General features: G+C 38.8%; 9 protein-coding genes and 2 pseudogenes across 10 annotated transcripts; 4 read left to right on the top strand and 7 right to left on the bottom strand.

Annotated features, from left to right (window-relative positions):
- Positions 1 to 2,748: 2,748 nt before the first annotated feature.
- LOC143553592 (akuammiline synthase 1-like) lies at positions 2,749 to 4,059 on the bottom strand. The gene has a single exon (XM_077043559.1). It carries the CDS (start codon positions 4,057 to 4,059, stop codon positions 2,749 to 2,751), a length of 1,311 nt encoding a protein of 436 aa, XP_076899674.1.
- Positions 4,060 to 16,664: 12,605 nt separating this feature from the next.
- LOC143553591 (akuammiline synthase 1-like) lies at positions 16,665 to 17,792 on the bottom strand. Its single transcript, XM_077043558.1, has one exon. It carries the CDS (start codon positions 17,790 to 17,792, stop codon positions 16,665 to 16,667), a length of 1,128 nt encoding a protein of 375 aa, XP_076899673.1.
- Positions 17,793 to 38,020: 20,228 nt separating this feature from the next.
- LOC143553590 (akuammiline synthase 1-like) lies at positions 38,021 to 38,626 on the bottom strand. The gene has a single exon (XM_077043556.1). The coding sequence runs from the start codon at positions 38,624 to 38,626 to the stop codon at positions 38,021 to 38,023; it is 606 nt and encodes a 201-aa protein (XP_076899671.1).
- Positions 38,627 to 43,281: 4,655 nt separating this feature from the next.
- Positions 43,282 to 44,487, bottom strand: LOC143553589 (akuammiline synthase 1-like). Its single transcript, XM_077043555.1, has one exon. The coding sequence runs from the start codon at positions 44,407 to 44,409 to the stop codon at positions 43,282 to 43,284; it is 1,128 nt and encodes a 375-aa protein (XP_076899670.1). The 5' UTR covers positions 44,410 to 44,487.
- A 7,555-nt stretch (positions 44,488 to 52,042) lies between these two features.
- Positions 52,043 to 74,542, top strand: LOC143553588 (uncharacterized). The gene is made up of 4 exons (XM_077043554.1): positions 52,043 to 52,768; positions 72,344 to 72,512; positions 73,089 to 73,525; positions 74,360 to 74,542. Exons 1-4 carry the CDS (start codon positions 52,043 to 52,045, stop codon positions 74,540 to 74,542), a joined length of 1,515 nt encoding a protein of 504 aa, XP_076899669.1.
- Positions 74,543 to 80,967: 6,425 nt separating this feature from the next.
- On the bottom strand, positions 80,968 to 87,084 carry LOC143553586 (uncharacterized). The gene is made up of 6 exons (XM_077043553.1): positions 87,030 to 87,084; positions 86,263 to 86,321; positions 83,398 to 83,531; positions 81,633 to 83,319; positions 81,158 to 81,437; positions 80,968 to 81,086 (listed from the first exon to the last, which is right to left on the bottom strand). The coding sequence occupies exons 1-6, from the start codon at positions 87,082 to 87,084 to the stop codon at positions 80,968 to 80,970; spliced, it is 2,334 nt and encodes a 777-aa protein (XP_076899668.1).
- A 119-nt stretch (positions 87,085 to 87,203) lies between these two features.
- Positions 87,204 to 88,586, bottom strand: LOC143553568 (akuammiline synthase 1-like). Its single transcript, XM_077043544.1, has one exon. The coding sequence runs from the start codon at positions 88,584 to 88,586 to the stop codon at positions 87,243 to 87,245; it is 1,344 nt and encodes a 447-aa protein (XP_076899659.1). The 3' UTR covers positions 87,204 to 87,242.
- Positions 88,587 to 91,597: 3,011 nt separating this feature from the next.
- Positions 91,598 to 92,368, bottom strand: LOC143553585 (akuammiline synthase 1-like). The gene has a single exon (XM_077043552.1). The coding sequence runs from the start codon at positions 92,366 to 92,368 to the stop codon at positions 91,598 to 91,600; it is 771 nt and encodes a 256-aa protein (XP_076899667.1).
- A 34,906-nt stretch (positions 92,369 to 127,274) lies between these two features.
- On the top strand, positions 127,275 to 133,348 carry LOC143553604 (very-long-chain aldehyde decarbonylase CER1-like; annotated as a pseudogene). The gene is made up of 10 exons (XR_013138855.1): positions 127,275 to 127,492; positions 128,162 to 128,382; positions 129,133 to 129,365; positions 129,574 to 129,793; positions 130,271 to 130,649; positions 130,730 to 130,837; positions 132,113 to 132,313; positions 132,420 to 132,521; positions 132,882 to 133,055; positions 133,138 to 133,348. The product of XR_013138855.1 is annotated as a very-long-chain aldehyde decarbonylase CER1-like (transcript).
- Positions 133,349 to 133,864: 516 nt separating this feature from the next.
- LOC143553584 (uncharacterized) lies at positions 133,865 to 134,333 on the top strand. The gene is made up of 2 exons (XM_077043551.1): positions 133,865 to 134,000; positions 134,053 to 134,333. The coding sequence occupies exons 1-2, from the start codon at positions 133,865 to 133,867 to the stop codon at positions 134,331 to 134,333; spliced, it is 417 nt and encodes a 138-aa protein (XP_076899666.1).
- Positions 134,334 to 143,424: 9,091 nt separating this feature from the next.
- Positions 143,425 to 144,179, top strand: part of LOC143553583 (akuammiline synthase 1-like) — a 1,329-nt pseudogene continuing 574 nt past the window's right edge.

Genomic DNA, 144,179 nt, shown 5'->3' with positions numbered 1-144,179 from the left:
AAGATGCATCAATTACTTCACTTGAAATTACTGGTAGTCAAACTGTCAAAGTCAATGGCAAGATTTGTGCTAAAAGGTCAACCTTAGCGCATGTAGTCGGTTTTAGCTCTTTGTGAAGACATGTTTATGTATCCTTCAAGATAGTGGTTTAATACTTTTCTCTAAAGTTAGAGGTGCCAATTTTGATTTATTTAATTAAAGATTGTTTTTTGTATTAATGGTTATTATTGGTATATTTTATATTAGTTTTGAGTTTGGTTTATGGTCAGCTTTGGGACTGTACTGCAGTGGATCATAAAAAGAAATAATCGAAGCCAGGTCATAGCACATCGCCCTGACCTTTTCAGCTTCCGCCGCTCTTTAGTCTCCAATTTGATCCAACTGATCTCTGTTCTCTCCATATCCCTTCTTCTAAACTCACAAACTGGTGATCTTCTTCTTAAACAAGCTCACGCTCATTTCTTAAAACCCATAGAAAACAAAGCACTCTTGTGCCAATACACATTACCACACACCCCCCACCCACACTCATGTCTCTCTAGTTTCTTTGATCTCTTCTGATCCTCCACAACACACTCATTATTGCAAAAGATCAATCTGCATTTAATTAATTTCTCCATGATAAACCATCAAGAACGACAACAAGAACAAGAACCTACGGTTTCAACGATATTGAAACAACCCACCATCATCATGTCTTGGATGGCCAAAGAATTCTCCAAATGGGCCACTGTCTAAATTCATCACATTAGGATACATTCTTCTTTCGATTCAGGGGAAACCTCATCAGCCCGTTCAGTTCAAGGATCCAACTAGTGAAAGCCACCCACTCACTTAGTCCCATCATCACCCGGTGCCGCATGATAGGGCAGGAATCGAACCCGGGCCACATGAAACATCAAGTCTCTCCCTTACCACCCTACCACAAACTTATTGACATCATCATGTCCTACTGTGTAGGGAAAATGGGTTCTTTATATATAAAATAATTTACAAAAATATATAAAAAACAACAACCACAACAACAACAGCAATAACGATTCAATATGTTAAAGTAGGCCCTAGCTAATATGTCGAAAAAACAAACGAGGGTGATTGTCTTACCTTCGTATGGTATGATTGTATTACCTTCTTGTATCTCCCGTCTCATTCTCTCCAAACTCTCGGTTATTAATTTGCGCAATTCTTCGCATCTATATTCAAACATGTGAAAATAGCAAATTCATTGATAACACATTATAAACATGATAAAAGCAAGAGAGAAATTATTTCATTATGGATAACATTTGCTTAAACACTAACAAAAGAAACTCATGCAACATATATAAATACAAACCCAAATGGGGTTGGGCTAAAATGGCCGACTTTATAAGAAAATTATTATTATTAATATTGTTTCAATTACATAACTTTCCTTGTCATCCAAATCATACATATCAAGAAGTTAACACTCTCACACCAAACACGTAGTCACTATTATATATGGCTTCTTAGATAGAACTTGTAAACTTCCTTCAAGCGTTTAACATCACACCATTTGCAATCTTCTCGTCTAATAGGAAGCAAATATTAAAAAGAAAGTATGAAGAGCGTGAATTTCTAACGCAACAAAAATTTAAAACAACACATGCCCGACATAAAATTCTCAAGTTTAAGTTTAGTAAAAATGCGTTCGGCCAAATGGTCATTTCTAATTCATCCATTCTTCAACCACATATTTCAATTTTAAATGAACATCACTATCACTTTTTTCCATCTTATCACACTCATCCCATAACCAAAACAATGCATCCTTTCACATGTTTATGCTTTGATTCAATATTTTCAGACCTGAACCAGCCATCGGCCCAAACGTCTTACCGGGTCATAGGTCGGACCGACTATTGACCTGGATGACGTCATAAATAATATAAATATAAATATAAATATAAATAGTAATATATATATTTTATATTTCAGTTTAATTTTATTTTTTTTGTTTAATTTGTATATGAAATATGCTATTAATTAAATCATTAATTGCTCGCATTAACTGCTGTCATTATTAAGTTGAATGATTAATTGAATCATTATTGGCTGTTTTACACTAATAGGACTGCAAACTTTTTTTTTAACGACCAACAAAGAAAATATATTAAAACTGCAAAGTAATTTATATATTTAGGACTTATTTTCTTCTAAAGCTTGGTTGGTTGGCTTTGTTGTTTTCTTGTACAATCATTTTTATTTTAATATAAAACAAACAATTCACCGGCTCCAGTTGGACGGCCAAAGCGGCCAGGTTCGTTAGAAAACGGGCTAACCGGACCGGAAGGCCTACTGGTTCTCGGTTGGACCGGCCCGTTCGGGTTTCAAAACGTTGCTTTGATCGAATTTACTACGTAAACAAACAAGTACTAACCAAAGTACCAAACACACAATACTTTGAATTGAAAATAGAAAATAGGCGTATTAGTTGTAGAATATTTCTATCAGCCCTATTTGTATATGCAGCAAACGAAGTGTCACATCGGTATAAGGACACCGATTCGCTTAACTGCTAGACGAACGTTTGGGATAACTTTCCAACCACTAATTAATGTTAATCAGGGTTTAAACACATCGGTTTCTAAAGTCTTATGGCCTCCGGACCAAACACAAACATAAATAAACACAATGCAATTTGTTTTAAACTAAACCGAACAAGATATAACAAAAATAATAAAAGAAAATAAAAGGCACATTTGGTTGTGGTAAAATCAAAATAAGTTAATTTTGACGAAATGAAAGCAGTTCCTTGTCGTTCTGAAGTCTTTCCATGTCTTGTTTATCCAAAGTCACCCATGCTTCAATACCATCTCCATTAGGAGTATCCATCAAAGAGCAACCAACACGTTTCTCCGGTCTAAGCGTTAAACTTGCAACTACTGGATTTCCCCATCCGAAATCCACTTTGTTAAAAGGAAATCCGCATAAACTCGTACACATATAAGTTTTGTAACTCTCATAGTCTTCTTCTTTACTTAATCTTGACACGTCCGAAACAGCTTTGTCACGAGCCAGTTGCTGACTCTTGACACATTCAAGTTCCATCTTCCCTTTCTGTATATTGGAAACCAACACCTTTAATGATATTGCTTCACTTACATGTTTGGACATGACCAAAAAAAACGAACCAAAATTTCCCACAGCAGTTTGCGGTTGCTTTGGCACAAATTTATTTCGCACATTAACGACAAGAAGTAAGATAGATTTTTTAAATCCTGCTGCCCATGTTTTGTATATTAAAGAAGTCAATACTTCGACCCGTGTAGGCTTGTTTATAGATAGTGCCGACATTGCAAGGACCTTATTCTTGAGGTCCTTTAATTTTGAGTTCGGGAACACAAACTTTCTAGTGACAGGATTGATGCAGCTTGTCGCCAGAACCGCTCCTTCGGGAGGAGGTGCATGGAAACTAGTTGTAGCATGGTATTGAAAAAATTGAGGGTTAAATGGAATCACATCTTTGTGATCAAGAGAACCATAACGCGCTACGGAAGCCCAATGACTCACGAGTGAGCCAAAAGTACTGGCATCACCAATTATGTGAGACATGGCCACTGCCACCGCGATTCCACCACACGCAAAGTGATTGACTTGAACTCCAAGGAGATTGGTTCTTTTACTAGGACAATGTTGCCACCAGGACAAGTCATCAACAAAAAGTTGGCCAACAACGTCATCGTCGTCATCGATATGTTGGGACATGTTCATTTGGCTATTGTGTCTGGCTTCGACAAACACAACTCCCTCATCGTTACAAAGCGTGTAAGTTGATGTGGGAGAGTGTACCCTGCCGGCAAACGGATGGTATTGTGATAGGCTTTGTGACAATGATGCCTTCATCTTCCGCACTTTGTCATCAGGGGTTAAACTACAACTTTTATCGTTTGGGTAGTAGAAAATAAGCGGAACATAGTTATGTGAGATGTGTTGATCAAACTCGGAAAGATTATAAAGCCGTAGATGAGATGGGGTTGGAGATGAGGGTTTGATTAGTTCTTGAGAAATGATGGTGTGATTTTGCCTTCCTACCATCATCAACTTTTAAGGGAGAGATTCTTTTGTATTTTAATCTTGTAGTAGCAGATTAAAGGTAGATATATATAGTGCCACCATGTTGTGTATATATAATTATCATCCATGGCAACACCAAACCTCATTTTTATTTATCACAACGCTCAAATTCCAGCCCATACTTCCTGTTTCTAACCATTACAAACCCATCCTCATTCAACTTTTCTACTTTGCACTATGAATGATGAGAAACTTGAAACATTGCTAGAAATTCGGGCATTTGCGACCGAAATTTGCTACAAAAGGACGGTTGCAGAGTTAGCGACTGATTTGCGACAGATTTCAAAATGGTCTCAACTTTAGCGACTGTCAAGATCCAGTTGCAAAAAGGTTGTTGATTTTCCGACAGCCAGCAGGCTTTTAAAATTGGTGAAGTAAAATTACGAGATTGTTTCAATCGCGACCGTCTAGTTTCAGTCGCAAGTAATTTTGTTATAGTTAACAAAATTTGTAAATATTTAGCAACTTAATTTGAATTCAAACTTGTGGCGAGTGAGGCTGCAGCTATTACATGCCTGTTTATAATTAGCTTGTTTATAGTTTTATTCCATCACAACCCATCAACTGTATAACGTACCCACTTTTACTCTGCAAAAGCTAAAACATGAATTTCAGACCAGCCTTCATTTGTTTTGTAGATTAAAAGTTGACTTGGTTATCAAGAAACTCGTTAAAGAAAAAGAAGAAAAAGAAAGATTAAATGGAATAACTGCAGAGGTGGGGGCTGAAAAGAAAAAAGATAAGGTGGAGAATGATGCATGTTAGGATTAAACGCACACACGAAACCGAACACGGCACGAAAGCAATAAACGAACACGAGGATTTAACGTGGTTCGGTCTAAACTGACCTACGTCCACGGGTGGCAACTAGGTATTTCTTTATTGAGTGACAAGGGATTACAAGTACATAACATCATATATATAGAGAATAGTCTAGGGTTTGCATCTTATTAAACAAGAAATCTAAACCGGGCCGGGCTTCGGTCTGGCCACCCTACACCCATCTGCCATTTGGACTTCAAATAATAAACCGGGCCTAAACAAAAAAGGCCTACGAACCCAACAATCTCCCACTCGGAGGCCTTGAATACTCTCGTCTGTACTCCTGATTGTACTTCTGTAATCTGAACATTAAACTTCTTCTAGTTGCCACCGCCTTCTCATCAATTAACCAGAAGGCCCGTTGAAGCTCCCCGGAGCTCCAACACGTCAGTCACGGCTGAAACTGCCCCTGACCCATTCTCTGTCCCTACCGGCTCCCACTGTAACGAACTACCGGATCCTGAGATAACCTGAGAACAAACACTCTCCATATTCAGCAAGTAATTCATTGGAGAGACTTTTACAGCTGGAATACCGGTTTTCTTAATCCACTGTCGACCTGGAACTGTAACTGAAACACGACCTGTGCTCCCACTGTCACGATGTCCCCCAACTGATTTAACCTTCCTAGCTCGTTCATCCTGAATCTTCACTTTGGCTCTGGGTTTGTTACTTGCAAAACGAACCTTCTTCTGCCCACGAGATTCTGTGAACCGGATTTTGTCTTTCACCAAAACTGGATCCACTCCTTTCGATGACATATCGACCATATACAACGAACCCATTTTCTTGCCACGAGCAACCACGAGATTCCCTTTGACTACTTTCCACTGCCCATTCCCGAACTTAACATCGTGCCCTTGGTCATCCAACTGCCCAACTGAAATCAAACGTTTCTTCAAACTTGGAATAACCCTCACGTCTTTCAAAGTCCAAGAAGTACCGACTGAAGTTATCAAATCAACGTCTCCCATACCCGTAACCTCTAAAATATCATCATTCGCTAGTCGAACCTTTCCAAAATCCCCAAATTTAAGATTCTTCATCGTTTCACTACAGTGAGTGGCATGAAACGATGCACCAGAATCCATCACCCAAGCATCAACGCTACTCTCAACACTACAAACCAAAGCCTCATCACTACTGACCCCGTCATCTGTGTCGTCTTCTGTAACGTTCACCTCTTTCTTACCATTCGGACACTGATTCCTGAAGTGTCCTTTCTCTTTACAACCCCAACATTCAATATCCTTACGAGTCTTAGACTGACTCCTCTTCCTGCTCCCACTGCCTCGCTGTTTTCCCCTACCTTTACCTTCTGTGACTAGCATATTGCCTGATGATTCACCTGAACTTCTGCGTCTTGAATCTTCTCCCAGAATCAGATCTCGAATCCCATCGAAAGTAATATTTGTAGACGAACTACAAACTGCAGTCACTGTTTGCGACCAACTGTCGGGCAAAGAGGATAATAACAAGAGGCCTTGAACTTCATCATCAAACTTAATGTCAACTGACACTAAGCGGGACAAGATCGAATTAAGATTATTGATATGAGTTGTAACTGACCCACCCTCTTTCATTCTTGTTGTCACTAGCTCTCGGATAAGATAGACTTTATTCGCTGCCGAAGGCTTCTCATACATGTTGGATAGCGCCTCCATCATACCACGTGCTGTGGTTTCTTTCATGATGTTAAACGCCACATCTTCCGACAACGACAAAGTAATACAAGCCCTAGCTTTCTTGTCTAACTTCTTCCAATCTGCTTCTGACAACTTTTCTGGTTTTTCATCCTCAAGCACTACATCCAAGTCTTTCTGACAAAGTAGTGCCTCAATCTGCATCTTCCACCAACCGAACTTCTGTCCGTCAAACTTCTGTATCGAAACCTTTCCGTCTTCTGCCATAACAATGACTAAAAACGAAAAACTGGATAAAAAACAGAGACAGACACAACAATGGCACGAGCCTGAACTTAACGGCTGTTCTACTGAACTCTGTTAAACAATCAACCTATTTAACGCAGCGGAATATTGAACTGAAAATCAGAAACTGAAACTTTAAACTGAAACAATAAACCTGACAAACGCGGTTGGCACTGGTTCTGGCTTCTATAACGCTTCTTCTGATTTGACGACTGTTCTTAAACAAGAATAGGATCTTGATTCGACTGTTCTTGGCTCATTCTTCGCTCAAAGATGATCTTAACGAAAATAATTATCACTAAGCTACACTGCCCAAACCATATCCGAACCACTAAAAAAAAAACCAACTGGTTACTCAATCATAAAAATCTGGTCTGCTTCCCAAAACACAAATTAATGTGTTTTAATTAATATTTGTATGTGTCAACGATATTTAATCTCACAAATAAAACACATCAATTGCAATATCTAGTGGTTGGTAGTAGGTTACTTCAACACCAAAAAAAAACAATATAATATATTTTGGCGGCTGTGATGAAACCTCACGAACAAAGCACAAATTCACAATTTCAATGTGACCAACACTGTGCGATCCAAGACATAAACCTCAAATATTAATTGCAATGTAATAACACAATTAGACGGGGTCGGATAACCTTGAAAGAAAAACTTAACTTCAATCGATGTCTGGGTACAACGGCTATGGCTGCCAGCGACCGACCCTAATCGACCAACTCGTCTGCGATCGTGTTCTTCGTGTGACCCCGAACCTAAGCTCTAGATACCACTTGTTAGGATTAAACGCACACACGAAACCGAACACGGCACGAAAGCAATAAACGAACACGAGGATTTAACGTGGTTCGGTCTAAACTGACCTACGTCCACGGGTGGCAACTAGGTATTTCTTTATTGAGTGACAAGGGATTACAAGTACATAACATCATATATATAGAGAATAGTCTAGGGCTTGCATCTTATTAAACAAGAAATCTAAACCGGGCTGGGCTTCGGTCTGGCCACCCTACACCCATCTGCCATTTGGACTTCAAATAATAAACCGGGCCTAAACAAAAAAGGCCTACGAACCCAACAATGCAATGCTTAATAGCACAAACATTAAATCTATGTTTAAAATCTATAGTTTAACCGGCAATTTTGATATTTTGAAGCTTTGTTAAACATTTTATTTTGAAAGTTTGGATGCACAATTATGTTTAGATATTTTGAAGATATAAACACTTTATTTTGGAATGTTTGATAGTTTGGGTTATTTTTGGAATATTTCTGGATTTTTCTCTAACTTTATTGATTAAATGGCTGCTGCCAACATAGTGGTCGGAAAATGGTAACAATCAATAACCTCAAGTGGTTGCAAAATGAAAAAATGCGGTAGCAACAATGCGGTTGCAATTTTAGTAGCAACAGTTTGGTTGCAATATTTGGTCGCAACACTCAGGTCACCAGTTGGAATACTTATTAACCCTTTTATTTGGTCACAACAGTTTGGTCGGAAAAGCTTCTGTCGTCGCAAATCGGTGTCAATAGGGCAACCGCAACCAACGTTTCTCCTATCGCGTTTTTGGTCGTGAAACAGTCGCAATAGGGAAATTGCAAACGTTTTACAACCGAAATTGTAGTTGCAAATCCCATTTTTTTAGTATATATATGCTACGGCATTGCTAATTTTTGGAGATGACACATAAGTAGATATAAAGGAATTGATACTGTGAAAACTCATTTAAGTTGTAAAAATGCGAAATAACTTTAATAACAATTTATAATTTTTTTTTCTTATGTATTATATGTTGGTCAAATGTATGATCAAAATTTTAAACTTTTTTTACATCACTTGACTTTTAACACAAGTGTAACAAACATTACATTATAAACACTATAAAGTAAATGTTTGTTATACCTATTTTAAAATGGCAAATTGGATTTTAATAATTCAAATTTTTTGTAGTTGATCAATAATTATTTCATCTGAGAAAATATCTGCAACTGGTCTCACCTTTCAAATTAATGTTTTAGGGCTTTTGATCGGAAGGATGATACGAATCGATGCGTGTAAAACTTACCTCGAAACAATGCTCTAAAACGTCTTGACTTTTGTTAATTGGAAGTTTAAACACCCGAATTGAAGCACCGTTTCATTGTTTGGAGCATTGTTTTGAGGTAATTTTTACATCAATTGGTCTTTATCTTCATTCCGATCAAAAACCCTAAAACATCAATTTGAAATATGAAAAAACTTAAAGGAGTTAAGTTTTTTTTAAACGAAGATCCAATGAAAACAATTAGTGTGAAAGGTGGAACCGGTGTTAGTTATTTTATAAGCTTGAATTATTATCAGTCAATTGTAAAATGTTGTTTTTTTTAATGTAAATTACTTATAAAACATATTTAGAAAATAAATGGGTTCACGTCAAAACTAAAGCATATTTAGAAAATTAAGAAATAGAGACTTGTATATTGGGATTTTTTAATATATGTCAAAAGGGCTGCAGCAAGCATTTATCATACGGCTCAAGTTATTCTATAAATAGGGGAAAAATAAGGATTTATAGCTACACAAAAAAATCACTAAAAAAATTAAATAAAAAAACAAATAAAAAAAATCATAACTCAAAATTTAATAAAAAAACGAAAAAAGTGAAAACACAAAAATGTTTCCACCGTCTTCCTCGGTCTAAAAAAAGACATAATGTTAAGGGAAAAAGATCATTGTGTCTTTTTGTTTATCAATGTGTTTCGTGTTTATTTTCGTCATTGATTGTGTCTTTTTTTCCTTGATATTGTGGTATATTAGTTAACATTGTGTTATATTTTGTTCGGTATTATGTTACATTTTTCAATCTATTGTGTCTTTTTTTATTTATAATTGTGTTTTTTGTTTATTTTCATCATTGTGTCTTTTTGGCATTTTTTTGGAACGGAAATGACGAGGGAAACATTTTTGTTTTTTTATTTTTTTTCGTTTTTTATTTATATTTTGAGTTATGATTTTTATTATTAATTTTTTTAAATTTTTTGAGGGGTTTTTTATGTAGCCACAAATGCTTCTTACACTTCTCATTTTTGTTTCCTTTTGTATTTTGGCATTTCCCTTATTATATTGAATATTCCTATTTAATATTTCATTTCACAGTAATCACATTAATCTTTTAATATTTAACATATTTACCCTTCTATAATTCCTTCTAAAACTTCTTTATTTATAATAACTATTAATTAAATTTTTCATAATTCCTTCTTAAATTACTCTTTCATCATTTCTAATTAGGTTTCTATAATTTCCTCTAAAAAATCACGTCTTTTTTTATCTCTTTTCTTGTTCACGAACCCCTCTTTCGAACAAAGAACCCATTCTTTCTCTCATAATTTTGATATAAAACAAGTGACTATTATTTCTTCACTTAGATAACATTGACCAAGAAGTGGTTCATTACAAATTATGTTTATTGCTTTCACTTTGTTCTTAAATAACATCTTCGTCAACAGAAAACTCATTCAGATCCAAAAGAATACGTCCATCCATTTGCAAAATAATAGTAATGCTTTATATCATTTAATCTTAAAAAAATAGATAGAAATGCAATGAAAGTTTTTGTTTAATAGTGGAATAATTTTAGAAAAATTGCGGGAAATTAGAAGCGATGAAAAAGTAATTTTAGAGATTATTAAAAAAAATTAGTTACTTGTCATGAATTGAGAGAATATTTAGAAGGAAATAATAAAACGTTAAATATGGTAAATTTAAAAATTAATGTAATTAATAATGTGAAATGATAGTTTCAATAAAAATACTCAATATAATAAATGTTTGTTACATGTGCCTTTAAATTATATATTAGAAAAGACCATTATTCATTCAAAAAATAAAAATAAAAATAAAAAATAAATAAGAAAATAAAAAATATATCCTTCCATAAAATGCATTAAAATCCCTAGAGTACATATAATTACAATGTAACATTATTTGTTTATTAATCTTTTTTCCATTTATGAAACTTATATATACGTGTATAGGCTAAGTATAAAATGAAAACCCACTTGAGTTGTGAAAACTCTAGAAACTCATTCTCAACCACATGTTTTTAGTTAATGTTTAAATCTTGTGGTCTACAATTAAAGTGAATAAAAAAAATGTAAATATAAATATAATGTTGGGACTTATATTTTAGACCGACGCATCGAATTATTATAATTATGGGTGAAAAATAATTAATATTGTTGGTCTCAACCAAGGGTGGATGGCTTGAAGACCAAGACATACTAGACTAGTATAAATAGATGTATTTGTTAATTTGTCTAGCATGAGTGAATGAGTGTATTGTGTATTGTGGGAGATCTAGGGTTTATCTCTTTGAGAGAGCCGCCGCCTCCAGGATGAGCTCTCCTGGAGGTGGCTGATCTTTACTGTATGTATGTGTGTATGTATGAGTGATTTGTATGACAACTTTTTGATGAATGAAATCACACTTCCACTTATTTATATTTGTGAATCGATTGCATATATTTGTTCATCCGGTTTATTGTTCATTGTAACGATTCAGGCTCTCTCCCAAAACACCACTCATCCGTCCAAAAACCCCTTTTCAAGAGCGAATACGATTCGATCCTTGCTCAGATCCGAGCTCCACCGTTAATAACGACCATTATTCACGCTTCCGCACCGGGGCTCGGGTTCTTACAATTGGTATCAGAGCAGGTCGCCGAATCGTTCAGACTTACCGCTGAATCTGATTCACCTCACTCTTGAATCCACCATGGACGTTAAACCGATGAGGTTTGTTGAAAAATTTTTAGAGTTATGAAATTATTTGATGATTTGGGTAAAATTTATGTGGATTGATGTTTGGGTTGATGACTCGTTCGGAGATTCAACATCAATTTCATGTTTATTTGGTCATATCGGTCCAGATATGATGTAACAGTGTTTTTAGCTCGTTTTGGGGCAAAACTGTTATTGAAGATGATTTTCAGATCTGTAACGGCTGTTGATAGATTGAAGATAGATGGTTGATATCGAGATGACTGGGATATTGCTACAAGGATTACTTTCAGATGAAGAAGCTTGGTTCTTGATTTGAAAATTAGGGTTTTATGTGCTTGTAATTGTTTCTGATATGAGTGTGCTGCTTGCACAGTAAAGGGAATATTGAAGAACATTGCTGCTGGTACAATCTGATATGCAGAAGTCAAGAATGAACAGGTACCAGGAGCAATCTAATCATTGTTTGTAGCAGCAGATGGAAGATGCAAAGGGAATATTCAAGCAGGTTCTGTATTGGAAAATCTTTGATTGATGATGCAGAAAAAAAGTCTGGATGTCTCGAGCATGATAAGAATGGTCTTGAGTATGTAAAATGACTAAGTGTTGCTTCGAGCACAGCTTATCTCGAGCATATCTTATATCAAGCACATCAAGTTTGGTTTCGAGCACATGAACCCCGAGCACATCCTGGTTTATCTCAAAATCCATCTTTTGGTCTTGAGCACACTTTGTTTTACTTGAGCAAACCTTCTTCGAGCACACTTTGGCTCTTGAGCATGCCCATGAAAAGAGAAGAAAAATACAAGTGTTTTCGAGCACACTTTTGCTTTTGAGCATGCTCAGGAAAAGAGAGGAGCATGGTCTTCGAGCACACTTTTGTTCTCCAGCATGCTCGACACAGAAAAAACAAGTATTTTCTCGAGCAAGGGCCTCGAGCAAGCTTTCCAGCATGCTCGATGAAAGAAAAAGACAAGTGTTTTCTCGAGCAAGGCCCTCGAGCAAGCTCCCCAGCATTCTTGAGTAAACATTGAGTATGCTCGTGAAGGGACTTTAACTTGTGTGCTCGTGAACCGATAATCCATGCTCGTGAACCGATAATCCATGCTCGTGAATGACTTACACTTGAGATTTTTGGTGCCGTTGACGGTTTGACCAAGCTGAGCTATATGGAAGATATATACCAAGGGTATTTTGGTAAATTTTATCCGTTCATCAACAAGCAAATGGAAATCAAAGCCTTATCAATTTTTCACAAACTTCATCAAAGAGCTTTACAAGAACAAGTGTTGACCAAGCTTAGGGATTTTATCCCTTATGAGTGTCAACCAACATAATGTTTTGTTTATCTTTGTTTATTATAGAATCAACAATCTTGATATAGATGGTCAAGGTTGTTTCACCCATACTTGATTTGAAGACACAATTTTCAAAGACAATTGCAACGAAATTTGGGGAGTAAAAATTCTTGAATTTCAGTGCAAATTGCTTGCTTCAAATCAAGTGAAAAGACTCAAGTTAAGGAAAAGTTGATCAAGATCAATAATCCAAGATTCTTTAGAGATGTTTCATTGCTTGTGAGTCTTCAGATTTCCTAGTACGGTTGAGAAGATAGAGCCATCACTAGTAACATGGTGAACGGATGATCAGTAAAGTTTAACCTCCTATGAAAACAGTCACTTGACAATCAAGAACGGGTTATGGTTGACTTGAATGCTATCTTGATTCAGGGAATGGTTTGAAGATGATTTATAAGGGAAGAAACAGATTTGAAGAATGGAAGATTATTTGATGATCACATTGAGTTTATTTCTTTTTGTTATGACCTTGCTACTTGAAGTTGATCTTTGAAGTTCAAAGACTCGTTCATATGCCCATACAACTGTATCCAAAAGTGATATAATAGATATGATTCGAAATGAACAATGGGAGAAGCTTAACGTGAGGGGGAGAAGTTCAACGAAAAACAACGGGTTTTTGAGGTGGTCATGGAAGAAAATTCGATGGCATCGGTCTAAGGGGGAGATTGTTGGGACTTATATTTTAGACCGACGCATCGAATTATTATAATTATGGGTGAAAAATAATTAATATTGTTGGTCTCAACCAAGGGTGGATGGCTTGAAGACCAAGACATGCTAGACTAGTATAAATAGATGTATTTGTTAATTTGTCTAGCATGAGTGAATGAGTGTATTGTGTATTGTGGGAGATCTAGGGTTTATCTCTTTGAGAGAGCCGCCACCTCCAGGATGAGCTCTCCTGGAGGTGGTTGATCTTTATTGCATGTATGTGTGTATGTATGAGTGATTTGTATGACAACCTTTTGATGAATGAAATCACACTTCCACTTATTTATATTTGTAAATCGATTGCATATATTTGTTCATCCGGCTTATTGTTCATTGTAACGATTCAAGCTCTCTCCCAAAACACCACTCATCCGTCCAAAAACCCCTTTTCAAGAGCGAATACGATTCGATCCTTGCTCAGATCCGAGCTCCACCGTTAATAACGACCATTATTCACGCTTCCGCATCGGGGCTCGGGTCTTTACATATAACTTTTTCTCTCTCCTGAAAACATATATAAAAATTAGTAAAAAAATGTTAAAAAATGGCAAAACATTTTTTTTGATGTTTCGTTGTTTTGTATAAAATGTTACAATATATATTACATGTAACAAAAAAAAACCGATGTTACATAGGGTTTTCGCGGGTTTTCACAACTCAAATAGGTTTTCATTTTAACCTTACCCTATGTGTATAAATTTAAGTATGAACTCAGCGAAGATAAATAAAGCAAAATTTTTAATTAAAATATAATATTTAATCAATAATAAGTTCTTTTTTTAGACACAAAAGGACCAAATTACAATATATAGGTGGGTATGCGGGCAACAAGCTGTGCCGCCACCCCCTTTTGAATGGTAAACCCGATCCTACTAAAAACAAAATTATAGTTCTTTGGCGTCGATAAGTTACTGTGAACGACTCGTTGAACTCTTTTCAAAAACGTAATAGTTTCGGGGGCAAGGGGTCCAAATATATCAAATGCAAAACGAATGAATACGTGTTGATTCTCGGTACATGCTTTCTCATGCTTAGCAATTTTTCCTGATTCCGCCTTCAACATAGCCTGCATAACAACAAACCCGGTATCCCTAAGCCTGACAAGGGGGGATACTCAGTAAGGTCTATGCAAACGTGTTTCCCCTACCCATCCCAACAACAGAACGTCTGCTGGCTGGAGAGTAGACCTCCCTTCAAGTGGCTCCGACAAGAAATTCACAGGATTTTTTTTTATCGAGATCCCTGCTCGTTTTAACACATCACAAAGGACATCTTTGACTATATCATGTCTATACTTAAATCCCGAAAGCTCCTTGCAGTGAACAGCATGTTCACCAAAATTATCCAAGCAAAATTTGCGGTAAACCGGACATGGCTCATCAACTAGGAACAGTGGGATCATTAAACAATATTTAAGAATGGCCCGGTACTCCACTGCTGACATGTGCTGCCCTAATCCTTCGATGGGGATGACGATCAAGAAATCTTGAGCATGGGGAGGCTAAAGGCATTCTAAAACCGCTCTTTCGCGAGTGGATAAGTTAAACTTCTCTCCCAAAATTTTGACGATTTTATTCTAAATGGCACTCACCAAAGCATATTGGGTTTAGGGGGCCGGTTACCTTATCAGCGAACCCGCCAAGATCAAGATCGGAAAGGGAACTATGCAAACAATCCAACGCACACCCATAATCTGAATCCAACCCATCAATACCACAATCTCGCAATATGTGGTCCTGTAACTTCCAAGATTGTGCCCTTGATGCTACGAAAGTATATGTGGAAACATCCCCAGCTGAATATAAACCTAAGCCCCTAAAATGGATTGGGAGAGAGGCTAGTGTCCATTGGAAATCCCCAAAAAATGAACCCCTACATAGCACAATATCCTCGATCGCCTCTCGGAGCCCGTTGTCAAAAACAGAGACGACATCTTTAACAAACATAAGCTGACATGTTCAAAGACCGAATAAAAATTTAGCTACCCCCATACAGGAGCGAAGCAAAAGGAGCTCACATTGAAGGTCACGCCGATAAGTAAGACATCTCATTAGGTTCAAGTATGAATTGTCATTTGTCAATGGCTGCCAGTCCTGGTTTTCTTGCATATTGTACATTCAAACTTGTTTTGCTTTATATATATTGGCTGAGTTCATACTTAAATTTATGCACATGTATAGTAAAGCTTAGTGTCAAAAATGGAAAACGACTAAAAAAAATAATGTTACATTGTAATTATATGTACCTCTAGGGATTTTAATGCATTTGACAAAAGGATTTTTTAGTTAAATGAATAATTTGGATCATTGATGGAACACTGACCCACCGAATCATCACTATCTCTCAAGTACCATAGACGACCCCATATGAGGATACCACCATAGATGAGAAAACACTCAGACCAAACCTAGAAGTCTGGAACCCCATATTTTTTGTCACATGCATGTAGAACTTGAACCACATACCTTCCCCTTTTTATATTTAAGTCTTTAGATGTCTAACCTCAACTAATTCAGCTAGGGATCATTTACTTAACGAAAAGGATATTCGTATATACTACATAAAGTAAATAGCTTTTTGGGCCATGTGATTTAGTCTTATAGCCTTTTAAGTTTTAAGCTTAAACTTGGCTGCAGTTTTGAGCTCTTAGACTACTCGTATACGTTTTATAGTCACAAGGGCTATACTCCAAGTATGTGTTTTATAGTCTTTTTTTTTGTTATCAAATTGTATCATTTTTCATAATAGTATTTTTTTAATCAAACTAATTAACAACTGACCAGTGAATACGTCCAACTTTTTTTTTATAATTATCTTTATATATAAGACTCATGGGTACTGCTATAAAGTCTTATGGCCTTTGAACCGCGCACAAACATAACTAAACACAATGCAATTTGCTTTAAACTAACCGAACAAGATAAACAAAGATAATAAAAGGCAGATTCAGTTGCGGTTCAAAATTAATTAATTTTGACAATATGAAAGCAATTCCTTGTCATTCTGAAATCTTTCCATGTCTTGCGCTTCTAAAGTCACCGATGCTTCAATACCTTCTCCATTAGGAGTATCCATCAAAGAGCAACCAACACGTTTCTCCTGTCTAAGAGTTACACCTACAACTGCGGGATTTCCCCATCCAAAATCCACTTTGTTAAAAGGAAACCCGCATAAGCTCGAACACACAAAAGTTTTGTAATTTTCTAAGTCTTCTTCCTTACTTAATATTGACAAGTATGTATCAACTTTTTCACGAGCCAGTTGCTGACTCTTAACACATTCAAGTTCCATCTTTCCTTTCTGTATATTGGAAACCAACATCTTTAATGATGCTTCACTTTCATGTTTGGTTGTGAACAAAAAAAACGACCCAAAATTTCCCACGGTCGTTTGCGGCTGCTTTGGCACAAACTTATTTCGCACATTCACAGGAACAAGTAAAATAGATATCTTAAATCCTGCGGCCCATGTTTTGTATATTAGAGAAGCCAATACTTCGACCCGTGTAGGTTTGTTTATAGATAGTGTTGATCCGCCTTCCGCTAGTGCAACGACTGTATTCTTGAGGTCGTTTAATTTTGAGTTCGGGAACACGAATTTTCTAGTGACAGGATTGACGCACCTTGTCCCCAAAACCGCAGCTTCGGGAGGAGGTCCATGAAAACTGATTGTAGCGGGGATTTGAAGAAAATGAGGATTAAACTGAAGTACATCTTTGTGATCAAGGGAACCATAATGTGCTACCGAAGCCCAATGACTCATGAGTGAGCCAAAACTACATCCATCGCCAATTAAGTGAGATATGGCCACTGCCACCACGATTCCACCACACGCAAAGTGATTGACTTGAACACCAAGAAGATTGGCTCTTTTATTAGGAGATTGTTGCCACCAGGACAAGCCATCAACAAAAAGTTGGCCAACAATGTCATCGTCGTCATCGATATGTTGGGACATATTCATTTGGCTATCGTGTTTAGCTATAACAAACACAACTCCCTCATCGTTACAAAGCGTGTAAGGTGATTCTGGTGAGTGTAATGTGCCGGCAAACGGATAGTATCTGGTTAGGCTTTGTGACAATGATTCCTTCATCTTCCGCACTTTGTCATCAAGGGTTAAACTGCAAGGTTTATCATTTGGATAGTAGAAAATTAGCGGAACATAGTAATGTGTGTTGTACATATCATATTTGGAAAGATTATAAATTCGTAGATGAGACGGGGTTGGAGATGAGAGCTTGATTATTTCTCGAGAAATGACGTTGTGATTTTGCCTTCCTTCGAATCCTAGGATGTTCCCTATCATCATCAACTTTTAAAACAAAGAATTTCTTATTTTAATCATGTAATTGCAGATTAAACGTAGATGGCTAGCTATATATAGTGACACCAGGTTGCTTATATGATATATTTACAATCTTAATACTTAATGATCATTATTAATGATTCCATACTTTTTACTCCTAGAAGGGAACTTAAAAGCCCCTTTGTTTCTTTCTTTCTTTCTTTTTTTTGAATGAGAAAAGATATTACAAAGTGAAACCAACTTTTTTTTATTAGAGAAACATTAAAATAGGATTTGACCAAAAAATTATTCAAAATAAGGATGAAAATTTTATTTTTCACACTAGTAAATGAAGAAAATACACCGGTCGTGTTAAGACACAAAAGTTAGGCTTCGTCAGACAACAATACCGACGCTAAAAACTATAAAAATCAATAGCGAATAGGGTAGGGTTTTTTTTTAAATGGTGAGAGGAAAGAATATTTACCAATGACAGGTTAAAATGCAATGGAAGACAAAAATAAGAAATGTAAGAAATATTTGTGGTAAAAAAGAAAATGAAAAAGAAAAAGAAAACGTAAACAAATTCAAAAAATAATAATAAAAAATCATAACTCAAAATATAAATAAAAAACCATAAAACTACAATGTTTCCCCGTCTTTCTCATTAAAAAAAAAGACGAGAAAGAATTAATGTCGAGAAAAAATACATAATGAAAAAAATTAACAAAAAAAAAAACCAGTGATAAATAAAAAAAATACACAATAGATCGCAAAATATAACACAATGTCGAGCAAAATATAAAACAATGTTGAATAATATAACACAATATCAAGAAAAAATACATATTTTTAATGAAAAAAAAACACAATTAATAACGAAAAACAAAACAAAAAACACGGATAAATAAAAAGACACGATTATTTTTTTTTCTCAACATTGTATCGGTTTTTCAAATAAGGTAGACGGGGAAAACATTTTTTTTGTACTTTTTTTTACATTTTGAGTTATAATTTTTTAATTAATTTTATATTATTTTTTAGAGCTTTTTTTTTCATAAATTTTTCTCATTCATATAATTTTTGTCCCTTTTGTAAAATAAACAGACTCTATTTATCAATTAGATTATTTAAAAAATATTTACAAAAATATGTATTTTAAAAAGTAGAAGATTTGTGGGATCTTGCAAAAAGAATCTACACAACCTTAAAAAATGCAAAAAAAATAAAATAAAATAAATAACAATAAACATCTTACACACAAAGCTGACTTAAACTTTCTAACGTGTAAAGCTACTGAAAACCCGGGTTTAACACCTTCTTCTTCATTAAAAACTTCACTCCTTTTGATATTTGAAGACCCATAATAAAAAACACCAATTATATACATAGAGATATCGGTTTATTAGGTTGTGTTGGTTGTTATTCGGTTCCTAGTGTGGACCCGTCACTTGTAATCTTTGATACTGTTTTGTGACAGGGATCTAGATTGTGCGTGTGCATATCCATCCCCAACACATTCAAAGGAACAAATGCAAGATTATATGAATCATATCATTCGATTTTACCATTTGATCATTATAACTTCGCACGGAATAAAAGGAGGGGAAGATCTATGGGATCTAGCACAAAGAATCTACACAACCTTTAAAAATGCAACAAACAATAATAAACCATTTTATAGGCATGGTTGACTTAAACTTCCTCATGTGTAAAGCTATTAAAAACCTGGGCTTAACACCTTCTCCTTCTTCACTAAGAACTTCACTCCTTTCGTAATCGAAGACCCCCAAGTTGAAAACACCAACAATTTACATAGATATATTGGTTTATTGGATTGTGTTGGTTGCTCTTCGATTCATGATGTGGGTCCGTCACTAGCAATTTTGATACTACTTGTGACGGGGAGCTAGATTGTGTTTGTGTATATCCATCTCCAAAACATTCAATGGAACAAATGCAAGATTACGTAGATTATATCAAGAAAATAATTATTGATGGGTTTAATTGAAAATTATTGTAATTGTATTTTGTGATTTGTGATCATTTGTGGATTACAATATTGTACTTTGACTTATGATTGGTGTTGAATATGGTTCACAGTACATATGCCTATACCAGCTTTATGATCTCACAACAATAGAATATGAAGACTTTTTATTATTTTGGTTATACGTTGGGTTCATGGAGAAACCACAAAGTTATGAGAAATTGAGAAAACGCTATCAACAAATCATTTTTTTTTAATTTTGTTTTGTTATTATTATTATTATTTTCTGTTCTTTTAATTATAATTTATAAGACTAGCTATAAAAGTAAAAAAAAAAAAGAAAGAAAGAAAGAAAAGAAAATGATTAGTTGATAGTGTTTTCCACCATCATATAACCATAGTTCAATAAGTGAGATTGGGAAACCCTGAAATGAGCTTCTTTAAGCCTGAAATTAGGAGGCCACAAACCATACAGAAAGGACTAATCCTGATTTGGACAACTATGTATCCTCATTCGTTTTAATCACGGTGCTAAACATATCGGTCTGAAGTCCTATGGCCTCCGGCCCAAACACAAACATAGATAAACACAATGCACACTGTTTTAAACTAAAGGTAAACAACGATAATAATAGGCCAGATTCGGTTGTGGTGTTATTAAACCGGACTACAAATCAAAATTAGTTAATTTTGACAAAATGAAAGCAGATCCTTGTCATTCTGAAATATTTCCATGTCTTGTGTTTCTAAAGTCACCCATGCTTCAATACCATCTCCGTTGGGTGTATCCATCAGAAAGGAACCAGTACATTTTCCCGGTCCTAGCGTTAAACTTGCAACTACGGGATTTCCCCATCCGAAATCTGCTTTGTTAAAAGGAAACCCGCATAAGCTTGAACACAAGAAGGTTTTGTAATTTTCTAAACCTTCTTCTTTACTTAATCTTGACACGGCCGAATCCATGTATTCACGAGTCAGATGCAGACTTTTGACACATTCAAGTTCCATCTTCCCTTTTTGTATCTTGGAAACCAACACCCTTAATGAGGACACTTCACTTCCATGTTTGGTCGTGACCAAAACACATGAAATTAAATTTCCCACAGCCGTTTGTGGCTGCTTTGGCACAAACTTATTTCGCATATTCATAGGAACAAGTAAAATAGATTTCTTGAATCCTGCGGCCCATGTTTTGTATATTAGAGAAGCCAATACTTCGACCAGTGTAGGTTTGTTTATAGATAGTATTGATCCACCTTCCGCTAGTGCAAGGGCCTTATTCTTCTTGAGGTCATTTAATTTTGAGTTCTGGAACACGAATTTTCTGGTGATAGTTATGACGCACGTTGTCCCCAAAACTTTATGATAGAGCTTGGAACGGATCTAGACCTTGTGATTACAACGATACATGTTGATTTCAGTATACAATTAGTCTCGGCATAGGTTATGTGTGTGTAGTGTGTGTATTGAGAGGACAATCGGACAGAGTAACGAGAGAGAAGTTAGCTAAATATCAGAACTGTTATAAATAGAATAGATTACAGGGGTATTTATAGGTAGATGACCTCATTCGTTAAGATAAACTTAACGAATGAGTCATTCGTTACACTTACTTAATGAATAAACATCCTCATTCGTTATTACATTAGAGATAGCGAATGCCCAACATTCGTTATGCTCCATTCGTTAAACAGGGTTAACAAATGGGACGGACATTAGACGAATGTGTTACATTCGTTACGGGGTAACGAATGTAACTTACATTAGAGCGAATGACCCATTTAGCCATATTTACACTAAGACCCCTATACTTTAGACTTATTACATTAATGCCCTGATAAAGACCGAGACGTACAAAACATGTATCAACAAACTGTGACCCACGGGAAGAGGTGTTGAGGGAATTTTGCCATCGGATATCTTGAATCGACTCAAGACATCAGTCTTGGGCTCTCCCTTTGATACTTTCGGAGAACATGATAATTTAACATTCGTATTCGGTACTTGGGAATAAGTGACTGGTTTCTTGTTTTTCTTCTTTAAGTATCCATCACTTATTCTTCCCAAATCAGTTTTTGAACAGCTGGGTTGAGCACGGTCAACACATTTGCTCGATACATTAATTGAATCAACCCACACAACTTTTCTCGGATTGGTATTAGAATACATTATCACACACTCATCAACTCTATTTTCTTTTAAAGTTGATAATGAATGATTCTTTCGAGTTGATGAGTCATTGATATCATCAATCTTTGCTTTGCACTTTTTGGAAACATGACCAGGTTCACCACATTTGAAACATAATCGAGAATCCAAAGTGTTTTGTGGCAAAGTACATGTAGTCTTTGATAGCAAAGATTTATGAGTATCATCTTTGGGTTTCTCAATTGTAACTTTCTTCGGTGTTTCGTGTTTTAAACCCTTTCTTTTCTTATAGAATTCAAGATTTGTTAAATTCGAAGAATTTTCCAAACCTGACGATTTTATGAACGTGAAAGGTTTAAAAACATTTGTTTTTGGTTTTTCTTGAACATTAACAATTTTTGTTCAAGTTCAGTCATTTGTGAAGTGTCATCCTGAAATACACTTTCAATCATTTCAGGTTCAAGAAGATCCAAAGGAACTTCTTTGTCAGAAAACACTTTTGACAAACCCTTTAATTTAAATACTTTTCCATTCGATGATTTCAGTTGAGGATTAACGAATCGCATCAACTCCTCATCAGACACCGAAGGCTTGTCTGATTGAGATACATTAGATTTTTCCTTAGGAATTACTTTAGGAACTTTTGTTGTGTTTGAAGAAACACCCGAAGTCTTTGAACCATACACAGCTTGTTCAAAATCTTCGGGTTCACACAGAATATGATTGTCAATTGGAATATCTTTGTTTTTGACAATCACATCTGGTTCAGACAACACCTCGATTGAACCATCCAATTCATTTTTGGTGAAAACCTTTTTACTTTCGATATGAATTGGTTCACGAGCAGGAAAAGTTGTATCAACACTTTCAGATTTATCAGTAGACATATTTGAAACTTTTTCCACATCGGGAATGCTACTGTAATCATGTTTAAAAGGAGGTGGAATTTCGACGTAACCCAAACCTGCTTTTCCATTTTTCTTATGTGAATGATTAACCTCAATTATTTCATTCAAAAGAAATGAAGAATCTCTAAATTTTCCAAGCTTATTATTCAATTCCATTATTTCGTTTTCAAGATTGGGAATATAGGTTCGGAGTCGAAGAATCTCCTTCAAATGTTGATCAACTTCAATAATTTTACAATGAACTTTAGTTTTAAAATCATGATTGCTTTCAGACAATTTTTGAATTTTCAGAGTTGATTGCTCTAGCAATTTTGTCTTCTGTTTGTAGCATTCTATGATTATAAAGTGATCTTTTGTGAGTGTATTGTTCTGAGTTAATGCTGTTTCAAGTTTGGCTTTTAATACAGCACATTCAGCACAATCGTTCACATTTGATGAAGGTTCAAATACATTAGATTGAGATTGGAAACATACCTCATCAATCTTAGCCATACAAGCATAAGATTCAGCTTTCACAGAGATTGATTCAGTTTGAGACGACAGACTTTGATCAGTGTCAGTCTCAGAGTCAGACAAATTACTTCCCTCCGATAAGTTATCACTGCTAGCATCTTCAATTTTCTCCACTGATTCAACAATAGTCACGTTTGCTTGATTTCCCAACAAACGTTGAGACCAATCAACTACTTCAGTGACCACTAAAGCTTGAGTATCAGAAGATTTGTCTTGATCACCAGATACAACAAATTTACTCTTATCCCCACCAGATGAATTCTTTCCTGAAGAACGTTCAGAATAGTGTGAGCCAGAATGATCTTTCCTCAGCTTGTCACATTCTTTGACAAAATGACCAAATTCCCCGCAATTATAACATTTTACCTTCAGCTTATCAAACCCGACCCTTTTGTTTAACGTAGGAAGATCTTTTCCCGTTCGTTGCATAAACCTTTTGACTTTACGAACGATTATAGCCATATTCCATTTTAAATCCATTAGCTCAAGATCGTCCGGGTTGATTTGATCATAATCTTCATCTGTGAGATCGCTCGTAGCGATCTTGCTTCCAACCAGCTGTTCATAAGAAGTCATGAATGCACACACAAAAGCAAACTGTTGTTCAGCTTCTTGCAGATTAACCTTAGGCAAGCTTGATGCATGAGCATTTGAGTTTGTAGTCGCACCACTAGCCATAAAACATACATTAGGTGGACTGTTTACATTAGAATCCTCTTGGGATTGAGTAAAGAACGCATTGATTGGCACTGAACTTGAAGCATTATTTGCTGGCAATGCACCTCCATAAAGTAAAGTGCTTTGGGTTGAAGACTGATGGTTTTGATTCTCCTTCAACGTATTTTGACATTTGATATCAAATTCTCTTTCTTTAATCTTGTTTATGAATTGCACAGCTGTAAGTTCAGGTTTCTGAAAGAAACCGTTCTCTTTTAATACAAACAAGAAAGTCGAGTAAGACGAAGGTAGAACATTCTTCAGAGTATCGATCTTATCTTGTTCTGTTGGCTCAAGATCGACACTAGACATATCAACAATCAGATGGCTAAAACGGTTAATCATTTCTTCCACCGTCTCATTTTTCATCACAATGAAATTTCTGAATTGAAATTTCACAAGAGTCTTTTTGCTTTCAAGCGTGTTTCCCAAACTTCTCGTTTTCAACTTGTGAACAACGAAGCACAGACTTTGATAGTACTGTATTGATGAAAAATATGTTCTGGTAATGCCATGGTGAGAGTCGAGTATGCTTTTGTTTCACTTTCAAAATCCTTAAGCTCTTGAGTCTCATATTGTTTAAATGGTTTCGGAGTCCATCCCGCATTGTTATTACCAATCAGTGGTGCTGAATATACATCATCAAGAAACCGGACACTACTAGGATGCACGGATCCCAAGTGAGCCTGGAACCTCGGTTCCCAACGAGCAAAATCCGAAATTTCAACAACTTGGGACATTTATTATGACTACCGATCTCATTGTCCATGGTCAGCATTTGTTGCAATAAGACGTTCTGAGATGCTAACGCATAGTAAGACGCGTTCTGAGCAGCCATAATGAACCAACTGTTTAAACTTCAGGGATTAAAATTGTCAAATTTTCAAAGTTTATTCGTTTACTGTTCACACGAATGGACACAGTAACGAATGAGACAGAATTTTAACGAATTACTTTAACGAATGTGCTATTCGTTGAATTACTTTAACGAATGAGATATGAGATATTCGTTAAAGATGGTTTACTTTAACGAATGAGTCCTAGCGAATATGACACGAATGTGGCTTAACGAAAGAGGTTTAGCGAATAGGATTATAGCGAATATACGGTTTAACGAATGAGATTGAAATTTTAACGAATGAACAGTTAGGATTTAGCGAATAGGCAGATTTTATCCTTTAACGAATCAGTCTTCAACCTAACGAATGAGTCTTTATCTTAACGAATGAATCTTCAACAGTTCAAACTTTCAATTTCAAACTTCAAACTCGTCTGAATCACACCGAAAACACCTAAAACTTAGATCAAACTAAACCTAAACCAATTCCGAACCTCATTACCCTAGTCCGAAATCACAAACTCATAACAAACAAATTCAATTTCTCGATCAACTTAGTCTCTGTTTCACTAAGTAACTATTACCTTAAACAAACTCAATCAATACATCATAATCTGCATCAATTGAATACGAATATATCACTAAAATCAACGAATTGTATCGTAGATCAGATCCCTAGGCTCTGATACCACTTGATAGAGCTTGGAACGGATCTAGACCTTGTGATTACAACGATACATGTTGATTTCAGTATACAATTAGTCTCGGTATACGTTATGTGTGTGTAGTGTGTGTATTGAGAGGACAATCGGACAGAGTAACGAGAGAGAAGTTAGCTAAATATCAGAACTATTATAAATAGAATAGATTACATGGGTATTTATAGGGAGATGACCTCATTCGTTACACTTACTTAACGAATAAACATCCTTATTCGTTATTACATTAGAGATAGCGAATGCCCAACATTCGTTATGCTCCATTCGTTAAACAGGGTTAACGAATGGGACGTACATTAGACAAAGGTGTTACATTCGTTACGGGGTAAGGAATGTAACTTACATTAGAGCGAATGGCCTATTTAGCCATATTTACATTAAGACCCCTATACTTTAGACTTATTACATTAATGCCCTGATAAAGACCGAGACGTACAAAACATGTATCAACACTTTAGCTACGGGGGGAGGTGCATGAAAATCGGTTGTAGCCTGGACTTGAATAAAATGAGTGTTAAATGGAACTACATCTTTGTGATCAATAGAACCGTAACGTGCTACCGAAGCCCAATAACTCATGAGTGAGACAAAAGTACAAGCATCACCAATTAAGTGAGATATGGTCACTGCCACCGCGATTCCACCACACGCAAAGTGATTGACTTGAACACCAAGAAGATTGGCTCTTTTGTTAGGAGAGTTTTGCCACCAAGATATGCCATCAACAAAAAGTTGGCCAACAGTGTCATCGTCATCACTTATATGTTGGGACATGTTCATTTGGCTATCGTGTTTGGCTTCAACAAACACAACTCCCTCATCGTTACAAAGCGTGTAAGGTGATGTTGGTGAGTGTAACCTGCCGGCAAACGGATAGTATCTGGTTAGGCTTTGTGACAATGATTCCTTCATCTTCCGCACTTTGTCATCAAGGGTTAAACTACAAATTTTATCATTTGGATAGTAGAAGATTAGCGGAACATAGTAATGTGTGATGAACTGATCAAGCTTGGAAAGATTATAAATTCGTAGATGAGACGGGTTGGAGATGAGGGCTTGATTATTTCTCGAGAAATGACTTCGAATCCTTGGATGTTCCCGATCATCATCAACTTGTAACAGAAATAATTTTTTTTATTTTAATCGTGTAATTGCAGATCAAACGTAGATAGCTATATATAGTGACACTAGGTTGCATATATGATATATTTACAATCTTATTACTTAATGATCATTATTAATGTTTCCATACTTTTTATCCCTAGAAGGGAACTAAATTAAAAGCACCTTTGTCTCTTTTTCCTTTTTTGAATGAGAAAAGATACTACAAAGTGAAACCACTTTTTTTTTTTAATTAGAAAACCATTAAAATAGGATTTGACCAAAAAGTTATTCAAAATAAGGATGAAAATTTTACTTTTCACACTAGTAAATGAAAAAAATACATCGGTCATGTTAAGAAGCAAAAGTTAGGCTTTGTTAGACAACACTAAAAGCTATAAAAATCAATTGGGAATAGGGTAGGGTTTTTTGTTTTTATTTATAATATGGTGAGAGGGAAGAGTATTTACCAAGGAAAATGTTAAAATGCAATAGAAGACAAAACTAAGAAATGTGGAAAGGATTTGTGACAAAAAAATAAAAAAGAAAAAAAGAAAAAAAACTAAACAAATTCAAAAAATAATAATAAAAAAATCATAACTCAAAATATAAATAAAAAATGAAAAAACTAAAATGTTTCCCCGTCTTTCTCGTTAAAAAAGACGAAAAAGACATAATGTCGAGAAAAAAGACATAATGAAAAACATAAACAAAAAACACAGTGATAAATAAAAAAATACACAATAGATCGTAAAATATAACACAATGTCGAGTGAAATATAATATAATGTTGAGTAATATAACATAATAGCAATAAAAAAAATACGCATTTTAATGAAAAAGACACAATTAATAAAAAAATAAAACAAAAAACACGGATAAATAAAAAGACACAATTATCTTTTTCTTAACAGTGTATCAATTTTTTAAATGAGGTAGACGAAACATTTTTGTTTACTTTTTTCTTTTTATCTTTTACATTTTGAGTTATAATTTTTTAATTAATTTTATATTATTTTTTACAGCTTTTTTTGCCATAATTTTTTTTTCATCCATCTAATTTTTGTTTTATTTTGTAAAATAATCAGACCCTATTTATCAATTAGATTATTTAAAAAATATTTACCAAATATATGCATTTTAAAAAGTAGAAGATTTGTGGGATCTTGCAAAAAAATCTACACGGCCTTAAAAAATGAAAAAAAAAACATCTTATGCACAAAGCTGACTTAAACTTCCTCACGTGTAAAGCTACTGAAAACCTGGGTTTAACACCTTCTTCTTCACTAAAAACTTCACTTCTTTTGATATTCGAAGAACCATAATAAAAAACGCTAGTTATTTACATAAAGATATCAGTTTATTAAGTTGTGTTGGTTGTTATTCGATTCCTAGTGTGGATCTAGATTGTGCTTGTGCATATCCATCCCCCAACACATTCAAGGGAACAGATGCAAGATTATGTGGATCATATCAAGAAAGTAAATATTGGTGGGTGTAAATTGTGATTGTAGATCACAAAATTGTATTTCCAACAACCAGTATCAGAGCTTCAAGGTTGCAGATGAGGGAAATTAAAGCTTAGAAGTAGTCAATTGTGGAATATGAGATGAGTAACCGGAGGTGTGCAGATTAAAATATTGTTCAAATACTCATCACCCATTTCATAAAATGTAAACGAAACAAAAATACAAACACGATAATAAATAAATTTAAACACATGGGATGCAGATTTCTCCTACTCAGTTTTTGAAATATTGAAATTGAGCCATTATCTTCTTTTATTCTGTCAAATGTTTCTCTTTCAACCACACAAATAAAAATATTGTTTAAATACTCATCACCCATTCGATTGCACAAATCCGTCTTGGTAAGCTTGATTTTAGAAAAGTTATTTTTCAACAGTTGCAGTTGCAACAGTTGCAACTGGTAAAACCAACGCTAGTTTCAATATTCGATAAACCAAAGGAAAAGTAGCGTGCTTTACGGCTTACCGAATATTGAAGTCAGCGTTGGTTTTAACGGTTGCAGCTGCAACCGTTGAAAAATGTTTTTTTTAAATGAAGTTTATCAAGACGGTTTTATGCAATCGAATGGGTGACGAGTGTTTGAACAATGCTTTTTTAATTTGTGCAAGCGAAGAGGAACGTTTGATAATGTAAAAGAAGATTATGTAATTGCTCGATTTTAACCTTTCAAAAAACGGAAGAGGAGAAATGTGTAACCCATGTGTTTAAATTTATTTATTATCGTGTTTCCTGTTTTTGTTCCATTTACATTGTCTGAAACACGGTAAAAGTACAAATTGATAAATAAAGAGTGATAAAATTGATGGTTAATGTGGCAGGAAGAGAGATAAAAACAATTACTATAATACCTTTTATTTTATTTTTTAATTGTATTATGATGTGGTTAAATTTCATTCACACATTAAGTTCTTAAAATAGGTATGAGTTCTAAAATGAAATCAACCCTCTCTCTCTCTCTATATATATATACATACATACTAGTATTTGTGCTCGCGCATTGCGGCGGGGACGCAATGAGGATGCGATCGATATGAGTTTAGTTTGCGGTGTGGGGGTGATGCAATGACAGTTCAGTCAGTAACTGTCCAGGAGTTGTGGCGGGGGCATACGGGCTTTTGATCGTGGCTAATTAGACTCATGGGCTGTGTGACCAAATGATTTTATATAGTTGAATAAGAAAGGAAACTATTGTGATTAAAATTGAATCTAACAAGTTAACTATAAACAAGTCATAACTCTATGGCATTATAAAACGTGTCAGTTGGATCAGGTAACTGATGTTAGATTAAATTTCGTTGTGTACCATCATGCAAGTCATTTTTGGTTTTTAAACATTTATTCCGTCCATCAAAAAATAGACATAGTAGTTTAAATATTGCGCCGTATAAGTGTGTGTAATATGTTAATTTCATTTATTATTGGCCCCTATGTTGACTATATATGATTTAGTCAGTAGCATAACTGAACAAAAAAATGCATACGATAAGTAATAATAACATGTTATCTTAAAGACGTGTTTTTGTGTTTTGAAATTCACCCGAGTGGAGGTGTAATGGTTGGCTCGTACCAACAACATGAAAAGCTAGGAATCTAAACTATATTGACAGCAGAAAGTACTGCACATGCGCATTTTAGTTCTAATATTCTTCGCTTCAGACATGCTCGGATTAAATGTGACTATGATAACTTTGTAGACCTCAAAGTGTTCACTACATAATAAGACATTAATGTATAAAATTAAGAATTTTTGTGAGAAATTATTTGCAGTTGAAGTGACATGAAATACGTATGATATAGATATGTATAGGAATGGAGGCTTACTTTGTTTAAGATGAACCGCTGCGTAAATGACTCGTTATTGTAGCATTTGTATTATTTTCGGTTGGTAAAAGGTTGGTTCGTTATGGTACCGAAATTTGGTATAGCCAAATTTGTAGTCATTGTGATCTACTACGGTACAATAATAACTAAGGTTTAACAATTATAAATTTTTACTCACTATGTAGCGGCTGTATATTTTCTCTATTCATAAGGTTTAGCAAGATCAGAAGGGCGACAATCCATTCTACTCATAGTTATAATCCAATTAATAAGCATGAAAGTATTAAAACTTGGTATTACAATCACATGAACTCCATTAAAACATAATATTCATCAACATTAAACAAGGGAAAAAACTTATCATTTAAAAACAATGATATATAAATTTCATGTGCAGAGCCTTCAACACCATATGCTACATCAAGAGAATCGGTCTTCATTATCTGGTCGAACAACTCTTAATAGTAAATATATGAATGTGACACCAACAACTCTAATAATAAATATATTAGATTGCTTTGGACCTACCAAAAGGGAAGTAACTTATGTACTAAGGGAGGCAGGACTGCTTGCGTTTCCGGTACCAGGTACCTCTCCAGCCACCTCCCACTTCCATATTATATCCATTATTTTTAACTTTGTATTAAAGAAATAAATTGAGCTCAAATTAAAAAAGAAGTCATTTATAATGGAAAGTGTATTTAACAAATTTACTTGTAAGCTAGACATTGACTCATGAAAACCTATAAGCTAGTTTGTGTTTAGGACTCCTTAAGTATACAGAGGAATATTAGAAATGAATGATAGTATCTGCATACACACCAGCATACACACAAACATACATTACTGTATGATACAACTGTTTTAGTACTTCAGATAAATATTAAAAACAACTTAGATGTTCATAGAAAAATGTAGCATCTCACTTAGATAACAAAGTAACAAGCACACTAAAGTATTTTTTTAATAGACAAAAACGAATTTACTGCTAATGAAAATCATAAATACAATACAACATCCCAGATCTTCAACTTCTGATATCCCTGATGTGTCATGTAAACTGGCTCGATTTTGATTATATCATCAACTTAACTTTTTTCCCTGGTCCAGTAACTTGACACCTAGATGTTGAGCCTTTTGTTTTTTATTTTCACTATCCAAAACAATACTGTCAACAAGCCTCTCTATTTTAAAGACCATTTCGGCAACCTCAGCAGGTTTCTTCTATTCGTCACCTAAAAATTTATTATAACTCGTTCAAGCCCAATTAACAACTCAAAACAACTCCTTCACTTTTTCAAACTGTTTATGTTCATTGATGGTTTCTTCTATCCCCCCTTTAATGTTCACTATCCAAGGCTTATTATAAAAGGTTTAAGTGCAGCTCTTCTTTGTATTGGGACAATCTGGTAATTTTTTCTTGCAAACTATTTACACTGTGAACTCAGTTTTTTTAAAGGGTCTGAATCATAAGCCTAACAAGATGTAATGAAAGCTGACAAATTTAATCAAATATGAAAATATTAATTTACCATGATCCTTCTAAAATGCATTGCTTTTCTTTGATGAATTTAAATAGCACCATAATGTAATATGCTAAGAGCTGTGCTTGTTACTTCTATTCGCAATATTTTTAAGAAACTTCCTGTAACATAAACAAACCACGACAAAATGCTAAGAGCGTTATTTAAAACAAAACCATTTTGGAGGCTATAACAAGTAAAATACATGTTGAGTGACTTTAACTCACTTGATTTATAGGTAGCTTAAGTTTGATTGAACAAATTAGTTATTGTTTAGTTCATGTTCATCTTTCTATTTAAATAACATCAACTCTAACTATTGCAAATGTGAACACTAAAATGTCACATCAAATTTAACCCAATCAAACTGCAACAATATCATTATTTCAAACGATAAACCGATAAGTGGTAAACAAGATCTACTGATGAGTTTTGAACCTGGTCAAGTGCAGAAGAAAAAAGGTCCAACACATGACCCTAGTTGACCATTTAATTCGAAAGTTCTTCATAAAACTGAACTGCCTTCCTTCATAAGGTGCTGCATCCTTAACCGAATATTCACGCGAACACACTTATCCCAATAGATGTTTTGATACAACTTGAAAACAACAACCAATGTTTATATCATGATCATAATTATTAGTCATTTAATCACACAAAGTAGAACATGGTTCTCACGAATCTTACCAAACCATGGCCTTCAGTGCAAGGACCACCAACCAATGCCACTATTCTAGCACCAGTGCCAGTCATACAAGCCCCTAATAAACAGGCTGCAACACTCAACATAACCCGTGCCTAATTCCTATAAAAGCTGAATTACAACACTTCAATTAGTAATTCATATCAAACAAACCTGTTCACTTTTAGATGATATTGAATAAATATATTATGTCAGATTTAAGTATGCAATTCAAAGAAAAAAAAGAATATCAAACAACAATCAAGAATTATGGTTCTGAGTTCAAACATAACGCAGAAGCAACAAATTCTAAATTAATAAACGAACGTTAATAACACTTAAACCTAATGCACTAAATGAAAAACACAAAATCGTTATCAACACTTAAATAGGATTTAGTTTTGGTAGCTGCGTCTCAGATTTGGTAGATTGACATAAAACGATTGTGACGTGGTCCGACACAAGTCATGCAATAATCAAATCAGAGGCAAAGCCGTACAAATCTAGAGCAGTCATAAATGGGTTCACCTTCACTAAACAAAGAAGTGTTCTTGCAAATCTAATGACACTCGCAGTAACATCCTTATTTTTTGTGTTTAAGACTGATCACATACTTTGCGGTTTCAAACGCATTCCTTCGAGTAACACAAGCACCTCTCTATGACATACAAACCAATATCTTGGTGGCATCAGTAACCTAAAACCAGATTTATAAACAATTTAAGACCAATATCATTCTATTTATAATACATTTTTTTTTATTAGAAATACTTATCTAAGTAACTGAGAAACATACCAAATGAACTTCTTGTAAACCTTGTTCGATTTAGCCAACCCGCATAAGAGAAAAAACAAAATTCAAACCCTAAATCATGAATCAAAGAGCGTAAAGTAAAAAATATTCAAACCCCTAAATTCAATCCCTTTACCTCAGATTATACTTCCGATTTTTCTTCTTCCGTCCAGTGTGTTGTTGGTGATACATGTACCAGATTTTGGCAAATTCTTCAAACTAGACCGACAAGAACATTGCAAAATCAATGCTTATCATCAACTTTTATAAAAACTGCATGTGAAGTGGAGTACTCATATTGTGATAGGTAAGACAAATGCTTGGAAGAATTAAAATGATTATTAATCCAAACCCAAAACTACAGACAAGGTTTGTAATTGAATCACCTGTCCAACCAAATAAAATTAGGGCAAGATCAACAATGAACTAATCAAGTAAAGTTAGACAGCAAAACCCTCAAAATTCTTGGATCAATCTTGGAATCCAAATTCTGAGAATTTAAGTTATCCCAAATTCAGAGATAAAAAGCCAATAACATAATAATTCACACTTACCACCATATCAGGAAGTGGTACTTTAAGCATGATAGTGGCCCTGCTTAGATCAATCTGGAATCAAGAACACAAACCAGAAAAGATAATTAATTACCAAAATAGGACTGAATACTCATCCATGGACCGATTGGACGTATGGAGTTGAGGATGTCGGCCGGAAAGTAGTTTTGATTATAATCGAACCTGAATCGACTGAAGAATCCAATGGGTGATCGCCAGTGAGAGAGAAAACGGTGTTTGAATTGTGAACAAATGATTGGAACGATGGTGTTTAGAGAGTTAAATTGAAACCGATCAGAACATTGATTGAAAGATAAAGGATGTTAAAGGAGACAATTGAAGGAGCCATTAACATTGCCTGAAGATAATTGTAACCGAAGGACTGGAGGGATAAGGTCGTCGGCAGATGAAAAGATAATAAATATACAAGCGTCCTATGGAGAGAGAAAGGAGGGAATTGAAAGGATTATAATCTAATATAGAATATAGATATAGATACGGGGTTAGGTTAAAATAAAAACTCATTCTAGAAACTCATTCCCAACCACATGTTTTTAATTAAAGTTTGAATCTTGTGGTTCACAATTAAAGTTAAACATAAATATAACTTTTTCTCTTTTCTAAAAACATATATAAAAATTAGTAAAAGATGTTAAAAAATAGCAAAGCAACTTTTTTTTTAATTTTTTGATGTTTTGTATTAAATGTAACAAATATATTCCATGTGCAAAAATAACTAACAACTTGTAATACAACTTGTATTACATAAAAATAACTGACAATTTTTTGATGTTTTGTATTAAATAAAAATAACTAACAACTTGTATAATTGAATATGAGCTATGTGTAGATTATTATGTTACTTGTGTAGATGATCAATTTAATACAATTCACTTTCATATACATTTTTTATATGTAGGTAATAGATAATTCAAATATGTAACCTTCTACAAGAATTAATGTGGAGAATATTTTAGGAGTAATTAGAGTAATTAATGCATTGAACAAGTCAAATATGATCAATGGTTGAGATCGACTTCTCGCACTTCTCGCTATAATATCACTTCTCGCATGATCCATCCTATATATATATATATATATATATAGAATTTGGTTCATTACAGAAGTGCTTCTTAGAGCGAGAAGTGCGAGAAGAGATTATAACCAATCACATGATTTCTTCTTTAATTTCTTATCATTTAAATAAAAGGGTATGTTAGTAATATATAAAATGTTTTATTTTGTAACTCATACTCATTAATGATTTAATTAATGTTAAGTTACTAACAAATGATAAGTTATTATTATTATTGTTATTATTATTTATTTCATCTAAAATTTGAACAATTAAAATCCATTTGATCTAAAATCATTTTATTCTAACACATGGCTAATTAATTTTTTTTATTTGATATCTAATGTGAAGTGTTTTCTTTTTTTTTTTTGTTTGATTTTAATCAACTAATGTAGTGTAGGCTTATCTTATGTAATGTAGATAAAGTTACGTAATCTAGTGTATGCATACTTTCAAATTTTGTATAGTAATAACTAATGTAGTGTAGACATATCATATATAGTCTTGGAAAAACTAATGTAATGTAGGCTTACTTTCAAATGTTGTGTAGTCATAACTAATGTTGTGTAGATATATTAAATGTAGTGTAGGCAAAACTAATATAGGGTAGGCACACTTTCAAGTGTTATATAGTCATAACTAATGTGGTGTAGAAATATCATATGTAGTGTAGGCAAAACTGATGTAGTGTAGGCTCACTTTCAAATGTAGTGTAGACAAACTTTCAAGTGTCATATAATCATAACTAATGTAGTGTAGATATATATAGTGTTGTGTATGCAAAACTAATGTAGTGTAGTGTAGCCACACTTTCAAATGTTATGTAGTCATAACTAATGTATTTTAGACATATTTAATGTAGTGTAGGGACACTTTCAAATGCTGTGTTGTTATAACTAATGTCGTGTAGATATATCTAATGTAATGTAGTTAAAACTAATGTCGTGTAGTCACTTGAGATAAGTTGGAGTATGTTTTTATGTATCATGTATATGTATAAACTAGTATTAATCATCTTATGAGCATTAATTATGCTAGAAAAAATAACTGAAGAATTCATTAATGCCTGGTTTAATTAGGCCAACACCATAAAAAACATGCATGCCCTTTTTAATTAAAAATATGTCATAAATATGTGTCTTTATTTACGATAATGTCATTTCTATTGTTGACCATTGATTAAACACAATCAATGGTCTAGATCCATTTCTCGCAATAATATCACTTCTCGCATGATCCATCCCCTATATACATATATATATCATCTTCAAACCTTTTTTCCCATTATTTTCAATGATTCTTGATTAATTAACCCTAAAATTCAAGTTTTTAACATAACAAAGTCACAATCTAACAATAATATACGACATACAATTTCCAATTTAAGTATATAATTGCATAAAATCATTCAATTGAACATTTTTATTTTATGAAGTAAGTTTTTTCGCCATAAAATTACCTGAGAACTGAGGCAAAATAAGAAAGCAATAATGATGGAGGAGCGTCGAGAGGGACTGGTGGCGGAGAAGCGCAGCGGCGGCAAGGGGTGGGCTGGTGGCGGCGACGGAGGCTTGAGCAACGTTAAGGAGTTGAGGCTTGAGCAGCAGTGTTAAAAGAGTAAAATTGGCGTAAAGGAGCCTCGAACCCAGGGCATTCCTCACCTAGAACCGAGATCTTTCCTACCGGAGTAGATATGTAACATGTGTATGGGGTCCAAGTGCTAATTTATATTGGGTTCTTTAAAATTTTCTATATCGCTTCTAAAGAAATTTGAAAAAACAATGGTGTCCCAGGAACCTGACGACCACTATGTAGGTCCGCCCCTGTGTTAAACCCAACCTATTCAAACCGAAAACATAACTTTATTAAACTTTCTTTTTTTGCTTATTAAAACTTTCAATTGTAAATCAGTATTATTATTATTAGACAAAAATATAAATTTTGTTCTTTAAACATAGCTGATTTATGGATCATGCCCTTTAAAAAGTTTACTTTAAGACGATGTCCTTATACTAAATGTTTCTTTGCCTTTTGTTTTTTAAACATCTAATTCTCATGTTAAATCTTGACATGTGAGGGCTTTTTAGTCTTTTTATTCCTATAACATAACTAAGCCATGGACACATATGTAATTTTTGTAGTTGGACGCACCAGACAACCATTTTCCAATCCCTATACCCAACCAACCCAATCTTCTTCTATATTCAAAGCTCAAATGGTTCCTAATTGTTCATCAAAACCCAGCTAAGAGTAACCACTACACCTCCGTCGATGCTTACCTTGGAACCACAACCGCTACTCTCGATGGTTGGAGTTTGCTACTTGTCGTCACTCAAGTTGGTCCGCCGTGAAGAATGGCCGGAAAAATTGGACTTTGATTTTTGATGGTTGTAGAATATCTTGGTTCACCATTCAGATGCTTATACATGCTTTATGATCTTACAAAGTTGGGAGAAACCCACAAAGTTACAATAAAATCGAGAAAACATTACCAACTAATTAATATTTTTTTTTTGTTTTTTTTCATTTTTTTAATTATAATGTATAAGGCTAAAATTGTAAGGAAAAAAATAAATAAAAGTGTATATGTCTAAGTTTTTTTCATATATATGTATGTGGCTCTGGTACCATTGACAGCCTGATCTTCTTCACCATGATTCCTATATCAAGTTTCACATGTTTATACTTTGATTCAATAATCGAATTGAATACATAAATTAATAAGTACTAACCAAACACACAATAACTTGAATTGAAATAGGGGAATTATTTATAGAATGTTTTGATCAACCCTATTTGTACGTTGGCATCTGTCTAAGAACACCGATGAACTTATGGCTGATCCACAGAAGTTTGGGATAGCTTCCCAACCACCAAACAGTTAATCAATGTGTTATAGTTTCTAAAACAACAAAACTAAAAATAAAAAAAAATAATAATAATAAACGCATTGTAAATTGTTTTAAACTGAACCCAACAAAACAAATAAACATAATAATAGGCCCAATTCGGTGATGGTGTGAACGGGCTACAAAATCAAAATTAGTTATGTTTGATAAAATGATATCAGTTCTTTGTCATTTTGAAATATTTCCATATCTTCTTTTTCTAAAGTCACCCATGCTTCAATACCGTCTCCATTGGGAGTATCCATCAGCACGGCACCAGTAAGGCTTCCCGGTCCATGTTTTGTATATTAGAGAAGTCAATACTTCGACCCGTGTAGGTTTGTTTATAGATAGTGTTGATCCACCTTCCGCCATTGCAAGGACCTTATTCTTGAGGTCACTTAATTTTGAGTTCGGGAACACGAATTTTCTAGTGACTGGATTGACACACCTTGTATTCATAATCGCAGCTTCGGGGGGAGGTGCATGAAAATCAGTTGTAGCCTTTACTTGAATAAAATATTGGTTAAGAGGAAGTACTTCTTTGTGATCAAGGGAACCGTAACGTGCTACCGAAGCCCAATGACTCATGAATGAGCCAAGAGTACAACCATCACCAATTAAGTGAGACATGGCAATTGCCACCGCAATTCCACCACACGCAAAGTGATTGACTTGAACACCAAGAAGATCGGCTCTATTATAAGGAGAGTGTTGCCAAGACAACCCATCGACAAAAAGTTGGCCAACGGTGTCATTGTCCTCACTGATATCTTGGGGCATGTTCATTTGTCTATCGTGTTTGGCTTCGACAAACACAACTCCCTCATCGTTACAATGCATGTAAGGTGATGTCGGTGAGTGTATCCTGCCGGCCAAAGGATAGTATCGTGATAGGCTCTGTGACAACGATTTCTTCATCTTCCACACTTTGTCACTGGGGCTTAAACTACAAATTCTATCGTTTGGGTAGTAGAAAATTAGCGGCATATAGTGATGTGAGCTGAACAGGTCAAGCTTGGAAAGATTATAAGTTCGGAGATGAGACGGGGTTGGAGAAGAGGGCTTGATTATTTCTTGAGAAATAATGGTGTGACATTGCCTTCTTCCAAATCGTAGGATCTTCCCTATCATCATCATCAACTTTTAACATAAAGCTTTTTTTTTATTTCAGTCTTGTAGCTGAAAATTACATGTAGATAGCTATATATGTACTACCACCTTGTATATATTTGATAATTATCTAAAGCATTGTATCAATTAATGTGATCATTATACTTCCATCTCTTTGATCCCTACAAGGTAACCATGAAATCTCTTGGATTTTTTTTGTTTGCTTTTGAACGACAAAAAGATCATATAAAGTGACCTCCACTTTAATATGAAGATTTTTAAAATTGGCATTGACCAAAAAGTTATTCAAAATAGAGACGAAAAGATTACTTTTAAACTTGTAAATGAGGAAAATAGACCAATTACATTAAGATAAATAAGTTGATTAGACTTTATAAGACACCCTTTGGGTTGAAACTGAAAACAATGGAAAGTAATAGGCCTGCTTTAGAGATGCCTAGGTATTAGCGACTAGACACAAAAGCACGCCTTTGCAGGCTTATAACTAAGTGTCTCGACTTAATACTAGCCTAAATATTTTCATGGTCATCGGCAAGAACCTCGCGTTTTATGAATTCGAATACTTAGTTCCTTTTAACCACAAACAATTGCAAATACACGAACCACGCTTTTGGTGGTTCTTTCTAGTGAACATTAACATTTGTTGTCGTGTGAAAACCTGAAACCCCGAAGGAACACCCTTTTATTTAATCGTTTACAAACTTCCTTGTTAACTGAAATTTTCAGTTTTTCAAAACAAACAAACAAAACTTTGAGATTACATTTTGCATTTTATTTTTACTATTTTTAGTCCATAAACTACACAAAACACATTTTTCACAAACTCTATGTGTTCCATACCCATTTACCACTAGCTAATTAGTATAATTGGGATTAAATTTGAGTGGGACTTCAACTTTACGTCATGCACCATGTCTCCCAATCCAAGTCTTCCATTTTACCTTTATTCTTAACCCATAGAAATGAGAGGCATTTAATATCTTCTTTTCTTCTATTCACCGATGTTTTCGTATTGTTGAATAGTGTCTCGTTTCTTGTTTTTAAACACCAACACATTGCAAGTATAATGGCTTGTATTACCTTATAACACAATATTGTGTAGTGGGCTGACAAATCCCCAAATTTGGGGCTATATTAGGCGATACCACCCCCTCCCCCGGCGATAAGTGGGGCGAGGGGGGGGGGGGGATTTTCGGGCTACAACACCACTACGCCTCTAAAATAAAAATAGCCCCTTTACTGACGCGGCACCACGTTTCGAAAATCCTCTTCTATTTGGTAGCCATCCACTACACATAGCCTAATTTTTATCTTTTTTTGTCACACCCTCAAAATCCACTAACGGAGTTTTACCGTCAGAGGGTGTGAACTAACAGGATCGGAATCATTAGTTATAATCAAACCATAAAAACGTTTAAATGAAAATAAGTGCGGAAGCGTAAAACCATAGAAACCAATGTTGCGTCACGCAGGACGACTTAAAACCCAATGATAACAGTTTAAAATAAGTTTGCATAATTAAAAGTGTTTCAAGCAATGCATGATCCTATAAGCGTTTTGCGTTCAGCGTTAAGCGTTTTGCGTTCAGCGTTTTGCGTTCAGCGTTTTGCGTTCAGCGTTTTGCGTTACCAGATAGTGTTATGTCAATTATATATCTATAGGTAGCTAGCCTATAAAACAAGTATTACTAAGTGTTCGACACCGAAGCTGACTGTTTATCATTTGCCTTGCCACCGGGTCTATCCCGACCATGGTATGTGTTTAGCCAAGATTACACCCACTCGACCTCCAGCCGAGTTTAGCGTTGGGTGGGGTTTGTCAAACCCAGTAGTACTACTCAACAATGACTCGCTATTTTCCAATATTAAACGGTTCGATGAGAATGAAGGACTTTAGTTAACGCGTTTGCCACTTAGTCTTTACAAGTGATATATAATCTATATTAACAAAATCTTAAAAGCGTTTTCGGAGTATGTTATCTCCCCCAAGAGAAAAACGTTTGAAAACAGTTTAAAAAGGGGTAAGTGAACTCACTGATTGCGAAGAATTTCCCAAAATAATTCACCAAAGGATGCGCGTCACAGAAAACTCTCTCTAGCGTTCTAAAACAACAAAGAGACTTTTCTAAGTGTCGGAATATTATCGAGTCTCTAGACTTGGCACATAATACCTATGCACACAACAGGCTTCGTGTTTCGTTTGTGAATCGTGTGTGACTTAAACAAGTGTATTTGTGATACGTTACATGTGTGAGCAGTTATTTACGGGTCATGTATTAATAATGTACATCACTAGCAATTACTCCCCGTAAGGGCAATTTAGTCAAAATACGACAATCAATTAGCAATTATTCCCCGCAAGGGCATTTTGGTCAAAACATAACAATTATATAGCACGTATTCCCCATAGGGGCAATTTGGTCAAAACATAACAATTATATAGCAATTATCATGTTTCATGCATTTTCACAAAATTCAGCAGCTAGTTTCATCAAGACAGAAATTCTACTTGAAAGATTGTAATATTCGACCGATCATAGCACCTCAATTAATTAACCAAAAATCATCACTAAATCATGCATGTGTTAGGTTTCCAGAACATACTTTATTTTATTTTTATTCCACATAAATTTCTCATAATGATCAAAACACTACAGCAAGCTCATAACAGTCAAATTCATGCGCAACAGAATGTTATTTGAAATTCCCGTTAAACGAAAAATCCAATAAATGCAAGACTACTTGGGTTAGGTTCCTAACTTAATAAGTCAACTTCCAGAAGTGGAACCAACCCAATTGGTCTCGTAGTTCATGAGATATAACATTTACAAAACAACCTAACAGCAGGTCTAACAACTCAGCTTTGCACAACGTTTTTGTAAAATCATAAAAGTTAACTTTTACACGTCCAAAAATTGCAAATTTATATTCTTTAGAAACTAGACTCAACCTAGTTTACTGTAGTATCAATTATCTCAATCAATTTCCACTTTTACACCCCGTTACAGTCATTCAAACATCAACAACACAATCTGTCCAGAAACTGCTTTCATCCAAACTCAACAATTTAACTATCTATGGACCACAAATCATTCATAAAACATTCTAGATACCATAACTACTATCCATGCATATCAATTACACCATACATACATAGTTAGGGTTTTATTTGATCTCAAACTCAAAGACACAACAATTAACATGCAATAATATCAAAACTAGTTATCAAATCATCATCAATACACCATCAAATCAACAAGAATCATATGAACACCATAACCTATAACAATCGGAATTTAGGGTTTGCCATTATACCTTCAAAAACACCAATACAAGCAATAGGAAGGTAGAGGATGGCTAGAAACGGATGTAGGATGCTTCAATTGTGAAAGACAAGATCAAAATCCAAGTATTGTGTGTGTGTATTGGAGCCGATCGCAAGGGAAGCAGGGGGGGGGGGGTTTGGCCGTCGTTTGATGTGAGGGAAAGAAAGTGAGAGTTAGGGTTTAGGTTTATTATTATTTATAATAATAATATGTTACACTCAAGTCCCTCAAATTCTAAGTATTACTTATCTAGCTTAACTAACTTGGTTTTGCACCTTGAGTTAACATTATATAATATGTTATCACATAACACATAATCCTAACACATAATTATCACATAATTAGTGTTTTGACGTTTTTCGTTTATTCACCAATCGTTTGCGTCAACTCGTTTGTGTTTCGGTGCAATTCCCGAAAGACTACACATGTAGTAAGTGTCAAGCGTCATTTAAACCCTAGTTTAAATGTAATGAGGTGTGCGTTATAGATTCAATAATCTTAAGTTTGAATTGACGGAGTTGAGTTAATGGAGTTAACCTGAAATTGACGATTGTCACATTTTTGGCCCTTATGTTTATGTGTTTGTTGAGTAGTTCACGTACGTCAAACACATATATCGGTGGAAATCGATACCAATTACTAATAAATTGTTAAACAACCGACGCCATATGTTTAGAAAGTGATTAAAATATGTTCCACCAATTCAAGTGTATCGTCACATAATGGGCAAATATTCGTTGCTTCTAACACATCATGCCTTTGTAAAGCATCTGATGTTCGTATTTTGCCTAGTTACACCGAATAAGTTTCTCTTTAAAGTAACCCAATTACACCAATCCATGGGTGGTTGTGTTGTACCTTCTCTCCCAACATGAATGGCATGATTTTGTTGTGAATAAAATTGGTTTCTAAAGTCTTATGGCCACAAACATAAAAAACGAAATATAAATTATTTTAAAATAAACCCAACAAGAAAAACAAATATAACAACAGGCCCAATTTAGTTGTGGTGTGATTAGAACCAGGCAACAAAAATTAGTTAATTTTTACAAAATGAAATCAGTTCCTTGTCATTTTGAAATCTTTTCATATCTTCTTTATCTAAAGTCACCCATGCTTCAATACCATCTCCATTGGGAGTATCCATCAACAACGAGCCATCAAGTTTTGTCGGTCTGAGCGTTATACTTGCAACCGCAGGATTTCCCCATCCGAAATCCACTTTGTCAAAAGGAAACCCGCATAAGCTCGAACACATAAAACATTCATAATCTTCTAAACCTTCTTCCGTACTTAATCTTGTCATGGCTGAATCAATTCTTTCACTAGCCAGTTGCATAGTTTTGACACCTTTAATTTCCATCTTCTCTTTCTGTATCTTGGAAACCAACACATTTAATGATGCTTCACTTTCATGTTTGGTCGTGACCAAAACACATGTCCCCAAATTTCCCACAGCCGTTTGCGACAGCTTTGGCACAAATTTATTTCGCACATTCACAGGAACAAGTAAAATAGATTTCTTAACTCTTGTGGCCCATGCTTTGTATATTAGAGAAGTCAATACTTCGACGCGTGTAGGTTTGGTTATAGATAGTGATGATCCACCTTCCGCCATTTCAAGAACCTTGTTCTTGAGGTCACTTAACTTTGAGTTCGGGAACACAAATTTTCTAGTGACAGGATTGACACACCCGGTATAGAAAACCGCAGCTTGTGGGGGAGGTCCATGAAAATCGGTTGTAGGATGGACTTGAATAAAATGAGGGTTAAATGGAATTACATCTTTGTGATCAAGGGAACCATAGCGTGCTACCGAAGCCCAATGACTCATGAGTGAGCCATAAGTACAGCCGTCACCAATTAAGTGAGACATGACCACTGCCAACGCGATTCCACCACAAGCAAAGTGATTGACTTGAACACCAAGAAGATTGTCTCTATTATAAGGAGAATGCTGCCACCAAGACAAGCCATCAACAAAAAGTTGGCCGACAGTGTCATCGTCTTCACTGGCATGTTGGCGCATGTTCATTTGGCTATCGTGTTTGGCTTCGACAAACACAACTCCCTCATCGTTGCATTGCGTGTATGGTGATGTCGGTGTGTGTAACCTGCCGGCAAACGGATAGTATTGTGTTAGGCTATGTGACAACGATTTCTTCATTTTTAGCACTTTGTCATCAGGGGTTAAACTGCAAATTTTATCGTTTGGGTAGTATAAAACTAGCGGAACATAGTGATGTGGGATGAACTGTGTCGAAGCACGAAATGAATCTGACCTGATCCATGACGATGTTTCCACGGATATCGAGATGAACGAACCACAGCTTGATCTTCTTCTTCGGCTGCTCGGGATCTGCAATGATTTTTTGGGGGTGTGGAGGTGACCGCTAAGAAATCTCAAGGATTCCTTCTTCACAGACACAAAAATATGGTGGTGGCTCTTATTGAGAATGACCAACCCCTAATAAGGAGGTGGAGACCTCCTTATATAGGGAGCCTTATGGCCACCATCATGATACCCTAATGGGCCTAGCCCAGTTAGGGTTACCTCCACAAAACCCCCTCAGCCCATTAACATTGTATTAGTTCATATAATAGAATAAGCCAAACAAAATAAATTTAGGATTACCTCCTGGTTTGGTACCATACCCCTACAAGCCCCCCCAAGTCCAGTGTTGCTCCTAGGCGCGCAAGCGTTTAGGTGGAGCGCTGGACTTTATGAGGTGTGTTAGGACATAAGGTGGTTTTCTTTTCCCTATTCTTTGGCTTTGTCTTTATTGTCTTTGAGTTTTGAGAGGTTTTCTCCATGATGGTGACATGTTGTGATCCTTATGATAATAATGGTGCACTGGCATAAATAAGATATAGCGCGCACCATAATAAAAGCCTGCGCGCGAGGCGACTTACGAGCTATGAGAACAATAAAGCTGGCGCGTGAGGCGAGCTGTAAAAATAATTAAGCTTGCGCGCGAGGCGACTTACGAGCTATAAAATAATAAAGCCTGCGCGCGAGGCGACTTACGGGTCTGAGAATAATAAAGCCTGCGCGCAAGGCGACTTACGGGTCTATTGAGAATAATAAAGCCTGCGCGCAAGGCGACTTACGGGTTTATGAGAATAATAAAGCTTGGCGCGCGAGGCGACTTACGAGCTATAGAATAATAAAGCTTGCGCGTGAGGCGGCTTACGAGCTGAGAATAATAAAGCTTGGCGCGCGAGGCGACTTACGAGCTATAGAATAATAAAAGCTTGCGCGTGAGGCGGCTTACGAGCTGAGAATAATAAAGCTTGGCGCGCGAGGCGACTTATGAGCTGTAAAAATAATGAAGCTTGGCGCGCGAGGCGACTTACGAGCTATAAGAATAATAAAGCCTGCGCGTGTGAGGCGACTTACGAGCTGTAAAAATAATGAAGCTTGGCGCGCGAGGCGACTTACGAGCTGAGAATAATAAAGCCTGCGCGTGAGAGGCGACTTACGAGCTATAGAATAATAAAGCTTGCGCGTGAGGCGGCTTACGAGCTGAGAATAATAAAGCTTGGCGCGCGAGGCGACTTATGAGCTATAAGAATAATAAAGCCTGGCGCGCGAGGCGACTTATGAGCTGTAAAAATTATGAAGCTTGGCGCGCGAGGCGACTTACGAGCTATAAGAATAATAAAGCCTGCGCGCGTGAGGCGACTTACGAGCTGTAAAAATAATGAAGCTTGGCGCGCGAGGCGACTTACGAGCTGTAAAAATAATGAAGCTTGCGCGCGAGAGGCGGCTTACGAGCTATGAGAATAATAAAAGCCTGCGCGCGTGGCGACTTACGAGCTGAGAATAATAAAGCCTGCGCGCGTGGCGACTTACGAGCTGTAATATGATGATAATGGCTGGCCCACAAGGGTCTCTTGTGCACAGGATGACTATCCCGGCTTGTCTTCAAAATAATAACGGAGGCACAAATGGCCGGATAATAATGATGTCATAGGTGCTTGTGCGGCTCGTGGCCGGACCTGCAAAAACATAAACTTTAAGTATGGCGCGTAGCCATACGGGTTTAAGAGGATTCCCAACCTTTTAGTATGGCGCGTAGCCACATGGGCCATTATGAGGATTCCCAACCTTTAAGTTTGGCGTGAGGCCTATGTTTGGCGCGTAGCCATATGGGATATTATGAGGATTCCCAACCTTTAAGTTTGGCGCGAGGCCTATGTTTGGCGCGTAGCCATATGGGATATTATGAGGATTCCCAACCTTTAAGTTTGGCGCGAAGCCTATGTTTGGCGCGTAGCCATATGGGATATTATGAGGATTCCCAACCTTTAAGTTTGGCGCGAGGCCTGTTTGGCGCGTAGCCATATGGGATATTATGAGGATTCCCAACCTTTAAGCTTGGCGCGAAGCCTATGTTCGGCGCGTAGCCATATGGGATATTATGAGGATTCCCAACCTTTAAGCTTGGCGCGAAGCCTATGTTTGGCGCGTAGCCATATGGGATATTATGAGGATTCCCAACCTTTAAGTTTGGCGCGAAGCCTATGTTAGGCGCGTAGCCATATGGGATATTATGAGGATTCCCAACCTTTAAGCTTGGCGCGAAGCCTATGTTCGGCGCGTAGCCATATGGGATATTATGAGGATTCCCAACCTTTAAGCTTGGCGCGAAGCCTATGTTTGGCGCGTAGCCATATGGGATATTATGAGGATTCCCAACCTTTAAGCTTGGCGCGAAGCCTATGTTCGGCGCGTAGCCATATGGGATATTATGAGGATTCCCAACCTTTAAGTTTGGCGCGAAGCCTATGTTCGGCGCGTAGCCATATGGGATATTATGAGGATTCCCAACCTTTAAGCTTGGCCCGAAGCCTATGTGATGCGTGAGCATATGATATGCGTGAGCATATGTGATGCATGAGCATACATGGTATGCGTGAGCATGCGCGATGCTTGAGCATATGATATGCGTGAGCATATGTGATGCATGAGCATACATGGTATGCGTGTGCATGCGTGATGCTTGAACATATGATATGCGTGAGCATATGTGATGCATGAGCATACATGGTATGCGTGAGCATGCGCGATGCTTGAGCGTATGTGAGGCGTGAGCATGTGATGCATGAGCATACATGGTATGCGTGAGCATGCGATATGCTTAAGCATATGCGATGCGCGAGCATATGTGATGCGTGAGCATACGTGATGCGTGAGCATACATGGTATGCGTGAGCATGTGATATGCGCCACGAGCATGGGTTTTGGCTGTGTCTTCATGACATCTTGATTTTAAGCCTCAGTCTGTATCTTGTGGGTTGACCTTTCGCGCGCTCGGCATCTGCGCGCATGATCTTGAGATTTTGCATATCCACATCAGGTAGGTTTTATGTAAAACCAACATATCTGATAGGATTTATAGATCTATGAACCTGAAATGTGACTGTTGCTCAAGCGAACCCAGATCTGAAAGAATCATAACTAGATCTGGTATATTTCACATAGAAAAAACACAGATCTAAGGGTTTTCCCCAAAAAGTTTGGTGGTATTTTTTCCTGTGTATTTCCAGGTCTGAAAGTATTTTATGGATTTTTTGGGTTTCAATCAAACAGATCTGAAAGCATTTTCCAGATCTGAGGATCTTTTTTGAGCTTTCATTAACAGATCTGGTGGTTTTTCACCACAGATCTCTGGAAAAAATCATAGATCTAGAAGCTTTGATGAACAGATCTGAGAACCGATACGAAAATCGAAGTGTGGTTCGTTGCCGTCCCACGGATGGCGCCAATGTCGAAGCACGAAATGAATCTGACCTGATCCATGACGATGTTTCCACGGATATCGAGATGAACGAACCACAGCTTGATCTTCTTCTTCGGCTGCTCGGGATCTGCAATGGTTTTTTGGGGGTGTGGAGGTGACCGCTAAGAAATCTCAAGGATTCCTTCTTCACAGACACAAAAATATGGTGGTGGCTCTTATTGAGAATGACCAACCCCTAATAAGGAGGTGGAGACCTCCTTATATAGGGAGCCTCATGGCCACCATCATGATACCCTAATGGGCCTAGCCCAGTTAGGGTTACCTCCACAAAACCCCCTCAGTCCAATAACATTGTATTAGTTCATATAATAGAATAAGCCAAACAAAATAAATTTAGGATTACCTCCTGGTTTGGTACCATACCCCTACAAACTGATCAAGCCTGGAAAGATTATAAGTTTGAAGATGAGATGGGGTTGAAGATGAAGGCTTGATTATTTCTTGAGAAATAATGGTATGAAATTGCCTTCTTCCGAATCGTAGGATCTTCCCTATCGTCATTATCAACTTTTAACAGATAGGTTTTTTTATTAGAGAAAATGTAGTAAACGTAGATAGCTATATATGCTAACATGTTGTATATATTTATTTATCATTTATAATAGTTACAATCTTATCATTTAATGATCATTATTTTTGTTTGTTTTTTATTCCTAGAAGGGAACATGAAACCACTTTTTTTAAACCACTTTTTTATTAAGAAAATTTTAAAATAGGCATTGACCAAAAAGTTATTCAAAATGTGGATGAAAAATTAAAAATGCTACTTTTCAAACTAGTAAATGAAGAAAGTATACATTATAATAATTAATAAATAAAAATTGAACCGAACCTGTTTCGGTACTTTTCGTTTGTTGTTGGATATATCGAAACCGAAAAACTTTACGTCCATCGCAACGCGTGGTTTTAGTGAGTGTGTGGTTTTATATCACTAGTATATATTATTACCTTCTTTTATGAAGTTAAAGATAGTATGTCAATTGAGAAAAATTATTTCAAGTAAAAAAAAATACTATTTTTGTATAAAAATCAGATAAACATACAAATTTGAATGTGTTAACAATAAATTTGTTCGCTAATTCTAAAAAAAAACTATGGTTCTGAATTTTATTTAAATGTTCAGATATATACATTTTATTAATAATAGAGTCATATTTGAAATGAAACATTTTTTCGCATTATAAACTATACTCAGTGTCGATATCCTTGTAATACCATGACGAACCGAAGCAATACCAACGGGACAACATAGATAATGCAGGTATAATTCTTTCTCAGCTAGCGAATTATGGCATTTTCTTTAGTTATTTATGATGAGACAATAATTATTGAACCAACACAAGCCTTAATACTAGGGATGCTAAAAAAACATCACCCCGTTTCTACCCAACATCAGCCATGTCAATTCAAGTGCCAGCACTCAACAAGGGCTCAAGATATTGAAACACCAGAATGTTACTTTACACATATCATCTTACATGTCTGATATCTTATATCTATATGAGTCGTATAGGTCTATAGCCTATACGATTTGTATAAATCAATACCACTCATATATGTTTAATAATTCTCTATTTTTTTTTCTCAAATCACCACAGCTATACTACTCGTATATTATTATTATTATTATTATTATTATTATTATTATTATTATTATTATTTTTTGTTTAAATTATCAAACTGTGCAATTTTTTACAATTATATGTTTAATCAAACTAAACTACTGAGTGAATACGACCAACTTTTATCGTTTTATTATTATCTTTTTATATAAGTCTCGTGGGTACGATTATAAGTGATTCTATCAACATTGATGCTCCGTTATGTTTTTATGGTAACCAAGTCGTGACAGACATTTGGAAATTTTTTTAGTGGTTGGTTATCATGCCTTTTTCTTTGTTGTTGATAATATGAGATTTTGTCTTGAACATATTGATGTTACTGAAATATGAGAATGAATACAACTACTTACAAAAATAAAAATAGGAAAAAATATTAAATTTGATTATTACAAAAAGTTATAAAACATATGAGTCGTGTAGGCTAATATACCACTCATCTTATACCACTCGTATGGGCTTATAGTACTCGTATAGGCTTATACTATTTGTTTTATACTGCTTGTATTGTTTTGCGACTTATATTATTCTTTGAAATCATCAAACTTTATACCTCCAAAGACTTGTCGGGTTGGTAAAGCTGGCCTATACGACTTGTACAAGTGACAAGAATTTGGTATCTGGGTTTGAGGATGATCCCCTACCGTATCCTAATGTGTTAGGTGGAGGGGGGGGGGGGGTGGAAGCGGGTAAATCCCTTGCGGGTAGCACGGGTTTGTGGGAACGCCGCTGTCACCCCATAAACATTGCCGACGGGTTCAATTTCCGGGTGATAAAACCCGGAATGGCTATATTCCCCTATTTATTTCACCATTTTGCATTAATAATTTCCAAAAAAAATTCACCTATTTCTTCCATTTTTTACACAATCTCTACAAACATAAACACAAACAAATTAATAACATTACATTTCTACTCAATTTTTACAACACTCTCTACTATATGGATTCAAACAAATCTAGAGGTACCGATAAATGTTTGTTGAAACCAATAAAAATCTAATTCAATAATCAATAAATATTTGTTATTATATTCTAATAATTTGTTTTTGCTATGTTTTCTTCCATGGGCTTTTGTTGCTGGATTGGAGTGGAGTATGGAATGGGCTAATGAGTGGACTTGTAGCAGTAGATGTATTTGGATCTGGGCGGACTGTAGCTGAGTGGTTTTTCTTTTTATTTTTTTTTTAATGCTTGCTTTTAGTGTTTACCTTCTTGATTTTTGAACTCAACAATGGACGAATAAACACAAACACCGCTAGACTAGAGACTTTCTTTTTAATAAATGGGATTTCCAAATTAATAATTGTTAAGCTCATGTACTATTTTCATCTCTAATGACTAAACCCGACCCATTAAAGTTTAAGTTAATTATAATTATGATTTTTACCTTTGCTGTCCAATCTTCTTTTCTCGTCTTTAGCTTCTTCACAGATTTGGCCTCCCCCCCCCCTTCCTCCTTTTCCTTTCTCCCTTTCGCAAGACTCGCCCAAGGGTGCCTTTCCACACGGGCTCTCCCTTCCAATGCAACCATGTGAAAGAACGCTGCTAGGTCACTCTAGAGCCGTCTTAATACCACCCAATGAAAGATGGCCCTACATAAAAACCACCTAAAGTAGTAAATATTTACTTTTGAAAACCCATCCCACCATCGACTCCTTTCATCAGTTCAAACAATTAACGCTATAACCAATCAACCCAAATAAGAACGCTTCGACATTCCTTAATCAGACGACTTCCCAATCCAAATACAATAACAGTGAGAAAACCACACTGAATTGAATTGTCACGTGCATCTCCATACCAACTATAGTAAAAACTAATTTAATTTGAGTCTTTAAATCTCACGAAATCTTATTTTTAGATCGAACACTTTCTTTTTGTTTAGGCCACCGCACCCCCCGAATTAAAGAGTCCTGTTGCCCCTATCCCGCCAGACTATATTCTCTTAACCGAGCCCGCACTAATCTCCGGGAAACCATATAGCCGGCTGCCACTTAATCGTTGTTTTTCCCCACAATAATAGAAATCCCTAGCGTAGCACACGGTGAGACAAAAATCCAGGTAGATTCAGTATTCGAACTGGCAACCTCACAAAACCTGTCTCAAATCCTTCATTACTAATTCATCAAAAATAACACAAATCAGTTAATATCAAACTTGAGTATTCACCAAAAAACCTAATTATTCATACTACTAGACCACGAGTGACAAATTTTCACGAAATCATTACTAAACCCATACCCATACCCATACGCACATATCTTATCAAAAATGCCATACCCATGCCAACTTTTCCCTTACTAAAACAATAACAATAATAACAAAGAAACAAAAACTTCCATCATTATTCAATCCTATCCACCTTCACCAAAATGTCCGGCCAATCTCCGGCGACCCGACCCGCCGGCGGCACAGAATACAGCTGGTGCAGAGCCGTACCCGGCGGCACCGGCATTACCGTCTTATCCATCCTCTTCTCCAAACCCTTAAACCCATCCCACCTTCAATCCTGCATCCACAACCTCCAACTCCACCACCCAATTCTCACCTCCAAACTCCAATTCAACCCCACCAATAACACCTTCAATTTCGCCATACCCACCACTCCAAACCCACTCAAACTCCAATCCCGCACCTCCGATTCCTTCAATTCCGTAATCGAACTCGAATTGAACACAAACCCTTGGCGGGTTTTCAATCAAGACTCCAACTTTACCGGAATTGATGAGATTCTTGAAACCCACGTCATGTTTGCGAGTTTACACGAATTGCCGGAGGGAAAGTGGGCGGTGGCGCTGCGGCTGCACACGGCGGTGTGTGATCGAACCACGGCGGCGAGTTTGTTGAAGGAATTGCTGGGGTTGTATAATGGAGATGTGGGAATTGGGGTGGATGAAGGGTTAGGGTTTGCGGTTGAGGATTTGGTGCCGGTGGGGAAGGCGAGTAAATGGTTTTGGGCGCGGGGGGCGGATATGATTGGGTACTCGGTTAATTCGTTTCGGTTTAGTAATTTGGGGTTTAAGGAGATTGGGGTTCCGAGTTCGACAAAGTTTGTGCGGTTGAAGGTTGGGTCGGAAGATACCGATCGGATTCTTTCTGTAAGTGTTGTTGTTGTTAGATGATGGGATTGCTAAATGGGTCGTGTTTGTGGGTTGACACTTGACACGAACGGTTTGACCCGAGAATGAGTTAAATTCTTTTTGCATATTAGTTGAAGAGGTAGGTCCCAGCAGAGCCCAGTTGGACCCGCAAGACTCACCTTAAACAGGGACGTCTGCGCAGAGACCAACTGGATCCGCAGGACCAACCATGCTCAGAGACGTGACGTCCTTACGCGCAGTACGCAAGCTGGTCCCGCAGGAAATGCCTCCCAATGGTGAAGGATTCCGCCTGTCCCCGCAGCCTCGGATACAAGCCATTAGGGAAGGCCACCCGCGCAGCATGGCTACACGCACAAGGCACTTAGCTCTCGATCAGTGTCACCTGAAGGAATGAGCAAAGACGGGAGCAATCCCGCACAGAGGCGGGAGGGGGAATACTCCCGCCCAAATAAGCCAGTCTGTACACTGAAGGATCTTTTACTGTACCTGACGAGGTATGGGCGAAAGATCTGATCAGAGATACGACAGCTCACTGATACAGTATGGCGAGCAGCATGCTCCTGTACTGTATCACTATTAGCCGCTGCCTACTCACCAACTACTGTCATACCACGTGCTTAGCCGGCAGTTGGTGGAAAGGGAATAGTATACAGCAGGCCTGATCACTATCAGCCGCTGCCTACCCACCAACTACCAGCAGGGCACGTGCGTAGGCTACTGTTGATGAACAGGAACACTGTTGCAGCCGGCCATACCTCCTTGGAAACCTACCTTCGGCTATAAATACCCCAAATGGTATGATCATCTCAACAGATTATTACATTACATTATCTTATATCATCAGAATATACCTGATATCTGCTCTAGCAATCTCTTAATATACTTTTATATTTAAAGAGCAATCTAGTCTGATTCTCACGCCGGAGGGTGGTCACAAGGAGGAACCCCCCCCCCCCCCTTCTCAGTGACGAGCTCACGGTGTCTGTTTTGCAGGTTATCAGAAGAACCATCTTCCAAGGGTCTAACCCCTCGTGGGAAACAGCTATCCAACCCCCAGGTTACCAGTAATCTGTCCGGGGTCTGGTTAGTGTTTCTTCATTGGCGCCATCCGTGCATAAAGGTAGAACAACAATTTTCTCCAGTTTTTTCAAACTTTTACAAAGATGGTTAGAGAAATTCCGGTAACCACAACCCCAGCTACTGGGGGGAATACCGGCAACACAGTTTTTACGAACACTACCCCGGCTACCGAAGCCGGGGCAAGTGAAGTAAATTTTACGAACACTACCCCACTTACCAAAGCTGGGGCAAGTGCAGTAAATGATCGCCTACTGGGATCCACCGATACCCAGTTTGAGAAACGAAGACTCCCCCGCCAGACTCTCGATGAAGTTAAGGCATGGGCGGAGGCACGACAAAAGGAATTCCAGGCTGAGTTGGACGAACGCTTGCGTTCCGTGCAACAGGCCGACGAATTCGAATACTGGGAGGATGACTCGGAGGAATCCGACTCCGACGCGAACCCTCGCCATAGGGCAAAAGGGAAGCGTAAGGAAACGGAATCCCAACCGAAAAGGCATTTTGGACAAGCCTTCAAACCAAAAAGCACAGGTGGAAGTCCACGAGACTTCTCCAAAACGTTCAGACCAAACGTTGCGAATGCAGGAACGTCCAAGTTTGCAAGGGATATTGCGGAAGCAATCGCCCCAAAGAGTGCCAAACAAATGCCTAACATAGGCACATATGACGGTTTATCTGATCCAGACGATCATTTGAACAGGTTCATAGCGGGGGCAACCGTCAGCAATTGGACGGAACCCACGTGGTGCTACATGTTCCAAATGACGCTTGTTGGGGCTGCTAGAGCTTGGTTTGATCGTCTACCGGTCAACCACATCTACGACTGGGCAGACTTCCAACAGAAGTTTAGCCAACACTTCAGCCAGCAACGGAAGTATACCGAGGAGCAATGGACAATCCTCAAATGCATACGAGAGGAAGATGAATCTCTGCCAAACTTCATCACTCGCTTCAACTCAAAGAAGCTAAGTTTGGGCAATATCAGCGAAGATCTTGTTCGCGCTGCCTTCATCCAGGGCGCACATGACCCAGAGCTCATCCGCACCCTAACGGGTAAAGATGGCATGCCATCCACATGGGATGGCATCATGAAAGCAGCAAAACGCTATGCGGAAACAGAGAAGCAACTGGGTAGAGATCTCCCACAGAGCACAAACCTCTACACTCAGAAGACGAGAGAAGACAACGTCCTCACCGCCAGACTAAATAAAAAACGGAAGCTAGGCATTTGGCAGTCAAGGGTAAACTTTGACACCTCAACCGGCTTGCAACATCGAGTGGGCGGAAGGGATAATGTACAGTCGCACCGGAACTCCAGATGGACGCCACTCACCAAAAGCGTCACTGAGATATTCGCCACTGAAGAGCTCCCATGGCCAAAGCCTCCAATAATCCGACATCGTCACGATGCTGATCGGAGCAAATACTGTGACTTCCACAAGACAAAAGGCCACAACACTGAAGAATGCATAGACGTAAAGGACATGGTCGAAGCATTTGTCAGAGATGGGACGCTCGTGCACCTCGTGGCACAATAAAGGCTGAGCAGGCGGGTGCGTATAGAACCTCAGCTGGGGAAAACACGAATCAATTCCAGCTTCAAAATCGAGACTACATGCTGCGTAAAGAACGAGATCCCGAACCAGGTGCGTATTGGCTCGATGGCACTCCCATCCCAACAACATGGAAGGGAGCTCATTTACACAGTCTGCATGTAAATCAATTCCAATTTGTAAAGAAAAGGCCAAGAGCCACTTCTAATGGAAATGATTCTCTTTAAGAACATCGAAGCTGATGATTTTACATTTATACTTTTCTGAACACTAATATGCCGGTTTTCACCGCATAATTACGTGAAGTCATTGCATGGGAAGGCGGTCCTACCCGCACGAACCCAATAACGTGACAAACCTTCACGCAGGTCAGTTTGGGAAAAAGTTCAGCACCCAAAAATGAAAGTGCCGGTCTATCCGCATGAATCATTAAAGGAAACTGAATAATAACCTATCAACAACCGCGCGTTGAACGGTTAAACTATGCAACACTGGTGACGGCGTTCACATTACGTGAAGTCGTTGCGTGGGAAGGCGGTCTTACCCGCACGAACCCAATAACTTGACAAACCTTCACGCAGGTCAGTTGAAGGGGAAGAGTTCAATTATCCCATTAAATGAAAGTGCCGGTCTATCCGCATGAATCATGAAAGGAAACCGAACACTAACCTATCGACAACCGCGCGTCGAACGGTTCAAAACAAAATTCTTAAAAAGGATAAGGAAAACCTACACGCAGGTCAGATAAGGGTAAAGTTTTGCCATCCTACTAAGTGCAAGTGACGGTTTTACCCGCACAATCACGAAAGAGGAAGCGAAAACTTTAATCCATTATCAACCACGTTCAAAGGTTAACTTATCTTAATGCCTTAGAAATTTCGAAAAGGAAAACCTACACGCAGGTCAGATGAAGGTTAAAGTTTAGCCATCATACCAAGTGCAAGTGACGGTTCTACCCGCACAATCACGAAGGAGGAAGCGAAACTTTAACCCATTATCAACCACGTTCAAAGGTTCTTATTCTAAACACTTGGAAAATTGCTAATTTAAACTAAGTATGCAAGTCATAAGTTTATAAAGCAAGGAACCCAAAGAAGGAAATAACAATCTTATACGCAAAAAGATTAATATTTCAAGAATATATTACAAGAATGGCCGGGTAACTACCCGCCTAAAAGAATAAAACTATACAAGTCTATCTTAGCAATGGGAAGGGATCTTCAGGATCAAGCTTCAGGGCCGCTTCCACTTGGACCCGCTCCGTCAGAAGAACGGGGTGGTTCGAGGAACGCTTTGAGGACAGCTAACCCATCATCAGCAGCAGCTACTTCGTCCACCTTTTCCACCACTGGATGCGGGAAGGCGGCGTATTGGTTCAATGCTTGGTCATAAATGGCTTCGGTATCCACATCGAACAAAGGGAAGTTGGAAGGCGGGACGCCTTTCTCAACAAACCCTAGACCAAGCAGGAAGCCGGCCTTTTCCCCATCCTCATGAGAAGCGTTGAGGGCTGCGGTCATAGCATCATCGTAAGAGGTCTCTGAAAAGACCCGACGCACAACCTACAAAGAAAACACAAGTATTAGAACCTTTTCTTACAAAAGAAAAGCGTGAAGATAAAACTAAACATACCTGAGGCAACGCTTCTCGAAGAAGCCATTGGAGGGCAGCTTGAGCTTCGTTATGGGCGCGTTCGGCTTCGCTCTTGTTAAGGTTGGCAAGTAAAACTTCCTTTGCGGCAGCCTCTTCGACGCCCTTAAGTTTCCGCTCGGTGTGGTCAAGCACCCCCCTCTGGTCCAGGATTTCCTGGAGTTTCTTGGCATCTTCCATTGCCAAGGCATCATGAGCGCGTTGGAGAGCCTCTAATTTGGCCTTGGGCTCCTCATTCTCCACACGCAAAGGCTCAGCAACGGCTTCAGCCTTGGCAGCCCTCTCGGTTGCGTTTCGCGCAGTCTCCCTGGCCAGCCGAAGCTGTTCATTCACAGCTTGGGCAGCCTTGGAGCGGGCCTCGAGTCGCGCCTGAACTTCAACCTCGAGGGCCTTGAAGGCCTTCTCCTTGTCGGCGGCAGCTGCCGCCAGCTGTTGGTTCTCCTCCCGAAGAGCACGCGCCTCAGATACGTCCTTGGCGCGAGCTGCTTTCAACTTGTCGTTTTCACGACAAAGCAACTCGACGCGCGGCTGCATCCGGGCTTGGAGAACCCGAAGCTCATTGGTTAGCCTACCCTCCTGGTAGCTAGCCATGGCTTCCCCCAACGCACCATGAGGAGCAGCGTGGCGAGCCCAGTCCACGCACTCCACAGGGGTACGAAGGGTTGTTCCTCGGCGTATGTTCCATCGCGGAACATACACTTCATTGGAATCCGACACTGCAAAAGAAACAAAGGCAGTAAGGAAAAGATGATAAAAAACAAGGGAAAAAGAAAGGAACCCCACGCACCTGTAGGGTCAATGACAGGCCGATAGCCGCCAAACCCATCACCTGAACCTAAAGGAAATCCATCCAACAGGTCAGGCAGACGGGAAGGTGGCAAAGATCGGCGGGAAGCCCTGCGCGTACCTGATGATCCGGCCATCGGTGCCGGTGGCGCGGGCATGGTGGCAGCCGCCGTGGTCGCCGTTGTGGTCGCCGCCGTGGTCGCCGCCTCGTAGTCAGCAGCAGCAGTAACCGCCGGCTCTGTGAAGGATGCTGTAAAAATCGCACTCACGGCCGGCGGGGACGTCATCTCAGCTGGAACAGTCTGCTCAGGAGCAACTGAACCAGCGGAAGCAGGCGCGGTCACCTGGGTCGACGCCTCAGGTAGGCTGACCAAGCCTACCGTCATTGGCGGAAGGGTACTCCTCTGCGCTTCACCCCGGAATGCGTCAACATCCACGCCTGCACAAAGAGGAGAGTGTTGGATAAATTTATGAAGTGATAAATCTACAGACATTATGATTGTACTTACGGGTTTTCTTGACCCTGAACGTACGGACGGGCGGGGAGGAACCCGATGGAGCCGGCCTCTTGGTACCGGTCACCGTCGTCTTCGTTGGTTCTCCGGAGGTAACGGTCGTAGCCTCCGGAGCAGTGGTCTTCTCACCACCGGGCTTCCCCGCCACTTCTTCACTATCTGACTCCGAGTCAGATAGAACCACTGGATCAGCTGTGGAGGCCTTCTCCTTCCCCTTCACGCCGGCAGCAGCCTTCTTCTTCCGCACCAACGGAGGAGCATCTGAGGATTCCTCAGAAGAAGACGGGTCAGGAATTCCAACAGCGGGTACAGCATTGAGGGATTGAGGAAAGAATATCGCCTTACCTGGCCGCCGGTGGCTCAGGATCTCGTGGCCCAGCGGATAGACCTCCACAAACCGATCCGCCGTTTGCTCCAGGATGGGCAACTCGCCCTCGTCCAGAGCACGAGTACCCATCCGCGCAGGACCGTCGGTTTCCCGCGGGTACAGAAGCGACTCCAAATCATTTCCCTCTGAAAGAATAAACAGTTAGAAGACAAACGCGTATCAAAAAGAAAGACAAGACATACCATAGGGAATAGAGTTCAAACCGTATTCGAGAAGGATGGGAACCTGAGACGCATCCTTCCACACCCGGCTCATCCCTAACATGACCATCCCGGACTCCGCAAACCGGTAAACCGGAGATTGGATCCGGGATATCTTCGAAAACCATTCCGCCTCCTGGTAGTTGGGGGCGTGAAGGCTCGGTATCGCTTGGCCATTTTTAAACTTCATGGCAAGGGGGATGGCGCGGGCAGAAATGTAGAAGAATTCCTGCTTCCACGCGCGAAGACTGCGCTCGGTGTCGCAAATCTTCAGACCCTTAATACGGGTCGTCAAGGTGTACCACCCCTGGATGCACCTCCAGGTATAGAAGGTCATCAGGCGGTCCACATGGGGCTCGATGCCCAAAATCCGGCACACCCACTCAAAATGGCGAATCTTGGCGATCGCCATGGGGTGCAGCTCGGTCAAATGAACACCGTGCCTGTAACATCTGCCCCGATCCGACCCGACCCAGGTACCCGTTTCTCTGACCCGATCTCTTTCTTTTATGATTTATTTATACTTATATTTTACTTTTAATAATAATAATATACTTTTCCTTCCCGCCTCTTTCTCTCTCTTTCTTTCCGCCGTCCCGTCCCTCTCCTTCTCTCTTTCCGCCTTCTTTTCCCTCTTGTCGCCGTCCCGCCCTTAAGCCTTGTTTCCCTCTTTCTTCTAACTCCTTGCTTGTCCTTTGTTCCTTCCCGCCTAAGGTTGTCTGCGCAGCTTCACGCGCCAGACCCCTTACAAGGAATCCTGCGTGAAGACCACCTGTTTCAGCGATACGCGAGACGAACTCTTCTCGCAGCGCGCTAAGAATTGTAATTCTTCTCGCAGCGCGCTAAGAACGGTAGTTCTTCCCGCGACGCGCTAAGGATTTGTAGTTCTTCTCGCAGCGCGCTAAGAATCGTAGTTCATCCCTCGACGCGCGAAGAATTATAGTTCTTCCCGCGGCGCGCTAGGAATTTTAGTTCCTCCCGCGGCGCGCTAAGAAATGTGATTCTTCCCGCGGCGCGCTTAGAAATGTATTTCTTTCCGCGACGCGTTAAGGTTGGTTCTGTCTGCCTTCGCGCTCGCGCTCTCTTGACCTTCTGTGTCTGCCTTCGCGCTCGAGCTTTCTCGCGCTGAACCCTTTGAGTTTTCTTCTGTTTAATCTAGCCGTTTGCTTTTGTGTTGTCTTATCTTTTGTGCTGTTGACCTAATCTGCTTTATGTCTGAAAAGTTACTTTCGGCGCAGCATGCGCACCAACCCCATTGGTTGACAGAAAAAGTGACTGACATTATCTTTTGAGATCTGCTTTTTCCATGCTTGACCAGTACCTTTATCTGAACCGCCCATGCCTTTTTACTGTTCCCTGACAGCTTTATCTTGCCCCCTGCAGCTGCCATATCTTTTGATATCTTTTGCTTTTGGAATCTTTTGCTTTTTGAGATCTTTTTCTCCTTTTCTAGGGATTGTGTCTCCTAGGGTTTCCCTATAAATAATAGTATTATTTTTCCTAACACTACACACACAAAACACTTAATCTCTCCTGTTCTCCTTGCTCTCTCTGCCGCCTTCCTCTCTGCCTCCGTCTTCCTCCCTGTTCTGTCCTGCTCTTCCGGTAATATATATATATTATATATAATAATTTACTTATTAATTATGCTAACTTATAATCAAGACTTAGAACCAATCGTTAAAACAATAATCTTTAATTATAGGTTAACTTGTGCTTGTTTAAAGTTGGTTCTTGCTTTATCTTACACCGCATCGTTTATCAAGTGAGTAATCTCGTACCTAATCCCTTTTTGCTTTTAATGTTTTGGGATATTCATGTGTTCATACAAACTTAGAGTCTTAAACTTGTTTATGAACTTTAGTCGCGCAGTATCTCATGTGTTGAGGACGTAGACTTGGCTGTTTATTTGTATGTGTGGATCATTAACCGTCTTGTCGGTCTATTCCGCAGTTCTCATGGTACCATTAGATGAACACGGGAGAACTATCGTTTATGATTTTCTCTTTTGTTTACACATGCACAGTTTGTCTTGTTTGTGAGCTCAATTGTGAGCACTGGCAGTCTTATGAATCTTAGAGTTGGTCCCGATCAGATTACACCCTTGTTGAAAACCAGACATACACATGTTGCGCGCAGATTTATTGTTATCTATGTATTAACTATTAAACTTGATTTCTCACCAACACGCAAGTGTTTGACGTTTAATTTAACACATGTTCAGGTTTGCAGTAGCTGTTTTGGAGTTTGTGGACACATAGGAAGTTTTCTTTATTTTGGACCTAGATTAAAATGTATCAAGACATGTTTTTACTGTTCGAATATTATGATTTATAATATATTGATTTATGATGATTTATGTTATCTTATGTCTACTTTGCGCGTGCGCGAATGAATGTATTTATTAAATATTGACACCCAATAGTGTCACGAGTAATGAAACAATATGTGGCGCCCCGATGTATAATCCGCCTTTGGTCGGGGTGTTACAGATTGGTATCAGAGCTCGTTGACTTTAGGATAGGTGGTTAGACGTAACGGCCTAGAATACCTAAGAGTCCCTTCTCGCGCATGAGAGAAATCTCATGTTTGCGCGCTTATTGTTAATTACTCGTTATTTATGAATATGCTCGCGCTTGCGCAGTATATGATTTTATGATTTATTTCGCGATATTTCGACTTTTGCTGAATTTCGATTTTTATTGATTTTTCTTGCATATTCGTTTGTTGGGTTTGAAAATCCGAAAAGTCATGGTGATACATGAATAGTTGATTTTCAATTTCCATTTACGATTATGTTCTGAGGATGGAGACTTGAAAAGTCATGGTGATACATGAATTGTCAACCTCCAATACTCATTTTCTTGCATGTTTTATATTGAAGATTGAAAAGTCATGGTGATACATGAATCGTCAATCTCCAATACTCGTTTGCTCGTATATTTTAAATTAGGAATTCGGAAAGTCATGGTGATACATGAATTGTCGATTCTTGATTCGAATTTGTTACCTTTATTAAGTCTGCATTTAGGGTCATTTATTTTACTTTAACTTTTGACAGTAACTGACTCCGTGAAACCAAGCTTTATAAGATTAAAACGTTGCGCTAAAATCAAGATATTAACTAAAATTAAAACTTTTATAGAATGCCTCCGCTATCAGCTCGCCATCTCAAGAAGAAAGAAGCCGCGCGCAGACGCTCGCAGCAACGTTCCCAGGAAATGGCCGCCGCAATAGCCCAAGCTTTGAGCCAAAACAATACCAACACCTCTGGTTACAACATTAAATCCTTTAACGCGGGTAACCCTCCAAAGTTCACAGGTCTTGAAGGAGCCACCGTGATGCTCCAGTGGCTTGAGAAAATAGAAAACACTTTCCTCCACACCCAATGCCCCTCAGACAGACGAACCCTGTATGCTTCCAGTGTCCTGGAATCTAGAGCGCTTACATGGTGGAATGGAGTAGCTCATGCGCGTGGCGCAGAAACTGCTTCTAGCATGCCCTGGGAGGAATTCAAAGAAATTCTGACGCGAGAATTCTGCCCTCCCAACGAAGTAAAGCGCCTGGAGGAAGAATTTTGGAACCTGAAGCAATACAGTGGAGAAGCGCGCGAGTACGCGACGCGCTTCCACGAGCTAAGCTTACTGGTCCCTCACCTTGTTACCCCTTCACGCCGAGCCATAGAGAAATTCCTTGGGGGTCTCCCCATGGAAATTCAAGATTCTGTATGGGCCAGAAACCCAGTAACCCTCTCTGACGCCATCGAGTTGGCCGCTGTGCTCAGCGACAACCATGTCAGAGCAGGAACCCTGTTCCTGCGGGGAACTGAGAAGACCAAACCCACCAAGACTGTCCCTGAACCAACAGAAACCAAACCTGAACCCTCAAACCGTAACAACCTCAAGCGCAGGCGCAAAGCCTATGCGCTTACCAACCCGCCCATTGCCCAGCAACCCATTTATCAACCTCCAGTTTACGCGCCTAACCCTCTGTCAGCCTACCCAACACCTCCTGTAATCCACAACTATGCCTTAACCAATCCCGCACTCCCTGCCCCGCCAACTAAGAAACCTTACACAGGAAACCACCCCTTTTGCCCAACCTGTAGACTCCACCACCCACCTCAAGTCCCATGTCGACTTTGTAACCGATGTGGCCGCGCTGGTCACCTTGCAGAAAACTGTAGAGTCCTTCCCGCCAATCCAATTGTGCCCACACCACCAGTCTACCCGCAGAACCCACAACCAACCTACCAAAACCCACGACCCAGATCGTGCTTTAACTGCGGTGATCCCAGTCATTTCCGGAACGCGTGCCCAAGACTACAAGTTCAGATTACACAAGCGAATCCGGTGAACCAGATTTCAAACCAAGTGACGCGTGGACGAGCTTTTAATATAACCGCGCACCAAGCGCAAGCGAATAATGACGTAGTTAATGGTACATTTTTGCTTAACGGATTTTATGCTTCTGTACTTTTTGATACTGGCGCCGATCGAAGTTTTATCTCTCGCGCCTTCGAGAAAAAGCTTGCGCGACCGCGCAACGATTTAAAAGAGAATTTTTCAGTTGAATTGGCTAACGGTGAAACTGTTTTAATTAACTCTGTGATTAAGGATTGTACGCTTAACCTTAACGAAAACGATTTTCTGATCGACCTCATCCCCATGCCTCTTGGAAGCTTTGATGTTATCATTGGTATGGACTGGCTTACGCATAATCGCGCCGAAGTTATTTGCGCCAAGAAGATGATTCGCATACCTCGAGAAAATGGTGATCTTCACATCTACGGCGAAAAACCCTCCCGCGGTCTTAAACATATGTCTTGCGCCGAAGCCCGAAGGCTCATGAGGAAAAGGTGTATTGCATTCTTAGCCCATGTGGTTAAATCCGATGAAGGAAAGAAGAAGCTTCGCGATATCCCTGTTGTGCGTGATTTTCCTGAAGTTTTTCCTGATGATCTTCCTGGTATCCCTCCCGCTCGTGAAGTCGAGTTCCGTATTGATCTTGTCCCTGGTGCTTCCCCCGTAGCTAAATCTCCTTATCGTCTTGCACCCGCTGAGATGCAAGAATTGGCTAGCCAACTTCAAGAGTTGACTGCTAAAGGATTCATCCGCCCTAGCTCTTCGCCCTGGGGTGCTCCGGTGTTGTTCGTTAAAAAGAAAGATGGATCGTTTCGCATGTGTATTGATTACCGCGAGTTGAACAAACTCACCATTAAGAACCGGTATCCCTTACCGCGTATTGACGACCTCTTTGATCAACTCCAAGGTGCCTCTTGTTTTTCCAAGATTGATCTCCGCTCTGGCTATCACCAGTTGCGCATCCGCGATGAAGATGTTCCAAAGACTGCTTTTCGAACTCGTTATGGCCATTTTGAATTCTTGGTCATGTCCTTCGGTTTAACCAACGCACCCGCCGTTTTCATGGATCTAATGAATCGGGTGTGTAGGCCTTTCTTGGATAAATTCGTGATTGTGTTTATCGATGATGTTCTGGTGTATTCTAAGACCAAGGCCGAGCATGAACAACATCTTCGGTTGGTATTGCAAAAGCTTAGAGCTGAGCAACTCTATGCTAAGCTTTCCAAGTGTGAATTCTGGTCTGATGAAGTACAGTTTCTTGGTCATGTTGTCAACAAGATGGGTATTCATGTCGACCCATCCAAAATTGAAGCAATCAAGAACTGGATTACGCCATCCTCTCCTTCTGAGATCCGTTCCTTTCTGGGCTTAGCTGGTTACTACCGGCGATTTATTTCGAACTTCTCAAAGATCGCATTGCCTTTAACAGCTCTAACGCACAAAGGTAAACCGTATATTTGGGGCTCGAAGCAAGAAGAAGCCTTCCTATCGCTCAAGCGATTGTTGTGTGAAGCTCCTGTTCTTGCGCTACCTGAGGGTAATGATGATTTTGTCGTGTATTGCGATGCATCCAACCAAGGTCTCGGTTGTGTTCTTATGCAACGAGGCAAGGTTATCGCTTACGCATCAAGGCAACTTAAGGTTCATGAAAAGAATTATACAACTCACGACCTCGAACTTGGTGCAGTTGTTTTTGCCTTGAAAATCTGGAGACACTACCTTTATGGTACTAAGTGTATCCTCTACACTGACCATAAAAGCCTTCAGCATATCTTTGATCAGAAGGAACTTAACATGAGGCAACGCCGATGGAACGAACTCATCAGCGATTACGATTGTGAGATCCGGTATCATCCTGGTAAGGCTAATGTGGTAGCCGATGCGCTCAGCCGAAAACCCTGCCAGCTTAACTGTATCTTGCCGCGCACCCAGCTTCACTTCGCGCCGATCCAAAGCAACCTTGAATCGCGTATTCGTGACGCGCAGCGCGCATCCATCAGTAATGGTAACCTTCGCGCCGAGTTAGCGTGTGGCGCGGAAGCGCACTTTGTTTCTAATCTGAGTGGAATTCTCTGCTATCTTAATCGCATCTGGATTCCCTTTGATGAGAATCTTCGCGCTGATATCCTGAGTGAAGCACACAAATCTCGGTATTCTATTCATCCTGGCGCTGATAAGATGTACAAGGATTTGCGCATTACTTATTGGTGGCCCGGTATGAAAAAGGACATTGCTGTGTTCGTAGCTAAATGTCTGACTTGTTCTAAAGTGAAAGCTGAACACCAACGCCCATCTGGTTTGCTCGAACAACCAGAAATTCCTACGTGGAAATGGGAATGTGTAGCGATGGACTTTATTACCAAGTTACCTTTGACAGCAGGCAAACATGATAGCATTTGGGTAATAGTGGATCGTTTGACTAAGTCTGCTCACTTCCTGCCCATTCGTGAAAACTACCGTGTTGAGCAACTCGCGCAGCTTTATGTCAAGGAAATTGTCTGCCGCCATGGTACTCCTTTGAGCATCATATCCGATCGCGATGGCCGTTTTATATCTCGCTTTTGGAAATCTCTCCAATCTGCGTTAGGAACTCGCTTGGACATGAGTACGGCATATCATCCTCAGACTGACGGTCAGTCTGAGCGAACTATTCAAACTCTTGAGGATATGCTCCGATCGAGTGTTCTTGATTTTGGAGGTAATTGGGATTCACACCTGCCTTTGATTGAGTTCTCTTATAATAACAGCTATCATTCCAGTATCGGTATGGCCCCATTTGAAGCACTTTACGGTCGTAAGTGCCGCTCCCCGATTTGTTGGAACGAAGTGGGAGAAACTCAAATCACAGGACCCGAACTTGTTCAAGAGACAACCGATAAAATCGCCAAGATCCGTGATCATCTGCTGACTGCCAGAAGCCGACAGAAGAGTTACGCAGATCGTAGGCGGAAGCCTCTCGAATTTCAAGTTGGTGATCTTGTTCTCCTCAAGGTGTCGCCCTGGAAGGGTGTTGTCCGCTTTGGGAAGAAAGGTAAGCTTGCTCCTCGATATGTTGGACCATTTAAGATTCTCGCGCGTGTAGGAAAAGTTGCCTACAGACTTGACCTGCCGCCCGCGCTCAGTAATGTGCATCCAACGTTCCATGTATCCAATCTCAAGAAGTGTTTAGCTGACGAGAACCTTCACATTCCACTTGATGAAGTTCAAGTTGATGAAACTATGCATTTCGTTGAGAAGCCTGTTGAGATTATGGATCGCGAGGTAAAGCAAACCAAGCGCAGTCGTATCCCTATTATTAAAGTTCGCTGGGAGTCCAAGCGCGGAGCCGAGTTTACATGGGAAAGGGAAGATCAAATGAAGATCAAGTACCCGCACCTGTTCTCTGCGCAACCTACTTCGAGATAAATTTCGGGACGAAATTTCTTAAAGTAGGGGAGACTGTAACATCTGCCCCGATCCGACCCGACCCAGGTACCCGTTTCTCTGACCCGATCTCTTTCTTTTATGATTTATTTATACTTATATTTTACTTTTAATAATAATAATATACTTTTCCTTCCCGCCTCTTTCTCTCTCTTTCTTTCCGCCGTCCCGTCCCTCTCCTTCTCTCTTTCCGCCTTCTTTTCCCTCTTGTCGCCGTCCCGCCCTTAAGCCTTGTTTCCCTCTTTCTTCTAACTCCTTGCTTGTCCTTTGTTCCTTCCCGCCTAAGGTTGTCTGCGCAGCTTCACGCGCCAGACCCCTTACAAGGAATCCTGCGTGAAGACCACCTGTTTCAGCGATACGCGAGACGAACTCTTCTCGCAGCGCGCTAAGAATTGTAATTCTTCTCGCAGCGCGCTAAGAACGGTAGTTCTTCCCGCGACGCGCTAAGGATTTGTAGTTCTTCTCGCAGCGCGCTAAGAATCGTAGTTCATCCCTCGACGCGCGAAGAATTATAGTTCTTCCCGCGGCGCGCTAGGAATTTTAGTTCCTCCCGCGGCGCGCTAAGAAATGTGATTCTTCCCGCGGCGCGCTTAGAAATGTATTTCTTTCCGCGACGCGTTAAGGTTGGTTCTGTCTGCCTTCGCGCTCGCGCTCTCTTGACCTTCTGTGTCTGCCTTCGCGCTCGAGCTTTCTCGCGCTGAACCCTTTGAGTTTTCTTCTGTTTAATCTAGCCGTTTGCTTTTGTGTTGTCTTATCTTTTGTTCTGTTGACCTAATCTGCTTTATGTCTGAAAAGTTACTTTCGGCGCAGCATGCGCACCAACCCCATTGGTTGACAGAAAAAGTGACTGACATTATCTTTTGAGATCTGCTTTTTCCATGCTTGACCAGTACCTTTATCTGAACCGCCCATGCCTTTTTACTGTTCCCTGACAGCTTTATCTTGCCCCCTGCAGCTGCCATATCTTTTGATATCTTTTGCTTTTGGAATCTTTTGCTTTTTGAGATCTTTTTCCCCTTTTCTAGGGATTGTGTCTCCTAGGGTTTCCCTATAAATAATAGTATTATTTTTCCTAACACTACACACACAAAACACTTAATCTCTCCTGTTCTCCTTGCTCTCTCTGCCGCCTTCCTCTCTGCCTCCGTCTTCCTCCCTGTTCTGTCCTGCTCTTCCGGTAATATATATATATTATATATAATAATTTACTTATTAATTATGCTAACTTATAATCAAGACTTAGAACCAATCGTTAAAACAATAATCTTTAATTATAGGTTAACTTGTGCTTGTTTAAAGTTGGTTCTTGCTTTATCTTACACCGCATCGTTTATCAAGTGAGTAATCTCGTACCTAATCCCTTTTTGCTTTTAATGTTTTGGGATGTTCATGTGTTCATACAAACTTAGAGTCTTAAACTTGTTTATGAACTTTAGTCGCGCAGTATCTCATGTGTTGAGGACGTAGACTTGGCTGTTTATTTGTATGTGTGGATCATTAACCGTCTTGTCGGTCTATTCCGCAGTTCTCATGGTACCATTAGATGAACACGGGAGAACTATCGTTTATGATTTTCTCTTTTGTTTACACATGCACAGTTTGTCTTGTTTGTGAGCTCAATTGTGAGCACTGGCAGTCTTATGAATCTTAGAGTTGGTCCCGATCAGATTACACCCTTGTTGAAAACCAGGCATACACATGTTGCGCGCAGATTTATTGTTATCTATGTATTAACTATTAAACTTGATTTCTCACCAACACGCAAGTGTTTGACGTTTAATTTAACACATGTTCAGGTTTGCAGTAGCTGTTTTGGAGCTTGTGGACACATAGGAAGTTTTCTTTATTTTGGACCTAGATTAAAATGTATCAAGACAAGTTTTTACTGTTCGAATATTATGATTTATAATATATTGATTTATGATGATTTATGTTATCTTATGTCTACTTTGCGCGTGCGCGAATGAATGTATTTATTAAATATTGACACCCAATAGTGTCACGAGTAATGAAACAATATGTGGCGCCCCGATGTATAATCCGCCTTTGGTCGGGGTGTTACAGTGCCTCTCAAGGACACGGTAAACAAATTTTGTCAATGGGAATCTAAGATTCCCATAGACAAAAAATGCAGCATAAACCCCGATCTTGCCTCTGGGGGCATCGTACACGGTCTGGTGGGATTCAGGAAACTCAGGCTCGAGATGATCGAGCATGAACTTCCTGACAACATACCGGTACTGATCGCCGGGCAGAGCACACTGGCACTCGCCAGCAGTACCCCTGTCGTCAGCTATAGCTTCAGCATCACGAGAAGACATCTTGCAGAGAAAGAAGAGAACGATTTCGAGAGAATGCTCGATTGAATAAAGGAGTATTCGCCGGAAATCGCCTTAAAGATGAAGAGAAGAGTGAAAAGTGTGAATTGCAAAATAACCCTCTCCCCCTTTATATAGTAATCGCAATTAATGCGGTGAATTTAATGCGGAGGAGAGAGAAATCGAATGTGCAATGAAACTATGACACGTGGCAAAAAGCAAGCTGGCAACAGCTGTTGAAAGGACGTATGCCAGTAATTTCGCGGCCACGCGCCCGAAAAATCGCGCCCACGCGCCTGAAAAAGCGACTGGAATGACCATGTTCTGTCACGTCACCATAACTTCCTGCACGTCCTGACACAGTCAGAAGAAACCGTCGCACGACGTTTCAGAGGTTTGGACTGTTCTTATCTTTTCACCAACTCTTCGAATTTCAAAATTCAAAAATTCGAAAATATTAAAAAGTAAGCGGGAAAATACCCCTTACCCCTTGGCAAACAAGTAACCGTAAGACGGATGCGGGTACAGTGTAAAGGCAAAACCCTTCACATACCTAGCACCCGCAGGGAATTGACGCCAAGTAAACCTTGGTGAACAAGTAACCGAAAGACGGATGCGGGTACAGTGTTAAGGCAAAACCCTTCACATACCTAGCACCCGCAGGGAATTGAAGCCAAGTACCTCGGCAACCAAGTAACTATAAGACGGCTGCGGGTACAGTGTTAAGGCAAAACCCTTCACATACCTAGCACCCGCAGGGAATTGACGCCAGGAATACCTTGGAAGTAAAGTAACCGTAAGACGAGCGCTGGTACAGTGTTAAGGCAAAACCCTTCACATACCTAGCGCTCCGCTGGGAATTGAAACCAGGAAGGATCTTCTGGGCAATGCTTGCGGAAACGGAAATAACATCCCCGCATAGCAGGAACGTCGAGAACTACGTTGTTTGAAGCTCCAGAATGGAATTGGTGGTTTTAACATAATTGATCACTATGTTCAAAACTACCAAAACCTCATGGAAAATACATACAACTGGGACTCAATGCTCCTGACTTGCGAGAAGGTTACAGACCTACCCGCATCATACCCAAAGACCAAGCAGGAAACTCGGGCATTTCTGCAAGTGACAAGGACTTCCGCGGAAAGAATCCCCATGGAAAACCTTACAAAACCCTTTTCAAAACCCTTCGCTTAAGTCCAAAAGTTCACCTCACTTTATTAAACACGCATGAGAAGAACATTGGACTGGGGGGACTTGAAGAGGTAGGTCCCAGCAGAGCCCAGTTGGACCCGCAAGACTCACCTTAAACAGGGACGTCTGCGCAGAGACCAACTGGATCCGCAGGACCAACCATGCTCAGAGACGTGACGTCCTTACGCGCAGTACGCAAGCTGGTCCCGCAGGAAATGCCTCCCAATGGTGAAGGATTCCGCCTGTCCCCGCAGCCTCGGATACAAGCCATTAGGGAAGGCCACCCGCGCAGCATGGCTACACGCACAAGGCACTTAGCTCTCGATCAGTGTCACCTGAAGGAATGAGCAAAGACGGGAGCAATCCCGCACAGAGGCGGGAGGGGGAATACTCCCGCCCAAATAAGCCAGTCTGTACACTGAAGGATCTTTTACTGTACCTGACGAGGTATGGGCGAAAGATCTGATCAGAGATACGACAGCTCACTGATACAGTATGGCGAGCAGCATGCTCCTGTACTGTATCACTATTAGCCGCTGCCTACTCACCAACTACTGTCATACCACGTGCTTAGCCGACAGTTGGTGGAAAGGGAATAGTATACAGCAGGCCTGGTCACTATCAGCCGCTGCCTACCCACCAACTACCAGCAGGGCACGTGCGTAGGCTACTGTTGATGAACAGGAACACTGTTGCAGCCGGCCATACCTCCTTGGAAACCTACCTTCGGCTATAAATACCCCAAATGGTATGATCATCTCAACAGATTATTACATTACATTATCTTATATCATCAGAATATACCTGATATCTGCTCTAGCAATCTCTTAATATACTTTTATATTTAAAGAGCAATCTAGTCTGATTCTCACGCCGGAGGGTGGTCACAAGGAGGAACCCCCCCCCCCCCCCTTCTCAGTGACGAGCTCACGGTGTCTGTTTTGCAGGTTATCAGAAGAACCATCTTCCAAGGGTCTAACCCCTCGTGGGAAACAGCTATCCAACCCCCAGGTTACCAGTAATCTGTCCGGGGTCTGGTTAGTGTTTCTTCATTAGTACTTTAAGGGGGTGTTTCGGATTGCTTAGGGGTGTTTGGGTGAGGTTTTGAAAACTACTTATTTGCTTATTTGATGTATGAAAAGTAAAAGCTGTTTGGTAAAGCTTCAATTTAAAGCTTGAAAAGCTTCAACTTTTTAGAATTGTTTTTGCTTTTCAAAAATCAAATATGCAGTTTTAAGAAGCTCAGCCAAACACCCCCTTATTTTGGCTTGCTTATTAACTTATTGAAAAGTAATAAGGTGTTTAGGTTTGCTTTTGGTGTGAGGGTGATAAGTTAATAAGTTACACTTTTGTAACTTATTAACTTACTAAAAAGCTATAAGGAGTTTCCACAAGGGATCCCAAACACCCCTAAATTCTAAATTTTTATTATATTTACCTTTTTAAAACAATTATATATTTGATATATGCCAATTATTTTTAAACTTTAAGATTTTGTCATAATAAGTTATTGCAAAAATACATTTTAGAAAAAGATAAAGAATAAATAAATAGGTTAAACAAGTCAGCCCATGAACGTACACAAATTAACACGACTTGTTTAGCTAAATGTGTTTGATGATTCAACTTGAAACTGACTCAAACGCGTTTAGCCTAAACCCAAACCTATGAATTTCGTGTTAGGTTCATGTCATGTTGGAAATTCACAAACAAGACATGAATCTGGCACAAAATTATTAATTCTTGCAATTTATAATGTTTTCTTGGCATTTGGTACAAGAATGATTGTTAGCTGGAACATGAAGTCAAGTATGATGGTCTAACAAAGATGTTTAGTTTGACTTCTGAGGTCAAATGTACTATTTTCTACATTCAGTTTTATATCTTTTTCATTTTTTTCTCCTACACTTTATATTTTAAAAGTTTATCATAAGCTTCAATGTAGTTGGCAAGTTTGTTTTAAAAGCTTTTCCAATTAGTTTAACCAAAAGTAATAAGGTTGACCTTATTAGTCAAAGCATAGCCTCTTGTTATAGAGTGATAATATCAATTAAACTATGAGTTTGTTTAAGAGTTACTTGCATTGTGACATTATTTTTTTAGGGCTGCAAATCAAAAGGAATCAAACTATTCGGGCTAATAGCCGCAGCTGGATTTATTGCTGCTCATGCTTCTAAAAACTTTCCTAATGAAAAATGGGAAAAATATTCACTTGCAACTCTCATTGATTGTCGGTCAGAACTTGATCCTGTTCTTAGTGATCATCATATTGGTAAGATTAATTTTCGCGTGTGTTGCATGAATATCATGTTAGATACGCGCAAATTCACAAGCATATTGGATAAGAATCAAGAAACCGAAATAACCGAACCCAAACAAAAACCGAAAAACCAATCGTAACTAAAAAACCGAACCAAAATAACCCAAAATAACAAAAACTAACGGTTTGGTTTTTAACTTTGGGTTCAATTTCATTTTGAATGTAATTAAAACCAAAATAACCTTTTTGGATTTTCAATTATAATTTTTGGTTTGTTCTGATTTATAAGAATTTAGTAAACAATGTAACTAACTTTTTAGCCCAAATGTATACTAATCAATTAATTACTAACTAACAAAAAAATTTAGCCCTAAATTCATAATTTGGCCAAGTTTTTCCGGCCCAAAATTTACAAGCCCAAATATCAAAGCCGAAAAATAACTAAAACCGAACTAGAAATTAAAGTTGTTTTAAAGAAATTCAAAAAATTGTAATTTTGCTAGTTTGAGCCCAAAACGAACCCGCAACGAGTAGGTTAGGTCAACATACACCTTTACTAACCACTAAAATCGTTTCAACTTAAAACAGGATTTTACCATTCAGTCATCATAAACTCGCACGACATAAAAGGAGGGGAAGATTTATGGGACCTCGCGCAAAGAATCTACACAACCTTAAAAAACGCAAAAAACAACAATAAACATTTTACAGACACGGTCGGCTTGAACTACCTCATGTGTAAAGCAATTGAAAACCCGGGTTTAACACCTTCTTCGTCATTAAGAACTTCTCTCCTTTCGGTATTCGAAGACCCCCTAGTCGAAAACACCAATCATTTACATAAAAATATTGGTTTATTGGATTGTGTTGGTTGTTCTTCGGTTCATGGTGTGGGCCCGTCACTTGCGATCTTTGATACTATTCGTGACGGAGAGCTAGATTGTGCTTGTGTATATCCATCTCCAACACATTCAAGGGAACAAATGCAAGATTATGTTGATCATATCAAGAAACTAATTAACAAAGTCTTTTACCAATATCTTACATGGTATCACAGCCAACCACCACCACTTATGCCACCCCACACACAAACAAACCCTAGCCGTCGTCGTTGTTTTCAAACCTTAGACAGGGATCTCGTTCTCTATTTATTTTCTTCTCATATTTTCCTGTTTCTTTTCGAATAAAGCTTCTTTTTTTTTTTCCCCGATTCAAGATTTCAATCGCTACTCACAACAAAATATTTTTCCGAGATATTCTACATCTCAATGTACCCATTATTACATCAGTGTACTACTTCTATGTAGCAGATCCACCGCTTTCAAATTCTTACTTCATGATATAAGTAACTAGTGGTTTTCTTTTTATTTTTCCGATCACTTGGTTGTGGATTTATGGTGAGAAATAATCCACACATACAAATTACATAACATATTTGTGGATTTGTTTATTCGGTACTCATTTGAACAGTGGTTCGTCATCATAGGTTGGTCGTAATTCAATTACCCACAAACCCATCAAGTCGTTCCTTGCCGCCGCATCGTTGCCGTTTTCGCTTATTGGACTACGGTCCCTATTATTGCCGCCGACTTCGGTCCGCCGCTCATTGAACCATGGTTCCTTCGTATTGCCGTTGACTTCGGTCCTACAAGCGACATCCGCCGACGTGCTGCTAGTTAGTTAGATTTCTTCTCTGCCACAGCGCTGTTGCATTGGACGCCACTTGCAAGGTTACAGGATCTGTTTTGAAACCCATGAATGATACAAAAACATGTGGATTCATTGGAAAAAGTTTGAATTTTTGAGTCGATAGAAGCATGCTTATCTTATTATTGTTATATGTTTTTTTGTTTTCCCAGTCTAAGCTTCTGGTTTTCTTCCCACTACTACAAAAACAGCCAAAAGGTGCGGTGAATTTTGCTAAAAGGTGCGGTTCTAGGACCGCACCAAATAGATACGAATCTTCAGATATAGGAACCGCACCTTTTAAAAAACCGCATCATCTAACCTGCATATTCACAGCCGCACCTTTTACATCCTAATCTGAACCGCATCTTTTAGTCGCACCTTTTACATCCTAATCTGAATAACTAAACCGCATCTTATAACATATAAACTAATCGCACCTTTTAGCTTAAATTCTTTTTTTTTTAATTACTTTCTGGAAACAACAATATACAAAACCAAACAATATATGCAGCTGCAAGCTGCATCTACATACACATATATACAATTTTTATAGATGCAAAACCAAATAATATATTTAAAAAAGGTTTCAAAATGTACAAAAATCATGTTTCAAGGTACCACAAATGCAATCCAAATACAAAAATATTCATGTTTCAAATATTCAGTTCAAAAAACTCTAACTTTCATCCTTGCAACCCGAAAGAGCCGTATTCAATCTTCATACTTGCAATGCAAATTCGAATCCAAAGTCTTCATACTTGCCTAACAAAACAACATATCCAAAGTCTTCATATATATGCATTTGAGTCAGAAGTTAATCAAACTCAAACCCTACTCATATATAAGCGAGTTTGTACTTTACGCTTTAGATATAGATGAACATAAAATAGTAGAATCCGGGATAACCTTGGGACGCTTTTAGAAAGTTCATGCCCAGCCCGCAAACAGTCAAACTCCAAACACCTTATTAATCCAATGATCCATTAAGTCTACGACCATAAAGTCAATTTCCTTATGAGAAGTAATCCCTCCTTTATTCCATAACTGAAACAAATAATAAAAGTATCTAAATGTACACAAATAAATAGAAAAGTTGATATTTTATATATTTATGCAAAAAACACTTGCCTTTTCAACAAAATTGTATTGAATGGTCTCCACAAATTCCCGCATGTGTTTAATGACCATATAGCCGCATTCCCAACCTTCATGTTGTTGGTTGCACTGCAATTAATTCACAATTAATTATTTTAAGCACCTGTAATAAGCAATAACTTGATATAAAAGTATAAAACATACATTCACCACTGTGCATGTAAATTTTCTCCCGAAACCGTTATCAGCTAGACCCGAAATGGTGTAGCTCTCCTCACTTTTCCCCCATTTTAAAGAATCAACAATATAGGCGGGTGAGGTGCCCGGTTCAAAGATTAAAAGCGTCCAATGACCACTAAAAAGTAGAAATTATGAACAATTAAATATGTATGTGTATGACTATATGTATATGAATATATGTAAGCGTATGTATTGACGAAAACGTATATATTACCTGTTAGCAAATGGTGCAAGAAAATATCTTTTGTTTCCATGATATTTGAATATTTCTTTGATGTGTTCCACAATAACCTCCGAATTTGTGTCACATTCTGTACCTTTAATACGGCTAGGATCAAGGAATGCGCATTCGGATTTGGGCAAGAGAAAAAAATACCTTGAATATATAGATATGAGATAAAAGTTAGTAATTAAGTAAATTATATCCAAATAACTAAATATGTTTTGTACCATATTTAAACAATAATAACTTACCTTGTAAACGAATGTATAATGCTGAAATCAAGCCATTCCTTTGAAAATATTCTTAACAACTCTGAATATGGGATTGCATTTGCAACTCGTTTGGGGTACATCCCTTGGCGTGTACTGACAAATTTGTGTAAATGATCAAACATAACTTGAATGATACCTGTTTTTTTCTTTAATTTCTCCAATATGGGTTCCAAATCAAGATCTTCCCACTTATTGTGTTCGGGATCATTTACTAGTGTAATTTGTGGTTCGGGCTCAGGCTCAAGCTCGGGTTCGGGTGCCCGTACGGTAGCATATGACGTGATTTGTTGTTGGTCCATGGATAATAACTATATACGATTATAAAAACATTAGTACATATATAAAAATATATGTTTATATATATACAAATTGATATATAAACAAGTTTTTGAAAACTAACCGCGTTTAAAAACCCGTCTTTGAAAGGATATAGATTTTCCGTTTGATTTTGGTCGTCTTCATCAACCTAAAAACAAACAAATCGTTGAAAAATCGAACAAAGAAACAATATAAAGAAGAGTAAATGGGTCGGCTACCAAATGATAGGACGTCATGTGTTCGTCATGGAATTGTGATGAGCCATGATGCACTTCATCAACCTAAATTTACAAACAAATTGTTATAATATGAACAAATCAAACTAAATTAAAAAATAATTATTAGATTAAATGGGTCGACCTTCTGTGGACGGTAACTTTAAGTGTCCGAGGTATCATCATCATCTATTTGTGGCGAAGCATCCATTCTCGGGGCACTAGGTGAGCTAGGTGCCCCTTGGTTCGCAAGCTACAATTTAACAAAGAAAATATTATAGTAACTATTACTATATTGATATACTAAAATATATTTTAATATAAAAAATACCCCTATCGCATCTCTTGGCCATTGAACGATCTGGTCAACTATTTCTTCAACTCGTTTAAGTTCACTCGTCCTTGCCACTTTGTAGACTTTCAACGTCTTAAATTCATCAATGACATCATCCACCGTAACCTTGACACAACCCTCCATTATTGTTTTATAATGTAGAATTGTATCAGTGCTCGGCCAGACCATATCATCAGCCACTTTCTCTAGTGAATCACCCACTTTTAGTAACAACTCACAACTGGTGTGGCTCTGAAAAATCATTCAACATTTTTAATATATATAACATTTTAATATAGCAAATTATAAATATATTACCTTAATAGGTGGATAGTCGACTCGTATATTAGGTCTCGCATCCACCTGTGGTACCAACACTTTATCATGATTCACATTCTGAAACAATCCACCATGAGCTTTTGTATAACCTATAAATACCATATAACAAGCTAATTAATTACATATTATTATGTTATCTATGAATTCAAGCTCTCATAATGGCTATGACGTTCAGAAAAGAAGAGCTAAATAAATTACAGATTTAATAATGATTTTGGTACTTGTAATTAGTTACAACAGAAATGCAGTTTCATGGGCAGGTTGCATTGGGTTTACTATTAATTTTGGTAGGTCAAACTGGGCAGCCATTCAGTTCTGAAAATAGCAAAGCGGGTCACACCAGGCGGATTAACATTAAGGCGTTCTGGAAAAGAAGTCATTTATTTAGATCCACCCGTTCTAACCCACACCCATTTTGACCTGAACTCTTTCTAACATAAATCAAAATAACCTTTTTTTAAGCTGGCCCGTTCTGACCTGCACCCGTTTTGGCCCGTTCCATCAGCACCATTTAAGAAGTTTTGTTTTGATATAAAAGGATTTTACTTTTGTGAATTTTATATAAGTATTACACTGCTAGAAAAAAGCCACTTTCAAACAATACAAAAAGGATTTGAAAATATAGAATATGTGTACAGGATGCAAATCAAGTATATAACTTTAATAAATAGTAAACAAAGACTAGAATATGTAATCACATCAACTTTGGTCAATCTGACAAGTATCATAGTATTTTAATCCATCCATCAATATCACTTGTGTAAAAGTAGAAATCACTTTTTGGATACTCCTACACTCCCACATAAATAGTATAATACTATAAATCTATAACATGTAATCACCACGTAGTTCAACATTTCTGAAGCAGCAGAGAATACGAATATTAGAACAGTTTAGTGACATCTAAGGCAATCCTGTCAAAGTAACATCTAAAAAAGATTACAAATAATAATAATGCAGATCTTTGAAGGAAACACACACAGTCATTACCGATAATATGAGATAAGGTCATTGATCGTCCCCCATGCTCGGGTCCAATAACTCGAACTAGCGGGTCTTCCTTATTTTTAGAATAGCTCCCATCCGCTATCATACTTTTCTCCACTCGTTTCTATAAAAAAGATATGCTTAAACATTCGGCTATAATAATTACGAATCAAACTAAATTCATTTTCATATAATTAAATAACATAATCATTTACCAAAGTGCCGGCCTTCTCAATTGCAACATCATCAAGTGAATACAACTTGGTCTCTTAGTCTTTTGTTGCGTGACCCATTATAAACAACTTTGAACGTTTGTTTAGTATTCCTTTAAGTACGAGGTAGCTTGATTCAAGTTGAGGCCATACAGTTTTCATCTTCCTTCTCATACCACTCCATCCATCGCGCCCTACATGAAGTTTGTGTTTTTTCTTGGCATTGCTAGCTTTAGCTTTCTCTCTTATTTCCTTCACACAATCAACAAATTGTTATTAACTCAAAATTACTAATAATAATAAACAGCTCAAAAATACCTGATATTCCTCGCTTGTCCTTTGTTTATAGAGCTCCTCCCAGTCCTCAATTTCGATAAATTTATATACTTTGTAAGCTTTCTTGGTATCAAGCGTTGCGTTGTATATATAGTCTCTAGCAAGCCTATGTCCAAAGTTAATGCCAAGTCTTATAGCCCACTTCCTCATATACGCTTTCGGGGCATCAGTATCGATTATCCAATATTTCTAAAGTTTAAATAACATCAAGTTAAAAATATTAATTAATTTATAGGTATTCTATATTTCTTATAACTTAAAATATAATTCGTACATTTACTTCTAACCACAGATTATCAAAATCTTTATCCTCAAATTTGGACATTTGACTATGACATGGAAAGAGATGTTGAACCTTCATCCCATAGAATGATTTGAAACGTCCCACTATTTTCGGGTCATCACCAGTTGGCTGTTTATTTTCATCGAAGTTTATAGCTATCTTCTGATCGGGTCATCACCTCGCTTGGTTGTTGATTTTCTTTTCGTACTCTTACCTTTGGTTGGTTATTTTGCCATGCTACATATGATAAGTGAATTAAAGACAAATACACATATGAAAGAATCATAACCCGACAAACAACACATGAACTTAATTATACCGGGACCACATACAATATTTAAATCCTCAACCACACCAACCCAAATATATAAATAGAGCAAAGGGGCTGTGATTTTCAAGAACAAAAACAATAAAAGAAGACTTTACAATGGCAGTGGATTGAAGAAGATGAGACTTTTATTCAATATTGTTGTTCAATTTTATTTTCAAGAATGAAAAATGAACTTACTCTCTGGTGTGTGATTGAGGACGAGCGGTGGGGTCTAGCGTCTACCGTCGAGGGCGGAGAGGACGACCGACGAGGTCGAAGAGGACGACCGGCGAGGCAGCGGAGGCTAGGGCTGGCTGTAACTGCTCTGTTAAAAACCTTAGTATTAGTGAAGCTACTAACTAATTAAGTTAATATATTTTAAAGGGAAAGTAAATTTCTTTTGGAGGGAATAGGTAAAACTTTTGGGGGGAAATAGGTAAAAAAAAATTTGGGGGGGGGGGGGGGGGGGATAGGTAAAAAAATTGGGAGAAATGGGTAAAATTATTTAAGGGTGTAGACTCAGCTCGTCTGATATTACTGAAGCTTGAATTTGAGCTCAAATAGAAAGTTCAAAGATTCCGCTCGGCTATAAGTCGGAGGACTTAATTTGATACAAGCTCGACTCAAGTTAATTTTCAATTGAAGTTAATAAATTTTAAATATAAAATTAATAAACTCACTACGATAAATGAAATAATACAAACAATCGACAATGTCTCATTAACATGGATAATCAAACATGCCATTTTTTATCTTCATCATTCTCGTTTATTCTGCATTAAAAAAATAAACAGGCTATTATACTAAAAAATAAGAATAAATTATATTAATAAATTGGTTATATCAAACCTTCATCAACGTAAACCCCATTGATGTCATCACGCAAGTTTGTGGTGTGCATAAAGTTGTCGTAATTAACCGGTTCAGTATCGACCGAAAATGGTGGAAGATCATCAAAGTCGTCGTATTCATCCTCGTTTAAAACATTATCAACACCAAGAATGCACCGTTTACCTTTCAGTACAATGTGGTATCTTGGTTTTCTCGAGTCCTTGACATAGAAAACTTGTGAGACATGTCTTGCCATAACGAATGGTTCGGATTTATAGCCATGAGTTGCAAGGTCGACAAGTGTATAACCATATTTGTCAACTAGAACGCCTGTATGGTTATTTACCCACTTACATTTGAACAAAGGAATATTGAAACCATGATAGTCCAAATCCCAAATTTCTTCTATAACACCGTAATAAGAATCTTTGGCGATTTTTATCAATGTATCACGACGTTGTCTATTGAACTCGGTTGTCGATGCTATAATTGTAACTCCACTATTCTGCACTGCACTTTTTTTATCTTGATCACGGGTGTAAAATGTATAGCCGTTAATGTCGTACCCTTGATAAGTATCAACTATAAAATCTGGACCTTGTCCTAACCTTTTTACGGCTTCATCAACATCAGTCTCTCTTACCTTCCTTTTCATCCACTTCGACAACTCTTTGTTTTGAGTTTTTATGTACCATATATCATCCTTACCCGGGTGTGTTAACCGTAACATTTGCATGTGTTCATTAACATATGGAGCAAGACATGTCATGTGTTTAAGGACCACTAAATGTGCATCATGTAAATCTTCGTGAGATGGCGAGAATGTTTTGAAACCAACTCTAGCATGACCATCAAGTCGTCCGGAGTGACGATACCAACACTGTCAAGACCCTCCACATAGCCTGTGAAAAAAAAAAGGTTATTATATTGTTACTTAAAACTAATACATGTAATATATTATTGATAGCATTACCTTGGCAGAACTTAATCACCTCTTCAGAAGTATACCCTTCAATAATACTGCCCTCTGGTTGATGACGATTTCTTACATAACCTTTCAAGACACTCATATATCTTTCAAAAGGGTACATGTGTCGTAGGAACACAGGACCACAAGCCTTAATCTCTTGTACGATATGAGATATTAGGTGAACCATTATATCAAAAAATGATGGTGGAAAATACATCTCTAGTTCACAAAGGGTAACATAAATGTCTTTTTGCCATTTATCCAGTTGCTCCACATCAATAACCTTTGAGTGAATGTTGTTAAAAAATAAACAGAGCTTTGTGATTGTATGTCAGACGTTTTCTGGCAACACTCCACGAATTGCGATAGGAATCATATGTGTCATCAAAACATGACAATCATGAGACTTCATTCTGATCAATTTATGGTCTTTCATTGACACTCATTTTTTAATGTTTGAAGAATAGGTTGATGGAACCTTAATATCGTGTAAACATTGACAAAACTGTCTTCTTTCTTCTTTTGTTGTATTATAACAAGCGTGTGGTAGATAAATACGGTCGCCTCTTTTTTCCGGGTGAAGCTCTTTGCGTATATTTAGAAGTTTCATGTCTTTTCGAACCTTAATCCCATCTTTAGTTTTACCCTTAATATTTAATAATAAGCCTATCAAGCTGTCGCATACGTTTTTTCTATATGCATAACATCTAAACAGTGTCCAACCTTTAAATCTCTCCAATAAGGTAAATCCCAAAAGATTGACTTTTTTTTTCCAGATGGTTCCTTTCTCAACACGAGATCTTTTTCCCAACACAGTATTTAATTTTTTAACTCGCAAAAATGCATTGGACCGTGTCTTCATCGTCCCGGTCTCGATATTTCCATCAAACTTAACCGTTTTATTCCTAAAAATGTGACCCTTCTGAAGGAATCTTCGATGTCCCATGTATACATGTTTTCTGCAGTTTGTTAACCTTGTCGCGCTTGTTTCATTTTCACAAACTGGGCAAGCTTTCTTACCCTTCGTAGTGTATCCCGACAAGTTACCATATGCTGGAAAATCATTTATAGTACAAAAAATCCTGGCATGCAATTGAAAGTGTTCTTTCTCATAAGCATCATATAAGTTTACACCTGAATCCCAAAGGGTTTTTAAGTCATCAATCAACGGAGACAAGTACACGTCAATATTATTACTAGGCTGTTTCGGACCCTGAATCAACAACGACATCATAATGTATTTCCTTTTCATGCATAACCACGGTGGAAGATTGTAGATGCATAAAAGAACCGGCCATGTACTATAAATACTACTCATGCCCCCGAAAGGATTAAACCCGTCTGAACTAAGACCAAACCGTATGTTTCTTGTCTCCTTCCCGAATTCAGGATACTTGTTATCAATTGTTCGCCACTGAGGTGAATCCGCAACATGTCTTAGTTTTCCGTCAATTACACGTTCATCTGAATGCCAACATAATAATTTTGCTTCTTTTTCGTTTGAAAACAACCTTTTCAGTCTCGGTATGATAGGGAGATACCACAACATTTTAGCGGGCGATCGTTTTTTTTTCACCTCATCGTCATCAACTTCATCCAAATCTTTTTTCTGTTTATACCTCGATGCACCGCAAACAACGCATTTATGTTCATTTTCGTACCGCTTTCTATACAAAATACAATTATTTGGACACGCATGTATTCTTTCAACTTCCAATCCCATCGGACACATAAGCTTTTTTGCTCGGTATGTCGAAATTGGTAATTCATTGTCTTCCAGAAGCATGCGATCATGCAAAAACACTAATAGTTCAGTGAAACTTTTATCGCTCCATCTGTTTTTTGACTTTAAGTTACTCAAATTCAGCACCGCATCAAGTTTATTAAGTCTAGAACCGGTATATAACGGTTTTTCTGCATCTTCAAATAGGTGTTGTAAATTTTCTATTTCAGCATCGCCCATATTAGTCTCCATATCATGTAACATTTCATTTAAATTTTCATCGGGGCCATTCAAATGGTTATCATTCTCATCAAGGTTTGATGAGTCGTTGTTGTACGTACTATTAAGGTTTGATGCGTCGTCGTTGTATGTAGTGTCATTAGCGGTCGACGATGTGCTAAAAGCAGCTAGTGATTCTCCATGCCTTGACCAACACTCGTACCTAGGTATAAACAAGATTTTCGAACAAATGTGCCTCTATTTCAGTGATATCCTCAAAATATTGAAATGTTTGACATACAGAACAAGGACAACAAATTGACCGACTTCTTTTTTTTTTACGCGATTTGCTTCGGCGGCACTAAGAAAACTTTGAACACCGGCTGCATAAATTTCGGATGTATGCGAAGCTTTGTACATCCAATCACGATCCATCTGGAAATAAAATATTCAAACAAGTGATAGGTAATATATAGACGAAAATTGTAACATTATAATATTTATAAAAATGATAGGTAATATAAAAGATTTTAGAAAGGGCATAAGCTTATGAAAAACTATAGTCATTTAATAACATGCATATGTAAAATTTAAGATCCCAAAAATAAAATAAAGAATAAAAATCCAATCAAATTCAAAAATTAAATAACATTAATCTGGTATAATAATTCTTAAAAGTTTGTTTAGAAATATTTACCAAATGGTGTTGTTAAGTAACTTTTTATTTCTAATCCATACTCTTATTGGATAACTAAGAGGGACCCGTGCCATATCTTTAGTTTCTTTTTATTTAAAAAAATAGTGTTAACATAGATCTAAAATTAATAATATTTTACAAGTATGTCTATTCCTTTTTCTTTTTTTTTCTTTTGAAATTCGAACTAAAAAAAAACTTATCCGGTTCACAAATGTATATATATAAATAACCTATAAATAAAAACCAAACAAAAACCTTTTATAGCCATACGGAAAATTCCAAATAAACTCATGAGCTTTCTTCCTTAACATTAAAATTATTTATATTTAACATGATTAACTATCTTCTCTATATACACATTCATTCACTCTTCATGTTCAATACCAAAAGTTTCATAGGGCCATAGAGGGATGTAGATTGCCGACAAAGAAGAAGATAGGATTTACTTTAATTAATTGCCTTTTGCATTTAAGTAAATAGTATAAATAATTAAAATTTCCGGTTATCCATGTTCAATAAAATAAATAATTTGGTAAACCATTTTTTTTTCACAAGTGCACAACGAAATTATTTGTATACTATCAGTTATCAACTATCAATTATCAACTATTAAAACTATTAATTAGTATAGTGTTAATGAGGCGAGCCCGAGAAGAGCTCGAGCTTTTAAAATAAAGATCTAAACGAGCCGAGCTCGAGCCTAGTCGAACTCGGGCTCGACTCGTTTGCACCTCTACACACATGTGTGTGTATATATTATATATATAATACACAAATAAGCATAAATATGCATATACACTTAAAAATAACAAAATATATGTATGCACATACTTATAAACAAATCAACAGTTAATAAATGCAATAAAATTAAAATTTTCCATACCTTAATTAATTTGCTTGGTATTTGAATGATATTCTTGATCACTAGACAAATCGAACTTTATATTTGTATACGTTAAAATATATTTAACAATACATAAAAATATAAAAGTAAACTAAAATATACCTTTATTGGAACTTCATTATAATGGCCAAGTTTGAGTTATATATAATATGGAAGATAATTGTAGGTTGTTTAAGTTGGAAGAAAAAAAAAAGATAAGGAGAATAAGAGATAATATATAGTTTGCAAGTTGAAATTAATTTAAATTATATATGTTATTATCCATGTGAACCGCACCTCTTTTGTTATCCATTATCAAAAGATGCGGGTGATGTTTGACCGCATCGTTTGTTTATTGTGAACCACACCTTCTGTGGTAATTTAGTTTAAAAACCGTTTTTAAGTTAAAAGGTGCGGTTGAATGGCTGAACCGCACCTTTTGTGTTTTACCTATTGCATCTTTTGCCTGTTTTTGTAGTAGTGTCTGCTCCGACTGCGGAGGAGTATTAGATTATATTATGTAGTGTGAGCCCACGAGATTAGGGTTTGCATATCATCTCTATATATTGTAATGCATTATCAAGAAACCAATAACCGAGTCTTTTACCAATATCTTGTGACATTTATTTGTCAGGGTTTTAAAGCAAAAGGGATCAAATTATTTAATTTGGGCCATTAGCAGCAGCTGGATATATTGTTGCTCATGCTTCTAAAAGTTTTCCTAATGAAAAATGGGAAAAATATTCACTCGCGAGTTGTTGGTCAGATCTTGATCCTGTTCTTAGTGATCATCATATTGGTAAGATTATTTTTCGCAACATACATTCCGGATCAGAATTAAGAAACCAAAGTAATCAAGCCAAAAAAAAAAGATTTATAGCTGATAAACCGAAGCGAAATAACCCAAACTCAACAAAAACCAGCTATTTGGTTTTATGTTTTCATAAAAACCAAAATTTGGGTTAAGTTTAAGTTTTGCATGTAATTAAAACACAAAAAACCAAACCAATTTTTGGAGTTTTCATTTTTAATTTTGAATTTGTACTAATTTATAAGAATTTAATAAAGAGCGTAATTCAAATATATAATAATTAATTAATCACTAATTAACAAAAATATTTAGCTTCTAATTCAGTATTTTTTGCCAATATTTTTTACCCATAAATTTAGCCCAAATGGCAAAATCGGAAAGGATAAAACTGAACTATAGACTGAAAAATTTTAAAAAACTTTTTAAACACTCAAAAACCAAAATTTCAGCTTTTGGTTTAACTTGAGCGCACCAAAACTAAGTCAAATCGAGTATGCTAGGTCAAAATAGGATTGCTTTTGGTTCGATTTGAGCGCACCAAAACTAACACAATAATAAAACTATCTATTAGCAACGTAAATTGTTGACCCAAAATAGGATTTTACCATTCGATCATCATAAATTTGCACGAAATAAGAGGAGAAGATTTATGGGATCTAGCACAAAAAATCTACACAACCTTAAAAAACGCAATAAACAACAATAAACATTTTAAAATACACGGCTGACTTAAACTTCATCATGTGTAAAGCTATTAAAAAACCAGACTTAATACCTTCTCCTTCTCCTTCTTTTTCACTAAGAGCTTCACTCCTTTGGATAATGGAAGATCCCCTAATCGAAAACACCAATCATTTACATAGAGATATTGGTTTGTTGGATTGCGTTGGTTGTTCTTTGATTCATGGTGTCGGCCCGTCACTTGCAATGTTGATACTATTGTGACGGGGAGCTAGATTGTGCTTGTGTATATGACTATATTCATCTCCAAAACAATGTATATTCATCTCCAAAACATTCGATGGAACAAATGCAAGATTATGTAGATCATATCAAGAAAATAACTATTGATGGATTTAATTGAAAATTATTGCAATTGTATTTTGTGATTTGTGATCATTTGTGGATCACAAAATTGTACTTTACTTATGATTGGTGTTGAATATCTTGGTTCACAGTACATATACCTATACGTAGGGTTCATGAAAAAGGCTTTTTATTGATTTTGGTTATAGAATATGAATAGACTTTTTATTGATTTTGATTATACGTAGGGTTCGTGAAAAAACCATAAAGTTATGAGAAATTAAAAAACACTATCAACTAATCAATTTTGTTTTTTAATTTTTGTTTTGTTAATTATAATTTATAAGGCTAGCTAGAAAAGTAAAAAAAACAAGAAAAAAGAAAAAAAATTGATTAGTTGATAGTGTTTTCCACCATCGTATAACCATAGTTCAACAAGGGAGGTTGGGAAACCCTCAAATATGGGCTTCTTTAACCCTCCTATTTTTAGGTAACTTAAATTAGGAGGCCACAAACCATACAGAAAGGAGTACTCCAGATTTGGACAAGTATCCTCGTTCGTTTTAATCATGGTATTAAACATTTCGGTTTGAAGTCTTATGGCCTCCGGCCCAAACACAAAGATAGATAAACACAATACAAACTATTTCAACCTAAAGGTAAACAAAGATAATAATAGGCCAGATTCGGTTGTGGTGTGATTAAACCGGACTACAAAATCAAAATTATTTAATTTTGACAAAATGAAAGCAGATACTTGTCATTCTGAAATCTTTCCATGTCTTGTCTTTCTAAAGTCACCCATGCTTCAATACCATCTCCGTTGGGTGTATCCATCAGAAAGGAACCAACTCCTTTTCCCGGTCCTAGCGTTAAACTTGCAACTACAGGATTTCCCCATCCGAAATCCACTTTGTTAAAAGGAAACCCGCATAAGCTTGAACACAAAAAAGATTTGTAATTTTCTAAACCTTCTTCTTTACTTAATCTTGACATGGCCGAATCCATGTATTCACGAGTCAGATGCAGACTTTTGGCACATTCAAGTTCCATCTTCCCTTTTTGTATCTTCGAAACCAACACCCTTAATGACGCTTCACTTTCATGTTTGGTCGTGACCAAAACACCTGAAATTAAATTTCCCACAGCCGTTTGTGGCTGCTTTGGCACAAACTTATTTCGCACATTCATAGGAAAAAGTAAAATAGATTTCTTAAATCCTGCGGCCCATGTTTTGTATATTAGAGGAGCCAATACTTCAACCCGTGTAGGTTTTTTCATAGATAGTGTTGATCCACCTTCTGCTAGTGCAAGGACCTTATTCTTGAGGTCATTTAATTTTGTGTTCGAGAACACGAACTTTCTGGTGATAGGATTGACGCACGGTGTCCCCAAAACCGCAGCTTCGGGTGGAGGTCCACGAAAACTGATTGTAGCGGGGATTTGAAGAAAATGAGGATTAAACTGAAGTACATCTTTGTGATCGAGGGAACCGTAACGTGCTACCGAAGCCCAATGACTCATGAGTGAGCCAAAAGTACAAGCATCACCAATTAGGTGAGATATGGTCACTGCCACCGCGATTCCACCACACGCAAAGTGATTGACTTGAACACCAAGAAGATTGGCTCTTTTATTAGGAGAGTGTTGCCACCAAGACAAGCCATCAACAAAAAGTTGGCCAACAGTGTCATCGTCGTCACTTATATGTTGGGACATGTTCATTTGGATATCGTGTTTGGCTTCAACAAACACAACTCCCTCATCGTTACAAAGGGTGTAAGGTGATATTGGTGAGTGTAACCTGCCGGCAAACAGATAGTATCTGGTTAGGCTTTGTGACAATGATTCCTTCATCTTCCGCACTTTGTCATCAAGGGTTAAACTGCAAAGTTTATCATTTGGATAGTAGAAAATTAGCGGCACATAGTAATGCATGATGAACTGATCAAGCTCGGAAAGATTATAAGTCTGGAGATGAGATGGGGTTGGAGAAGAGGGCTTGATTATTTCTTGAGAAATAATGGTGTGATGTTGCCTTCTTCCGAATCGTTGGTTCTTCCCTATCATCATCGTTAACTTTTAACCGAATGAATTTTTTTTTATTTCAGTCTTGTAGCTGCAAATTACATGTAGAAAGTTATATATAGTGCCACCATCTTGTATATATTTGAATAATTATCTAAAGCAGTTACAATTTTATCAATTAATGTGATCATTATATGTTCCTTTCTTTTGTCCCTTAAAGGGAACCATGAAACCATTTTGGTTTTCTTTTTCATTCGTTTTAACGACAAAAAGATCGTATAATTTGAATCTACTTTAATAGGAAGATTTCTATAGTAGGCATTGACCAAAAAATTTACTAAAAACTGGGGTGAAATATTACTTTTCAAACTAGTAAATGAAGATAATAGACCGATCACATTAAGACACATAAGCTGGTTAGGCTTTATAAGACACTATTTGAGTCGACACTGAAAGCCATGGAAAGTAGTAGGGCAGAACGTGGTTTGGAACGGGTTTTGTTACTAGTCGACTTAAAAATGTATTTTATTAGATTTGATTGAGAAGGTAAGCTGCGAGCCATCTCTGGTGACTGGCGCTGATACGGTTTATTCGAGACAACCGTCAATCTCCTAAGAACACAAAAGAAGAAGGGAAAATAGACCCAAAATAATAATTCTTTCTTATTCTTTTTCTTAAACGAGATTACAATATATAGGAAAATAAAGACATAAAAATAGAAAAAGATAAAAAAAAATAAAGAAACATAATTTAACTATAATAAGGAAACTAAATAAAATATAAACTTAAATAATAATAATAATAAACTTATTCATATAATAGGATCGTATCAGGCGCAACCCGTAGGATCACGCCATCGAACCAACACACTTTTGACAACTCATCGCGTCCAACATCCATCACCAGCGAAGGCACCCGAGTGAAGCCAGCCAATATCCATATAGCACAGCTCTCTCTCTCTCTCTCTCTCTCTCTCTTTCAAGTGTGATAACCTGCTCAAGCATGCCGAATTTAAGAAAAGAGGTGGTGGCGGAGGTGCATCTGGAATACCCGGGGTACCCAATTGGGTTTACCTGATCACACCGCCCACACCGCCCTTAGCATATTTCCCAAGTTGTTTTAGTTAAGCAATTAGTGTGACCGGTTAACCTCTAAATTGCGTCAATACTTTTTTAGGTTCCTCTTGTTTTTGAGGTTGCGGAGCTACTTAGCTTAGCTGAGTTCAACAAGTTATGCATAATAATGTTATGACTCTTAGGATCAATGAATGCTGTTTATAAAAGACTTGGTTTTGTAATCCAAAAGGAGCTAATGACGCAGATTGTTGCTCATTAATTTACCTTCAATTTCGATGTAGATTTATAATCTTACATGATAAATGATATAATTGCAACTGACACAGACACTGTCTTTTCCACTAAAATACACACCAAAAGTATATATTTATATTCACATACCAATGACGTCCTTAGCTTCCATTAGTTTCTTTTCTTCTCAATGAGACATGCTTATACACACCAATGTGATTTCATTTTACACGCTTATATGCTCCTATAATACATTTTTGATAAAATGAAAATACATAACATATATTTTAATGTGATGCATACCTTCGGAAGCTGATACCAACTCCATAAAATCGCCAATATGTAGAGAGGAGGTCACATGGCCGTCTTGTGGGTAAGTTAAATGAGACAATGGCTTTAGGCCTCCAATTTTATAGGGCCCCGTATTAAATATGAGTTATGTATTATGCGATTTTGAAAATAGAGTTCTTTTAAAATTAGTAACTAATTAATAGGCCACAAGCTAAGGATGATTGCTTCATATCCATTATCATTATCACTGTATATCATCCATATTCTATAATTTTTGTATACTATCTAGCGCTATACCTATAAAGAAAAGAAAAATGCCTCAATATTATACGTAGTTTTAGGCCTCCAGGAACGTTGAGTTGGCACTGGAAGGCCACAAACCATAGTTCAACAAGTGAAATGGGCTGATGAAACACTCCTGTATTTCCACCATCATAAAACCATAGTTCAACAAGTGAGGTTGGGAAACCCTGATATGGGCTCTTTTAACCCTCCTATTTTTAAGTAACTTAAATTAGGAGGCCACAAACCATACAGAAAGGAGTAATCCAGATTTGAACAACTATGCATCCTCATTCGTTTTAATCATGGTGTTAAACATATCGGTTTGAAGTCTTATGTCAAGTCCCAGATCGATAATCGAACACCAAGTAAACGACTAACTCTCGTTTATACTAATCAGAAAATATAACTCAAAAAACTGATTACAACTATCAAACCCTAACTCGGTTTGACTCTTTATGAACCCTAACTCGGTTACATCTAGATGAACCCTAACTCGGTTACATCTCGTAATGTGTCTCTAGATAACCATAACTTTGCTTATATAGACTAACCTAACTTGCTAGCCAAGACATTACCAATTATAATTACAATACAATTAGGAAACATAACCACCTATGACCATCTTGTCAACATTGATCCCTGAAGTTCACCGACTTGTGACTTGGAGTCTGAAATTAATTCCAACATTATGGCCTCCGGCCCAAACACAAACATATATAAAAACAATGCAAACTGTTTTAAACTAAAGGCAAACAAAGATAATAATACGCCAGATTCGGTTGTAGTGTGATTAAACCGGACTACGAAATCAAAATAAGTTAATTTTGACAAAATAAAAGCAGATCCTTGTCATTTTGAAATCTTTCCATGTCTTGTGTTTCTAAAGTCACCCATGCTTCAATACCATCTTCGTTGGGTGTATCCATCAGAAAGGAACCAATACCTTTTCCCGGTCCTAGCGTTAAACTTGCAACTACAGGATTTCCCATCCGAAATCCACCTTGTTAAAAGAAAACCCGCATAAGCTTGAACACAAAAAAGATTTGTAATTTTCTAAACCTTCTTCTTTACTTAGTCTTGACAAGGCCGAATCCATGCATTCCCGAGTCAGATGCAGACTTTTGGCACATTCAAGTTCCATCTTCCCTTTTTGTATCTTTGAAACCAACACGCTTAATGACGCTTCACTTTCATGTTTGGTCGTGACCAAACACCTGAAATTAAATTTCTCACAGCCGTTTGTGGTTGCTTTGGCACAAACTTATTTCGCACATTCATTGGAACAAGTAAAATAGATTTCTTAAGTCCTGTGGCCCATGTTTTGTATATTAGAGAAGCCAATACTTCGACCCGTGTAGGTTTTTTTATAGATAGTGTTGATCCACCTTCCGCTAGTGCAAGGACCTTATTCTTGAGGTCATTTAATTTTGAGTTCGGAAACATGAACTTTATGGTGACAGGATTGACACACGTTGTTCCCAAAACCGCAGCTTCGGGAGGAGGTCCATGAAAACTGATTGTAGCGGGGATTTGAAGAAAATGAGGATTAAACTGAAGTACATCTTTGTGATCGAGGGAACCGTAGCGTGCTACTGAAGCCCAATGACTCATGAGTGAGCCAAAAGCACAAGCATCACCAATTAAGTGAGATATGGTCACTGCCACTGCGATTCCACCGCATGCAAAGTGATTGACTTGAACACCAAGAAGATTGGCTCTATTATAAGGAGAGTGTTGCCACCAAGACAAGCCATCAACAAAAAGTTGGCCAACAGTGTCATTGTCATCACTTATATGTTGGGACATGCCCATTTGGCTATCGTGTTTGGCTTCAACAAACACGACTCCCTCATCTTTACAAAGCGTGTAAGGTGATGTTGGTGAGTGTAACGTGCCGGCAAACAGATAGTATCTTGTTAGGCTTTGTGACAATGATTCCTTCATCTTCTGTATTTTGTCATCAAGGGTTAAACTACAAAGTTTATCATTTGGATAGTAGAAAATTAGCGGAACATAGTAATGTGTGATGAACTGATCAAGCTCGGAAAGATTATAAGTCTGGAGATGAGATGCGGTTGGAGATGAGGGCTTGATTTTTTCTCGGGAAATAATTGTGTGATGTTGCCTTCTCATCTTCAACTTTTAACAGAAAGATTTTTTATGTTATTCTTGTTAGTGAAAATAATTACACGTAGATAGGTATATGTATATTATATAGTGTCATCATGTTGTATTTTTAATAATTATCTATATCAATTGCAACCTTATCAATTAACTAATGATCATTATTTTTAATTTTTTTCCTTTTAAACGACGAAAATTCCTAATAAGAAAATTTTTAAATAGGCAGTGATTAAAAAGTTATTCAAATTAGGGATGAAAATATTACTTTTCTAGCTAGCTAGTAAATACAGAAAAGAACATTAAGAAAAAAATTAATTTGGCTAGGCTTCTTTACACACCACTTGAACCTACTTTTTTTAAATAGGGTGATTGGAGAATTTATTTACCGAATTAGGTGGCTTCAATAATATTTTACAAAGTTCGTAAGTTTTTTAAGGAATAACTTCATGAAATAATAACAATATTTCACTACTGTTCTAATTATGCCACCCACACTTTCTTTTTTGTTTTAATTAGGTCACTTAAGTTTTCTTAATACTTTATTCATAGTTTTTTTTTAAATATGAATGATGACGTGAAAATTATAATCAGTGACATTATATATATATTAAAAACCATGTTGCGGTTATCTCACTAAAACTAGTGTTTATCATAGGGGCCACTTAATTTGTCACACGTGTATGAAACCAACACGAACTTCAAAGTTGGTAGTTACGAAAGTGTTTTCTTGGCAGAAGCTCCGGCCACTCCTTCTTCACCCCGCATAACTCACAACCCTTCGCTTCTTCCTCCCATCTCGGCCTTACCTTTGGTTCTAAGCAGAGACCATTGGTAGAAGCAACACCGTGATTGTAGTTTTGGCGGCTTGGTTTGGTTTCGATGGTGTCATGCTGCACTTCTGCCGACTGTCACAGTGTTTGGACGGGGTGATTGCAAGTTTCACCTTTAATTCGGTCCTTTGATATATTACAAGTTCTACCTTTAATTTCACCGTCTTTGCACAAATCCCAAAGCAGATGCAGGTACATGTTTATCTTTGATTCTACATGTGTTTTGAATTTGTGGTATCCCAATATGTGAACTCAAATTATTTGCCATCTTACTTTGGTGTTATGATATGTGCTTGCAATTTTTAAAATAGTTATAACTCCACTAATTATTCTTTTTAACCAGTTTGGTCTAACGGTTTAATTGTGTGTTTTGGGTCATGACCGCAATCAGCAAATCAGCAGAAATTCTATATTGTTTTTAGGATTGTATATGTCGTTTTAGTTTGCTTTTAGTGTAGTACGTACTCGGTACGTTTATTTTGTAAACTTTGGAGAAATGGGAACCCTATATAAGGGTCACTTTACCCATTTTTCCATAAGAACTCCAACAACTTTAAGAAACTTAAGGAAATAAAGTCTCTCTCTCCACTTCTCCATTTTCTCTCTTTTGTAATAACAAACTAAAATCCGAGATCCGAGTGTCGTTGCTGATTTCCGCTAACCAACAACACGGATTGATCCGAGTCAAGTTGTGAGATCCATCTAGAGGACCTACAAGTCCATCTAATATATATGCTCAATTTTACCATCTTTATGTTTTAGGATCTTCTTATCAACAACTGCTTCTGAACTTACTATTATTTGTTACACCTCAAAAGTTGTAATGACTGCAATATCAACTACTTATACTATTAATATGATGATATGAACAACACTAACTATTCTCTTATAACATATTGTTGCACACTGAATAGTACTATATTTGACTTTTACATTGAACCATATGTAGTAAAAAACAAGGTCAATTTAATAACCCAAAACTGTAGTTTTGACTTTATACAGTCAAACAATCAAAAATAATTAAATTGTATCAACCCGCAACACAAATTGATCAAACCGAGAATGTAGTAACAGATCCGAACACTAATAAATAACAAAAATACTGCAGTAAAGTACTTTCGAAACCGAAATTTGAGTTTCAAGTAATCAAAAAATGGATTTAACTTCTTGACCAAACTTTCTAAAGAGAATGATAATTCTATTGGCAGTCTAACGGATGAATATGAGCCAAACGGGTCGGTCAACTAACTGGTAAAAAAAAAGAAGACTTATACGGGTAAAAGCTATCTTAAACACACTTAATGGACAAATCTAAGCCAAAATCGTTTAATACTTAACCCCTTATGCAGTTTTGCAAACAACTTAAGACCGGGAAGAAAAGGTAGTTTTGGCAAACTCAATAGTTACTTAGTTGGTTTGCTTCTTTTAGCAAATCGTTGCAGAAATAGAACCCGCCGCAAAGCACAGGTTAGTTTACTAATTGATTTTAATTAAGACATTTTAAAATTTTAAATAACACGTTTTCATTGCTACAGAAATGTTGTACTATTATCTTTGGGGAAAATTCTCAAAATAACTATTTTAAAAAATTGTTTTCTAAATTTGTCTATCTTTTAAAAAGAATTCTCAAAATGGTCCATTACGAAAAACACATGATGACTTTTTAATAATCCAAGATGACTGGTTCGTAGAGCCAATGAAAAATGAAAACGTGTCCATAAAGCTAACGTGACGACTAGTTTGTGAAGAAAATTGTAAGCGCCAACAAAGTAGTCGGCCCAACCCAAATCTCTTTCAGGTTTTTTAGGTTCATGTTATTTGGGTTCGGGTTTTTCGAGTTGGTTTAATCACGTTTAAGGCATCCAAGTAAACAAAAAGAAAATAAGAAAAAGGTAAAGAAAAGCTACAATGCGAAGACCAAAGCAACATATTCTACTTGTTATGTAAATAATCAAATCATAAATAAACATAGTCCGGTAAAGCAACATTTTCTTCTATTACGGTTGTTATTTGAAAAGATATATAAATAATAAATACTCGATCAACTATGATAAGTGGAATAGAAACAAGTGAATGTGTAAAGCGTTCCGTATACGGTGTACATACCTAATAATAATATCATGTTTTTAAGCAAATAGCTTATTCGGGTTGACCCTAAACCTAGAAATCAGACCCAAGAATCAACCTGAATTACTTCGGTTCTGGTTCGGGTTTTTTGGGTCAGGTTAGTTTGGATTCAGATTCGGGTTTTCTTGGGTTAGGTTTCGGATAAAAGTGACAGCCTTGACCGCATGAATCACTTGATGTAGTCCCATTAGAGATTGCACAATGCACGTTTGTCCATTATCATATAATCTAGCCCAATAATCAATATCCATTATATACCAAAAACGCCAGTATGTCTTTAATGCAATGCATAGAGGCCCAATGCACTGTTATACAATCCAGAACAATAGGAAGACCTGGTAGTCTTTGATTAAACTTTGTTTATTCAATTGATTGATTTCCTGGTTATAGATCGACCACAATATATACCACACCTTTGCTGGAATTTTAAGTGGATTTGTTTCAAGATTTTATAATCTTTGTTCAAATCTCGATGATGAAGTGATAGTTTGAAAGCTGTTAGATTACATGGAATCTCGACATTGTGCCATTCGAAGAAGCAATAAGCATGTTGGAAGCCTATGAAGAATGGAATAGAGAATGGCGAGACAAGTGAGAATGAACGAAGTAAAATGTCGCTTACTAAAATCAATGGACAAGAAAGTTTATAGAAAGAAGAAGCTGTTTGTGAATGTTGTGGACGTGGGAAAATCAGCCATGGATGTGGCCGAGGTAGAGGACGTGGCGCTGGACGAGGTTCTGGTGGTCGGATCCGGCCCAATGAAAACCAAGAGGAGCAAGGTATGGGTCACGATAAAGCTCGCATAAGATGTTATAGTTATCTTGAATATATGTTCATTTTGCATATTAGTGCCCCAAGCCAAAACCGAAAGACAAAAAACTAATTTGGTTCATGAAGATAAGGATCCGAAAACCATTTTGAAGAGTCACGAGTGATATCAAGATTAAGGGGTGAAAGAAAATATCTTGATAAAGATGTTAAGTATTAGAGTTTGAATTGATTAGTTACTCGAGTTTATCGGTTTTCCTCCAAATAAGTTTATAAAAGTTTGAGTCATGGTTGGTTTAAGTTTCTTGTCTAGTATAGTTTATGTGTGATTTTTTAGGTTAAATTATATTAATAATAAATCGATCAATTGCTGCTGTTGGTTTTTTCTTTTTTTTTTTTTTTTTTGATTTATGTTTTCCTCGGTTTATGGAACGAACACTTAAAAGAAAAACGGCTGACTTGCAAATGCTATATTAATGTGATATATACCCTCACATGAGTGTCCTCTCTTGTTAGATTTAGTGATAATGAGTTTGTAGCAGGTCAAGCAGCAATGAAGACGGCATAGGGTAAGGTTGTTAAACACGAGAAAGCTTGTTTAGAGAATCAACACGTGTTTATCTCCTTTGTCGTTGATACATTTGGTTTCTTAGCTCCGGATGCCGTGGACTTTCTGAACAGAAATCAAAAACTCGTGCATAATAATTTATCGACCTCTAAGAACCAAAGCTTTGTTTTTAGTAGGATTGGATTTGCTATCTAAACGGAGATTGCAGCACAGCTTATTGTCCGCTTACCTGCCACTTCACTGTAAATCGTTTGTTCTACGAATATTAATGAAAGCTATTATTATTATTATTATTATTATTATTATTATTATTATTATTATTATACCCGTCATGTGATCCAGATATATCTTATCCCCAATTATTTGCCAATAATATGCAACCACTTTGCATACCCCCGAAACAATCATGTGATCCTGCTAATATCATCTCGACTACAACAACATTCACATGCTTATTTCTACAATTCCTATCATAAGTTTATTTTATTTTAATCAAAATGTAATTTTAGTGTTCACACAAACTATTACATGATTGATTTAACGTTTATAGTGTGTAATACATTATAACACATGCAAGACAAGACACACAATTTTGTATTTTTATATTGTTACTATGTTGTTGATTATAGTGTGTAATGCATTATAAGTTTATAACACATGCAAGACACGCGTATTATTATCATTTTTTTGGTGGCAAAATTAAACATTCGCGAAACTTGAATTATTGGCATCAACGTATTAAGTGAAAGCGGATTATAAGATTATTATTATTATTATTATTATTATTATTAAGTCATCCAAATAATTTGAAATAAAATTCAGTTTCCAATATTATGACATCAAAATAATTTAAAATATTTAGACCAACAGTAGTTATAACGTCAAAACACCACCCACTCTCTGCTTTAATTGGTTGCTCTTCACCCATTGCCCCACTTCCTCTTCCTATAGCATTGTGTACGTAATATTGGGTTGACTATTTGGACCCCGAAAACGTCAGGGGGCGTTCTCCGGCGTTTTATGCCAAAACGATTCCCAAAACTCTTCATTACGCTTGGTCTTAGTGTTTTATGTAATATCATTTCTGGCGTCACCTCTTTTTGCCAATCCTTGTGACAATCTTAATTTATATCTTTTAAAACTGGAAAAACTGCATTTAAAAAAGAAAAAGTGTTGATAAATCGATAGATTTTGAGTTAAAAGTGAATGCTATTTGGACTCTAAAATTTATTACTTTCCTCATAACCAAAAATATTTGAAAAACATAAATAACTTTAAAATATTTTCTGAAATTGGTGTGTTTATATTTTGTGTGTGTGTTTTTTTTTAATGTTTCGAAACCAAAACAATGAAACATAACCAAATTTGACTTTGGTTTAGTTAACTTTGGTTTTGTCAACTTTGAACTATGTTCGGTTTAGTTTGGTTTCAATCAAAAATTCGATTAAAACTACTCATCAAACCTCGTGTCATACTTTCTAAGAGATTGCTAAAAACCATATAGTGATCTTTTCAGCAAACAAACTTTATCATTTTGCCTCTCCACCTCAAAACCAAATGGTTGTCTTTCTTTCTTCATCGAACTAGATGTAAAATATTCGAGATTTTATAAGCTGTACATATGAGTTTTTCTTTTCGATATGCTCTTCGTCTTTTGCGTTTACCGAGCATACTAATTTTTTTATGTTTAAACATATTGTGGGAGGAAAGTACAATCATCAACTAAGTCCATTGAGTTGTAAGTATGCAACATTAATATTGTTATTCTGAAATTTATCTTACCTAAAATAATGCCTTTCGCTCTTTCAGTTGTGGTTTTAGGGTTTTAATTAATTTTCATTTTTATTTTAACAGGAAGAAAAAAAGTTATACAACAAATTGTATTTTACAATACAGGAAAAAGCAATAAAAATTCGCAACCGATAGAAAATGTAGCACATAGCGACCTAAATGATAGACAATGATGGGTCTAAGAAATTTTCTCACAAATATCGGAAATTTTCAATTGATTATCATTATATACTCATAGAGGTCAGTTGAGGTTTTTACACTATAATAGCATTAAAAAATATTTTTGAAGGGGACTGAAGAGGTAGGTCCAAGCAGAACCCAGTTGAACCCGCAAGACTCACTTCAAGGAGGGACGTCTGCGCAGTTATGCGCACAAGACTCCTTACAAGGACGTCTGCGCAGTTGTACGCGCAAGACTCCTTACAGGGACGTCTGCGCAAAGACCAACTGGATCCGCAGGACCCACCACGCTCAAAGAGATGACGTCCTTACGCGCAGTACGCAAGCTGTTCCCGCAGGAAAAGCCTCCCAATGGTGAGGTACCCCGCCTGTTCCCGCAGCTGTGGATACTAGCCATCAGGGAAGGCTACCCGCACCAACGGCAAGGCTACACGCACAAGGCACTAAGTCTCAATTCTTCAGTTGTCACCTGAAGAAGGAACGAGCAAGGCGGGAGGGGGAATACTCCCGCCCAAAGTGAGCCAGTCTGTATGCTTCTGGAAGATCTTATCTTTTGTACTATACCGCCAAGGTATGGACAAAATAGACAAGATCTGACCAAAGCAGCCCATGAACCAATCACAGGGTGACAGCTCACCGACAATAGTACGAGGAGGAGTACCCTCTATTACGAAATGTCACTATCAGCCGCTGCCTACTCACCAACCCTCATCGTGGCACGTACATAGCCTGCAGTTGGTGGAAAAGGAATAGTACATGGCTGGCCTTGTCACTATCAGCCGCTACCTACCCACCAACCAGCATGGCGCGTAGCCCACAGTTGGTAGAAAAGGACAGCTGGCTGTACCTGCTTGGAAACCTACCTTCGACTATAAATACCCCAATGGTATTATCTCATCTCATCTTATCTCATCTCATATCATCTTATCCTCTCTAGCAATCTCTTAATATTCACTTATATTTAGAGCAATCTAGTCTGATTCTCACGCCGGAGGGTGGTCACAAGGAGGAACCCCCCTTCTCAGTGACGAGCTTCCGGCGTCTGTTTTGCAGGTCCCCTGAAGAACAATCTACTTTGTCGGATCTAATCCTCGTGGGAAACATCTATTAAACCCCAGGTTATCCATAATCTGCCCGGGTTCACTTAGTGTTTCTTCATTGGCGTCATCCGTGCATAAAAGCTAGAACTTATTCTTTCAAGTTTTTTCAAAACTTTTGAAACAATGATTAACGTTACTCCGGTCCTAAGGCCAGCGAATAACCAAGAGAACCCGGTAACCACAACCCCAGCTACTGGGGGGAACACCGGCGAACGTACACATTTTACGAACACTACCCCGGTTACCCAAGCCGGGGCAAGTGCAGTAAACAATCTCTCCCTGGGATTCACCGATGACCAGTTGGAGAAACAGCAGACGAGGCTCCCCCGCCAAACGCTCGATCAAGTTAAAGCGTGGGCCGAAGCACGTCAAAGGGAATTCCAAGCTGAGTTGGACGAACGCTTGCGTTCACTTCAACAGGCTGACGAATTCAGTACTCGACAACAGCTCAACATGAGCAGTGAGTGCGAGTACTCGGACGAAGATCGAGAGGAATCCGATACCGACGCGAACCCTCGCCATAGGGCGAAAGGGAAGCGTAAAGAAACGGACCCCCAACCAAGAAGGAATTTCGGAGAAACCTTCAAACCGACGAATGTGGGGGAAAACCCACGTGACTTCTCCAGAACCTTTAGACCAGCTGCTACAAAGGCGGGAGCGTCCAAGTTCGCAAGGGACATTGCGGAAGCAATTGCCCCGAGAAGTACCAAACAGATGCCCAACATTGGCACTTATGATGGTATGTCCGACCCAGATGATCACCTGAACAGATTCATAGCGGGGGCAACCGTCAGCAACTGGACGGAACCTACGTGGTGTTATATGTTCCAGATGACGCTGGTTGGAGCGGCCAGGGCGTGGTTTGATAGTTTACCGACCCACCACATCTATGATTGGATGGACTTCCAACACAAGTTCAGCCAGCACTTCAGTCAACAGAGGAAACATACTGAAGAGCAGTGGACAATCCTCAACTGCGTTAGAGAGGAGGATGAATCTTTACTAGACTTCATCACTCGCTTCAACTCGAAGAAGCTGAGTGTGGGCGCCATAAGCGAAGATCTTGTTCGCGCCGCGTTCATCCAGGGTGCTGAATACCCAGAGCTTATCCGCACGTTGACGGGTAAAGACGGCATGCCATCCACATGGGATGGCATCATGACGGCGGCCAAGCGCTTTGCCGAAACCGAGAAGCAACTGGGTAGGGATCTTCCCCAGAGCACACACCTCTACACGCAGAGGACTAGAGAAAACAACATCCGGACCGCCCGGCAAAACAAGAAGAGGAAGCTGGGTATCTGGCAGTCAAGAATAAAGTTTGACACTTCATCTAGCTCTCACCCTCTAGTAGGCGGAAGGGACAACACGCACCCGTCAAGCCGACAACCCAGATGGACACCACTCACGAAAAGCGTCACGGAGATATTCGCAACCGAAAAACTCCCATGGCCAAAAGCTCCAATGATCCGGCAACGACCTAATGCGGATCAGAGCAAATCCTGTGACTTCCACGGGACAAAGGGTCACAACACAGAGGAGTGTACATCCTTGAAGGATATTATTGAACAATTCGTCAAGGATGGCAAACTTACACACCTTGTGGCATCAATCAAGCGTGGAGGGAGGAATGATAACCGGTACAAAAGCAACGGACGAAAACCCGTTGACATCAGCATCCACATGGTTCATAGTAACATCAGAGGAAGAAAAAGACAAACGACGGAACCATGCGCGTGGAAGGAAGCTGAGGTGCGCTTCCCGCGAGTACCAGGAGGACCCAGCAAAGAAGGCCCTATCGTTATTAAAAGCCAGCTGGGGCACTACATCACTTCCCGCACTCTTGCTGACAACGGCGCCTCGTCAACGGTGATGTACAGGCAATTCTTCGACAAGCTCGACGACGAAGACAAGGAACGCCTGGAAACGGTCTACGCCTCGATGGAAGGGTTTGACGGCAACACAAACACCCCCTGGGTATCCTATCTTTCCCCGTCACTCTCACAGATGGGAAACACTCCCGCACAGAAGACGTGGACTTCTTCGTAATGAGGAAGCCGCACCACACATACGACATTCTCTTCGGGAGGGACGAGATGGCAAGATTCAACGCTGTGGTGTCCTCAGTCCACGGGATGATGGGATGGCCAACAGCTGAGGGTGTAGCGATGATCACCGGCATTCCCCAGGTATGCATCGCATCTGTCTCATCTGAATCCAAACCAAAGATGGCTAAACCAACCATCACCGAACCGGAAGAATGGGCCTTCAATGGCAAATACCATGACCAGGCTGTTACCATAGACCCAACAATCACTGGTCCTACGCGCACCTTACTCAAACGCTTATTACAGAAAAACGCTGACATCTTCGCATGGACACCAGCTGACATGACTGGTGTACCTCGAAGTGCATAAGCTCAAGTGCGACCCGGCTTTTACGCCAGTCATACAGAAGCGCAGAGTAATGGGGGCGGAACAAGCTAACGCGTGTAGAATCCAAGTCAAGGAGCTCCTTGACGCAGGCATCGTACGCGTTAGCAGATATCAAACATGGGTTGCAAATCCCGTTATGGTACCGAAGAATAACAAACAATGGCGCATGTGCATAGATTACAAAGACTTGAACAAAGCATGCCCCAAAGATTGTTATCCGTTACCCGAAATTGATCTTAAGGTAGATTCGTTAGCACCGTTTCGCCTTAAATGCTTCCTGGATGCGTATAAGGGATACCATCAGATCCACATGGCCACTGATGATCAGGACAAAACCGCTTTTCGGACGCCCGATGGCACATTTTGTTATCAAATGATGCCATTCGGACTTAAGAACGCGGGGTCCACATACCAACGCCTGATGGACAAAGAGTTTCATACCCAAATTGGGAGGAACTTGGAAGTCTACATGGATGACTTGGTCATCAAAAGCCCTGACGCAGAAGCGATGTTGAAAGACATTGAAGAAACTTTCAACACGCTCAGGAAGATAAACATGAAGCTCAACCCGAGCAAGTGCTCTTTTGGGATGGAAGAAGGGAAGTTCTTAGGAGTCATCGTTACTAAAGATGGCTTCAGAGCGAACCCTGAAAAGGTTGAAGCCATTATCAAAATGGAATCACCTACTACCATCAAGCAGGCTCAAACACTGACGGACGACTAGTCGCACTTAACCGCTTTTTAGCAAACCATGCGGATAAGTCGTTTCCATTCGTGTCAACTTTGAGAAACTGCTTAAAGAAAACGCACTTCCGCTGGACACCAGAAGCGGAAGCAGCTTTTCAGGAGATTCGGTCACGCCTGATCGAACTCCCAACGCTCACAGCGCCAGAAGCGGGGGAGGGATTAATCCTATACCTTTCCGCCACAGACAGAGCAACCGGAGCATTCCTGCTAGTAGAGCGAAAAGGCATCCAGATGCCAATCTACTATGTTAGCCGTGTCCTAACAGACGTAGAAACCCGGTATTCTATCCTGGAAAAATTAGTCTTAGCACTTGTACAGGCTTCACGCAGGCTAAGACGATATTTCCAAGGTCACCCAATCACTGTTCTCACCAACTTTAAACTTGCAAACGTTCTAGGCAAACCCGAATTGTCGGGACGCCTAGCCAAATGGGCAATAGAATTGGGATAATACGCGATAAAGTACAAGCCAAGACCAGCCATAAAAGGCCAGGTCTTGGCCGACTTTATTGCAGAAGTCCCCGCTTCGCGGGAGAAAGAGTGCCAGGAGGAGGCTCAACCCTCCCCAGCACAGGGCATCCATGAGGTCTGGCGACTCTACACTGATGGAGCAGCCAGCAACGAGGGTTCAGGCGCAGGGCTAAAACTAACCAACCCAGCAGGCCAAGAATATACTTACGCTATTCGACTGGATTTTCCAAGTACGAATAACGAGGCGGAGTATGAAGCATTCTTGGCCGGGCTGAGAATTGCGCGTAAGATGGGAGTGAAAAACTTGGAAGCCCATGTGGATTCCATGTTAGTAGCCAACCAAATAAATGGGACGTACACAGCCATGAACGAGACAATGGCTCTTTACCTCGCACAAGCAAAAACCCTTATGCGCGATTTTAACGATTGTAAAGTCATACACGTCAAGCGCAGCGAAAACAAATCTGCGGATGCGTTAAGCAAGCTTGCGTCGTTAGCCTTCACCCACTTGGGAAAGGATATCCGCATTGAACTCCTTGGAGCACCATCAGTCCCGCACAAGGAAATTTGTGTCATCCAAACCGGCACGAAAACGTGGATGACACCAATAATAAATTACCTTGCGGCGGGTATATTACCAGAGTCAAAAACACAGGCAAGAAAAATACGCTGTAAAGCGCTGAACTATCAACTCATCGATGACATCCTTTACAGACGTAACTTTCTTGGCCCGCTCCTAAGATGCGTAGACAACCAGGATGCTGACTACCTCCTAAGGGAAGTGCACGAAGGCATCTGTGGAATACACGCAGGCCCACGCGCTGTTGTAGCTAAGCTAAACAACGCAGGATACTTTTGGCCGGGGATGCATACGGATGCGTTGGCATACATCAGAAAATGTAGGTCTTGCCAGCTCTACGCACCCAACACGCATCGCCCGAAGAATGAACTTGTTCCAGTCACCTCTTCATGGCCATTCCAGAAATGGGCCATCGACGTGACAGGCCCATTTCCCGCTGCAACAGGAAACGTTCAGTTCCTAGTGGTAGCCATCGACTACTTCACCAAGTGGATAGAAGCAAAACCCTTAGCCCAAACAACCGCAAAACATATCAAAAATTTTATTTGGGAATTTATTATTTGCGTTTTGGACTTCCACAGACTTTGGTGAGCGACAACGGCACCAACTTTGCTGACAAGAAGCTGCAAGAGTGGCTGGAAGAACTTCAAATCACCCACACCTTTACCTCAGTGGCGCACCCGCAGGGTAATGGTGAGGTGGAGAGAGCAAATAAAAGCATCATCGACGGCATCAAGAAGAGACTCTTAGAACACAGATCCGGCTGGGTGGACGAAGTTCCACACGTCCTTTGGGCAAAAAGAACATTGAAAAAGGCCAGTACGGGAGAAACCCCGTTCAGCCTCACTTATGGCACTGAAGCCATGGTCCCGATCGAAATCGGTTTACCCTCACCAAGGGTCTTGATTCAGCCAGAAGACAATGATGCGGAAAGACGGTTAGACCTTATGCTAACCGAAGAACGCAGAGACTTAGCCGCAATGCGTGAAGAAAGCTACAAGCGACAAATGCAAAAGTACCACAACACGCGGGTAAAACTCTGCAACTACAATGTAGGAGACTACATACTGCGTAACAACGAGGCTTCGAACCAACAACGCCCAGGAAAGCTGACCCCGGTCTGGGAAGGGCCATACATTATCAAAGAAGTTTTGGGAAAGGGCGCATACCGGCTCGAAAGGCTCGATGGCACTCCCATCCCAAGAACATGGAACGGAGCTCAATTACGCAAATGTTATATGTAGATCAATTCCAAACTTGTAAAGAAAAGGCCTAGAGCCACTTCTAATGGAAATGAATCTCCTTTGTCACATTGTGTTGATAGCCTTACCTTTATACTTATGAACTTCCCGCACTGATATGCCGGTTTTCTCCGCATAAGTATGGGAAGAAGTAAGTCGTTGCGTGTGGAAGGCGGCAAAACCCGCATAAACACAGCAAACGATAAAAATTTCTAAGGGAAAGATAAGGAAAACCTTCACGCAGGTCAGTTACAGGTGAACTTTGGTCATCCCGCTAAATGCAAGTGACGGTCTTACCCACACAATCATGAAAGGGGAAACTGAACATTAACCTATTAACAACCGCGCGTCGAAAGGTTAACTTATTCAAAATACTTAGAAAATTTCTAAGGAAAAGATGAGGAAAACCTCCACGCAGGTAGGATATAGGTAAAGTTTAGCCATCCTACTAAGTGAAAGTGACGGTCTTACCCGCACAATCACGAAAGAGGAAGCAGAACTTCAACCTATTACCTGCCACGTGGAAAGATTAACTTATCCAAAGTACTTAGGAAATTGCCAAGTTAAACTAGAATATGCATGAGCAAAACATATAACGTTTACAAGGCAAAGCATTAACAAAAGATTTATATTCAATCAAAATTCAATTACAAGAATTGCTGGGTACATACCCGCATACAAGAATATAAATCTATACAGAAAAATCTATCCTAACGGTGGGAAGGATTCTCATGGTTCAAGCCTCAGGACTAGCCCCACTTGGACCCGCACCATCAGAAGAGCGTGGCGGTTCAAGGAAAGCTTTGAGGATACCTAGCCCATCATCAGCAGCAGCTACTTCGTTCACCTTCTCCACCACTGGATGCGGGAAGGCAGCATACTCGTTCACTGCTTGGTCATAAGCTACTTCAGTATCCACGTCATATAAAGGGAAGTTGGAAGGCGGGATGCCTTTCTCAACGAACCCTAGACCAAGCAGGAAGCCAGCCTTTTCCCCATCCTCGTGAGACGCGTTGAGGGCTGCGCTCATGGCATCGTCGTAAGATGTGTCCGTGAAGACTCGATGCACAACCTACAAGAAAAAATACAAGTGTCAAAACCTTTTCTAAGTACAAAGAAAAGCGTAAAGACATTACGGAGCCAAGCTTACCTGCGGCAACGCTTCTCGTAGAAGCCATTCCTGGGCAACCAGAGCCTCCTGGAGGGCAGCTTGAGCTTGGTTACGGGCGCGTTTGGCTTCACTTTTATTAAGGTTGGCAAGCAACACTTCCTTAGCAGCAGCCTCTTCTACGCCCTTTAGCTTCCGCTCAGTGTGGTCAAGCACCCCCCTCTGGTCCAGGATCTCTTGGAGCTTTTTGGCGTCTTCCATAGCCAAGGCATCATGAGCCTGCTGGAGCCTCTCTAGCTTGGCTTTAAGCTCCCCATTCTCTGCGCGCAGAGGCTCAGCAATAGCTTCAGCCCTGGTGGCCCTCTCGGTCGCGTTCCTAGCAGTTTCCTTAGCCAGCCGAAGCTGTTCGTTAACAGCTTGGGCAGCCTTGGAAAGGGCCTCGAGACGGGCCTGAACTTCAACCTCGAGGGCCTTGAAGGCCTTCTCCTTTTCCGCAGCCACTGCGGTAAGCCTCTTATTTTCTTCCCGGATGGCCCGCGTCTGAGCCGTTTCTTGCATATGCGCAGCTTTTAACTTGTCGTTTTCACGACAAAGCAGCTCGACGCGCGGCTGCATTCGGGCAAGAAGAATCTGCAACTCATTACTCAGCCTACCCACCTGGTAGCTGGACATGGCCTCACCCAGCGCACCAGCGGGGGCGGCGTGGCGTGACCACTCGACGCAGTCTACAGGCGTCCGAAGGGTGGTTCCCCGGCGGATGTTCCACCGCGGAACAAACACCTCATTCAAATCCGACACTGCAAAAAAAAAAAAAAAAAAACAGTTAGGAAAGAATGATATATAAAAAAAAAGAGGCCAAATTCACCCTACGCACCTGTAGGGTCGACAACAGGCCGATAGCCGCCAAACCCATCACCTGAACCTAACGGATATCAATCCAAGAGGTCAAGCAGATGGGAAGGAGGCAAAGATTGACTATACGCTCCAGCCCCAAACGTACCTGAAGGACCGGCCGTAGTCGCCGGCGCCAGAGGAGGCGTGGTGGAGGCTGCCGTGGCGGGAACCACCGGTGGTGAACTCACAGGAGGTGAACTCACAGCCGGGGCCGCCGCTGCGGAAGAACCCGCAGGAACACTCACCGCCGGCTCAGTGACTGAATCAGTGAATATGGCACTGACAGCCGGCGGAGACGTCGTTACAGTTGGAACAGTTGGCTCAACCGGCTGAGCAACTGAACCAACTGAAACAGGCGCAGGTGCCTGGGTCACCACCTCGGGTAGGCTGACCAAGCCTACCGTCATGGGTTCGGAGCTGCTCCTTCCCGCTCCACCCTAGAATGCTGTAGCATCCACGCCTGCGCAAAGAAGATGTATAAGTATGACAGAAAGCTATGCAGTTAAGAAATTTATACTTACGGGTCCTTTTGAGCTTGAAGGTGCGAACGGGTGGGGACGAACCCGACGGAGCCGGCCTCTTCACGCCAGCCACCGTCGCCGCACTTGGTTGTGCGGAAGCGGCAGTCCTAGCCTCCGGACCAGTGGTCTCAACACCACCTGGGTTCCCCGCCACTTCCTCACTTTCGGTCTCTGAGCTAGACCGGGCCCCTTGATCGGCAGTGGAGGCTACCTTCGCCTTGCCCTTCCCGCCAGCGGCCTTCTTCTTCCTTGCGACGAACGGACCATCTGCGGATTCCTCAGAAGATGATAAAATTAGAGGGACTCCAGCAGAGGTTTGCGCATGGAGAGGGCGAGGGTTAAAAAGTGCTTTACCTGGCCGCTGGGCGCTGAGAATTTCGTGACCTGGCGGGTAGGCCTCCACGAACCGATCCGCCGTTTGCTCCAAGATGGGCAACTCGTTCTCATCAAGAGCGCGAGTACCCATCCGAGCAGGACCACCGCTCTCCCGCGGCTGCAGGAGATACTGCAAGTCGTTTCCCTCTGAAAATAAACAGGAAGGCAGTTAGAAGAAAAATTCTAAGTCAACAAAAAGAGATGTAGCATACCGTAAGGGACATAATTCAAACCGTATTCAAGGACGATAGGGATCTTTGGCCCCTCCGCATCCTTCCACACACGGCTCATCCCGAGCATCACCATCCCGGACTCCGCAAAGCGGTAAACCGGAGATTGGACTCGGGAAATCTTTGAGAACCATTCCGCCTCCTGGTAGTTGGAGGCGTGAAGGCTGGGGAGCGCTTGCCCATTCTTGAACTTCATGGCAAGGGGGATGGCGCGAGCGGAGATAAAAAAGAACTCCCGCTTCCATGAACGAAGACTGCGCTCGGTTGCGCAAATCTTCAAACCCTTGATCCGGGTTATCAGAGTATACCACCCCTGGATGCACCTCCAAGAATAGAAGGTCATCAGGCGGTCGACGAAGGGCTCAACGCCCAGAATCCGGCACACCCCACTCGAAGTGGCGAATCTTCGCGATCGCCATCGGGTGTACATCGGTCAGGTGTACACCGTGCCTCTCCAGAACACGGTACACAAACTTCGTCAAGGGGAACCTAAGATTCCCATAGACAAAGAATGCGGCATATACCCCGATCTTGCCTCTGGGGGCATCATACACCGTCTGGTGAGGTTCAGGAAACTCAGGCTCGAAAGACTCGAGCATGAACTTCCTGACGATGTACTGATATAGATCGACAGGCAGAGCACACTGGCACTCGCCAGCAGTACTCTTGTCATCCTTGTCGGACGTGGATGACGGGTTCTCGGCGTACACCTCAGCCTCCTCGGCTGTAGCCTCAAGATCGTGAGCAGAAGACATCTTGCAGGTATGAAACAAGAGAACGATTTCAAAAGAATGCTCGACTGAAAAGTTGAGTATTCGCCGGAAATCGTTTAGAAAGAAGAAGAAGAAGTGAATGTGTGAAAGAAGATGCACCCTCTCCCCCTTTATATACTCATCGCAATGAATGCGATGAATTTAATGCGGAGGAGAGAGAAAAGCGCGGGTGCAATGAAAACATGACACGTGGAAAGAACAGGCTGGCAACAACTGTTGAAAGGACGCATGCCGAAAAATTTGCGGCCACGCGCCCAAATTCTCGCGCCCACGCGCCTGACAAAGCGTCTGGAATGACCATATATTGTCACGTCGATATAACTTCCTACACGTTCTGAAACTGTCAGAAGAAACCGGCAGACGACGCTGACGTCCCTTCAACAGTTTGAACTGTTCTTATCATTTCACCAACTCTTCGAATTCAAAAAAGATTCAAAAAGATTCAAAAATAAGAGGGAATATACCCCCTTGGAAAGCGAGAAAACCGTAAAACAAGTGCGGGTACAGTGTCAAGGCGAGACCCTTCACATACTTAGCACTTGCAGGGAATCAGCTAACAAGATACCTTGGGAAACAAGAAACCGTAAGACAAGTGCGGGTACAGTGTCAAGGCAAAACCCTTCACATACTTAGCACTCGCAGGGAATTGAAGCCAAGAAGGATCTTATGGAAAATGCTTGCGGAAAGGGAAATAACACCTACGCATGTCGGAAACGTTGAAAAGGAGATTGTTTGAAACTTCAAGGTGGAATTGGTAGTTTAACATAACTGATCATTATGTCCAAAACTACCAAAACCTCGTGAAGATTTATACAAGTAAAAATCAACACCTACCCGCATCAAAACTAAAGATCAAGCAGAAAAGTCGGGAATTCCTGCGTGACATTAGGAAAACTGCGGGAAGAATCCCCGCGGGAAACCTTAAAACTAAACCCTTTTCAAAACCCTTTGCTCAAGTCCAAAAGTTCACTTCATTAATAATTCATGAGAAGAACATTGGACTGGGGGGACTTGAAGAGGTAGGTCCCAGCAGAACCCAGTTGGACCCGCAAGACTCACTTCAAGGAGGGACGTCTGCGCAGTTATGCGCACAAGACTCCTTACAAGGACGTCTGCGCAGTTGTACGCGCAAGACTCCTTACAGGGACGTCTGCGCAAAGACCAACTGGATCCGCAGGACCCACCACGCTCAAAGAGATGATGTCCTTACGCGCAGTACGCAAGCTGTTCCCGCAGGAAAAGCCTCCCAATGGTGAGGTACCCCGCCTGTTCCCGCAGCTGCGGATACTAGCCATCAGGGAAGGCTACCCGCACAAACGGCAAGGCTACACGCACAAGGCACTAAGTCTCAATTCTTCAGTTGTCACCTGAAGAAGGAACGAGCAAGGCGGGAGGGGGAATACTCCCGCCCAAAGTGAGCCAGTCTGTATGCTTCTGGAAGATCTTATATTTTGTACTATACCTGCCAAGGTATGGACAAAATAGACAAGATCTGACCAAAGCAGCCCATGAACCAATCACAGGGTGACAGCTCACCGACAATAGTACGAGGAGGAGTACCCTCTAGTACGAAATGTCACTATCAGCCGCTGCCTACTCACCAACCCTCATCGTGGCACGTACATAGCCTGCAGTTGGTGGAAAAGGAATAGTACATGGCTGGCCTTGTCACTATCAGCCGCTACCTACCCACCAACCAGCATGGCGCGTAGCCCACAGTTGGTAGAAAAGGACAGCTGGCTGTACCTGCTTGGAAACCTACCTTCGGCTATAAATACCCCAATGGTATTATCTCATCTCATCTTATCTCATCTCATATCATCTTATCCTCTCTAGCAATCTCTTAATATTCACTTATATTTAGAGCAATCTAGTCTGATTCTCACGCCGGAGGGTGGTCACAAGGAGGAACCCCCCTTCTCAGTGACGAGCTTACGGCGTCTGTTTTGTAGGTCCCCTGAAGAACAATCTACTTTGTCGGATCTAATCCTCGTGGGAAACATCTATTAAACCCCAGGTTATCCATAATCTGCCCGGGTTCACTTAGTGTTTCTTCAGGGACGACTGACACCTGTTTCACAAGGGTAGGTATGCCGTATTGCCGCATAGTGCAGCTGAAATGACAGAAATAATGAGAAAGACTAGCAAAGCTTAAAATGAGAGCATTCTCAGCCTGTTCCTTAAAAATATGTGAGGAGGATTTGTAAATTATATGGTATGGTTACGAGTGGTTGTGATTAGAGGAGAGAGAAAATGTTAAAGGGGAAAGTTAAATTTGGGGTTTCACTGTTCATACCGTATAATTTTTTAATATTTTTTAAAAGTGATTGTGAGTGAAGGAAAGAGAAAAAGATAATGATAAAGATATAAAAAATATTATTTAATTAAACAGAAGAAAAAAAACAATGATTTTTAATATAATTATATGATATATATGAATATAGGGTAGAGAATGAACTAAGAATGCTCTCATAAAACAAATTTAAAATGTTAAAAATGATCTACTCATATAAGTTCTGTTAAACGATGTGCCAAAAGCATCCCAACAAGTTAGCTATATAATTTTTTTATTTCATTTTTATCATAGTTATTTTGGATATTTTTTATATTATATGCATATATGTGTGTGGATATTTGGGTCATACACGATGTTGTGTGTGTGCAAATAAAACTTTTATGAATGGTATATTTTGTGAATTTGTAAAAGTATATATGGGAAATTGAAATCTACAAATTGTATGAAACAAAAAGAATAAAAGCGTACATTAAGCTTGTTTTTTTATCTACTATACTATTAAAGAAATAACTCTTTACAAAAATAATATGTATTTTTATAATTTTTTACTAATAAAATAATTTAAAGTTATATTAAATTACATTCAACTTAATTATATTCAGCATATTTTAATCTACTATACTATTATTAATTATTAACTAATACTAATATATGCGTTCCTTAATTAGTTTAGGTTTTCTTTTCAAAGTTTCATAGTAGTTATTTTTTATTTTGGTTCATAGTAGTTATTTTTTATTTTGGTTTCATTTCGGTTTTTGGTTTTTGTTCAGTTTTTAGTTTTTATAAATTTGTTTGGTTTCGGTACGATTTTGTTTTGTTTTTTTTAGTATCATTTTAGATGAGTTTAATTTTATTCAGTTTTTCGTTTTGGTTTTCAAAGTTTTTGTTTTTGGTTCGGTTTCAAATTTAGCAGTTTTAGTTTTTCAGTTTCAATTTGGTTTTTGTTTTAGTTTTATTGGTATTTGGTTTTATTTTTTTTTCCGAACGGTTTTGGTTTTATTTAGGTTTTCAGTTTTGTTATAGTTTTTTCAATTTAGTTTCGTTTCAAATTGTATTTAGTTTGTTTGGTGTAAGGTTTTAGTACCTACTGAAAAATGAAAGAATATAGAGGGTTCACCAATTAAGTGAAAGGTTCACACAAGTTTCAACTTTCAAGTTGGTTGAAGTCATTGAAGCTTTATATTTTTTTGGATCTTCATAACGAGTAATAATGAATTCGCACTTGATAGAAATGATTACAAAAGCTAAGAACGTTGTATGTGCTACCCTTTATTTTCCTTCTTAGTCTTCAAGTGTGTGGTTTAAATTTTCATTCATAAAAATGGGTTATTTTAGAAATGCTTCGATTTACTTAGGCTCAGGTCAAAATGGATCATTTTAAAACGGTATCAGCTTAGTTTTGGTCAACGAATCAATATAAAAAGGTATCGATTTCGTTTGGGTTTCAACGGGTCTTTTTAAAATCATATCGATTTGGTTCAGGTCATAACAGGTCAGCTTTAGAAGATATCGATTTGGTTTGGGTTAAAATGGGTCATTCTCAAAACGTAATGATTTGATTCTGGTCAAACATGTCATTTTAAAAAGGTTTCGATTTGGTTCTGGTTTTTAAATGCGCTTTGAACGTGCTTCAGTTTATTAAGGTGTAATACTTTTCACATTAAATGTAAAAATAATTTTTGTAGTTAGTTAGTCACTATGTTTGTTAAATTGGTGTATGAATGTTTATGTCATCAACTGTGTTCCCGGTCCAAAAAGAAAAGAAGCCCAAATCATTTTTGAATGCTTATTGAGAATCTTTCCTTCATACTTATTTTATGATTTACTTACTTTCCAAACTAATATTAGTGAAGTTTGTTTGTTTTCTGTTAATATTATTTTTTAAAGTTTATGAAGTTTATGTTTTAAAGGTTTAACTTTTCTTTGTAAATACCATGTAAAGTCATTCTTTGTAAGTTTATGTATTTCATTACTTTGTTTGCATATGAATATAAATTGTAATTAAAAATCATGTTGTTGTTTCAAAAAATATATTAAAAAATAACTTTTCGTTTGTATATATGTATTACTTGACGATTTCTACATTTCAGCCCGTGTTGTGCACGGGTCAATAACCTAGTAAATGTTATAATAACAATTGATGATTGTCTTTATAGATTTGTTATCTGTCAATATAACTTATAGACTCTCCTTTAGGGTTATCAATTTGAACACCAATGTAGACTAAAAGACTTGGATTCAATGATGTAATAATTATATACAGTTGATTTAACTACCAACTAACTTATCAAAAATTAATGTTTGAATTCATCCATGACAGAAAAACCACAAACTTCTGGCTTAGTGGTAGCCTGGTTACTTCTCCTGAAAAAGGTTGTCGGTTCCAACTTTGTTTATTGGTTTTCAGTTGTAGGCTAAAACGTTTGCTAGCTTCTCCGTTGGACAAAAGTAAAATTTGTTTAAAAAGAATTTTCACCAATCATCAAAAACTTTATTTCGGTTTTTAGTTGTGGGCTAAAACCAAGTACCAAACCTAGAGTTGATGTTTCGGTTTTAGATTTTTATTAATTTGATTAGGGAATCCTTTCTCAAGGTAGTTGGAATGAAGGTGGCAACGAGCGTGGCGTCTCTGTAAGAAATGTGAATATAGTTGGTCCGGTGGAAGCTAAAGGAAACGATTATGGGAGTATTCTCCAAAACCAAAGTGAAATAAAGAAGGGGAGTATATATTTGTGGTCGTCCTTAGCCAACGTTTCAAAAATATAATGTATTGTTCATAAAAAAATAGATTAAAAAAATAAACAAACTAGTATTAAACTATTGATAACGGTTTCAGTTTATACTCTAAGGTAGCGTTTGGTATGTAGAAATGACAGTGGGAATGAAATGATTCATTACATGGGAATGGAAAAAGTAGTGTTTGGTTGCTCAATGGAATTGAATCATTCATTACACATGGAATACCATTCCATCAAAACCATTCCTTCCAACCCACCTTTTTTTTCACTTCATTCCTCATTCACCATACTTTTTCAACAACACCACCACCTAACAATGACCACCACCACTACCATTGCTGCCACCACCACCTGACCGCCACCGTCGTCGTTGCCACCAGCTCCGTCACCACTGCCGCCACCACCATCGTCGTCACCACCTGACCGCCACCACCGTAGCCGCCGCCCTACCATCGCCATTACTACCAATGTTACCACCGCTTGACCACCGCCACCCCCACCAAAACCACCGCCCCACCGCCACTGACACCACCATGTTCGTCGCCGGGGCTACCGCCACCATCGCCATTGTAGGGTTTTTTTTTTCTGTAAAAAAAATATTTTTAAATAGGAGTGTTTTTATTATTTCTTTTTCATTCATACAATTTTTTTTAGATACCAAACAACATAAAGCAATAATTTATTTCATTCCCATAGGTTAACCAAACAAGACAAAGGAATGATAATGATCCATTTCATTCCCTTGTCCATTCCATTCCTTCTCCCATTCTATTCCCCTTCATTCCATTACCTCCAACCAAACATACTCTAAGCATAATCAAACTAACAATTAGATCATGGAAAAAATTATAACCAAGTTATTAGTTTCTGAATTATTTGTTATTTCCAAAAAAAAATTATTTGTAGTTTCGATTGTTATTTAGGGTCAAGTTATTCTACAAATCAAGACAAAAATGAGAAGGATTTATAGCCATACAAAAAACCACTCAAAAAATTAAGTAAAAAAAATCATAACTCAAAATTTAATAAGAAGACAAAAAAAGTAAAACACAAAAATGTTTCAACCGTCTTCCTCGTTCTTAAAAAAAAGAAAAAAAAAAGAAAAACACAATGTTGAGGAAAAAAATCATTGTGTCTTTTTATTTATCATTGTATTTTGCGTCTATTTTTGTCATTGATTGTGTCTTTTTTTTTCTTGATATTGTGTTAAATTACTCAACATTGTGTTAAATTTTGTCCGACATTGTGATATATTTGGCGATATATCGTGTCTTTTTTTAGTTATAATTGTGTCTTTTGTTCATTTTCGTTATTGTGTCTTTCCAGCATTTTTTGGAACGGGAATGACGAGGGAAACATTTTTGTTTTTTTAATTTTTTTTGTTTTTTATTTATATTGAGTTATGATTTTTTATTAATTTTTTAGAATTTTTTAAATAGTTTTTTGTGTGATCACAAATCCTTTTTATACTTTTTATTTTTATTTCCCTTTATATTTTAACCTTTCCCAGTTATTTAATTATTCATTATTTTCTCAGTCTTTCTGATCAGTATATAAATAATGGTAGGTTTGGTTATTTAATTCACCCATAATAAAAATATACTTGTTGTACTTGGGTACATCAATGAAGAGGTAGGTCCCAGCAGAGCCCAGTTGGACCCGCAAGACTCACCTTAAACAGGGACGTCTGCGCAGAGACCAACTGCATCCGCAGGACCAAACCATGCTCAGAGACGTGACGTCCTTACGCGCAGTACGCAAGCTGGTCCCGCAGGAAATGCCTCCCAATGGTGAAGGACTCCGCCTGTTCCCGCAGCCTCGGATACAAGCCATTAGGGAAGGCCACCCGCGCAGCATGGCTACACGCACAAGGTACTTAGCTCTCGATCCTTCAGTGTCACCTGAAGGAATGAGCCAAGCCGGGAGCGATCCCGCACAGAGGCGGGAGGGGGAATACTCCCGCCAAGCCAGTCCGTATACTGAAGGATCTTTTACTGTACCTGACGAGGTATGGGCGAAAGATCTGATCAGAGATACGACAGCTCACTGATACAGTATGGCGAGCAGCATGCTCCTGTGCTGTATCACTATTAGCCGCTGCCTACTCACCAACTAATGTCATACCACGTGCGTAGCCGGCAGTTGGTAGAAAGGGAATAGTGTGCAGCAGGCCTGGTCACTATCAGCCACTGCCTGCCCACCAACTACCAGCAGGGCACGTGTGCAGCCGGCCATACCTCCTTGGAAACCTACCTTCGGCTATAAATACCCCAAATGGTATGACCATCTGATCTTATCTGGTATTATCCAATAACATTACATTATCATATTATCATCATAATATACCTGATATCTGCTCTAGCAATCTCTTAATATACTTTTATATTTAAAGAGCAATCTAGTCTGATTCTCACGCCGGAGGGTGGTCACAAGGAGGAACCCCCCCCTTCTCAGTGACGAGCTCACGGTGTCTGTTTTGCAGGTTATCAGAAGAACCATCTTCCAAGGGTCTAACCCCTCGTGGGAAACAGCTATCCAACCCCCAGGTTACCAGTAATCTGTCCGGGGTCCGGTTAGTGTTTCTTCATTGGCGCCATCCGTGCATAAAGCTAGAACTACAATTTTCTCCAGTTTTTTCAAAACTTTCTACAAAAGATGGTTAGAGAAATTCCGGTAACCACAACCCCAGCTATTGGGGGGAATACCGGCAACACAGTTTTTACAAACACTACTCCGGCTACCGAAGCCGGAGCAAGTGAAGTAAATTTTACGAACACTACCCCACTTACTAAAGCAGGGGCAAGTGCAGTAAATGACCGCCTACTGGGATCCACCGATACCCAGTTTGAGAAACGAAGACTCCCCCGCCAGACTCTCGACGAAGTCAAGGCATGGGCGGAGGCACGACAAAAGGAATTCCAGGCTGAGTTGAACGAACGCTTGGGTTCCGTGCAACAGGCCGACGAATTCGAATACTGGGAGGATGACTCGGAGGAATCCGACTCCGACGCGAACCCTCGTCATAAGGCAAAAGGGAAGCGTAAAGAAACGGAAACCCAACCGAAAAGGCATTTTGGACAAGCCTTCAAACCAAAAAGCATTGATGGAAGTCCACGAGACTTCTCTAAAACGTTCAGACCAAACGTTGCAAATGCAGGAACGTCCAAATTTGCAAGGGACATTGCTGAAGCAATTGCCCCGAAGAGTGCTAAACAAATGCCTAACATAGGCACATATGACGGCCTATCTGATCCAGACGATCATTTGAACAGGTTCATAGCGGGGGCAACCGTTAGCAATTGGACGGAACCCACGTGGTGTTACATGTTCCAAATGACGCTGGTGGGGGCTGCTAGAGCTTGGTTTGATCGTCTACCGGTCAACCACATCTACGACTGGGCAGACTTCCAGCAGAAGTTTAGCCAACACTTCAGCCAGCAACGGAAGTATACCGAGGAACAATGGACAATCCTCAAATGCATACGAGAAGAAGATGAATCTCTGCCAAACTTCATCACTCGCTTCAACTCAAAGAAGCTAAGTTTGGGCAATATCAGCGAAGATCTTGTTCGCGCTGCCTTCATCCAGGGCGCGCATGACCCAGAGCTCATCCGCACCCTAACGGGTAAAGATGGCATGCCATCCACATGGGATGCCATCATGACAGCAGCAAAACGCTATGCGGAAACGGAGAAGCAACTGGGTAGAGATCTCCCACAGAGCACAAACCTCTACACCCAGAGGACGAGGGAAGACAACGTCCTCACCGCCCGACTAAATAAAAAACGAAAGCTAGGCATTTGGCAGTCAAGGGTAAACTTTGACACCTCATCCGGCTTACAACATCGGTTGGGCGGAAGGGATAATGTACAGTCGCACCGGAACTCCAGATGGACGCCTCTCACCAAAAGCGTCACTGAGATATTCGCCACTGAAGAGCTCCCATGGCCAAAGCCTCCAATAATTCGACATCGTCACGATGCTGATCGAAGCAAATACTGTGACTTTCACAAGACAAAGGGCCACAACACTGAAGAATGCATAGATGTAAAAGACATGGTCGAAGCATTTGTCAGAGATGGGACGCTCGCGCACCTCGTGGCGCAATAAAGGCTGAGCAGGCGGGTGCGTATAGAACCCCAGCTGGGGAAAACACGAATCAATTCCAGCTTCAAAATCGAGACTACATGCTGCGTAAAGAACGAGATCCCGAACCAGGTGCGTATCGGCTCGATGGCGCTCCCATCCCAACAACACGGAAGGGAGCTCATTTACACAGTTTGCATGTAAATCAATTCCAATCTGTAAAGAAAAGGCCAAAGAGCCACTTCTAATGGAAATGATTCTCTTTAAGAACATCGAAGCTGATGATTTTACATTTACACTTTTCTGAACTAATATGCCGGTTTTCACCGCATAATTACGTCAAGTCATTGCATGGGAAGGCGGTCTTACCCGCACGAACCCAATAACGTGGCAAACCTTCACGCAGGTCAGTTGAAGGGGAAAAAAGTTCAGCACCCAAAAATGAAAGTGCCGGTTTATCCGCATGAATCATTAAAGGAAACTGAATAAAAAACCTATCAACAACCGCGCGTCGAACGGTTAAACTATGCAACACTGGTGACGGCATTCACATTACGTGAAGTCGTTGCGTGGGAAGGCGGTCCTACCCGCACAAACCCAATAACGTTGCAAACCTTCACGCATGTCAGTTGAATGGGAAGTTCAATTATCCCATTAAATGAAAGTGCCGGTTTATCCGCACGAATCATTAAAGGAAATTGCACTAACCTATTGACAATTGCGCGTCGAACGGTTCAAAACAAAAATTCTAAAAAGGATGAGGAAAACCTACACGCAGGTCAGATAAGGGTAAAGTTTTGCCATCCTACTAAGTGCAAGTGACGGTTCTACCCGCACAATCACGAAAGAGGAAGCAAAACTTACCTATTATCAACCACGTTCAAAGGTTAACTTATCCTCAAAAGGTGAGGAAAACCTACACGCAGGTCAGATAAGGGTAAAGTTTTGCCATCCTACTAAGTGCAAGTGACGGTTCTACCCGCACAATCACGAAAGAGGAAGCAAAACTTACCTATTATCAACCACGTTCAAAGGTTAACTTATCCTCAAAAGGTGAGGAAAACCTACACGCAGGTCAGATAAGGGTAAAGTTTTGCCATCCTACTAAGTGCAAGTGACGGTTCTACCCGCACAATCACGAAAGAGGAAGCAAAACTAACCTATTATCAACCACGTTCAAAGGTTAACTTATCCTCAAAAGGTGAGGAAAACCTACACGCAGGTCAGATAAGGGTAAAGTTTTGCCATCCTACTAAGTGCAAGTGACGGTTCTACCCGCACAATCACGAAAGAGGAAGCAAAACTTACCTATTATCAACCACGTTCAAAGGTTAACTTATCCTCAAAAGGTGAGGAAAACCTACACGCAGGTCAGATAAGGGTAAAGTTTTGCCATCCTACTAAGTGCAAGTGACGGTTCTACCCGCACAATCACGAAAGAGGAAGCAAAACTTACCTATTATCAACCACGTTCAAAGGTTAACTTATCCTCAAAAGGTGAGGAAAACCTACACGCAGGTCAGATAAGGGTAAAGTTTTGCCATCCTACTAAGTGCAAGTGACGGTTCTACCCGCACAATCACGAAAGAGGAAGCAAAACTAACCTATTATCAACCACGTTCAAAGGTTAACTTATCCTCAAAAGGTGAGGAAAACCTACACGCAGGTCAGATAAGGGTAAAGTTTTGCCATCCTACTCAGTGCAAGTGACGGTTCTACCCGCACAATCACGAAAGAGGAAGCAAAACTTACCTATTATCAACCACGTTCAAAGGTTAACTTATCCTCAAAAGGTGAGGAAAACCTACACGCAGGTCAGATATAGGTCTAAAGTTAAAGCCATCCTACTAAGTGCAAGTGACGGTTACACCCGCACAATCACGAAAGAGGAAGCGAAAACTTTAGTCCATTATCAACCACGTTCAAAGGTTTAACTTAATGCCTTTGAAATTTCGAAAAGGAAAACCTACACGCAGGTCAGATAGAGGTTAAAGATTAGCCATCCTACCAAGTGCAAGTGACGGTTTTACCCGCACAATCACGAAGGAGGAGGCGAAACTTTAACCCATCATCAACCACGTTCAAAGGTTCTTATTCTAAACACTTGGAAAATTGCTAATTCAAACTAAGTATGCAAGTCATAAGTTTATAAAGCAAGGAACCCAAGGAAATAACAATCTTATACGCAAAAAGATTAATATTTCACATTCTATTACAAGAATGGCTGGGTAACTACCCGCCTAAAAAAAAAAAAAACTATACAAGTCTAAGCAGGGATCTTCAAGATCAAGCTTCAGGGCCGCTTCCACTTGGACCCGCTCCGTCAGAAGAACGGGGTGGTTCGAGGAACGCTTTGAGGACAGCTAACCCATCATCAGCAGCAGCTACTTCGTCCACCTTCTCCACCACTGGATGCGGGAAGGCGGCGTATTGGTTCAATGCCTGGTCATAAATGGCTTCGGTATCCACATCGAACAAAGGGAAGTTGGAAGGCGGGACGCCTTTCTCAACAAACCCTAGACCAAACATGAAGCCGGCCTTTTCCCCATCCTCATGAGAAGCGTTGAGGGCTGCGGTCATTGCATCATCGTAAGAGGTCTCCGAAAAGACCCGACGCACAACCTACAGAAAAAAGTACAAGTATTAGAGCCTTTTCTTACAAAAGAAAGCGTGAAGACAGTTAAAAGTACCTGAGGCAACGCTTCTCGAACTAGCCATTGGAGGGTAGCTTGCACTTCGTCACGGGCGCGTTCGGCTTCGCTTTGGTTCAAATTGGCAAGTAATACTTCCTTTGCGGCAGCCTCTTCGACGCCCTTAAGCTTCCGCTCGGTTTGGTCAAGCACCCCCCTCTGGTCAAGAATCTCCTGCAGCTTCTTGGCATCTTCCATTGCCAAGGCGTCATGAGCATGCTGAAGAGCCTTTAATTTGCATTTAAGCTGCTCATTCTCTTCGCGAAGAGGCCCAGCAACAGCTTCAGCCTTGGCAGCCCTCTCGGTTGCGTTTCGCGCAGTCTCCTTAGCTAGCCGAAGCTGTTCATTAACAGCTTGGGCAGCCTTAGAGCGGGCCTCGAATCGCACCTGAACTTCAACCTCGAGGGCCTTGAAGGCCTTCTCTTTGTTGGCAGCAGCCGCGGCCAACAGTTGGTTCTCCTCCCGCAGAGCCCGCGTTTCAGATATTTGCTTGGCGTGAGCTGCTTTTAACTTGTCGTTTTCACGACAAAGCAGCTCGACGCGTGGCTGCATTCGGGCCTGGAGAACCCGAAGCTCATTGGTTAGCCTACCCTCCTGGTAGCTAGCCATGGCTTCCCCCAACGCACCATGTGGAGCAGCGTGGCGAGCCCAGTCCACGCACTCCACAGGGGTACGAAGGGTTGTTCCTCGGCGTATGTTCCATCGTGGAACATACACTTCATTGGAATCCGACACTGCAAAAGAAACAAAGACAGTAAGGAAAAGATGATAAAAAAAAAATATAAGGAAAAAGAAGAACCCTACGCACCTGTAGGGTCAATGGCAGGCCGATATCCGCCAAACCCATCACCTGAACCTAAAGGAAATCCATCCAACAGGTCAGGCAGATGGGAAGGTGGCAAAGATCGGCGGGAAGCCCTGCGCGTACCTGATGGTCCGGCTGTCGGTACCGATGGCGCGGGCATGGTGGCAGCCGCCGTGGTCGCCGTCGTCGCCGCCGCAGTCGTCGCCTCCTTAGCAGCAGCAGTAACCGCCGGCTCCGTGAAGGATGCTGTAAAAATCGCACTCACGGCCGGCGGTGACGTCATCTCGGCCGGAACAGTTGGCTCGAAGGAACGAACTGGACCAGCGGATGCAGGCGTAGGCGCCTGGGTCGACGCCTCAGGAAGGCTGACCGAGCCTACCGTCATTGGCGGGGAGATACTCCCCTGCGGTTCACCCCGGAATGCGTCAACATCCACGCCTGCATAAAGAAGAAAGTGTTAGATAAAATTATAAAGTGACATCTACGAAGGCATTTTGATTATACTTACGGGTTCTCTTGACCTTGAACGTACGGACGGGCGGGGAGGAACCCGATGGAGCCGGCCTCTTGGTACCGGCCACCGTCGTCTTCGTTGATTCTCCGGAGGTAATGGCCGTAGCCTCCGGAGCAGTGGTCTTCTCACCACCGGGCTTCCCCGCCACCTCTTCACTATCTGACCCCGAGTCAGATAGAACCACCGGATCAGCTGTTGAGGCCTTCTCCTTGCCCTTCCCGGCGGCAGCCTTTTTCTTCCGCACCAACGGAGGACCTTCTGCGGATTCCTCAGAAGAAGAAATGTTAAGAACTCCAGCAGCAGGCACAGCATTGAGGGGTTCAGGGTAGAAGATAGGCTTACCTGGCCGTCGGTGGCTCAGGATCTCTTGGCCCGGCGGGTAAACCTCCACGAACCGACTCGCAGTTTGCTCTAGGATGGGCAACTCGTTCTCGTCCAGAGCACGAGTACCCATCCGTGCGGGACCATCTTCCTCCCGCGGATTCAGGAGCGACTGTAGATCGTTCCCCTCTGAAATAAACAGGAAAGTTAGAAAAAAGTCAAAATCAACAAAAAGAAACAAGACATACCATAAGGGACAGAGTTCGAACCATATTCAAGGACGATCGGAACCTTCTGCGCATTCGCCGCCTTCCACACTCGGCTCATCCCCAGCATTACCATCGCTGACTCCGGAAAACGGAAAACCGGGGATTGGACCCGGGATATCTTCGAGAACCATTCCGCCTCCTCGTAGTTGGGGGCGTGAAGGCTCTGAAGTGCCTGGCCGTTCTTGAACTTCATAGCAATGGGGATGGCGCGAGCGGATATGAAGAAGAACTCTCTTCTCCACGAGCGAAGACTCCGCTCGGTGGTACAAATCTTTAAACCCTTAATCCGGGTTGTAAGACTGTACCACCCCTGGATGCACCTCCAAGTGTAGAAGGTCATCAGGCGGTCCACATGGGGCTCGATGCCCAGAATCCGGCACACCCACTCAAAATGACGAATCTTGGCGATCGCCATGGGGTGCAGCTCGGTCAAATGAGCGCCGTGCCTCTCAAGGACACGGTACACAAACTTTGTCAACGGGAACCTAAGGTTCCCGTAGACAAAGAATGCAGCATAAACCCCGATCTTGCCACTAGGGGCATCGTACACAGTATGGTGGGGTTCAGGAAACCCAGGCTCGAGAGACTCGAGCATGAACTTCCTGACGATATACTGGTACAGATCGACAGGAAGAGAACACTGGCACTCACCAGCAGTCTTCTGATCGTCGGCATCATGAGAAGACATTTTTTGCAGAAAGAGAAGTGATTTCGGGAAAATGCTTGCCTGAAAAAGGGGAGTATTTGCCGGAAATCACTAAGAAGAAGAAGAAGAAAGGTGAAAGTGTTAATTGCAAATAACCCTCTTCCCCTTTATATAGTAATCGCAATTAATGCGGTGAATTTAATGCGGAGGAGAGAGAAATCAAAGGTGCAATGAAACTATGACACGTGGCAAAAAGCAGGCTGGAAACAGCTGTTGAAAGGACGTGTGCCAGTAATATCGCGGCCACGCGCCCGAAAAATCACGCCCACGCGCCTGAAAAAGCGACTGGAATGACCATGTTCTGTCACGTCACCATAACTTCCTGCACGTCCTGACACAGTCAGAAGAAACTGTCGCACGACGTTTCAGAGGTTTGGACTGTTCTTATCTTTTCACCAACTCTTCGAATTTCAAAATTCAAAATTCGAAAATATTAAAAAGCGGGAAAATTCCCCTTACCTTGGCAAACAAGTAACCATAAGCCGGGTGCGGGTACATTGTAAAGGCAAAACCCTTCACATACCTAGCACCCGCAGGGAATTGAAGCCAAGAACCTTGGCAAAAAAGTAACCATAAGCCGGTGCGGGTACAGTGTAAAGGCAAAACCCTTCACATACCTAGCACCCGCAGGGAATTGAAGCCAAGAAAACCTTGGCAAAAAAGTAACCATAAGCCGGTGCGGGTACAGTGTAAAGGCAAAACCCTTCACATACCTAGCACCCGCAGGGAATTGAAGCCAAGAAAATCTTGGCGAACAAGTAACCGTAAGACGGATGCGGGTACAGTGTTAAGGCGAAACCCGCACCCGCAGGGAATTGAAGCCAAGAGCCTTGGCAAACAAGTAACCGTAAGACGGATGCGGGTACAGTGTTAAGGCGAAACCCTTCACATACCTAGCACCCGCAGGGAATTGACGCCAGGAATACCTTGGAAGTAAAGTAACCATAAGACGAGCGCAGGTACAGTGTTAAGGCATAACCCTTCACATACCTAGCGCTCCGCTGGGAATTGGAACCAAGAAGGATCTTCTGGGCAATACTTGCGGAAACGGAAATAACATCCCCGCATAGCAGGAACGTCGAGAACTACGTTGTTTGGAGCTCCAGGACGGAATTGGTGGTCTAAACATAATTGATCACTATGTTCAAACCTACCAAAACCTCATGGAAAATCCATACAACTGGAACTCAATGCTCCTGACTTGCGAGAAGGTTACAGACCTACCCGCATCATACCCAAAGATCAAGCAGGAAACTCGGGCATTTCTGCAAGTGACAAGGACTTCCGCGGAAAGAATCCCCATGGAAAACCTTACAAAACCCTTTTCAAAACCCTTTGCTTAAGTCCAAAAGTTCACCTCACTTTATTAAACACGCATGAGAAGAACATTGGACTGGGGGGACTTGAAGAGGTAGGTCCCAGCAGAGCCCAGTTGGACCCGCAAGACTCACCTTAAACAGGGACGTCTGCGCAGAGACCAACTGCATCCGCAGGACCAAACCATGCTCAGAGACGTGACGTCCTTACGCGCAGTACGCAAGCTGGTCCCGCAGGAAATGCCTCCCAATGGTGAAGGACTCCGCCTGTTCCCGCAGCCTCGGATACAAGCCATTAGGGAAGGCCACCCGCGCAGCATGGCTACACGCACAAGGTACTTAGCTCTCGATCCTTCAGTGTCACCTGAAGGAATGAGCCAAGCCGGGAGCGATCCCGCACAGAGGCGGGAGGGGGAATACTCCCGCCAAGCCAGTCCGTATACTGAAGGATCTTTTACTGTACCTGACGAGGTATGGGCGAAAGATCTGATCAGAGATACGACAGCTCACTGATACAGTATGGCGAGCAGCATGCTCCTGTACTGTATCACTATTAGCCGCTGCCTACTCACCAACTAATGTCATACCACGTGCGTAGCCGGCAGTTGGTAGAAAGGGAATAGTGTGCAGCAGGCCTGGTCACTATCAGCCACTGCCTGCCCACCAACTACCAGCAGGGCACGTGCGTAGGCTACTGTTGATGAACAGGAACACTGTTGCAGCCGGCCATACCTCCTTGGAAACCTACCTTCGGCTATAAATACCCCAAATGGTATGACCATCTGATCTTATCTGGTATTATCCAATAACATTACATTATCATATTATCATCATAATATACCTGATATCTGCTCTAGCAATCTCTTAATATACTTTTATATTTAAAGAGCAATCTAGTCTGATTCTCACGCCGGAGGGTGGTCACAAGGAGGAACCCCCCCCCCTTCTCAGTGACGAGCTCACGGTGTCTGTTTTGCAGGTTATCAGAAGAACCATCTTCCAAGGGTCTAATCCCTCGTGGGAAACAGCTATCCAACCCCCAGGTTACCAGTAATCTGTCCGGGGTCCGGTTAGTGTTTCTTCAATCAATTACAGAGATCGGGCGGGAGTCCATAAAAGTGAAAGTGCACATAAACTGATCAAGAATGCAGCCTCAATAAATGTACACATTTATCCAACAGATTTTGAGATGTTCTTTTAATATATATAATAATATTTTTAATAATGCAATTACCCTTAATATTCTAGCGAGCTTTTGTGAGACGGGATACTGACAACTATCTATATTGATTTTGACGTTCCATACCTGACTAACCCAGAAAACACCATCAAGTAGGAAACTCACGATTGTGAAAAACCCCATTAAGTTAGTTTCGAACGCTAAACTTTAAGATTCCAAGCCTTAAACATTGTTATTTTTTTTATATAATTTAAGATTGCATATATAGCCTAAATTCTTTAATATATATTTTTAAAGTACTTTTTTTATCCTTAAACTTAACACACATACACACACACTAGAAGAGTGCCCACACGATACAACAAAAAACAACACTTCGTGATTTATAATATTATATTTGAAAAAAAGACAATAGTCAATTAACTAAAAACTCAACACAATTATTTTTAAATTTTTAGATAACAAATATGAAATATAAAAAGCACGGTTATAATGGTGTAAGTTTCCTTTTCAATAAAGGACGTGCAAAAAAAAATATTGACGTTTAGAAAGAAACCTACTTGACGAAAATCCTTTTCTCATATGTTTAAACAGGAAAAAAAATAATTTATTGTAGACTTTTAAGGGTATTTTTTTTAAAGAAATCAATAAATTTACTTCACAATATATAAAAATAGCATAGGAAACAAGGATGATTAATGTCACATGGGAGAAGTTAAGGGATGATTGATCTTTACATGAAAATATGTTTAGAGGGACTTTTACTACAATCATACCAAGAAGGTTGAACCTAGGTCGGGTTTGTAATTTGTGACTTGTCTAAAATATGTCCAGATAAAATAAATAATATATTTTTCTGAACAACTAAATTTTTATATTGCATTGCCGGGTCTCTAACATTTTACTTCACACCCTAACCATTTTACATCTCATCAATACGAGAAATGCAAAAAATATTATAGTGCATGCATACATAAAACTTTTAAGAACTTCATCAAAACAATAAAAACTATTCATAATAAACTTTTTATATGTTATTTTGAAGTTGATATTTTTATTTTCTTCATATGCATTAAAATCCCCAGACGACACGTACCGATAACTACATCACATTTCCTCTCTTTTTTCCATTTACGTCACCAAAAGCTTGACAATATTTATCTATAAATTCAAGTATAAACCCAACCACAATATACAAAACAACACAAGTTTGAATTGGGTTCATCAATGGCTGCCACTCCTGGTTTTCTCACAGATTGGCCATGGAAACCACTTGGAAGCTTCAAGGTACAAATCCTTTATTTGACACCATCAACCCTTTACTTCATGAATGCTTTGTTACTTGTACATCCAAAAACTATTTCAAATCTACAAGTAGTATGCAATTTTTAAATATGTGTTTGTTTTTATTTATTCAAAGTTTAAGAATATGCGGTGTTGTTGTTAACTGGTTTAACGGGGTCGGGTTGAATCCTAAAATCTTATAAATTCATGATGGAAGGATCTAGAGACAACTTATTTTCTTTTCTTTTTTTCTTTTAAACGTGTTTCCAAGATTTAAGTCCTCTCCATTTTGTTAAAGGGCAGTCATTACTACTACTTTAGCCATTGCAACAGCCCATTTGGGAGCGAGCGTTAACCTGTTTAACTTAAAAGTTTTAATCACCGTTAAACCAGATAGCCCTAACCTTGTAAAACTCACCAATTTGGACCACATTTGTGTTTGTATTGAACTAAAACTAATTCGAACTCGTTTTGACTAAACATAAACCTGAGAGTTCATGTCAAGCTTGTGTCATGTTTGAGTTGTATTAGAAATTCACATCCCTAGTTATTTATCATGTAGAGTGGGTTAATTAAGTAATCACTTTCAAATAAACTCTTTTAATGCTTGTACTATTTAGATGTAGTACTCCATTAACAATTTTATTATTTTATTTTATGTCATGATTGAAGTATGTGGTATTGGCTCCATGGGTAGGGAAGAGCATCTACGACTTTGTGACTTATGCAAGCATGAGAGATTCAACGGCTATTCTCGTTCTTCCTTTACTCATGACGAGAATGCTTCATAATCAAATTTGGATTTCCTTCTCTCGATACAAGACCGCAAAAGGCCAAAACCGAATCGTTGACAAGACTATTGAGTTAGAACAAGTTGATCGTGAAAGAGATTGGTTCATCTCTCCTCCCTCCCTTATACTTGATAACGTTAGAAGTCAAGTTTTTAGAATACATTTTTAAAACCAACTTTAAAAAGTAATCAACAAGTCTTTTTTTATTTTTATTAAACTTAGCTTAGAGTCATAAGAAGTTTATAGAATATTATTTAAAAAACCAATTAACTAATGCATAGTTAAATAAAATTCGAAATTTCATACATAGATCAACTTCACCCATTTTTAATTATTAATATTTAAGTATAATAGAAAATAAACATTTTTAAGTATAACTTTTTTTAATCTATGCTTCTATACACCATGTAAATCTAAAGCTTACTAGGGGTGTTCATATGTTCAACTTTACTCATTTCACTTTATTTGGTATAAAGGTTTTTTTTTCCCAAAGAAACGAAATAACCATCATTTGTTATCGGGTTGGTTGCCCGATAAGATTTAAGTAAAATTGTTACCGGATTAGCCAGACAACAAAACTTAGATACCTATTGAATGTTGTTCGATTTATTTGGTTTGCACCGAATTCAAACTCTTAGAGCCGAAAATCAAAATTTTGGTTTCAGTCTAAAAATAAAACTGAAAACCGAATATGATATCCGTTACGATTACTAATAATTTAGGTTTAGTTAGCTTGCAATCGAATATTGAACACCTTTACTATTTATATAAGTTTTATCTTTACGTAACACTTTCTTTAATATAATAATCATGCTATTTATAAAATAAAAATACATAACTTGTCTTTTTCAGGGATGACCAGATAATATTCAATGGGCTATTGAACTATTTGGCAAATTACTATATGGAAGAGGCTAGACGCTTACCCGTGTGGAGGTTGGATGGGATCATTATTATTATTGTGCTCCATGTTGGCCCGATAGAATTCTTATATTATTGGCTTCATAGAGCTCTTCACCACCATTTCCTCTACAATCGCTATCATTCTCATCACCATTCCTCCATAGTCACCGAGCCAATCACTTGTAAACTTCTCTCCTTTCTCTAAATAAAAATATATAGATATCTAAATATACTATATTAGTAATACGTTTATGTAAGCATATGGAACAACCGTTTACGAAAGCTAGAAATATAATCATCTAGTACACAATGCACAACAACTTGAGGCACAATTGTTTATTGAACAAGTTACGTATTATGATCATTTAGTGCAACGTATTTTAATCGCAGCTGTGATTCATCCATTTGCGGAACACATTTCATATTTTGCATTGTTTGCGATCCCATTGATGACAACAGTCGTGAGTGGTACGGCATCTGTGGTTGCGGTTATGGGGTACGTGACATTTATTGATTTGATGAATAACATGGGCCATTGCAACTTTGAGTTCATTCCAAGATCACTCTTTGCTATGTTCCCTCCTCTCAAGTACATCATGTATACCCCATCGTAAGTCACACTCCTTCGGCTTTAATTGGACTTATCCTCTATCTATCCTACTGCTATACTTAAATTGTATCCTTGGTTTTAAAAGCGCGTGGTGCTCTGATGCATGGTGCACAATTTTTTATTTTGTGATGTGTGCCCATCGTAAGTGAGACGTTTGTTATTAAAAAATAATAGTAAAAGATTATTTATGGATAATATTATAATAAGTTCTTAACTTTTAAACACTAAAAATTGCATAATTTTCATCATATCTAGGCAGATTTGTTCATTTGATGGTCTAATTTGTTTTGATTCTCAAACTCATTGTCAATCGATGGTCTAATTTGTTCAAATATTGTTCAACTAAATAATATTTAGTATTGACTACATCACATGTGCATCATGGAATCGCATCACGCACATTATGCGCTGCTGATACACACATTTTATTACCTAGACCGTTTCGAGTTAAAAGTGCTTTTATGCTTTCCATCGTAGGTACCACTCTTTACACCATACTCAGTTTCGAACAAACTACTCGCTTTTCATGCCATTCTATGACTACTTGTATGGCACAATGGACAAATCTACAGAGACATTGTATGAGAAGTCGCTCCAACGAAAGGAAGAATCACCAAATGTTGTTTATCTAACACATCTAACAACACTTGACTCGATCTATCACATGAGGCTCGGGTTTGCCTCCTTGGCTTCTAAACCACACACTTCCTCCAAGTGGTACTTGTGGATTCTATCACCCGTCACGGTGTTGTCTATGTTGATCACACAGGTTTACGGAAAAACATTCACCGTCGAAAGAAATGTCTTTAAAACGCTCAAATTACAAACTTGGGCCATATCGAAATACATGATACAAGTATGCCTATCGATTATTTATTTATCAATTTTTTCCTTATCTTTTATTATTTAGATTTTTTTGTTTGAATTTATTTGTAGTACTCAATGGAAAGGCAAAGACAGAGCATCAATGGCCTAATTGAGGAAGCTATACTAGAAGCTGATGCAAAGGGTGTGAAGGCTTTCTGTCTTGGTCTGCTTAATCAGGCTACTACACAAATTTTTATTAGAAGATATCAATTCCGTGTTACTCAAAAGTTGCAAGTGTTCGTGTTACGCCTAGGCCCAAGGCATAAAATAGTGTATGATTGAGACCGGGCTGGCTCAATGAATGTGGAGGCCTAAATCGAAATAAGATTTTGAGGCCTTTTTATGACAATTGTTAAGAAAAAAAATTGTACAAAAAAAATTATTTAGTACAGGTTTTGAACTCATGACATATATATATTTTAGTAACAACCAAGCATACCATTACACTACTACATTATTTTGAATTTAATTTTCCCATTATAATATATTTATATATATATATATTTTTACTTGGAAGTATTAATTAAGTGTGGGCCTAAAGCCCTAACTTGTTTTCACCGGCCCTCGGGCCGGCCCTGATTGAGACAAACAAAAATATGTAATGCTATAGAAAATAGAATAGATTAGTAATAATCATAGAAAATTAGATCTAAAACAAGTTAAAAAGAAAGTGTAGCTTGTGCCTCACCTAGAGAATGGTCCTCGCCTCGTCTATATGCAGTAGTATCACTAGGTGTGCGCATCGTGTTGTTGTTTTGACTACAATATACAATTAATAATGGTATAATACAAACTTTTCGGATGAAATAACTATTCCCTTGAAGAACTTAGAATTCCCAACCTTTTGTTTCCAATTGCTAGTTTTTCCAACTGAAATAGTGTGTCACCTAGGCACAAGACGTAAAGAAAAACGTTTACGTACACCTAGAGGAAGGTCCTTGTCTTGCCTCTACTCTAGTGCGGACCTTAGATAAAAAAGATATTAGTGTATACTATACCCAAAAATCACGATTGCCTCCGTAAAATTTTGTTTGTCCCTGATTTGGCACCCATGAAAAAAAAATCCTTGGCCTATCACTGTGTCTATCTTAACGTGCACTCGCTTTCCATGGTTTGTGCATTTTTTACTACATTGTAAACTCATATGTAACAACACGGTTCCCAACTGAAATAACTATATATTCTATTGAAAATTTCCATCCTTTTTCATTTTAACTGCTAGCTTTTCCAAATGACCGAACGTGTCGCCTAGGCACATGATGATGCTCTTGAAGGATTAAATCCTCGTTGTTGACTATATTCTACTCATTAGATTATATAAGATGGGTCACAATTCTAGTTGGTTGGGTTTGTTTGATACCACCTTTTCTATTGTTTATAAGACTTATTTATCTATTTAGTTACTTTTTTGGTTTTGACGCTTAAATTGAGTATAGTTTTGTAATCTTTTAGGGGGAGGAATTGAATAACAGTGGGGAGTTATTCATAAGAAGAAACCCAAAACTAAAAGTGAAGTTGGTGGATGGGAGTAGTTTAGCAGTTGCAGTAGTCGTAAACAGCATTCCAAGAGGGACCACACAAGTTGTCATTAGGGGAAAATTCAATAAGATTGCTTCCTACCTTGCTTTAGCTCTATGTCAAAAGGGCATCCAGGTAATTTCACTTACCAATATCACAAATGCTATAAACGAAAATATGGACTATGATATGTTACAAAATGGAAGTCTAGACCCTAAAAACATTATCTTGTGTTACATAGGTTGCCCTAACTCAAGAGAAGGATTATGAGATGTTGAAATCCAAGCTTAAATCTTTTGATGACCATGAGAAGCTGGTCTTTTCAAGCGTTTACACTCAAAAGGTAGCAATCAGCGTACACATTGAAAAAAAGCACTAAAATCTTAAGAAAAGAAACATGAAAGATACCACAAATGAGTGCTTACAACTAGGCCTATTCAATCGAGCCAGTAAGTTCGGCTCAGCTTGTAATCACCTTATCAAACTTCTAAATAAGCTCAAATGCGACACATACTAAACTTGAGCCAACTCGACCAAATAACTTGAAATGTCTAACAGGCAACTCTCATAAACTAAAAATTTCTACTAGTTGATTTCAAGCAAACTACGATCCACGAGCTATTCTCTACTTGCAACATTCAAAGAGAAGTTAATTTGGTTATAGCTTATATTTCTTTTTGTTTGTTTTGGGTGATTTGTGAAGACATGGTTGGTGGGAGAAGGACTAAGCAAAGAAGAACAAAAGAAGGCATCAAAAGGAACCCTAATTATTCCTTACTCTCAGTTTCCTCCAAAGAAAGTGCGCAAAGATTGCTTTTACTACACCAAACCTTCAATGCTCATTCCCAAACATCTTGAGAATGTTGATTCTTGTGAGGTTAGACTTCATTTAACTTAATTTTGGTCTTCATGGTTGAGCCATTTAACTTGATAATGCTAAACTTTGGTGTATTTAACAGAATTGGTTGCCAAGAAGGGTGATGAGTGCGTGGAGAATTGCAGGGATACTTCATGGGGTTAGAAGGCTGGAATGTGAACGCGTGTGGGAATGAAGTTTATAACGTCGAAAAAGTTTGGGACGCCAATATTCGACATGGGTTTAGCCCTATCATGAAATCATGCACTTAATCTATGTGTTTATGTTTCAGTGTTTACTTAAGACTTCAAATTTTTAAATAAGGGTGTGCGTGCTTGCTTTGTTGTTTCCTGGTCTGGAATTATGTAAACGGTGTGATGCTAAACACCTGAAGGAAGTCCATGAATTCTATCCAAAAAGCCAATTCTATATGGTGACTAATGTCAAGTCATAATACTGCAGTTGCTATTAGTTTCAAGTGAATATATAATATGTTGTCCTATAGTGTTGAGCCCTATTTTGTTGATCAATCTTTTGTATTATTTAGTGTTGTTAATGCTACTATTATGTAGCTTTCGTTTACCTTGTAATAATGTCTGGGCTTGGCCCATGTAAACAAAGCCCTTTAAGGGCACATAAATGAAAACAAGCATGACATGTCTCCTATTATAAATAGTGGAGTCATGCCCATACAACTTAACATTTAACAAAAACCTTATCTACTTTCTCACCAACTCTCACATCTACTATCTCTTTCTTTCCTTTCTAGGAAATAAACCGAACACACTCAAGATCCGAGATCTCAATTACACTGAAACCGCTTCCTGCAAATGGGTAGTTTCGACGTCATTGTTGGCATGGATTGGCTCTATCTAAATCTTGCCGAAGTTGTGTGTTTCGAGAAATTTCTTCATATACATCTCAACGACGCTAGAACTCTTAACGTTTTCGGTGATTTGCCTACCTGTAAGCTTAACCTCATATCTTTTTTCAAACTCAATGTTACTTGCATAAGAAGTATGCTCTCGTCTCGTGGTGGAAAAAGATTATGTCAAGAAGAAGCTCCAAGATATTCCGGTTGTGCACGATTTTCCCGATGTCTTTCCTGATGACGTTTCTGTACCTCCTCCTATTTTCCAAGTCGAATTTCATATTGACCTTGTACCCAGAGAAAATCTAGTAGCCAAAGCACCTTATTGTCTTACATCATCTGAATTGCAAGAACTTTCAAATCAACTACAAGAACTCTCGGACAAAGGTTTTATTCGCCCAAGTTCTTCTCCATGGGACGTACCATAATTTTTTGTGAAAAATAAATATGGCTCTTTTTGCATGTGTATTGATTATCTTGAGCTCAATAAACTCAAAATCAAGAACCGTTATCCGCTTCCTCGCATCAATGATCTTTTCGATCAGCTTCAGGGAGCCGATTGCTTCTTGTTGCTAGACTTTCGCTATCTAGTCAAAAACAACAATAATCAGGGATCCTAATCACCTTAAACTAGTTAGGGTAAGTAAGATGTCGAACCACGAGGAGTATGTGGTTAGTGTAACATGTAATCAATTTATAATATTATAATGTAGCAGTCGAGTGCTGATCTCACTAGCAATGATTTGAGTTTAGAATTAAACAAACAAGTAATCAAGTTTAAGACAATTAACAAGAACAAATTACACCCGAAGTTCAAGCATGTAAATAACAACAATCTCCTTGAAATCAGACAAAATGGAGACAAAGAAATCAGATCAGCAATGATTTGATTTTGGTTTGATTTGCAATGGAGACAAAATGGAGACAAAATGATTTGACAAAGAAATCAAAATGGAGATCAGCACTCAAATCATTGCTGATCTGACAAAGAAATCAAAACGGAGACAAAACGGGTTCTGATTTCTTTGATTTGACACACCAAAATGATTTGGTGTGTTAGCAATGATTTGGTGTGTCAAATCATTGGTTTCTTTGCAAATCATTGGTGTTTCAAATCAAAATAGAGACAAAGAAATCAAATCATTGCTGATCTGACAAAGAAATCAGACAAAATGGAGACAAAATGGGTTTGATTTTACATGCTTGAACTTCAGAACCAAATGTTCAAACATATTATATATTCACCTGAAATCAAATCATTGCAAAATCAAATCATTGCTGAAATCAGAACCAAAATCAAATCAGAACCAGAATCTGCCGAGCTAACCGTTCGATTTCTGGCTCGTAAATCAGTGGAGACCGTCTCCCTGAATGGCGGGTGTGCATAAACCTGCTACCTACACAAATAACACACCCCGCGTAAAATGGGAAAATAAAACTACACTAAAAATAAAATGAAAACTAAATTAAACTAAGTTAAACAAAGAAATCAATTAACACTAAAACACTAAGCGCACTAACTACCCGGCAACGACGCCATTTTGATGACCGTCGCTAGAGTCATGCAAAAACCTAATTAACCTAAGTAGCTATGGTAAGTCAGGTATCATATCCACGAGGAGTATGTGGTCAGTGTAACATGTAATTAATTTCTAAAATTATGAAGTAGCTATTAAGAGTGCTGATCACACTAGCAATGATTTCGTTTTTAATGTCAAACAAGCAAATATTTTAAAGTTCAAACAATTCACAAAAGCAAATCACACACGGGGTTCAAGCATGTAACAAACAGTAATCTCATGTCATTTAACATATTAATTATTAATAATCAAATCTGGTTAATCAACTAGTTAAACCTTAGGCATCAACAATCGCTAACACACGGCACTGGTTATCAAACGGTCCTGCTAGTGTGACTCAACTAAGGGTAATTGTATGCTTTATCACATCCAAACTAATTAATATAATCCTATGAACACGTATCACAGCAACTGCAAACTAATCGTTCTGATCGAAATAAACCTAAACCGACTAAGTGCACAATAATACCAAACATCAATGTTCATAGATCGACGATCAATAATTACAAATATTTAGTTATTAAAACATGAGAAAAACTGAACAAGTACAATACTCTACACCCCGGGTATGACTCGAGGAAACTAGCCACTCATGGTGATGATTTGGTCTTCACTCAATGTTTGTTAGGCCATCTATATGGATTGAATAGTGAATCAATAATAATATGGATTTGATGACCCTTTTTTTCCTTTTCTTGTTGACCTGGATGTCGTCTGCCTTTTTCTCCTAAACTCCCCACCGTCCGTTTTTCTTTCACGTAATGTTTTCTTTCTTTTGTCTCTTGTAGCACACACATGGGCTAAAGCCAAATTGGCCCATGTTGAATTCATTCATCGAGCCCCATAATAACTTTATTTTAGTGCAAATGTGCAAAGTATATCATTGCACCTTTTGATTTCCACAAGAGTCACGTATAACTTTAAGAACTGACCACCAAATTTAATTCACCATAAATTATCTTATTATTATTATTATTAAACCCTAAATCGTGTGCGCATTGAACCCGATCTTCCTTAGACTCCAAAGCGTGCTCATAAACGTCTACAATTAGTATCTTTAATGCTCAATGACCTGAAATACAAAACCATGCTTGAAGCATCATAGTTCAAACAATAAACTCAATAAAACTACATAATTAACATATATAAATACATGATTTATATTCAACCATCATAACACCACGGCGATGTTTGCCTTTTCAAATGGCCCAAATTCATACTGATATACAAATTGCCGTGCATGATAATAACACAAGCTCCAAGATCTAAAAGTGCATGATCGGTTTTTAAATCCCCAAATTTGAATTGATAAAGTGGCACTCCCGGTTCTTGGAGTTTACTTGGGATAGTATTTTCTCCACCCCTCCATCCATTGTGTTGGTCAATTTTCCATTAAAACATTTATCAGAAGAAAAATTTTCACAAAAAGATGTTTCATTTGTCTTTAGTTCTAATTTATTTTGGAAAATTGTATCATTTTGACCATCACAATCACTTTTATCGCTAACATCTTCCACCACCCCCCTCAACAAACTGTGGCGGTGAATCAATTTCAAAACTAGAAATTGCAAAATTAGGTAAAATACTTACCGCATTGATGTGCACATTGTTTCCCTTCTTAGAGCTTGAGCAAAAATGTTGTGGGTTGGTTGTGGCGTCACTTGAAAGTTGGCCCGCATTTTTCTATAATTTTGCCACATTGAAGGCTAACTGACCAATCTATTTATCCATGGCTGCTGAAGATTTATCTCTTAGCTCGAGCTTTTAAGTATCTTTTTATGCATCTATCACAAAAAAAAACATCTAATTTTGAGTGCATGGACTCGTCTGAGTTACTCGAGGACCCATTCTGTTGGTCCTAATTCTGACCACCTGATGAACTGTTACCCCGGAAACCGTCTCTGTTATACTCCCGGCTGCTATTCTGATTATACGGGCCCTGCTGATAACCGCATTAGAGGTAATTACCTTGCTGTCAGTTTTGACTGGAACCTTGAAAATTTGGTGGATGAGTGAAAAGTCAGTTTTCTTTATTAAAGGTTTGTTTTGTTTGGGTTGGGTTGGGTTGGGTTGTGAATAAATGTAATCTTACAACCTAACCTGTTTCTTGTTCACAAAGGTGAGCGGCTGCAACCTAATTTTTTTTGTTCACTGATGTGGTCGACAAAACTATCCGGCCACAATCACGGTGGTGGTGAACCCGGCCTAGTCTTGATTTTCGGACTGGGTTTAGTAGCGGCGAACGGCGGGGTAAACCCTAACGACAATCGGGAAAACCGTAGGCGGCGGCGGCCGGAAGGTTTGGCGGTGACTCTGTTGTTTCGACGTGTGATCCCGATCAAGAACCAAAGCTCTAATACCACTTGTTAGGATTAAGCACACATGAACCGAACATAAAACATGAAAGCAATAAACAGTGGCGGATCCAGAAATTTTTTTAGTGGTGGTGAGGTGGGGGGGGGGGGCAAAATTAAAAGGTTAACATGTTTAATTAATATGTTAAACCTGGATCGATGAAAATGAGTCTAGCATTCACAAAATAGATCAGCGAAACCAATTAGATCATGATATAGTATATGACGAAACGAGCTTTTGGCTGTGCAGCAATCGTTCGGTACCAAGAATTTGCTATTTTTGGAATCGGGACATTCGGTACCGGTACCAGTAAGGTACCGATCTCATCCCTAGTGTAGCCAATTATCAAAGTAAATCTATGTTTGAATTGCAATTGGAGAGGGATGTTTAGAGGTGCACAAATCGGGTTTTTCAAATACCCGGGTTCGGGTATAACCGGGTATTTAAAAATCGGGTATTGATAATGCCTGTGTAGGGTTCGGGTTCGGGTATTGTCTCTAAAAACCATACCCTATGCATCCGGTTCGGGGTATAGAACCAGGTATTCTAAAATCAAGTATTTGAATACCCTATTTACGGGTATTGAAAACCCCTATTTTTGGGTTTTTTTCGGGTATATAGATTGGATTTTTTTTAAGGGGTTACAATTTTTAGGGGTATTTTCGGGTATTTTTCGGGTATAGATTGGGTATTTGAAAAACCTGGTTTTGGATATTGGAAAAAACCCAGTTCCGGGTATGGAACCGGTTCCGGGTTTTGGGCATTACCGGGTATAAATCGGGTCCGGTTCCGGGTACGGTTTTGGTACTAAAATGCATACCATATCCGTACCCGACGAGTAGGGTCGGGTACGGGTTCGGGTATTAAAAACCCGGGTATAAAAAAAATCAGTTCCGGGTATTTTTTTTCGGGTCCGGTTCCAGATTCGGGTTTTTTGTGCACCTCTAGCGATGTTGACAGAATGACATATGGACGATGAAAATGGGCTTAAAAATGTGATGAAAGTGGACTTATGAACACCAAGTGAAAATGGGATTAAAATTATTTAGGGGTATGTAGGAAAATGGAATGGGGTCCTGCTACATTTAAACATATTATTTAAGGTAAATTGCAAGTTTATAAAGAGTTGAGTGGAGCCTATTACCCCCCCCCCCCCCCCCCCCCCCGAACTTCTTCTTCCATCCGCTACTGGCAATAAACGAACATAGGGATTTAACGTGGTTCGGATTGAACTGACTTATATCTATTAGTGGCAACTAGGTATATTCTTTCTTGAGTGACAACCGAACCGATTACAAGTACATAAGATAATATATAGATAAACAACTAAAGTTTGCATCTTATTAAAGAAGAAATCTAAACTGGGCTAGGTTGGGCTCGGTCCTGACTGCCTGCACCGTCTCCCCTTTTGACTTCAAATAATTAATCGAGCCAAACAAGGCCTATGAACCCAACATCTAGGTGACTGAAAATAGGTAAAAGATAATGTTAAGGAGATTGTGTTTACTATTTGGTGGATCATTTAGAGAGCTCTAAATGAGACAACTTTGGCTTGCAAAATGATTCCAAAGATTCTCTCTTTGATACAATTGTTTTGTAATTTTAAAATTAAGTTTAATTAGGTAGAGTGGCTTATAAACCCGTTTGTTTGACTGGTAAAACATGTGAATAATAAACAAATAAATTATGCCTTAAAGGTTTTGTGTAAATATATACTTTTTTCCGTTCTAATAAAACAAACTCTTTTCTTTCATCATCGAAACCAAGATTTCAACGTCAAGATGATTTCTTAGGCATGATTTTATAGCTAACGTGCTTCTTTAGGTTTCTTTGATCTTAAGAGTCATCAAATTATGAGTATGCACGATCTTACGAATTCATTTAATTTTTTATAAGTATTTGAATATGCATATATGACAACTAGTTCCGATCTTCAATAAGCCATAGTTGACATTTAGTTTTTGGTGCAGACCAAGTTATTTATGGAGAGGGTTTGGACTTCTATGCTACCCAAACTCAAATACGTCACCTCAAACACAAATGTCCGTTTGTGATTTTATCGGTTTTCTGGTTTTCATAGTCTAGTAGGTTACCGATCTCAGGGTTGTATTCATCTAATCTAACTTTACTAATAAAAGAAAATAATAAGGATGATGTGACAATCTTACATTCATTCTTGGTCTAATCTCTCTTCTCATTCATTCTATCTACCAATGGGTTATGGGCAAAACCATTTTGTTAAATATGTTATAATTTTCTTTTTAATCTTTCATCTCATTCATATCTATCCATGGGCTATGGATCAAAATAATTTTGACAAAGAGGTTATAATTTTCTTTATAATTTTCTAATTACTCATCTTATTTATCCTACATATCCATGGGTCATGGGTCAAAACAATTTTGACAAATGAGTTATAATTTCTCTTAATTTTATAATCTCTCATCTCATTCATTATAGTTATTCGGTGGTAATGAATCAAAACATTTTTAACAAATATTGTATATTGTTGTAAACCTGTGATAGTTCATCTCATTCTAATTTCTAAATTTGAGATTATAGACTTCTTACTATTTGTAGTATATATTTTATTTTCTTTTTACCTTTAATTTTGTTCATTTTTTCAAAAAAAACGTCCCTTATTTATTTTTATTATTTAACAAATCCCATGTAATATGCGGATTTAAAAGCTGTATATATTATATTAGAAATTAGACCCGCAAATCCCGTGTAATATGCGGGTCTAATTTCTATATTATGAATACAGCTTTTAAACCCGCATATTACACGGGATTTGTTAAATAATAAAAATAAATAAGGGATGTTTTTTTTTTGAAAAAATGAACAAAATTAAAGGTAAGAAGAAAATAAAATATATACTACAAATAGTAAGAAGTCTATAATCTTAAATTTAGAAATTAGAATGTGATGAACCATCACAGGTTTACAACAATATACAATATTTGTTAAAAATGTTTTGATTCATTACCAATGGATAACTATAATGAATGAGATGAGAGATTATAAAATTAAGGGAAATTATAACTCATTTGTCAAAATTGTTTGACCCATGACCCCATGGATATGTAGGATAAATAAGATGAGGAATTAGAAAATTATAACCTCTTTGTCAAAAAGTATTTTGATCCAAGACCCATGGATAGATATGAATGAGATGAAAGATTAGAAAGGAAATTATAATATATTTAACAAAATAGTTTTGCCCATAACCCATTGGTAGATAAAATAAATAAGAGAGATATTAGACCAAGAATGAATGTGTGATTGCCACATCATCCTTATTATTTTCATTTATTAATAAAGTTAGATTAGATAACATTTGTATCAACGGAATATAATTAAGAACTTCAACTATCGAGGATGATGAAAACCATATGTTAACATTTTCTATGCATTTAGCGTTTATATGTTGGTTCACACAATTGCGTTTTTCATCGACAACATGCGTGTGGGGATAGATATTGGGTGAGATGTTGGGAGTTTGCTAAAAATGAGAGAGAAATTTAGGGTATTATAATTTTTAGTTAATTATAGAGATGAGGATGGGAAGACTACTATGAATGTTCTCAGATTGAGCATTAGTTCGATTAGCATGTCATCAAAGGGAAGCTCCTACATCAACCACTGACCTTACCCGAATTTGAATCCACTTACAACGGTGTTCTTTCCAGTAAGTGGCATACAGTACTTGTGGTAATCGAAGCTGATACCGAGGAGACCTTACCCTGACAACCCGGTCAAGCTCATGATAGCTAGACGACGATTACTAATATGGATTATATAGATCTGTCCATCAAGTTCTAGAACCCTATACTTAAGTTACTTTTTTATTAGTTACAAGGGTAAATCGGAACTAGATCTAGTGGCTAACCACAATTTTGATTCATCTTTAACCATCTCCGATGCATTAACCACCTGGGTTGCTCAACTATTGAAGATCCTCTCGTTTCGCAATCTTAAATAGTCCAGACTGTGACCATACAAGCCACATGAATTGTTTTACTTTTAACATTATCAATCATCGATTCCATCTCCCCGCTCCAACAAGCTACTAATAGAAACAGCATCCTCCGTAGGTGGTAATTTGAGACCACATACATAGTCGTTTCGAGATCACCTTGGCCCAAGGGCATATAAACATTAGATTGAAACTTTGTTATTGTTTCCATTGTGAGTTCTTAATGATCATTTAAGCATATACACACCTAAATGGCTAGCCCATGAAGTTGCGCCATCAAAACCCAGCGTTGCACCTATCCCCCACACCACGCGCGTGTACATGTGTGCATGTATAGGTTGTTCACTTGTGTCAGCATTTTTTAGATAAGTAATATATAAAGAGTGCTTGTCTGAAAAAACTATTTCAAGTTTTGTCCTTCCAAATTCTCATTCAAGTTCCATTATTTAATTATTAATAACTATAACAATAAGAACAAAATCACTCCTCTAGGTATTTGCAGTATTATTTATCAAGGGCATAACTAAAACAAAAAAATTATAACAATAATACATATAAAATAGTTTTTAGTTCTTCTTTTGGGCACATATTTTTTTAATGAAACAAAGTCAAATAATTACTTGATCGAGAATGTCCAATAATTATTGTTCAATACTCTATTCTTTTGTGTTTTCATCTTATACTTACCTTATATTTGTAAATCTATGTTTATACTTAGTGTCTAGAGAATATCTTGTGAGAAATATAAGATTAGATTGCATATGTCTAGCTCATAAATAGTCTGAAATGACTAGGCAACCCATTGAGCAATTAATTTACTCATTCGAATTACTCTAAACATATTTGGCAGATCTATTTTGTTTATTAAAAAATGATCATTTTCTGTTTAATTTTATAGGAATGATTCACATCGTGCTAGGAGTAAGGAGTACGTTGACCTATTTCTTAATAAACAAAGTGGTGGTTCATATGGGAAAAGAATTAGAAATATTAAATGTTGTTCTCTGCAGTTTTTTAATGATGCAAGTCAAAGTACACTTTGATAAATATCCAATACTCTATTTGCCTCGCTTATCTCATGGCACTTTTTTAGTATTAATCTTCGAGGGTGGCTCAATGAAAGAATACTGAGATCTTTGCGATCTACAGTTCGATCCTGAGAGCGTCCGGGTTTTACCAACAGTTGACCTTTGGGTGGTTGGGTTTTTCCTGTAACTGGAGATACTTGGAGGCGGTTAAATGCTCCGTACGACTGGGTTGGGCCAGCTGGTGGTGGCCTTTCATCTTTGGGTAACCGCGTTGCACGTACATTCTATATTTGTTTATATTTGTTGGGCATTAAAAAAAATATATGCAAAATCCGAGATCCAAAACTTTAGGAAAGGATGGAAACAACCAAAAGCCGTTAGCTGTTAATTTAATTAAGCCTATACATTAATTAATTGACAAGCTTGAGTGTATGTGCTGTAGAGGGGTGACGCATTGGATATCTTATATCGACACACGCACACATTGTATAGGTATATATATAGAGTTATCATCTACATATAATTTGCAACTAAAAGATTGAAAGCAATAAAATCTTTCCATTATAATTTGATGACGATGATGAACGCAACCCACACCATTATTTCTCGAGAAATAATCAAGCCTTCTACTCCAACCCCATCTCATCTCCGGACTTATAATCTTTCAGAGCTTGATCAACGCAGCACACATGCGTATATGCCACTAATTCTCTACTACCCAAACAATGAAATTTTTAACTTAACCTCTGATGAAAAAGTCCGGGTGATGAAGAAATCATTGTCACAGACCCTAACACGATACTATCCCTTTGCCGGCAGCTTACACACACCCACGTCACTTACATCGATTGTAACGATGAGGGGGTTGTGTTTGTTGAAGCCAAATTCGATTGCCAAATGAAAATGGTCCAACATATTAGTGAAGAAGATGACACTCTTGGACAACTTTTTGTTGATGGCATGATCTGGCAAGACTGTCCTTATAAACCGAATCTTCTTGGTGTTCAAGTCAATCACTTTGCGTGTGGTGGAATGGCGGTGGCAGTGTCTATGTCACATAGAATTGCTGATGGCGGTACTCTTGGCTTATTCATTACTCTTTGGGCTTCGGTGGCACGTTATGGTTCTACTGATCACAAAGAGGTACTGCCCCTTAGCCCTCATTTTATTCAAGCTCCAGCTACCTCCAATTTTCTCCCCCCTGAAGCCGCGTTTTTGAATCCAACGCGTCACAATCCTGTCACCCGAAAGTTCGTGTTCCCCAATTCAAAATTAAGTGATCTCAGAAATAAGGTTCTCAAATTGGCGGAAGGTGACTCAACTCTATCTATA

This window comes from Bidens hawaiensis, unplaced genomic scaffold (genome assembly GCF_021521415.1).
Source record: "Bidens hawaiensis isolate Kalapana, Puna unplaced genomic scaffold, B.hawaiensis_p1.1 tig00017340_1, whole genome shotgun sequence".
Taxonomy (NCBI): domain Eukaryota; kingdom Viridiplantae; phylum Streptophyta; class Magnoliopsida; order Asterales; family Asteraceae; genus Bidens; species Bidens hawaiensis.
The sequence above is the reverse complement of the archived record's forward strand: the minus strand, read 5'-3'. Positions and strand labels throughout refer to the sequence as shown.

Excerpts from the sequence above, each read along its gene's own strand:
- LOC143553592 (XM_077043559.1), bottom strand. The coding sequence starts at position 4,059 with ATGGTAGGAAGGCAAAATCACACCATCATTTCTCAAGAACTAATCAAA.
- LOC143553591 (XM_077043558.1), bottom strand. The coding sequence starts at position 17,792 with ATGAAGGAATCATTGTCACAAAGCCTAACCAGATACTATCCGTTTGCC.
- LOC143553590 (XM_077043556.1), bottom strand. The coding sequence starts at position 38,626 with ATGCATTGTAACGATGAGGGAGTTGTGTTTGTCGAAGCCAAACACGAT.
- LOC143553589 (XM_077043555.1), bottom strand. The coding sequence starts at position 44,409 with ATGAAGAAATCGTTGTCACATAGCCTAACACAATACTATCCGTTTGCC.
- LOC143553588 (XM_077043554.1), top strand. The coding sequence starts at position 52,043 with ATGTCCGGCCAATCTCCGGCGACCCGACCCGCCGGCGGCACAGAATAC. Across the intron at positions 52,769-72,343 it reads ATACCGATCGGATTCTTTCT|GGCTGCAAATCAAAAGGAAT; the intron begins GTAAGTGTTGTT and ends TTATTTTTTTAG. Across the intron at positions 73,526-74,359 it reads TCAAGAAACTAATTAACAAA|TCTAAGCTTCTGGTTTTCTT; the intron begins GTCTTTTACCAA and ends TTGTTTTCCCAG.
- LOC143553586 (XM_077043553.1), bottom strand. The coding sequence starts at position 87,084 with ATGATTAAAACGAACGAGGATACTTGTCCAAATCTGGAGTACTCCTTT. Across the intron at positions 83,532-86,262 it reads AAAAGAAGGAGAAGGAGAAG|ATGGATCGTGATTGGATGTA; the intron begins GTATTAAGTCTG and ends TTTTATTTCCAG. Across the intron at positions 81,087-81,157 it reads GGTGATTAAGTTCTGCCAAG|GCTATGTGGAGGGTCTTGAC; the intron begins GTAATGCTATCA and ends TTTTTTTCACAG.
- LOC143553568 (XM_077043544.1), bottom strand. The coding sequence starts at position 88,586 with ATGATGATAGGGAAGAACCAACGATTCGGAAGAAGGCAACATCACACC.
- LOC143553585 (XM_077043552.1), bottom strand. The coding sequence starts at position 92,368 with ATGAAGGAATCATTGTCACAAAGCCTAACAAGATACTATCTGTTTGCC.
- LOC143553584 (XM_077043551.1), top strand. The coding sequence starts at position 133,865 with ATGGGTAGTTTCGACGTCATTGTTGGCATGGATTGGCTCTATCTAAAT. Across the intron at positions 134,001-134,052 it reads TTTCGGTGATTTGCCTACCT|TATGCTCTCGTCTCGTGGTG; the intron begins GTAAGCTTAACC and ends TTGCATAAGAAG.